The sequence below is a fragment of the Nelumbo lutea genome, chromosome 1 (genome assembly GCF_056320005.1).
Source record: "Nelumbo lutea isolate HS-2025 chromosome 1, American lotus-T2T, whole genome shotgun sequence".
NCBI classification, from domain to species: Eukaryota; Viridiplantae; Streptophyta; class Magnoliopsida; order Proteales; family Nelumbonaceae; genus Nelumbo; species Nelumbo lutea.
The window spans coordinates 193,544,972-193,689,150 of NC_142684.1; the positions used below are offsets into that span (position 1 = coordinate 193,544,972).

At 39.5% G+C, this 144,179-nt stretch overlaps 2 protein-coding genes across 2 annotated transcripts; both read left to right on the top strand.

The window, feature by feature from the left end:
• The first annotated feature begins 22,455 nt into the window (after window positions 1–22,455).
• On the top strand, window positions 22,456–109,830 carry LOC148880116 (phosphoglucomutase, chloroplastic-like). Its single transcript, XM_088961956.1, has 22 exons — window positions 22,456–22,861; window positions 22,988–23,053; window positions 23,154–23,198; window positions 23,336–23,428; window positions 23,538–23,590; window positions 63,926–63,977; window positions 64,068–64,136; window positions 64,663–64,731; window positions 85,409–85,531; window positions 85,623–85,675; window positions 92,696–92,774; window positions 92,861–92,925; window positions 93,001–93,068; window positions 105,000–105,118; window positions 105,215–105,289; window positions 105,478–105,593; window positions 108,564–108,705; window positions 108,898–108,979; window positions 109,064–109,110; window positions 109,246–109,323; window positions 109,416–109,521; window positions 109,588–109,830. Exons 1-22 carry the CDS (start codon window positions 22,628–22,630, stop codon window positions 109,653–109,655), a joined length of 1,902 nt encoding a protein of 633 aa, XP_088818082.1. The 5' UTR covers window positions 22,456–22,627; the 3' UTR covers window positions 109,656–109,830.
• Window positions 109,831–129,713: 19,883 nt separating this feature from the next.
• On the top strand, window positions 129,714–131,727 carry LOC148880117 (gibberellin 20 oxidase 1-D-like). Its single transcript, XM_088966715.1, has 3 exons — window positions 129,714–130,480; window positions 130,605–130,926; window positions 131,040–131,727. Exons 1-3 carry the CDS (start codon window positions 129,936–129,938, stop codon window positions 131,316–131,318), a joined length of 1,146 nt encoding a protein of 381 aa, XP_088822841.1. The 5' UTR covers window positions 129,714–129,935; the 3' UTR covers window positions 131,319–131,727.
• Window positions 131,728–144,179: the final 12,452 nt, after the last annotated feature.

Here is a 144,179-nt window from a genome sequence, read left to right on the forward strand (position 1 = left end):
ACATTTCCCACTTTGCCTAAATTCCTCAACAGAAAACCCTACTCTACAAACCCTAAATCTCATCGCTAAAGCCCGCACCTTGTTGATGCCTGAACCATAAACCCCTAGCTTCCATAACCCCTCTGGATCTCCCACTACAAACACTAGGTTTTCTCGCAATGAAGTTCTATTTTGTTCCTCATATGCATGAAATTCATGAACATTCGTCTAACACCTAGCAAATTGGCAAAAATCCCAAATTTTCCAACCGGTTACAGTTGCCCAATCAAAGAAGAAGAAGAAGAAACAATCGAAAAATATAAGCAATAAAGGTAATCAGAAATCTCGTGTAGAGAGTGCCGCTCATCGCAATGAAGTTCTAATTTGTTCCTCATATGCATGAAATTCATGAACATTCGTCTAACACCTAGTAAATTGGCAAAAATCCCAAATTTTCCAACCGATTACAGTTGCCCAATCAAAGAAGAAGAAGAAAAGAAGAAACAATCGAAAAATACAAGCAATAAAGGTAATCAGAAATCTCGTGTGGAAAGTGCCGCTCATCGCATCGAATGATGCTGCGTTCGCACAAGATATTCATCATCCCACAGTATCCATCGAAGAGAACGGTCTAGATCCACCAAGACACTAACTGCCTACCATACAAACAACGCAGTACAGAGCTCTCTCCTCTCTGTATCAAATCAAAGAGTGATACGCAGTACGAAGCTTCCATGAAGAAGAAGAAGAAAAGAGAAACTCCCAACTAACGTCTCTTTCCCAATCTCCACATCGTTTTTGCCCCTCTTGTCCAGAAAGAGATGCATTTTATAGACATACGCAAATTCTATATTGTTGCCCTGGAGGTAGGACAAGTTACAGGCAGCATCGGACAGATCTCGCACACTGGCGAAAGATAAATCTCGGAGGTTTTGAAAAAAAAAAGAGGGCAAGGTGAGAAGAAATCTCGCCATCGCCAAAATGCATTTCTGTCTTTAGTTCGAAAAACTACAAAAATTTTGAAAGCCTTGGGTGAAGATAGAAAGAGAGAGATCTGATAGGAAGTTAGGAACAATCGCGTTTTAATTATATAGAATTTTCTTTTGGGTATTAATCAACCCATGAATCTCCCATAGGGGCCGTTACTTTTTTCATGAACAATATAACATCACATCATTAACCAGTATTTATACATAACTCTTTTTCTTTCAAATACAATGGTAACAAGATTCGAAATGGCATCTACATTGGGACAAATTATCCAGCATACCAACTAAATACGTCATAAGAAAGAATCAAAAGGTTTTAATTAACGGAACCAATTTGAGCCCAAAAATCCTTATCAAGTGGTTGAATGAACCCCTCTCTTTAGAGTCTAGACCCTGGATTATCTCCGAGAGGATATTGAGCCAATCATGATTGTCCATGTCGATGATCTAATAGCCAATAAACATTTTTTTTTGCAAGCTAAACGAAATGCATCACTTTGGAAATAGAAAGCTTACGTGCCCGTTTTGTCTAGAGTTGAACTGAACTGTAATTTTAGATTTACATGCCATATAAGCACAAGAAATTTGGTTGAGTCTTCTCATTAATGTTTTTATCCTTGGCTGATAGCCAATAAACTGACATAGATATTTATAAGAGATTTGATCAATCAATAGGCTTAGTTTGGAAAGAGTACAAATGCAAATATGTACTGATGATGTGCGATTTGGTGCTCCCTCAAGACAAATAGCTCGAATGTCAGACTAAGTAGTCACCTGGTCAAGCTGCAAGAAAGTGCTTATTAGAGTGTTCGGATAACTTGGCCCAAGGTGGGCACTCCGATGCTTAAATTAGCAAGATGGTAGTTGTTTGCAAGAAAGCAAGAGAGCTATATAATTGCGAAAGCTAAATCGTGCATGCCTTGTGAGGTTGGAAGTGAGGCCCCTATATAGGCGAGCTGACGTGAGCCTCACGAAATGCATTCGGGATCTCCAACCTGTCTGGTTCGAAGGTGGTTTCCCGCCTAGAGGTGGACTCTGCGTAAGTGAGTAATTTTTATTCAATCCCGCCCAAAGCGGGCGGGGTGATTACCAGCTATTTCAACGTGGTGTCGTGATCTTAGGGAATTCGGAGGCGATAGCCCGCTTAAGGGGACGTCGCTCGGCACGTCAGGCAGGTCGCTAACCGGAGTCGGGTCAAATCAATGAAAGTAGATCGTCTCTTACACCAACCTGAGGTCTTGCCTGGTTATTCACAGTTCAGCTTTTGGCTTGGCTCAAAAACTCGCAAGTTCGAGCTTGGATTGGCTCAAGCTTGACTATGAGCCAAGCTTCCTATAAAAATTATTTATTATCATACATATAAAAAATAAAAATATTATATATAATATTTATTATTGTACATATAAAAAATAAAAACATATTTATAAAAAAATTATTTTTATTTTATATATAGAAGCATAATAATTAAAAAATTATTTATTACGATACATATAATAAATCTATTTATTATATATATTGGGCTCGATTAGGGTTGCGAGCATCATGAGTTGAGCTTCATTGGGCTCTAGTTGGCTCTTAGCAAACAAACCTATTTATTGGGCTCGAACTCGGCTCAAAACTTGGTTTAAACCAAGCCAAATCAAACTTGTCACAAGCCTCGTGAAAAGCTTGATTTGTTTCCACCCTTACTATTGAGTAAAGCAAAAGTATTCTTGCCACTCATGTGGCTGATATACTATGAGGTCAGGAAATAGCTCTGCTAGTCAGGTTATTTAGGTGGTGTATGGTGTGTCTTTTCAGTACGTCTTTCAGTTTGTAGGAAGTTTAAAAGACCAAAAAATGGTATTTTCTTGTTTGGTATCACGTAGACCGAAAGACCCAAGATGAGCGTGTAGAAACATTAAAAAGGCCAAATTTTGTGAAATTTCAAATGAACTTTTTGGTCTTTGCATTGTAAATAACCTTTCCACTTGTTTTTAATGGCCAGTAGACTACAACATGAACCAAATAATCATGATCTTTAAAGGAAATATTATGTTTGTGCCTTAAGTTGAGAAAAAAACCTAAAGGCAAAATTTATAGTGGTTTGTGGTGGAAGCTAGCATACCCAATCTATAGCTTATGGGTCCAACCCGAATATAAAAAGTAATATATCTTAGGATTTTCTCTTGTATACTAGTGTTTGGCTTGAGAGAGAAGTCAAGTGACTTTGGATGTATTTAGGGTTTAGGTTTCTTGTGGGTGAGGTGCTGAGTGCTTAGCTTTGTACTCTTTTCCATTGTTGTTTTTATAGTGATTTTTTCTCCTCCTTCACCCGTGAACATAGTCTATAGGCCAAACCACATAAATCTGTATGTTTTCTCTATTTATTTGTCTTTATCTTTGTTTTTCTTTAGTTTTTTATATCATTCAAATCAGTATTTCTAGATTTTGCGCTATAGAAAATACATTAAAATTTTAGTGTCTACTTGTTTATTAGGCTGTTGAAATTCTCAATATAGCGTGACGTATAGGACCAATTTGGATTTGCACAATCCGAAGGGTCTGCCAAGGGCAATGGATGGTTCAGTTTCTTGTGGGGGATTTATGGGGTCATCTAGAAACTTACAGAACAAAACCCTCTTTTTTTAAGGTCCCAATTTCATGGGAATCTCACCATGAATCTAGCAGCAAACCTTATCCTTAGGCCAAACCCATGAACCCCATCCTAACAGAAATCTCTTGCTCGTCTCATCAATCATCCTTGTGATTAATCTTGTTAGAATCAGGTGCAATCTAAAACCAGAAGTTCTACTGGGTCACGGTTTTAACCAATGGCAAGATCATTCTGCCCATAGAAATCCATCCAAAGTTGGGACCAGAAAAAGCTTATGGGTTTTATTGGTTCCCATGTTAATGAATCAATCAAAAAAATTAAGAAAAAAGTGTCCATCACCCATCAGGTTCCTGAGTAGGGCTGTTTATGGGGGTCACCCGAACTTGAAATCGAAACCAATACAGTGTTAAGCAAAACCGACCTAGTCGGTTTGAGTCGAGTTGAATCGGTTTCAGCTTTAAGTTCAATCATGCTCAACAAAAACTCAACTGCAATATATATGTGGGGACTGTGGCACCACAATTTAGACTTTGGAGAGGAGAAGAAGAGCAAAACCCATATATATTAATAATGCCTATTATAGAGGTATATATGTTTTATATCTTTTTAGTAATTAAGTTTTATCTCCAAAACCACCAACCTATCCCTTTGATTATATATTCATTTTGAAGTTTAGTTGTCTTAATTGGGATTTGGGTGAATTTTGTAGGGAGACTTCAGGACAGTTAATTACAATAATTAATTTAGCTAATGTAATAGATTTGAAGAGGGACAACTAGTTATGGGGGCTTAATTAATTTAAACTTCCTAAAGGGACAATTAGTCGATTCGGTTCGGATCGATTTCGGTTTTTATACAAGAAAATCGAAACCAACCCAAACCATTGGTTTATAATGCTTTACAACCCGAAACCGACCCGTGCGGAAGATGACCCGGCCGACTCGGATTGGGTTGGTCCAGGTTGAACGGTTTGATCGGGTTGGGCCTTCTTATGAACAGCTCTATTCCTGAGTGCTTGATACCTAGGCCTTAGAAAAGAGGTTAGATCTAGTCCATCTCCATACTGGGCTTATGGGCCTATATATTAGGCTGGTCTAACAATGATAAAAACCTATTGACATTTGATTTTAGTGCTACTTTTGTCCATTACAATTCGATTCATGTATTTACATGCATAATGGTTTTTCTTTATTAGATGCCTCCAATAAAGAAGTTCTTCCATACCCCCAGTCTCTGCATAATCAATTATCTTAATGAGTTGGTCTAAACTCAAATTGAATCAAATATTTGATAGTGATAACCAGTCTTCAACGAGTTATAATTCAATTACATTCGACTGTTTATTCAAGCAACCTAACCATACTAATCAACACCTGATAAACACTAAGGCCGATCCATGAGGTTGATTACACGGTATCTCATTTGCACATGCCACAATACTGCATCAAATAACCTTAAGACGGAACCAACCTCTTGGTCCTCTTCTATCATTGATAAGGCTGTGAATTGGGCCGGCTTGGCCAAGGGCATTTCTTGAGTTTTTGAACAGATAGGCCCAGTTGTATAAAACTAATGACAGGCCTGGATGCCCAATGTTCAATTTGGGCCCAGTGTGGGTTGACCTATATATGTGAGATAGGTTTTCTATTTTGGTTGTTATATTATATATTTTGATTTAAAGAAGCTGGTTTTCCTGGTTCAGCGTTGCAACAATGGGTTGATGGTGCATGTAGGGAAAATCCGGGCTTACTGCCAATGGTGGTTGGTCGTGATAATTGTAACCATTCACCTTTGCTTCTCTTGTTTTAATGCATGAATACAGAAACTATTGCTGAATATAGAGCCATTCTTGTATGGATACATAAACTATTGCTGAATATAGAGCCATTCTTGTATGGACACACAAACTATTGCTGAATATCGAGCCCTTCTTGAGGGCCTTAACCATGTAGTGTCATTGGGGTGCACCAAGATTGTTATTGTGTTGGATTAATTATTAGGCCCTGTACGTTTTTGGGGAAATATATAGAATCTTTTCCATTGGCAATCACCACAAATTAGGTTGTAGAAATATATATATATATATATATCTTCACTAGCCTCCTCCACCATGTGCCTCCATCACCTCCATTAAAAATTTCCACTCCATTTTAACATATGCCTACCATGATTTTCTTTTTTCCTTTCCATACAATGCAAAACCTCTTGGTCGACTATAACGTTATCAATTATTTGATGTTTAGGTACAAAAGCTGCTTGCCATGGAGAAATTAATTTATCAATTGTCATTTTATGACTATTAGTTAATATTTTTGAAAAAATTTTATACATTACATTACATAGACTAATAGGCCTAAGAAATATATTTTACCTTAGGAATAAAAATTATATTTGTAAAATTAATTTTTAGTAACATCTCATCACCAAGGAATAATGATTGAATAAAAGAAACCACATCATGTCCAATAATCAACCAAGATTTATGGAAAAAAAGGATGCAAACATACCATGGGTGCCTTTAACTTCCCAATTTGGAATTTAGTGTCACATATCCCCTTGTTGAAGGTACTCTAGTCAGTGCCTCTTATCTTCGATAGAAAAAAGTAGTTGTAGTAGTTCTCTAATTGTAGGAGACATAACAAGTTGTGAAGAGGAGAATAATTCTGAAAAATACTTCACAAATAACTCTTGCATTTCCTTTATATCCTCCATCCACCCCACATCTTCCTTTTTTAAACGCACTATATTTAGTCTTCTTCTATTTACTATTGTAGAAAGATGAAAAAGCTCCGTATTAAAATCTCCTAACAGGAAGTGATTTTCATTTACCAACTTTATAGTGCTTTTTTTTTTCTGTAAACTTTGTGCCCCGTGGTAAACTTAGTTTCTCTGTATATATATCCATCTCCTAGGTGGTTAAGTAACTTTTCCCACCTGGGGGGAGTTTACAAAATATAATGAGACAAATTTGCCCATTCAAATATTAGGTTTTTATGGGTAAAAAGTCATTATTGAACTTACTTGGAAATCAAAAGAACATGACTAAATGAACTTACCCAAATAAGTGACATTGTGAAAAACGGACCAGGCCTAAGGTATTGATTCATAATGCTCAAAATAATCCATCCTACTACCCTTGGTCTCTATGGTATTGGCTTGTGGCTAGGGGTGTTCAAATTCGATTATAAAACCAAAAACCAAAAACCAAACCAAATCGAACCGAATAAGCCACTTCGGTTTGGTTAATTCGGTTTTTAGTTTTGTTCGGTTTTAAGGTTTTAGAAATTTCGATTTCAGTTCAGTTTGAGAAAAAAATTCAACCAAACTGAACTGAAAACCAAATTAACCAAAATACAATACATATATTCATATTCTAATTATAAATATTCATATTAATATTAACATTAATGTTTATATTAATAATAATATATGATATCTATTTTAACTATAAATGTTGATATATTTTAATAATAATTATTAACATAAATATAAAATACATTTATATTTTATCTAACCAATTCAATTGAATTTGGTTCGGTTCATGAAAATGACCTAACATAAATATCGGTTAGGTTCAATTTTCCAATTGAACCGATCGAATGAACACCCCTACTTGTGGCAATCAAAGAACTATTAAGATGCCTAGATTATCATTTTCAGCATTGCTATAGAGAAAGGAATCGAATGACTGACTCTCTTGCCAACTTAGGCTGCATTTGGCATTCCTTATTTTTAAGGATTTATCTCCTTTTTGTAGATAAAGTGCCCCTATGAACACTAAGCTTTTAACTACAAAAATGAGATAAATCCTTAAAATAAGGAATGCCAAATGCAGCCTTAGCTTCTGAATCATATGGAGTCATCATTGTTTTCCAACTGGTGATATTCCCTTTGCCTATCTAAGCGTTTAATTTGAGATCAAAGATGTGGTTTGCCCTTTATTTGTCTTAAGATTTTAGTGTTGCATCATATGTTTTTTATTGTTTATTATGCTAATGAATATGTGTATGGCTTCTTAGAGAGGTAAGGTTTTTATATGTTTCCATAGGATTTGTTTATATTAATAACGGTCATTTACTAAAAAACCCCTATAGTTTCATGGATTTACTAAAATCCACCTTATATTTTATATTTTATTAAAACACACCTATAGTTTGCAGTTGATTTTCCATTAGATGATAGTGAAAAATGACAGTTTTAACCCTAATGTCCATTTGAATAAATTGAATAAAAAAGAAAATGAAAATGAAAATACCATTTTTCCCCTAATAAGATATGAGCAACCACTCTATTTGACTCTATTTGGTCAATTTTGTTTTTTTGTATGAAAAAGTATTAGGGGTGCTTTTGGAATAAACAGCCATATGACCATGCCCTTGAACATTTTCCACTCAATTTAGGTTATAATGTTACTATTTTCAGATGGAAAAATAAACACCTCTTAGTGAAAGGTCGATTAAGTAAATAGGTTGCAAACTATAGGAGAGTTTTAATAAAATAAAAACTATAGGATATGTTTAGATAAATCCATTAAACAATAGAGGTGTTCTAGTAAATAACTCTTGGCTTGGACCCAACAGGTTGGCCAAATTTAGGCCTTAGGGCAGTCTGCCTGCCCTGAGGTTAAACCCATAGTTTAGTAGCTATTGATGGGTCATGAAAAACTCTTGGCTTGGACCTTCTCTGTCTTTAATTTCTGAGACCGGATCTGCTCCTCGCTTGATTGTGTATCAATCAATCACAAGTAAACACACTAGTGCTCCATATATATACTGTCGTATAGACCCTATGAATATATAACAGTATAAGACTGACGTACTCACTCTTGATTGATTATATAGCAAATAATATAGCAGCCAAGAGATTAGCAGATACCCAATTACTTCTTTCTGAAAATTGATGTGATCCATATAGCGATTGGTTAAATGCATCATCTTCGAACTCCATGAACCTGGCACATTATGTTGCCCCAAAAGCAATGCAATATCAGTTTTAAGTTGGTTCTCATTTGCCAGTCAGACTTGATACACTGAGTCTTTTCATTACAACGTGGAGGGAACAAGATGGCTAATCCAATATCTTTCTTTAAATTGGAAATTTTAATTTTTGGATTACTTCATGAAGGAGTGTCAATTAGAGTGGATTTGGTCCAATACAATTCAGTTCAATGTAAGTCTGCTACAAATGGATCGGATTCAATCCATCCAACGAAAATTTTGAACAATTTTGGACTGATCCAATTCAATGCTTGAGTCATTCAATCTGTTCAAATTATATATTATATTATATATATTCAATGTCTTATTGGTCCATCTAAATTAATTTTGATTTGGATGGGGTAAAATCCAAAATCAGTCCATTGACACCCCTAGCTCCATGTGTTAAATCCCTGGTCCACCAATGTGTGGTTGTGGCATCATATTCCCACTAGCTGAATAATGACCACTTAATTAATACGGGGCAAGGCTAGGCTTTTATTTGAATTAGGGGACTGAATTAGATTTGAATTATAATTAAACAACATAAGGGTATTTCGCAATGTGTTATTTTTGCTGTTATTTTTTTTTTCAAAAGCAAAACCAAGCATATTGTTGAATACCCCCGTAATTTGAGTTAGGAAACCCTTGCCAATTTATTTATATTTTTAATTAATCATTTTTTCCTCAAGTTGGAGGAGACAAAGGGTAAGACCTGGCAAAGGTGAAGACTGAAGATTCCCTATGATGGCACATGATCGTCTCTGGATTGATGAGTGTCCACCTTTTCTGTTTAAGTACCAGAGAAGTAGCATAACTCACAGGTCTTGGCGTATAGCAGCCTGCCCTACTGGGGACAATTCACAAACCTTAGCATAAACCACCTAAAGGAAAAGAATCTTAGCCCACATCAATCCATACCCCACCTTGTGTTGTTTTTTTTGCCCAACTAATTTTAGCCGTTCAATATTTGAATTTGTTTAATTGTAAAAAAAAAAAAAACTGTCTACATAGAAGGGCTTATTTTAACAGATGGCGACACTTCCAAGCTGAAACTTTCACATCACTAAGGATGAGATGGTGAACATGTGGAGCCTTTTCTTTTATCAAAGGTGGTTACTCTTTTGGCCCATTATAATCCTGTCACATTAGCCAATTTGGTAAATCACTATGAAATTGAATTTGGTAGAACGATTTCACACAAACTCAGTAGAGAAATCAGTCATTCTTTATGCTTGATAGAGAATTTCTTTAAATTTGGAGGGTGATGATTTTCAAAGTGATTTTTGACATAATAAGAAATGATTTAAGCGTCTATAATTTAACAATGAATATGATATTAAACCAAACTGATTTATATAGTTGGGATAAGACTTTTATGGTGATAGTTATGTGTAATGTCCAAATCAATGATTTGCCCGCGAAATGCGAGATGATTCTTGAGTATTTCCTTGTTTGGTTGAGAAATTGAGTATTTCCTCAAGTGCCTTGACATAGGTGATTCTTGACTAGTAGTGTGTAATGTCACTTTCTAGCTAGAGACAATGTTTTCTAGTGTAATGTCTTTTTTAAGGGGATTTCATTTAGTTTGGCTCAACTGCCTGAGTTGCAATATGAACCATTTGAAAAGTTTTTATTTTTATACAGTATTTTGAACGGGTCCGGATGTAGTAGGCATGTTGGGTAAGCACAATGAGTGAACATTAATGATGCGCAATCCGGCCACTCCTAGCTGGAAGCGACAAGGCTTTTAGTTGGTGATGGGCAAGAGATACCTGCAAGAAGAACGAAGGGACCCGGGGTTGAACACCCGGCGGGGACTCTCCGATGCTTAAGTTAGAACTCGGTAGCGAGCTGAGAAAGAGAATGAGTACGCAAGAAGATGAGAGCTAGAGAGTGGTGAATATGCGATACCTTTGCCTCTGAGGGGTCGGAGTGCTTATATACTGGCATCTAACAGGTTCGGTGGGGTTGATCCCAAATCCCTGCTGTGGCGATCCACTGTTAGGATGTACCTCAGAGTGGCTGACAGTTACTATCAAGGCCGAGAGCAGGCGGGCTATAGTAACCGTTGCATGGTACGGTCCCACCAGCCGGGAGACAACCTGTAGACACGACGCCGCCAGGTGGGAGACAAGGGTGCAGCCTTCTGAACTGGTAGGCACTGCACCGTTAGACGAGGGAAGCGGGAGCAGTCTGGTAGGTACGGCTTTGTCAGATGAGAAACTTCTCGTATACGCCGAGCCACCCCGTAGCGAGCTACCTTGTGACGAGCTACTGGTGGTGTGCCAAGGCGATTCTGCCTGAGGCGAGTTGTCTTCGAGGTGGCCCACTTGCTTGGGACTGGGACTTAGTTCGTCCATGCCGTAGAGGGGACTGGGACTTAGTTTGCCCAGGTGGATTGACTTGGTGTCCACTCTGGGCCGATGGTCACAGGTAGTACTGCCTTAGATTGCTAATGTTCCAGGCTTGGGGTACTTTGCTTTTCTTTCAACTTTTCAAGCTTGAATGTGCCTTCCCCGAGTATTCATTTTACCCGGTAGGGACCTTCCCAGTTCGGCCCCAGCTTACCCGCTCCGGGCTCAGGTACCATTACTTTCCAAATGACCAGGTCGCCTACACGAAAGTGCCGCTTTCTGACCCGATTGTTATAGTACCGAGCCACCTTTTGCTGGTATGATGTGGTTCGGATATACATGAGGTCCCGTACCTCTTCTATTAGGTCGAGGTTGGTGTGGAGCTTGTCATCATTGGCCTCTTTGTCGTACGCTTCTAAGCGTAACGTGGGTACTTCGATTTCGGCCAGGATTACCGCCTCTGTGCTGTAGGTGAGGTTAAAGGGGGTTTCACCCGTGGTAGTCTTGGTAGTAGTTCAGTAAGCCTGTAGTACACTAAGCAGATCGTCCACCCATAACCCGTAGCTTGAGCTAAGCGGGCCTTCAGTCCACGGAGTATAGTTTTGTTGTATCCCCATCTCGGCGCACTAGTCTTGAAACTTGATATCTTCAAACTGATTGCCATTAACTGAGATGAGCACTCGAGGTAGTTTGAAGCGGCATACTACATTCTTCTAGAAAAAAATTTGTACTGTTCGAGCTATGATTGTCACTAGGGGTTCCGCCTCTACCCATTTTGTGAAGTAATCCACTGCTACCACCAGGAATTTTCTCTGTCTTGTCGCTGGTGGGAATGGTCCAAGAATGTCGATTCCCCACTATGCGAAGGGCCATGGGCTGGTGAGGTACTTAGGCCGATAGCGGGTTGGTGATGGATATTGGCATGCCTCTGGCATTTATCACATTTCTTGACGAGCTCGAGTGCATCTGCTTTCATCGTTTGCTAGTAGTATCCTTGCCGCAATGCTTTCTAGGCAAGGACCCTGCCCCCCAAGTGTCCGCCGCACAGCCCTTCATGAGTGTCGCGGAGAATGAGCTCGGCCTTAGAGGGTCATAAACAACGCAAGTAGGGGAGCATGTAGGTTCTTTTGTATAGCCATCCGTCTATAATGACGTACTTGGCTGCTTATCTCTCTACCCTTCTGGCTACATTGCGATCTGCAGGGAGGGTCCCGTGTAGCAGGTAGCTCGTGAGTGGGTTAATCCAGGTCGGTTCCGCTTGCATAACAAAAGCTACCTCCTTTGCCCCCCCCCCTCGAGAATGATAGGTGGTCGAGGCAAGTTCTCTATAAACACGGTCCTCATGGAATTGCTACTTGTACTAGCTAACTGGGATAATGCATCGGCCTCAGCGTTCTCAGATCATAGAATTTGCCTGATGATGTACGATTGGAAGTCGCATAGAACCTCCTTGGCCTTGGCAAGGTAGGCGGCCATGGTGGGGTCGCGAGCTTTGTAATCGCCAGTTACCTGGTTAACCATGAGCTGTGAGTCGCTGCAGATGAAGAGGTGCTTCGCTTGTACTTCATTTGCTAGCATGAGTCCGGCTATCAATGCTTTGTATTCCGCTTCGTTGTTGGATGTCATGAACTCAAAGCGGAGCGCTTACTCCAGCTTCGCTCTGCCTGGTCCATATAAGATGACTCCGGCACCGCTTCCTTGCTGATTCGACGAATCGTCTATGTGAAGGATCCAAGGCTCTTCGTCCCAAGTTGACTTCATTCTAATTGGGGCTGGTTTCACACTGGTAGAGGCTTCCTTCACGTACTTGATTTCCATCAGTTCGGGCGTTGTGGTGTTGAAAGTGCATTCTGCCACGAAGTTGGCTAGGGCTTGGCCCTTAATTGTTGTTCGGGGATCGTACCGAATGTCATATTCGCTGAGCTCTATAGCCCACTTCGCCAGCCTCCCAGATACCTCGGGCTTGAGCAGTACTTGCCTTAGAGGCTGATTGGTAAGGACAACGATCATGTGGGCTTGGAAGTACGTCCGAAGTTTTCGAGCTGTTGTGATCAGCACATATGCCAGTTTCTCGATCTCTAGGTACCTAGTCTCGGCATCCTGCAAAACTTTGCTCACGTAGTAGATAGGTCGTTGGACCCAATCTACTTCTTTTATCAGTACCAAGCTGATTACCTCGTTGCTTGCGGAGAGGTACAACTTTAAAATATCACCCACTTCGGGTTGGGTTAAAACTGAGATGATGGTAAGGTAATTTTTTAGTTCGTTAAAGGCGGACTGGCATTCCTCAGTCCACTTGAAGTCTTTACTCTTCTTAATGGCCTTGAAGAAAGGCAGGCAGTGATCTGCCAACTTAGACATGAAGCGGCTCAGGGCAGCTATACGACCATTCAGCTTCTGAACCTCCTTCAATTTGCGAAGTGGGGTCATATCCAGGATGGCCTTTATTTTTTTAGGGTTGGCTTCGATGCCACGTCGGCTAACTTTGTAGCCCAGGAATTTTCCCGATGTGACACCTTAGACACTTGTTCGGGTTTAGTTTCATATTATACTTGTGCAAGATTTCAAATACGCATTGTAGGTCACTTATTAAGTAGTTCAAAATTCGGGTCTTGACGACCATGTTGTCTACATAACATTCAACTTTGTCGCCAATCAGTGGCTCAAAAATTCGATTTACAAGTCTCTGGTAGGTTGCCCTGGCATTTTTTAGCCCGAAGGGCCATGACCTTATAGCAGTACAGGCTTAGTTCGGTAATGAAAGTCGTTTTCTCTTTGTCGACAGGGTTCATCTTGATCTGGTTGTAGCTCGAGTACGCATCTAGGAAACTCAACAACTCATGCCCTGAGGTCGCATCCACCAGACGGTCAAATTTGGGGAGTGAAAAATAATCCTTTGGGCAAGCCCGATTTAGGTCGGTATAGTCGACGCACATGTGCCATTTACCACTGGCCTTTTTAACTAGAACAGGGTTAGCCACCCAGCTCGGTTAATGGGCCTCCTTGATGAAATCGGCTGCGAGAAGTTTTTTGACCTCCTCGTCAACTATCTTCCAGTGCTCCAAGGCGATGTTGCATTTCTTTTGCTTAACGGGCCTGACTAGGGGATCAGTATTTAGCTTGTGAGTAATTATTTTCGAGTCTATGTCGGGAATTTCTGCCGCAGACCATGCAAATATGTCTAAATTTTGGAGTAGGAAACTTACCGACCAAGTTCGAAGGGGTTCCACTACTGTTGCTCCGATCTAGAGGGTCCTAGTCGGGTCTTCCTTTGAAGTCGGGATGAAGACCGTTTCCTCGATTAGCATGGCTCGTTCTTCAAGGTATTCCACGGGCCATTCGAGCTCGACACCTTCCATCAGCTTGGCTTTCCCTTTGAGGGCTGCCACGTAACACCTTCGGGATTCGAGTTGATCACCTCAAGTTACTCCTATGCTGAAGTCCGTGGGGAACTTCATCGTCAGGTAGTAGGTGGATACCATGATGCGAAGCGTGTGGGTGATGGGCTTTCCTATAAGGGTGTTGTACGGGGAAGGCGCGACTACTACCAGGAAGGTGTGCTCGAATCTTGTGACACTGGGCCATGTCCCGATCTCTACAGGCAAAGAGATTTGGCCGAGGGGCCTAACTTCCTCTCCATTGAAGCCCACTAGAGGGGTGCTCATGGACTAGAGGTCATTCTCCCAGAGTTGTAACTTGTCAAAGGTGCTTCTGAACAGGATGTCGGGCTGAGCTTCTTGAATCCACCAAGACATGTCTGACCTCGAAGTCATTGATCTTCATCCTTATGACCAGCACGTCATCATGGGGGTATTGGACTCCTCGTGCATCGTCCTTGATGAAAGATATGGGGTCTATAGGCCGTGGGCGCTTCGGCGGGTTCCATTCTTCATGTTCCAGTTCGTGGATCAAGATCCTCCCTATCGCCAAGGTGCAGCTCGAAATGATGGATCTGCCTGTAATTGTGTTTATCACCCCGCGGATTGGTCTTTCTTCGGGCGATCCTTGCTGCTTGGCTCGCTTGTAACTGGACTCGGGGGCGTCTCTCCTTTGCTCCCCCTACCAATCTGCCTGGCTTTTATTACATTTTTTGTACAAAATTCTTTAAGTACCCACGACAGATGAGTTCCTCAATCTCATCGCGAAGACTTTTACAGTTTTCGGTACTATGACCGTGGTCTTTATGGAAATGGAAATATACATTCTTATTCTTGGTGGCGGGGTCTCCCTTCACCCGGGGTGGCCACCTTACAAATGGTGCATCTTTAAATGTCATTAAGATTTCCCCTCACCTCACGTTCAGAGGGGTGTAGTTCATCCTCTCAACTAGAGGAGCTTAGGGGTGCCAACCTAACTTGTCTCCCCTAGCCGAGGACTTGCTCTTCTTCCTCTTACTATTTCCGTGGTGTGCCTTATCGTCGTCTCTCCTCCTCTTCTCCACTGGGGCTTTGGCCTTCTGGTTCATTTCCTCTTCAGTCTCGATGAACTAGTTGGCGAGCTTGAGGAAGGCGATGATGTCCTTAGGCTTGTTCTCTACTACATGCCACTTCAACTCCCGGTGAGTGACTCCTCTTTTGGCCGCGACGAGTCTCACTGCGGGGTCCAACTTCGGGATCGAGAGGCAAGTGTCGTTGAAGCACTTGATGTAGCTCCGGATGGACTCTCCCTCTTTCTGGACGATGCTGATAAGGCTTTCCTGCGACCTCGGACACTTCTTAATGAAGTACGAGGTGAATGCTTGCACGAATTGTGCCCAACTCCGGATTGTCTCGGACAGGAGATTTCTATACCATGTGCGCGCAACTCCTCTGAAGGTCATGGAGAAGGCGACGCACATGCAGGCTTCACTAGCTCCGGCGAGGTGCATCTGGGATTGAAAGGAGTCCACATGGTCATTCGGATCGAACGACCCATCCTACTTGTCTAGAGAGGGAATTTTAAAGCCTTTTAGCATGGGGTCCATTAGGAGGTCAAGAGAGAGAGGAGATGGTACTGACAAGAGGGGCATGGCCTTTGCGACTCCTGGGTCCGCTCCTGTCTTACCTTCGGGCTGCTCGGGCTGGTCGAGCTTCGTGAGCCGTTCGAGGGCTCCGTTGCCTTTTGGCTGAGTTCGCGTTGGTGCTAGTTGCTTTGATGATGCTGGGTCGGGCCTTGGCCTGGTGGGATTCTGACTGGAACTGGCTTCCACGAGCTGACGGACCTCGTCTAGAGTTTGCTGTCAGGACTTCGAACCGACTGCCCATCAACGAGGCTTTCGGTTGCACATGCTGGGACGGGCCGGCCATGGTGGGGCGAGCGCTCATTGACCTGCCTTGTTGCCGCGAGGCGGCGGGGGCTGTTGGTCCTCTCCTACTGTGGGACGAGGCCTGGGAGGTCTCCCCCTGTGGGGAGGTCGGCTATTTTTGTGGCGATCGAACAGCTGCTGGTTCAACGGTGTTATGGGGCACCACGGTTGGGCTGGTTGCTGGCTCTGTTGCAGAGCTGGAATTGCTGCTAGTAGAAGTGACACAAGACTTGTTGTTGGTAATGCTGAAGTTGCTGGACTTGTTGCATTTGGGCTTGCGTGACTCGTACGCACTGCACTAAGTCACCAAGTTGGCTCTACCCCACCGAGGGAGGGATCATGTCGGGTTCAGCAAAGGTGGTGTTCACTACAGAAGGGAGTGGGGAATTCACAGCTTCGCCGACCTGGGGTAGGTCCAGCGTGGGAACTCTGAAGGTGTTGTGGGGTACAGTAAACTATCCAATACGTACAATAGGAGCTTGGAGGTGCCCCCGAAAGGTGTTTGTTCCGTTGTTAAGCCCGACGTTGCTAGAAGATGCCATAGATGCTGGTGAAAGTTTGGTAGAGAAGCCTTTTGAAACGATTTCCATAGACGATGCCAATTGATGATACGCAATCCGACCACTCCTAGCTAGAAGTGACGAGGCTTCTAGTTGGTGACGGGCAAGAGATACCTGCAAGAAGGATGAAGGGACCTGGGGTTGAACACCCGGTGAGGACTCTCCGATGCTTGTTAGAACTTGGTAGCAAGTTGAGAAAGAGAATGAGTACGCAAGAAGATGAGAGCTAGAGAGTGGTGAATATGCGATACCTTTGCCTGTCGGAGTGCTTATATACTGGCGTCTGATAGGTTCGGTGGGGTTAATCCCTAATCCCTGCTGTGGCGATCCGCTATTAGGTTGTATTTCAGAGTGGCTGGCCGTTACTGTCAAAGCCGAGAGCAGGCGGGCTACAGTGACTGTTGCGTGGTCTAGTCCCGCCAACCGGGAGACAACCTGCAGGCATGATGCCGCTAGGTGGGAGACAAGGGCGTAGCCTTTTGAACTGGTAGGCACTGCGTCGTTAGACGAGGGATGCGGGAGCAGTCTGGCAGGTACGACTTTGTCAGATGAGAAACTTCCCGTAAACGCTAAGCCACCCCGTAGCGAGCTACCCTATGACGAGCTACTGGTGGCGTGCTGAGGCAATTCTGCCTGAGGCGAGTTGTCTTCGAGGTGGCCCACTTGCTTGGGCCTGGAGTGAACTTGTTGTTCTAGTTCGCAAACTAGGATGAACTTAACTTGGAGTGCAGCTCGGGGCATGGGTGTACTCGAGCTCGCTCTGTGGCGAGCTGATACTTGCTGAGCTATCACCTGTGTCAAGTCATGTCCATGTGCCTGTCCGCCTATGCCGAGCTGTCGTATATGCCAAGTCACGTACACGTGTCACCTAGTTAGGAGGTCGGGCCAAATCACCCTTCATCAAACACATCATAAATGTGTGACACATGTCCCAGTTAATGTGCCTTTCATTCAGATGTTTTTGTTTCGTTAGACAAAAAATATCCATTATTTTATCATCTTTGTCAATATAATTAAAAATAAAAACAATAAAAAAGGAAAACGTAAATGAATCCCAACTCCCAACAGGTTTAGGTTTTTCATTTTCATTATTTTTTATTTTTAATTATTTTGACAAACATAATAAAATAATCGATAATTTTGCCTAATGGAACAAAAACATCTGAATGAAAGGCACATTAACTGGGACATGTGTCACACAGTTATTACGTGCTCACTCATTGTGCTTACTCAACGTGCCTACTACATCCAGACCCATTTTGAACTTTGTATTAATTAGTAAACATGTACATGCATTTTCACGTGGCAGTTTCTGAATGGTTATAAGTGAGCAGTTTTTGAATGGTAATAAATGGGCAGTTCCTGAAGTGAGAGTAAAAGATATATATACCCTCTTTGTGCCCACTATATGCTTAAATAAGAGGGATAGAAAATGTTCAATGAAAATTTCAAAATAAAGGGCATTTACTCTTTTATAGATAGTATAGATATAGATTTTATGATAATGATCATGAGTTCGGTTTAATAGAAAATTAGAGTGAAATCGAAAGTGAGGATAGTTCTAATACAAAATTTGTAAGATAGAAGATAAGAGAGAAATGGGAAGCTGAGGAATATAAATCTTAAAGAATTTTACAAAATTTGTTAAGAGCTTACTTCAAAGATAGAAAGTTGAGGGAAAAGTCAAAGGAGTTTCACAAAAATTGTTAAGAACTATTCCTCAACTCTCAACTATCAATTGAGTGGCTGGCTCAATTGGTACGCTGGCTGGTTTGTCTCAGCGAAAATGCGGATGTGAATCCTGTGGATGCTGTGTTATTCAAAAGAGTAACGACCCCTATGGGGGATTTGGGTGATTTACTAACACTCGAAAAGAAAAAGAAAAAACTCTATTACTATTTTATCTTCTAGCAAACCAACCACATAGTGTAAGACTTCAACTTTCTGATTTTTCCTTACTAAAAGAGATCCATGTGAAGTAGGGGCTGGTGGTATGCCCGTGTTTTATAATGATCTCATTCAGTTTCCTAAAAGAAAGGAAACTTCGTTGGTTGTGGGTGAATATAAGCAGCCCTACGTTTTATTGTTTTTTTAATTTCTTTAGTTCGAAAAACTACAGAAATTTTGAAAGATTTGGATGAAGATAGAAAGAGAGAGATCTGATAGGAAGTTAGGAACAATTGCATTTTAATTATATTGAATTTTCTTTTGGGTATGAATCAACCACTGAATCTCCCATAGGGGCCATTACTTTTTGAGTGAACAATAACATCACATCATTAACCAGTATTTATATATAACTTTTTTTCTTTCAAACACAATGGTAACAGGATTTGAAATGGCATCTACATTGGGACAAATTATCCAGCATACCAACTGAATACGTCGTAGGAAAGAATCAAAAGGTTTTAATTAACGGAACCAATTTGAGCCCAAAAATCCTTATCAAGTGGTTGAATGAACCCCTCTTTTTTAGAGTTTAGACCCTGAATTATCTCCGAGAGGATATTGAGCCAATCATGATTGTCCACGTCTACATAGGACATGTTGATGATCTGATAGCCAATAAACTTTTTTTTGCAAGCTACACGAAATGCATTACTTTGGAAATAGAAAGTTTACGTGCCCGTTTTGTCTAGAGTTGAACCGAACTGTAATTTTAGATTTACATGCCAGATAAGCACAAGAAAGTTGGTTGAGTCTTCTCACTAATGTTGTTATCCTTGGCTGATAGCCAATAAACTGATATAGATATTTATAAGAGATTTGACCAATCAATACTTAGTCTTAGTTTGGAAAGAGTACAAATGCAAATATGTATTGATGATGTGCGATTTGGTGCTCCTTGAAGGCAAATAGCTCGAATGTTAGACTGAGTAGGTCATTTGGTCAAACTGCAAGAAAATGGTTATTAGAGTATTCGGATAGCTTTACCTGAGGTGGGCACTCCGATGCTTAACTTAGCAAGCTGGTAGTTATTTGCAAGAAAGCAAGAGAGCTAGATAATTACGAAATCTAAATCGTGCATACCTTGTGATGTTGGAGGTGAGGCTCCTATATAGGCGAGCTGATGTGAGCCTACCAAAATGCGTTCGGGATCTCCAGCCTGTCTGGTTCAAAGGTGGTTTCACGCCTGGAGGTGGACTCCGCGTAAATAGGTAATGTTTATTCAATTCCGCCCGAAGTGGGCAGGGTGGTTACTGGCTCTTTCAATATGGCATCGTGATCCTGAGGAATTCGAAGGCGATAGCCCGTTTAAGGGGTGATCGCTCGACACGTTAGGCAGGTCGCTAATTGAAGTCGAGTCAAATCGATGGAAGCAGATCGTCTCTTATACCAACTTGAGGTCTTACCTGATTATTTGCAATTCTGCTTACTAGAGTGGTGCCATGGCCATCGAGGTAGTTGTAAAATGTCTGAAGTGCTCTTGAGGTTTTGCTTATATGGTGTCCAGATACCACTCTAGTATTATGTAATGTCACGTGCCATCATATCATTGCAGGACTAAATTACCCTAATGTTATAAAATATAAATATATATAAAATAATACAAAACTCTACATATTTGTATTTATAATTTTATACTCCTTCCAAATTGAGCTTTATTCCCATCTTAACTTGTCTTGGTTGAAATATAACAAGCGAGGTGTGGTCGTGTAGCGTCTAGGCCTTTATGTGTGTTATGACCCGATTCCTGAGGAGGGAACTTATTCTCAAAAAATGTTCGACACCCAAGGAATCTTTAATTTTAAATATAAATATTTGTTTTGGCCTCACGTTCAGACGACCATAAAATTTTAATTTCATTTCTTTTTCTCTATGCTGTCTCCTTTCCTTTTACACGTGCATTTGTACGTGTCACCAACTAGTAAATGTAAATGTAAATGAATCAGAGACAGTACAGTCAAAAAACTGCAAACTATACCGTTTGTCTGATTTTCATCCGGTTATGAGTAATCCAATTCAATCCGTTGGTAATTGGACAAATACGAAGTTCCAACATATCTACCTCTAGATCGGCCTCAAGCACCATGCCAGCCCCTTCGTGTCCTTTGGTAAGATTAAACCCCACGATCCCCTCTTTCACGAGGATCTCCCCAGGTTAAACGTCCCTAATTTCTACTATACTCTGGAGGAAATCTTTTTGGAAGAGGTGTAGAAGAAGGAAGGACTGACGTGGTCGGTCCACCGTCTTGGGCATATCTTTGGGTTCTCTCCTTATATGTCAGCCCCTTTGTGTCCTTTGGTAAGATTGAACCCCACGATCCCCTCTTCCGCGAGGATCTTCCTAGGTTAAATGTCCCCAATTTAGGGGTAGAAGAAGGAAGGACTGACGTGGTTGATCCACCGTCCTGGGCATATCTTTGGGTTCTCTCCTTATAGCTTGATGAACGTAATTGGGATGCTCTGCGTCTATACAATCATTTGTAACCATGAGGGTATGCCGTTGAGGTTCCCAGTACAAGAGTTGCTTGGGAGAGATGCATCAGATGTGGATATGAATGCGGAGCATCAGATATGGGCGTCGTCAGATCCTTACACAAAGAACGAAACTTTCAATTGTAGTAATGGAGATGTGTTCAAGTGAAAGCATTTGTGGAGGGTGTTGGGGGAGTAGTTCAAAGTGGAGGAATGCGAGGACTTGGAGGAGGGCAGACTGAGCTTGGAGGAGATGATGACGGGTAAGGGTCCAATGTGGGATGAGATTGTGCGGGAGAAGGAGTTGGTGCCAACCAAGCTGGAGGATGTGGGATTATGGTGGTTTGCGGACCCTATTTTTGGAGTGAATGAGTCATAAGTAGCTGCAACCATATTGATTGTTTTCTCTAAGACTAACACTTAGAAGTGACACTTCGTCCTTACGTGTCCAATTCTTCGAGAAACAAAGATCATAGGAAGTGGAAAGAAGCTCCGAGTTCTTAGAATATTTACAATCAAGTGTAGACTGTTTTCTCTTCCTATTATTGAAAAAATTTCAATTACCAACTTACTACTGTAACTCTTTGAATCTTCCATTGTATATCTGGTGCAAGAGACAATACTTTTTTGAGCAATTTCAGACGTTTGGAGAATAGTCAGATGAGAGCACCAGCAAAAATTAAAGAAAAAAAAAGCTCTAGCTATTACCACCCCTGCAACTGCGTTGGGTCTTACTTACATAATTGGTTATGACAAGATGACTTACTCATCTTTTTTGGGTTCTGAATGTCGGGAGCAGAACTTGTACAAGCTAAAGGAGTTGATGAGGGTAAAGGTGGAGTGTTTAAGGCAAAAAGTGGTGAATACGGTGGCATACGAAGGTTGGAAGCAGGTTTTAGTTTGAAAATTTGAGAAATAATAGAGGATAAATTTGACATTTTACTTTTTTCTATTAATATTTATCGACGATGACAATTCTCAAAAAAAGGGTATTGAATAAACAATAAGGGTAGAATTAGTTAATTTTAATTTATTGCTATAAAATTTGACAAAGATCCGATTTGAATTCGGATGCAAACGAATTGTATATGGATCAAACAATATCCGATCCGGTTCGATGAGTTAGCAATATTGGAGATAATAACTATTCTTCCCGACAGGTGTCAGCCATCGGAATTTCTCTAACGGCTTACTTATCTTTGATTACGGATCTTTTTGACACGAGTTTGACTATGATACCGGAAAAACTTATAGCCAATCAAGTGGTAGAATAAAAATAGTGGAAACAGGACAGGTGGTAAATGGTAATCATCAAAATTCATACGGGGTTTCCGGTATCATTTCCTTCTATCATCATAGATTTTCGCTTCTGGTACTCACTTCATTCACTTGTACAGTCGTACTTGCAGATGGCTGGTTGTTAGTATCGTCTTTTCTCTGATACTTGCAGAGAAGGGGAGAGCTTCCATGGCGTTTGCTCTGAGTTCCTCATTCAAATTGTCATCGTCGGCTTCAACAGCTACGATGACAGCCAATGTTGCTCTCGCTAATACCTCCACATCTTCTTCTCTCCTCTCCCCCGCTTCACCTTCGCTTTCGAGCCTCGTCACGTTAAAAGTTACTCGCAGACCATCATCTCCATCTGTCGTCAGAGCATCTTCATCATTTTCTACTGCAGTGGCAGAGCCTGAAGGCATCAAGGTCTTTCTCTTCCCTTTCTGCTCTCTCACTTGTTCAGTTGTTTGCCGCTTTGCGTACTCACCCGCTTGTTCTTCTTTCGTTCTGGTCTGGGCCGTATCTGACATTTGCGTTTCTGCATTTACTTAGGTCACTTCGGTGCCCACTAGGCCGATTGAAGGGCAAAAGACTGGAACGAGCGGTCTGAGGAAGAAGGTTTATTTTTCTGTTTTCTATTATTAGTTTGTTTTGTTGTTTTAAGTTTTATTTTTCTCTGGCTCGCTAGTTAAGCGAAGGATTTTCTGTTTATTTACAGGTGAAAGTTTTCATGCAAGAGAATTACCTTGAAAACTGGATCCAGGTTTTACTGTCGATATAATCATTTTCTCTTTATTACACCTTTTTCGCGGTTTGACAATTCCACTTTCGGTTTTAAATAACTTCTGTCTTGATTTTATTTTTAATTTTTTTAATTGTTTCTATGGGTCGGGCGATTAGGCGTTGTTTGATTCCTTGCCACCGGAGGATTTCAAGAATGGATTACTGGTATTGGGAGGTGATGGTCGATACTTTAACCGAGAAGCTGCACAGGTCTGTTTTGTTTTGTTTTTTTTTTTTTAATTCCCGTTTCCTCCATTCGCCATCTGCGGTCTAGCTTCTCTCTTTATGCTTCTTCAATGACTTCGGATTTGAAATGCAGATAATCATCAAAATTGCCGCAGGGAATGGTGTTGGGAAAATTCTAGTTGGCAGGTCAGTAGCTCGTTAGGCTACCAATTTGCTTTAAATTCCCTGGTTGGTCATATCTACTTTTTTATTCTCATTCTTTTGTTACTGGGGAATATGTTTGGTTTTTTAATTATTTCTTAGTAATCGGCTTTTTTATTCAAGACTACAAATGAAGCATCAGTACTTCTATTTCTTACTGTGTTTCGACTCATTACCTGCGGTCTGTTTTGGGCTGGGTGATACGTTGTTGCAATTTCGATAGTACAATGAAGAAACCCATCAAATGAAAAGCCATCTTCCGTTTGGGAATTAGGTCGAGAAAAGGGATCATCCTGATGTTGTTCCTTAATCTCCCTCCTCTCTCAAATAAGAGGATGCCCTGATGCAGGTGCAGAGGAAGGCTGGTTAATAATGTTGGGCAATATTGGTAATGGTGGTATAAATCAACGCAAATATGGTTTCAGATAAGTTTGGGAATGTATATGTGGTAAGGGCTGGTATTACTCAACTGTTGAAGGGGAATCCCTTGACCTTCTTGGCAGAAATTTCTGAACTGCTATAGGTGAAATTCTCATGCCTCTAACCATTGGAATTACTCAACTAGCAAAGTCCAATACTTGACTGGAAACTTCTCAAAGAGAATAGGTGTTTTCTAAAATTCTGTCTTCCTCCCCTCCATAAATTGGTTTTCTTGTGATCTGGGAATTACATCAATTGCCACGATAAAACAAAGAATGCTTCACCTTCAAAAGCACTGCAAAGATTGAAAGTCACAATAACTGCACCTATACACATTCTAGATACAAAATTTAATTGTATTTGATCATCTAAAATGACAATTAGGTTAACTAAAAGAAGACCAACTTTCATATAAACATAACTTCCCAATAAAACTAAAAAAATCTATTTCTGAATGGGAGTTTTTGAAAAAAAGGTCATTACCCAATTGTCCAAGTCATTTGGGGTCTAGGGAGGGGTGGACTAGATATAAAAACTTAACATCTGACTTTTCTTGGCAGGAAGTGGCCTTTTGCAAACTCAAACCTGTATTCTTGTGCTTGTGAGCCTGTGATTTTACCATCACAACAAACAATAATGAATAAAACCAAAACCAAAAAATTATCAAAAAAAAAAAAAAAAACAAAACAAAGCCAAATGCAACCATTTTAATGAAGTCAATTTTACCTGTCTGTGTTAGATAATTTACACATTCACTAATGTCACTACACAGTTAAGCAGCTGCCTCATGAACCTTGTCCTTGAGTTTTAATGACATGGTAGGAAAATTCTTCCTACATTCTTCTTGTTTGCTGAAATGGTGAGGTAAAAGAGATGAGAGGAAAAGAGAGGAGAATGTTCTGGGTGGCAATCACTCATCCAGCCGGCCCTAAAACTAATATATATTAACAATAGAGTGTTACAATGAAAGGACTAGAATGCCCTTGATTAGTGATGGGACACCTAGATAGTATAAGAATAAAAACAGTTTAGGCCCAATAACTAAAGGCCCAATAACAGAATATAAAACTAAATATAGAATGTTAAGTCAACCCACTAATACTTAACCACTCAACATAACACTCCCCCTCAAGCTAAGCATGGATGTTGATCATGTTTAGCTTGCCAAGTAATCCAAGAAACTTCACTGAAGATAAGCCTTTTGTTAAGACATCAGCAATCTGCATCTCTGAAGGAGTGTAGGAATGCAAAGTTTGCTTGAGACAATTCTCTCTCTCACAAAGTGCCGATCAATGCCAATGTGCTTAGTCCTATCATGCTGTACTAGCTTATTTGCAATGTTGATTGCAGCCTTGTTATCATAATACAGCTTGAGGGGACCATCCATTCTCATTCCCAGCTCACCTAGGAGAGACCTAAGCCACAATAGTTCTTCAGCACCATGTTCCATAGCTCTATAGTCAGCCTCTGCACTTGATCTCGCAACCATATTTTGGTTTTTACTTCTCCAAGTAACCAAGTAACCAAGTTCCCACCAACAAATGTGCAATATTCGGAAGTAGACTTCCTATTTCCAATCGATCCAGCCTAATCAACATCACTATATGCCTCTATTTCAAGTTTATTATGCCTCTTGAACAGGATTCCTTTCCCTAGACAGGTCTTCAAATACCTAAGGATCCTTTCAATTGTTTTCATGTGAGGAATCTTGGGAGAATGCATAAACTGGTTGACAACATGTATTGCATAAGCTATATCAGGTCGAGTAAGAGAAGTATATCAATTTTCCAACTAGCTTTTTGTACCTTTCTTTATTACAGTAGTCCTCACCAACATATTCCTGGAAACAATGGTTTTGCTAATTGGAGTATCTGCTGGCCTACTCCCCATCATACCTGTCTCCTCCAGAAGGTCAAGAATATATATGCCTTCTTGTGATCTTGCAACTTTAATCCCAAGGAAGTACCTTATATGACCTAAATCTTTAATCTCAAATTCGGATGCCAAGAACCCCTTCAATCTTTTTATCTCTTCTGGATCGTAATTACCATAACATCCACATAGACTATGAGTGTAGTAAGTTTATTACCTTGTTTCCTTATGACCAAATTATGATCTGCACCACTTTGAGTGTATCCCACTTTCTTCATGGCTCTAAACAACCTCTCAAACCAAGCTTGAGGAGATTGCTTCAGCCCATATATGCCTTTCCTTAGCTTGCATACATTCCCTTGAAAATCATAGCCAGGTGGAGGATTCATGAGTGCCTCCTCATGCAGATCCCCATTTAAGAAAGCATTCTTCACATCCAACTGATGTATCTCCCAAGAGAAATTTGCAGCTAATGACTATAGAACCCAAATTGTATTAAGCTTTGCAATTAGAGCAAATGTCTCTTTGTAGTCAATTCCATCATTCTGAGTAAACCCTTTTGCCACCAACCTAGCCTTATATCTTTCAATGGAGCCATCCTCCTTGTGCTTCATACTGAACACCCACTTACACCCTACAGTGCTCTTCCCTTCTGGTAGATCCACTAAATTCCAAGTCTTGGCTTTCATTAAGGCTTTCATTTCCTCATTCATTGCTTCTCTCCGTTTTGGATCAGACACAACCTCTGAGTACCTGGTTGGAACATGGACAGACGAAAGAGCAGACACAAAGGAGTAGTAACGAGGAGATAAACAGGAATAAGAAACATATTTAGTAATGGGATGTTGAGTAGTACAAGAACTGTGGACTGAATTCAGATCTAGAAGAAAACAGATCTAGGGATGTCAAGAATAGTCGACCCCCACCCCAAAGAGCCTCTTTTATATTAAAGAGATAAAAAGTATGCACAATTACAAGAATGCCCTTATAGGGCTGAAAGATAAAAAGAACAAATAAAACAATAAGAACTATGATACTGTACAACAAGGACTACGCTAATAATGTACATCAAGATATATCTTCACACTCCCCCTCAAACTAATGCGTAGACATCAGCATCAGTTTGCCCACAAGAATGAGATGTCGACTCTCAGTCATGGTCTTGGTGAAGATGTCGGCAATCTGCATGTGAGAGGCAACATGATGAAGAGATATAGAGCCTGCAACAAGGAGGTCTCTAATAAAGTGACAATCCACCTCGATATGTTTAGTTCTCTCGTGAAAGACTGGATTAGATGCGATCTTGATAGTGCTGGTATTGTCGGCATATAGAGGGATAGGTGTAGGAAGAGAAATCCCAAGATCAATGAAAAGTGACTTCAGCGAAACAATCTCGCTACATGCAGATGACATAGCTCTATACTCGGCTTTAGTGGAAGAATTAGAGACAGTTTGCTGTTTCTTGCACTTTCAAGAGATGAGAGAGTCATCCATGAAGACGCACCACCCAGTAGTGGATCGGCGAGTGCCAGGGCAACCAACCCAATCAGTACCAGCATAAACCCTCAACTGTATGGATGATGAGGAAGAGAAAAACAGTGCCTGAGAGGTTGTGTCTCGAATATAACGGATGATGCGGCGAATTGCAATCATATGAGGTTGTCTCGGGGCAAAGACAAATTGACTGACGACCTGAACAACATGTGAAATATTAGGCCTGGTCATAGTAAGATAGATCAAAGAGCCAATAAGCTGACGGTATAGGGTGGCATAGGGAAGGATGAGGCCTTCGGATTTAGATAGCTTGACATTCAGCTCCAGGGGGTATCAACATGTTTCTCATTAGTGATTTCATCTAGTTTGATGAGATCAGAGGTGTATTTTAGTTGACAAATAAAATGCCCTCGACTGCTACGATGAACCTCCAAACCCAAGAAGTAAGTGAGAGGACCCAGGTCCTTCATGTGAAATGAGTTATGAAGTAAGTGTAGAGAAGATGGGCCGAATGGCCCATAGGTTGTTTATTCTTTATTGTTATTTTTGTTTTTCTGTAATGGGCCTTTTTCTGGGCCCATCCTGTCTATATTATGTTCTTTGTATATTCTTGCCCAGCTAAGGGCCTCCTTGTAATTATTCAAATCTATCTTAATAAAATAGTGTTAGGGTGCTGAGAGAGTGTTAGGTTCAAAACTCTCATTCTCAGACCCTCATTGCCGAACTCTCAAGCTCTCATCTCTTCAGTTTTCTTCATGGTATCAGAGCAGGCCTGAACTTCAATATTCTAGGGCTAGAAGCTTAGGCTTGTGTTGCCTGATTCTTGGAGGTCATTGGAAGTGCCCAAGACTAGAATCTCTTGGACAAGTGGTTCGGTGGTCAGGAAGAATCAGAGAAAGAAGGGAAGGGGAATAGCTCGGTTCTAGTTTGAAGCTCGAAACTGTAAGTTGTGCTCAGATTTCTGGGTTAGTTTCTGATGTGTTTGGACTATTGAAGTGTCCGAAATTTCTGGTTGTTCTGTACTAGTTTCGGCTGCCATTTAATCTGGTTTAACCCAGAAATTTCTGGGCTGTTTCTTGGACTGTCAAAACTGCCGAAACATCCTTGTAACAAGGCTGTGGATTGTTACTTCTATTTGGTTGTTTTTGGGGGTTGTACGGACTGTTCTTGAGACCTTTTTTCTTTTTTGACAGTGGGGTTGTCTCTATTGCCCACACTGTGTTTGTAAAAAGGCCTTTTCAGCAATACCAATTGGTATTTACTCTTCTTGGCTATTTCTTTGGTGATTACCTTGAAGCCCCAGATTTGAAAAGGAACTTCGGTTGAGTGCATAGTGCCTAGAAGTTTCTGATTACTTCTTGAATGCTGAACCAAGCTGTTTTTGGTGCCTCGTGTAGAAGTTTCTACTTGGGTCTTGGTTCTCACAACTTTCGGGTGTAGTTTGACCTTGTGTATTGCCTTCTTGTGGTCGGCTGAACTCAGTTCTTGCTTGTCCTCATTCAGTATACTTGTAGAAGTCATCTGAAATCATATTTGAAGTGTTTACATGATTTACTCCTTAGAGTTTGAAAACAAGAGTGGTGCTGAATATGGACTGGTTCAGGGGACTCCAAGTGATTCCTTATTGACTGTGACCACAGTTAAACTAGATGAAACTAATTATCTGGCATGGTCACAATCAGTAAAGATTTATGTATGCAGTAGAGGAAAGTGGGGGTTCATTTCCGTGAGTAAGAAGGCTCCCCCAGAAGATGATCCTTCCTACGAGAAGTGGATGCAAGAAAATTACACTGTCATTGGGTGGCTTGTGAACTCAATGCAGTCACAAATTAGGCAACACTACCTATGGATGAATTTAGCAAAGGAAATTTGGGACAGTGTTGCAGAAACCTATTCCCAAAAACTCAATGTGGCCCGAGCATATAAATTGAGAAGTGATGTAAAGAATTTAAGGCAAGGGGAGAAACCTCTAACTGTATATTTCTCAACCCTAAAGTCTATGGCAAGAGATTGACCTAATAGAAGCTGTAACTTGGGGTACCACCAATGATGCAAAGACCTACAGAAAATTGGTTGAAAGGAACAGGATGTTTGAGTTCTTAACTGGACTAAACCTAGAATATGATATCACAAAACATAATATTCTTTCCAAGGAGTGTCTCATTGTCACAAGCTTATGCATTGGTTAGTAGTGAAGAGAGCAGAAGGGTTGTCCAAGTTCAAGGGGCTGATATTAGTGATCGCTTTGTGAATATGGGGATTAAACCTAAAGGGAATGCTGGAACTTCTGGTGGCACAGGAAAGAAAGAAGTTATATGTGAGTACTGCAAGAAGCCGAAGCATACCAAAGACAAGTGCTGAATGATGTGACTTCTCCTTCCAACCCTTCAGGAAATTCTGCTTCTTCTGCATTTGTTCATTCAGGTATAAGGGCTTCTGCCAATCATGCTACCATTTTAGATAATCTTAAGATCCCTTGGATTATTGACTCAGGTGCTTCTGACCATATGACCAATCTTTCTACCTTATTTGTTTCATATGACTTGCTTCCTAGACGTGATAAAATCACTTTAGCTGATGGTTCATTTGCCCTTATCTCTGATAAGGGAACCATCAAGGCTACAAATTCCTTGTTCCTACCTTCTGCCCTTCATGTACCTAAGCTAAATACAAATTTGTTGTCTGTAAGTAGTTTAACCAAGTCACTAAACTGTTGTGTAACATTTTTTCCTTTCTTTTGTGTTTTTCAGGATCTGGAGTCTCAGAAGGTGATTGGGAGTGGCTATGAGGCGAACGGAATATACCCGCTTGATACTCCGGGACAATGCACTGATCATCTTGGGAATGTTGCTCTCGGATCTGTTTCTTTAGAGTCTATCAGTCGGATTATGTTGTGCCATCGTCGTTTTGGTCATTTGTCTTTTTTTGCCTTGAGTCATTTATTCCCTGAACTGTTTAAGGGAATTAGTTTGTCCAGTCTTCATTGTGAGTCTTGCGAGTTATCAAAGCATTGTAGAAACAATTATCCTTTGAGCAATAAAAGATCTTCTTTTCCTCTTAATATTGTGCAGTCTGATGTGTGGGGACCTTACCACTTACCCTCCATGGGTGGCTACAAATATTTTATCCTGTTTATTGATGACTTTTCTTGGTTCACTTGGATATTCCTGATGAAATCCCGTGATGAAGTTCCAAGACTCGTAAGAAAATTCCATGAATTTGTTCTAACCCAATTTGAAGTTACAAGAAGTATCTTATTTGCCTCACATGTTCCTACAAGGTTTTGGGGTGATGCTGTTCTTACTGCTACCTACCTTATAAACCATATGCCATCCAGGGTTTTGGGGTTTAAGTCTCCCTTCAATCTCTTTCATCCGGACAAGGACCTTTTTCTTGTTCCTATTCGTGTCTTTGGCTGCACCTGTTATGTATATGTTCCAAGTGTCCAAAGGCATAAATTTGAACCCAAAGCTCAAAAGTGTATCTTACTTGGTTATTCCCCCACACAGAAGGGTTATTGTTGTTTTGATCCAAAGGCTGGCACTCGGTATGTCTCAATGGATGTCACTTTTCATGAGCTTTCCCCCTTTTATGGTTCATCTCCAGAAGGAAATTGTCCACAGGGGGAGGATTTGTTAGAGGTGTTTACTATTCCTCTTCTTGTCCCTATTGAGTATCTTGATGTGTCTGCTTCACCTTCAAATGTATCAAGGGTGGATCAGTCGTTCCATTCTCCCTGTGCCAGTACTCTACCTCCTCGTCCTATCCTCAATCCCAAGGTGTATCAAAGGCAAAGATCCAGAAATGTGTAGGTTGTTTCTCCTACAATACATGAGGCTCATACACTTCCAGTCACAGAAGAGACAATAGGTACTGTTTCAGCACGTTTGGAGTTGTCCTTCCCTGAACTTGATATTCCCATTGCTGTTAGGAAAGGAAAACGAAAGTGCACTGCACACTGCATTTCCAAGCACCTTTCTGACAGATTGCTTTCACCTTCATACTTTGCCTATCTCTTTTCTGTTGCTTCTAACCCTATTTCCAGGTCTGTGTCAGAAGTTCTTAAGATTCCAGAATGGAGGGATGCTATGAGATCTGAAATCGAGCTGATGGCACCATTGAAAGGTATAAGGCCAGGCTGGTTGCAAAAGGCTATACACAAACATATGGGATTGATTATTTGGAGACCATTGCACCTGTTGCCAAGATGACATCTGTGAGGGTTCTTCTATCTTTAGCTGCTCACTTTGACTGGCCTCTTTATCAATTGGATGTGAAGAATGCATTTCTGAATGGTGAATTACATGAGGAGGTTTATATGTCTCTTCCTCTAGGGATGTATGGAACTGATATGAAAGGGAAGGTATGCAGGCTGAAGAAATCTCTTTATGGACTAAAACAGTCCCCTAGAGCATGGTTTGAGAGATTTAAAACAGTATTTATTAACTTTGGTTATGTGTAGACACAGTCCGATCATACTCTTTTTGTGAAGAGGAGTGGATATTTGGCAGTATACCTCATTGTGTTTGTAGATGATATTGTAGTGGCTGGTAATGATGTTTCAGGAATTCATGATTTAAAATCTTTTCTCCATATAGAGTTTGAGATTAAAGATTTGGGGGAATTGAGAAATTTCTTGGCATAGAAGTGGCTCGATCCAAGGATGGGATTCTTATCTCCCAAAGGAAGTATGTTCTTGACTTGCTCTCTGAAACTGGAAAGATGGGTGCTAGATCAGTTGCTACTCCTATTGATACGGGTCATAAACTCTTAGCCTCAGATGAGACATTGTTAGAAGACAAAGGAATCTTTCAGAGACTTCTTGGGAAATTTTTGTACCTATGCATGACTCGGCCAGATATTGCATATGCAGTCAGTTGCATTAGCCAATTCATGCATGCTCCCCGAGGCACTCATATGGTAGCAGCAGAGAGAATCCTATGTTATTTGAAGGGCTCCCTAGGAAAGGGTATTCTGTTTGCTAAGCGTGGTTATATGAAACTTGAAGCCTACACCGATGCTGACTGGGCCAGAAACATTGATGACAGAAAATCTACTTCTGGGTATTGCAGCTTGGTGGCTGGTAATGTTGTTTCTTGGAGAAGCAAGAAACAATCGGTTGTTGCTCGGTCTTCCGCTGAAGCAGAATACAGTGCCATGACACATGGAGTTTCTGAATTATTATGGCTAAAATCATTGATGGAATAACTTGGGGTTGAATATGACAAGCCAATGATGTTGTACTGTGATAATCAGGCTGCCATCAACATTGCTCACAACCTAGTGCAACATGATAGAACTAAGCATATTGAAGTTGATCGACACTTCATTAGGGAAAGGGTCTCTTCGGGTGAAGTGTGTCGTCCTTTCATCACATCTGGAGGACAATTTGCAAATTTTCTCACCAAAGGCATTCCCAAGGCAAAACTTCAGCATGATACCAGCAAGCTTGGCATGATTGACATCTATGCTCAGCTTGAGGGGGAGTGTAGAGAAGATGGGCCAAATGGCCCATAGGCTGTTTATTCTTTCTTTTTATTTATGTTTTTCTGTAATGGGCCTTATTCTGGGCCCATCCTGTCAATATTATGTTCTTTGTAAATTCTTGCCCAACTAAGGGCCTTATTGTAATTATTCAAATTTATCTTAATAAAATAGTGTTAGGGTGCTGAGAGAGTGTTAGGTTCGAAACTCTCATTCTCAGACCCTAATTGCCGAATTCTCAAGCTCTCTTCTCTTCAGTTTTCTTCAGTAAGGACTTCAACTCACAAATGCCGTCATGGCCATCCCCCGTTAGGAGCATGTCATCAACATATAATAGAAGAATAGTAATACCCTGGGGTCTTCTCTTAACATAGAGGGAGTAGTCAGAGGAACTCTGATTATACCCAGCTACAACAACATCCTAGAAGCACTCAAACCAAGCCTTGGGTGCTTGCTTCAGGCCATATAAAGACTTCTTCAGGTGACAAACACGTGAAGGATCACTGCAATATCCAGGTGGAGGTTTCATGTAGACTATCTCCTTTAATTCGCCATGAAGGAGCACATTCTTCACATCTAATTGATAAATAGTCCAGGAATAAATAGTAGAAATGGCTATAAGAGTCCGAACTGTGGTGATCTTAGCGACCGGGGCAAATGTTTATTCATAATCAATCCCATATTCTTGACTCTATCCTTGGGAAACTAACCGGGCCTTATATCGATCAAGAGAGCCATCTGATTTCAGTTTGATCGTATAGACCCAACGGCTTCCAACAATAGAAGCACTTGGAGGAGCTGGCACAAGATCCCAAGTGTCATTCTCATGGAGGGCTTGAATTTCGGCATCCATAGCTTCTTTCCACTGAGAACTTCTAATGGCTTTCTGATAAGATCTAGGGATATTTGTGGAAGAAAGTACAACAGAAAAGGAACTATGGTTTGAAGGAAAACCATAGCAGTCAGGAGGTCGAGAGATATGGGTAGAACAACGAAGTAGAATAACTGAACTACTATCTGAAATAGGAGGATCTTGGGTCAAGGTATTACTTATAAAGGATATTTGAGATGAATGCTCTGGATTGGGTGGAAGGGGGGTTGTAGGCGCAGGGGCTGGGACACGTAGCCGCTTGTAGGTGAAAACAAGAAGATGTCTCTCGGTTGAGGAAGTAGTAGTGTCATTTGAATCAAAGTCTTGCAAAACAGAGATGGAAGGAGCAGACAATCTAGCAATCCCAACAAAGAAGGAGATATGATCAAGAAACACAACATTCCGAGAAATCCGAATACGATGAATAGCAGAATCATAATACAAAAATCCTTTGTGGTCAGAACTATATCCCACAAAGTAGCAGACTGAGCAACTAATTTAGATTGTTCACGAACAGGAAGATAAACAAAACAAAGACATCCAAAAACATGAAGGCTAGAGAAATCTGGGGGATAACCAAAAAGTTTTTGGAAGGGAGAGGTGTTGCCTAGAACAGAAGATGGAAGAAAATTGATCAAATACACGGTTGTACTGGCTGCTTCTACCCAAAATGAAGTTGGAGTACGAGACTCCTGTAGTAATGTCCGCACAACACTGAGAATGTGTCCGTTCTTCCGTTCAGCTACACCATTCTGTTGTGGAGTTTCTAGGCAGTTGCGTTGAGATTGAATTCCATGACTCCTCAAATATGCCAAGAATTCCCCATCTCTATATTCTTCTCCTAAATCTGAGCGGAGGATAGTCACATTGCACTTGAACCGATTTTGCACCATAGTATGAAACAATTTAAATGCACCAAAGACTTTTGATTTGTGTCGTAGAAAATAAATCCAAGTATATTTAGTACAATCATCTTTAAATAATACGAAATATCTGTACCCCAATCATGAAGTAATAGAAGCAGACCAAACATCACTATGTATTACCTCAAAAGGTTTAGTGGCATGTTCAGATTTATGAAGAAATGGTAAAACATGACTTTTACTCAAACAACATTGTTGGTTTGGCTGTTATTAGTGTTTAAGTGGTCTTATTTGTGTCTTATGTTCTTAGTTATTGGGCCTAAATCTGTTTAATGTTTTAATTGTTTTATTTGTCTAGGTGTCCCATCACTAATTGGGTTGGCTGAGATCTTCTTCTCTTTACTAATCATCTATAGTCTAGGTGTCCCATCATTAAGCCGCCTATCTCAGATCTTCTTCTCTTCTTCTTCCTCTCCCTCTTCTTCGACTGCTGTAATCCAACAAACATGGTATCAGAGCCAGGTTCGTTTGTCTGATTACAACCGTCACCTTTTGGTCCTTCTCTTTTTTCTTTCTTTTCCTTTCTCTCTTCTGTCTTGGTCGCTGTGAAGAACCCTAGGGCTGACCATAGAGCACAACAAGGTCTGTATCTAGGGTTTCCCTTGGTTGTAGGGCCCAAGGGGAGTTTGTTCCAGAAATCGATGCCCTACTAGACACCTTACAGCAGGTAGTAGCCATTCGGCTACTAAGAGAGATCTGTGTGGAACAGATCTAGGTGGAAGGGATGATTTCGACAGTCCTAGTTCGGTTCGTACAGTTGGTCACAGTCTACTACAATAGAAATCAAAGTCCAGTCTAGTCCAGAAGAGTTCTGCACTGTACAGAAGTGGAGTGTTATTGGTTTCAGTTCTGTTACAAGGGGTTTTTTGGCCTGCAACAACTTCGGTAATTCTGAAATTGTGCTCTTTGCATTGAGTTTTTCAATTGTGATCACTATAAGAGGAAGGAGATGTCTTCAATATCGGGGGAAGTGTCTTCTAGGGATAATAGACCTGGTGGGAGGTCTCCTAATTTGGAAAATCCAAATCTGCACAGCTTGCAGATCACCAGTGTATTGTTAGATGAATATAATTTCAGAGAATGGTCTGTTTCAGCCATGCTCTTCATTACTTCTCGAGATCTTACGGGTTATCTAGATGGACAGAAGAAGGAACCTGCAGTGGGTAGTGCAAAGTATGTAGTATGGCGTAGGGAAAATGCTACTGTTATGTCCTGGCTGCTTGCTTCGATGACTTCAAAAGTGGCCAGGACTGTTCAACACTTTCCGACTGTTGCTAAAATTTGGGAGAAAGTCTCTAAAACTTATGGATAGAGAAAGAAGAATGCTAGAATTTATAGGCTGAACCAAGACATTGCTGCATTGAGACAAGGAGACATGACAGTTGCAACATATTTTGCAACCGTAGAAGGATTATGGGAAGAATTCGATCACCATCTTATTCTTGATTGGGAGAATGCAAAAGACAAGGAGAGGCATGATAAACAAATTGAGGAGGGTAGAGCCTTTAAGTTCTTGGCCGGCTTAGACCTAATGTTTGAGAGCATAAGGTCTCAAATTTTGGGAAGGGATGAACTGCCAGATTTACATCATGTCTATTATCTAGTAAGGAATGAAGAGGTTAGGAGGAAAGAGATGCAAGTTGACACTCAAACACAGGAAGCCGAAGAGTCTGTTGAACATTCAGCCCTAATTTCTTCAAACCAAAAGGGGAGCAAGCATTTAGACAAGAGGCATCTTAAGTGCTCTCATTGTGGTGGTGAAAGACATGTAAAAGAGACTTGTTGGGTTCTTTACCCTCATCTGAAACCAGCTGCTTTAAGAAAAGATGGGAAGCCACAGAAGAATCAAACAACAAGTGGGAATCATGTTACTAGTCACAATGGTGGTAGCTCGAAGAACACATCTACAGTTGCATCTTCTCCCATGGGACAGACTGCTAATTTCCCCACATCCGAATCCTTGGGTTTCACTACTGATGAGGTAGAGGTCCTTAGCCGGGCCTTAACTCGTCTAAGGACTAATTCTCTTACTTCCCACCTCTCTTGCCAAATCAGGTATTGTCTCTGCTTATGTTTCAACTAGCTCTATCGACTCTACTTCTTGAATTATTGATTCTAGTGCCACTGACCACATGACACACATGTCCTCTTTATTTTCTTCTTACCAATTGATGTCTGGCCAAGATAAGATGAGGGTTGTTGATGGTTCCCTCTCCACCATCTCGGGGAAAGGGGGAGTTGACCTAAGCAAGAACCTTTCTCTTAAATCTATTCTACATGTTCCCAATCTTACTTCTAATCTCTTATCTGTTTCGAAGCTTACAAAGAATTTAAACTGTAGTGTAACTTTTTTTCCTACTCATTGTGTCTTTTAGGACAGATTAACGAAGAGAACGATTGGGAGTAGTTATGAGTATGGAGGTCTCTACTATTTTGATGCAGACATAAGTTTGGCCTTACAATCATCTGCAACCAGTAGTCAAAATAATGAGGAGTCAATAGCTAGGTTACACTTGTGGCATGCTAGGCTAGGTCATTTACCTTTTTCATCATTGCAAGGGCTGTTTTCTGAATTATTTAAGGGTATTTTGAATCAAAGTTTAGTTTGTGAAGTGTGTCAATTGTCAAAACAATGTTGAACCCTTTACCCAATTTCTATTAATGAAATTCAAGCTCCTTTTGATTTGGTCCATTCTAATGTTTGGGGCTCTTTACCCCTTGTTTCTATGAATGGCTTTCGTTACATTATCAGTTTTATTGATCATTATTCACGATGCACATGGATCTACTTGTTAAAAGGACGTGATGAAGTGCCACGGATAACCATGACATTTTGTAAAATGATTGAGACTCAATTTGACAAGAAGATTATGCAATTCCGTTCAGACAATGCTGTAGAATATTTTGAAAGGTTCTTGAACCTATTCATGGAGGATACTGGCATGATACATCAGTCATCTTGTACCAGTACCCCTCAAAAGAATGGGGTTGCTAAGCGCAAAAATAGACATTTATTGGAGATCACTCGAGCTTTATTATTTCAGCACAAGGTGCCCAAGCACTATTGGTCTCAAGCTGTCCTTATCGCATCATATCTGATAAATCGGATGCCATCCAAGGTGTTGGGTATGAAAACTCCTTTCTCTGTCCTTTACCCTAATCTTCCAGATTTTCCTCTTCCACCTAGAGTCTTTGGTTGTATGTGCTTTATACATGTTAAGGATCTGAAGAAGTCCAAGTTGGGTCCTAGGGCTACGAAAGGAATCTTTCTAGGGTATTCTCCTACCTAGAAAGGTTACAAGTGTTATGATCTCATCACCAAGAAGAAGTATGTCACAAAAGATGTGGTATTTTTTGAGTCTCACTGCTATTTTCAGTCTTCCTAGAATCCTCTTTAGGGGGAGACTAGTGGGATGGAAGAGGATTCTTCTTTGGATTCTCCTTCCCCTCCTGTTTTGTGCCTCTCTCTGCCTCGGGCCTTCCATCCTCTCCTCCTGATCCTCCTAGTCGTAGCATCCCAGGTGAACCTAGTGAGGCTCCCATTACTCCTATTACCACTCTTGATGCTGCAGATGTAACTGGAGACACCAGTAAGCAATAGAAAGATATAAGAATCACCTACAACAAAAGGAAAAAAGACCCTCCAATTCATGGCAGCAATCAATCGGACTTGGACCAATCTGCCTTAGCAACTTCAGGTAATCCTATCACTCATACTTCTGATTTGGATTTCCCTATTGCTCTTCGTAAGTTTACCCGCTCTTGTACTATCCGACACCCCATTGCTGAATTTGTCTCTTACTCATGTTTATCTCCTCATTATTATTCCTTTGTGTCTGCTCTCTCCTCAGTGCATGTTCCTACTAGGTACTCAGAAGCAGTGTCTGATCCAAGATGGAAAGAAGTTATGAATGAAGAAATGAAAACCCTAATGAAAGTGGGTGTTCTCATGGGAGCTACATCAGTTGGATGTAAAAAATGCTTTTCTAAATGGTGATCTACGTGAAGAAGTATTTGTGGATCCTCCACCAGGTTATGGCTTTGATGGGAAAGTATGTAAACTGAGGAAAGCATTATATGGCCTTAAGCAGTCTCCTCGGGCTTGGTTTGAGAGACTTTGTGGGGCCATGAAGAGAGTGGGATACACTCAAAGTGGTGCAGATCATACTTTGTTCATAAGGAAACAAAATAGCCGACTTACGGTGTTAATCATCTATGTGGATGATATGGTGATTACAGGGGATGATCTGGAAGAGATAAAAAGATTAAAGGAGTTCTTGGCTTCTGATTTTGAGATCAAAGACTTGGGTCATCTGAGATATTTCCTTGGAATTGAAGTTGCTAGATCAAAAGAGGGCATGTATATATGTCAGTGGAAGTATGTCCTTGACCTACTAGGGGAGACAGGTATGATGGGGGACCAGCAGATACTCCTATAGAGCAGAACCATGGTCTACAGGAATCACTTGGAGAGGACTACCTTGATAGAGAAAGATACCAAAAACTGGTAGGCAAGATGATATATCTGTCTCTCACTCGACCGGATATTGCTTATGTTGTACATGTAGTGAGCCAGTTCATGCACTCTCCAAAGATTCCTCATATGAGAGCAATGGAAAGAATTCTCAAGTACTTGAAGACTTGCCTAGGAAAAGGAATTATGTTCAAAAAACGCAACAAAATTGAAATTGAAGCGTATACTGGTGCAGATTGGGCTGGCTCTATGGCGGACAGGAAGTCTACTTCAGGGTATTGCACGTTTGTTGGAGGAAATCTGGTTACATGGTGAAGTAAAAATCAGAATGTGGTTGCCAGATCGAGTGCAGAGGCTGAATATCGAGCTATGGCTCATGGTGTTGCAGAACCGCTATGGCTTAGAACCCTTCTTGGTGAGCTCGGGGTAAAGGTCGAGTGTCCTCTTAGGCTGTACTGTGACAACAAGGCTGCCATCAACATTGCAAATAATCCAGTGCAACATGATAGGACGAAGCACACTGAGATTGACCGGCACTTCGTTAGAGAAAAAATTGTCTCAGGAGAACTCTGCATTCCTTATACTCCTTCCGAGATGCAGATTGCAGACGTGTTAACTAAAGGACTAACTTCAACGAAGTTCTCAGACTTACGTGGCAAGCTAAACATGATTGACATCTATGCTTAGCTTGAGGGGGAGTGTTGGTTCGGTTGAGTTGAAAAACAGCCCACTTGATGTATGGAACTGTTTGAGATTAGATGCAAACCAGAAAATGAACAAACAAGAGAGGAAGAGAAGAGAGAGCTGGCGGCAATGAGTGTTAGAGAGTAAGAGGTTCGAACATTACTCCTCTCTAACACTCTAAACATCTTATTAATAAGTTAATCTTTGACAAATTACAGAGAGGCCCTTGAGTGAGCAGGAAAATACAAAAAAACAGAATATTACAGAGTATGGGCCCAGAATAAGGCCCAGGCCCACAACAGAGAGAGAAACATAACATAACATGAAATGACAGTCTATGGGCCATTCGGCCCATCTTCTCTACACTCCCCCTCAAGCTGAGCATAGATGTTAATCATGCCCAGCTTGCCAATGTCATGTTGAAGCCTTGCCTTGGAAATGCCCTTGGTGAGAAAATCTGCCAATTGTCCTTCAGAAGTAATGAATGGAAGACACACTTCACCGGAGGAGACTCTTTCACGAATAAAGCGTCTATCAACCTCAATATGTTTGGTTCTATCATGTTGTACCGGGTTGTGAGCAATGTTGATGGCAGCCTGATTATCACAGTACAACATCATGGGTTTGTCATGATCTACCCCAAGTTCTTCCATTAAGGACCTTAGCCACAACAATTCCGAGACTCCATGTGCCATGGCTCTATATTCTGCTTCTGCGGAGATCGAGCCACAACTGTTTGTTTCTTACTCCTCCAAGAGACAACATTACCAGCCACCAGACTGCAATACCCTGAAGTAGATCTTCTATCATCAATATTTCCAGCCCAATCAGCATCAGTATAGGCTTCAAGTTTCAGATGACCATGTTTGGCAAATAGAATTCCTTTTCCTGGAGAGCCTTTCAGATAGCACAAAATCCGTTATGCTGCTGCCATATGGGTATCTCTAGGAGCATGCATGAACTGGCTAATGCAACTGACAGCATACGCAATATCTGGTCTAGTCATGCACAGGTACAAAAGCTTCCCAAGAAGTCTCTGAAAGACCCCTTTGTCTTCCAACAAAGTTCCATCCGAAGCTGAAAGTTTGTGACTCATATCAATAGGAGTTGCAGCTGGTCTTGCACCCAAATTTCCAGTTTCAGACAACAAATCAAGGACATATTTCCTCTGGGAAATAAGAATCCCATCCCTGGATCTGACAACTTCTATGCCAAGGAAATATCTCAACTCCCCCAGATCCTTAATCTCAAATTCTGTATGGAGGAAAGACTTAAGGCCCAGAATGCCTGAGGCATCATCACCAGTCACTATAATGTCATCAACATACACAATGAGATACACTGCTAGAGACCCACTTTTCTTCATAAAAAGAGTATGATCTGACTGTGTCTCAAACCAGGTTCTAGGAGATTGTTTGAGGCCATAAAGAGATTTCTTCAGTTTACATACCTTTCTTTGCATATCTTTCCCATACATTCCTGGAGGAAGACACATGTAGACCTCCTCATGTAAGTCACCATTCAGAAATGCATTCTTTACATCTAACTGATAGAGAGGCCAATCAAAGTGAGCTGCCAGAGATAAAAGAACCCTCACAGATGTCATCTTAGCAACAGGGGCAAAAGTCTCCAGATAGTCAATCCCATATGTCTGTGTGTAGCCCTTTGCAACAAGTCTGGCCTTGTACCTCTCAATAGTCCCATCTGCCCTGTATTTAATGGTAAAAACCCACTTGCATCCAACTGGATCCTTCCCTTCAAGCAAATCCACCACCTCCCAAGTACCATTTTCATGTAGAGCATCCATTTCAGCCTGCATGGCATCTCTCAATTCTGGAATCCCAAGAGCTTCTGATACAGACCTAGGAATGGGGTTAGAAGCAACTGAAGAGAGGTAGGCACAATATGAAGGGGAAAGTAGGTCATAAGAAAGGTGTTTGGAAATGCAGTGTGCAGTGCACTTCCGCTTTCCTTTCCTAACTGCAATGGGGACATCAAGATCTGGGAAGGGGGATTCCAAGGGAGCTGAAGCAATACCTGTTATCTCATCTGTGATTGGGAGGGTATGAGCCTCATCTGTTGTAAGGGAAACCACTTGCTCATTCCTGGATCTCTGCCTTTGATACACTTTGGGATTATGGGTAGGACGAGTAGGTAAAGAAATAGGAGCACTAGGACAAGAGGAATGAAGTGGCTGATCCTCCTTTGATTTATTTTGTGAGGATACAGATTTGTCAAGAGACTGAACTGGGACAGGAAGGGGAAGAGCAAAAACTTGTGACAGACTCTCCCCCTGTTGACAATGTCCTTCCTGAGAGGAACCATAAAAAGGAGAAAGTTCATCAAAGGTAACATCCATAGAGACATGTCTGGTGCCAGCCTTTGGATCAAAACAACAATAACCCTTTTGTGTGGGGGAGTAACCAAGGAAGATGCATTTGTGGGCTTTTGGTTCAAACTTGTGTCTCTGCACACTTGGAATGTGAACATAACAGGTACAACCAAACACACGAAGAGGAATTGGGAAGAGATCCTTATCTGGATGAAGAATACTGAAGGGGGATTTAAACCCTAAAACCTTGGATGGCATACGGTTTATGAGATAGGTAGCAGTAAGTACAGCATCACCCCAAAATCTTGTGGGAACATGTGAGGCAAATAAAAGGCTCCTTGCAACTTCAACAATATGTCTATTTTTCCTCTCAGCAACTCCATTTTGTTCAGGGGTTCTAACACAGGAGCTTTGGTGAATAACCCCCATGTCAGTGAGATACTAGGATAAGCTCTTCTCAAAATACTCTTTTGCATTGTCAGATCTGAAAAACCTTAATTCTGGTACCAAATTGTGTTAAAACAAGCTCATGAAATTGCCTCACAAGTCTCGGGACTTCGTCTCGGGATTTCATTAAGTATATCCAAGTGAATCTGGAAAAGTCATCAATAAACAGGATAAAGTATTTGTAGCCCCCCATAGAGGATAAGTGGTAAGGCCCCCACACATCAGAGTGTACAATATGAAAAAGAAAAGAGGATCTTTTATTGCTCACAGGGTAATTTTTTCTACAATGCTTTGACAACTGACATGACTCACAATTGAGACTGGACACACTGACTCCCTTAAACAGTTTGGGAAGCAAATGACTTAAAGCAGAAAAAGGTAAATGACCCAACCGACAATGACTCAACATAATTTGACTGACAGACTCTGAAGAAGTAGAACCAAAAGCAACATTCTTGGGATGATCAAAGCATTGGCCAGGGGTGTCGAGCAAGTATATTCCATTCGCTTCATGGCCACTCCCAATCACCTTCCGAGACTTTAGGTCTTGAAACACACAGTGAGAAGGGAAAAATGTTACACAACAATTCAATGACTTGGTCAAGTTACTTACAGATAACAAATTGGTATTTAACTTAGGTACATGAAGAGTGGAAGATAAGAGTAAAGAGTCTGTAGGCTTGACAGTTCCCTTGCTAGAAATAGGGGCAAGAGAACCATCAGTTAAGGTGATTTTGTCACGACCAGGAAGCAAATCATATGACACAAACAAAGTGGAAAGGTTGGTCATGTGATCAGAAGCACCTGAGTCAATGATCCAAGGGGTCTTGGGATTATCTGAGGTAGATGCATGGTTAGCAGAAGCCCTTATACCTGAGTGAGCAAATGCAGTGGTGGCTGGACTTCCAGAAGGGTTGGATGATGAAGTTACACCTTCAAGCTGGCTGATCATCATTCCAAACTTCTCATATTCAGCTTTCATGGCTGCCAATTGTGCACTTGCAGACTCAAACTCTGTATCTGTACTTGTGGCTGTATGTGCACTTCCTGTCTTTCTACTGTCATTCTTCTTCTGGAATCGGATAGGGACAAGACTGGGATGCAATTTCCAGCACTTGTCCTTAGTGTGTTTCGGCTTCTTGCAATATTCATACACCACCTCCTTCTTTCCTGTGCCACTGGGAGCTCCTGTAACCCCTTTGGGTTTGATTCCCATGTTTGCAAAATGATCATTGATACTGACCCCTTGAACCTGCACTTGCCTCCTACTTTCTTCACTGCTGACCAAAGTATATGCTTGAGACAATGAAACATCTTCCTTGGACAAGATGTTTTGCTTTGTAATGTCATATTCAGAATTCAGCCCTGTCAAGAACTCAAAGACCCTATTCCTTTCCACCAATTTCCTATATGTTTCAGCATCCTTAGGAGTATCCCATGTCACGGCCTCTATCATATCAATCTCTTGCCATATAGATTTTAGGGTTGAGAGGTATGCTGCAAGTGACTTCTCCCCCTGTCTTAGATTCTTCACATCACTTCTCAGTTTGTAAGCTCTGGCAACATTCAACTTCTGGGAGTAAGTTTCTGCAACACTATCCCAGATTTATTTAGCAGAGTTCATCCACAGATAATGCTGACTAATCTGTGGCTGCATTGAGTTCACAAGCCACCCAATCACTGTGTAGTTTTCTTGTACCCATCTCTCATAAGATGGATCATCCTCTGGAGGAGCTTTCTTGCTCCCAGAAATAAAACCCCATTTTCCTTTGCTACAAATGTGGATTTTCACTGATTGTGACCAAGCCAAGTAGTTGGTCCCATCAAGCTTAACTGTAGTTACAGCCAGCATAGAATCAGTTGGGGTTCCCAAAATCTGTCAATATTCAGCAGCATTCTTGTTTTCAAGGCTTGGGAAATCCATCATGTAAAGGCTCCAATTAGGATTTTAATAGGTTTCTCAAGGTACTGGGGTCTTGATGAGTTTAGTTTGAGCTGAATAGGCAACAACAACTAGCTCACAGAATCAGTTCAGACTTGATAACTGTGACAGTCCAGTTCGGTGGTAGTTTTTTCTTTACTGTTTCACCCTTTAAAGGACACCCAACAAACCTCCAATCACAAGGTATTTCAGGTTCTCAACAGCCGTTGTCCCAAAGAGAAGAAAACAGGGCCATAGTCCTTAAGAGACCTTTTGTCGAACACTCAGTGTGCAGTAGTTAACAGCCTACTGTTAATTAGAAGAAATCACTTCAAGGTGTTCAGTATAGGTCCAAGAAGAGGCTGGGATGAAGATGAGACTAGTGCCACTTAGTTTTAGATCAATTTCAGCAGCTCGGCAGTCCAATAATCAGCCGAATAGCACTTCCAAAACAACCCAGAAAAACAGTCCAGCAACAATGGGCCGAATGTATGTGGGCTTTGAATGCTTTAATAGTCCTCCCAAACAACAAAAAATAACTCAGCAAAGGACTGAGAAAAGACTTGCAGCAAGAGAGTCTCTGGTTTGAACTATAAACCAGGCCGAACACTTGTTCTCTGAGATAACTTCGAAAGTCCTTTTTTTCTGATTTCAAATCAGGCCAAACAACTTGCTCTCTGATTCTTCCTGGTTACCGAACCCTTCTCCTAGTGTATAGAAACTTGGGCACCCTCCAATGTCCTCCAAGAACCAGGCGGATGACTGTAAACTTTCAGCCCTAGAACCTCCTCATGTAGTTGGCTGAACTAGAACCACATGAGGGACACGCCAAGCAATGGCCCGCTCTGATACCAAGTTGAAAAACAGCCCACTTGATGTATGGAACTGTTTGAGATTAGATGCAAACTAGAAAATGAACAAACAAGAGAGGAAGAGAAGAGAGAGCTGGCGGTAATGAGTGTTAGAGAGTAAGAGGTTCGAACATTACTCCTCTCTAACACTCTAAACATCTTATTAATAAGTTAATCTTTGACAAATTACAGAGAGGCCCTTGAGTGAGCAGGAAAATACAAAAAAAACAGAATATTACAGAGTATGGGCCCAGAATAAGGCCCAGGCCCACAACAGAGAGAGAAACATAACATAACATGAAATGACAGTCTATGGGCCATTCGGCCCATCTTCTCTACAGGTTGTTATTAATGTTTAAGTTGGTCTTATTTGTGTCTTATGTTCTTAGTTATTGGGCCTAAACCTATTTAATGTTTTAATTGTTTTATTTGTCTAGGTGTCCCATCACTAATCAAGGGCATTCTAGTCTGTTTATGTAATATTATTTTATAATCATCTATATAAACTTGTTGGGTCGGCTAAAGAGTTTAAGTCGCCTCTCTTAGATCTTCTTCTCTTCTTCTTCCTCTCCCTCTTCTTTGACTGCTGTAATCTAGCAAACAAACACATAGTGTAAGAAACATCAAAAGTATCAACAGGGGGAATTGTTGAAACTGAAGAGAGGAGAGGAGACTTGTGTGTTTTGGCAATGAGGGTTCTGAGAAAAAGTTTTCGAATAGTCTCTATCTCAGCCCTCTAACACTGTTTTATTAGATATTTTGAGTAATTACAAAGAGGCCCTTAGTTGGGTAGAATTTGCAAAGAACTTAAAAAAAAAAAACTTAACATTGACAGGATGGGCCCAAAATAACAAGAAAAATAAACAACCTATGGGCCATTCGGCCCATCTTCTCTATACTCCCCCTCAATCTGAGCATAGATGTCAGTCATGCCAAGCTTGCTGGTATCATGCTGAAGTTTTGCCTTGGGAATGCCTTTGGTAAGAAAATCTGCCAACTGTCATTCAGATGTGATGAAAGGAAGACACACTTCACCCGAAGAGACCCTTTCCCTAATGAAGTGTCGATCAACTTCAATATGCTTGGTTCAATCATGTTGCACTGGGTTGTGAGCAATGTTGATGGCCGTCTGATTATCACAGTATAACATCATTGGCTTGTCATATTCAACTCCAAGTTCTTCCATCAAAGATTTTAGCCATAATAATTCAGAAACCCCATGTGCCATGGCCCTGTATTCTGCTTCAGCAGAAGACGGGCAACAACCGATTGTTTCTTGCTTCTCTAAGAAACAACATTACCAGCTACCAAGCTGCAATACCCAGATGTAGATCTTCTGTCATCAATGATCCCGACCCAGTCAGCATCGTTGTAAGCTTCAAGTTTCATATGACCATGCTTGGCAAACAGAATACCCTTTCCTGGGGAGCCCTTCAAATAACTTAGGATTCTCTCTACAGCTGCCAAATGAGTGTCTCGAGGAGCATGAATGAATTGGCTAATGCGACTGACTGCATATGCAATATCTGGCCGAGTCATGCATAGATACAAAAGTTTCCTAAGAAGTCTCTGAAAGATTCCTTTGTCTTCTAACAATGTCCCTTCTGAGGCTGAGAGTTTATGACTCATATCAATAGGAGTAGCAGCTGGTCTAGCACCCATCTTTCCAGTTTCAGAGAGCAAGTCAAGAACATACTTTCTTTGGGAGATAAGAATCCCATCCTTGGATCGAGCCACTTCTATGCCAAGAAAGTATCTCAATTCCCCCAAATCTTTAATCTCAAACTCTGTATGGAGAAAAGATTTTAGATCTTGAATTCCTGAGGCATCATTACTCGTCACTACAATATCATCTACATACACAATGAAGTATACTGCCAGAGGTCCATTCCTCTTCACAAAAAGAGTATGATCGGACTGTGTCTGCACATAACCAAGTTAACAAGTGCTGTTCTAAATCTCTCAAACCATGCCCTAGGGGACTGTTTTAGTCCATAAAGAGATTTCTTCAGCCTGCATACCTTCCCTTTTATATTAGTTCCATACATCCCTGGAGGAAGAGACATGTAAACCTTCTAATGTAATTCACCATTCAGAAATGCATTCTTCACATCCAATTGATAAAGGGGCCAGTCAAAGTGAGCAGCTAAAGATAGAAGAACCCTCACAGATGTTATCTTGGCAACAGGTGCAAAAGTCTTTAAATAATCAATCCCATATGTCTGTGTATAGCCTTTTGCAACCAGCCTGGCCTTGTACCTTTCAATGGTACCATCAGCTCTGTATTTGATAGTAAAGACCCACTTGCAACCAACAGGATCCTTCCCTTCAGGCAAATCCATCACTTCCCATGTGTCATTCTTGTGTAGGGCATCTATTTCAGATTTCATAGCATCCCTCCATTCTGGAATCTTAAGAGCTTCTGACACAGACCTGGGAATAGGATGAGAAGCAACAGAAGAGAGATAGGCAAAATATGAAGGTGAAAGCAAACTGTAAGAAAGGTGCTTGGAAATGTAGTGTGCAGTGTACTTCCGTTTTCCTTTTCTAACAGCAATGGGAATATCAAGGTTAGGAAAGGATGAATCCAAAGGTGCTGAACTAGTACCTGTTGTCTCTTCTGTGACTAGAAGTGTAGGAGGCTCATGTGTTGTAGGAGAAACAACCTGCACATTTCTGGATCTTTGCCTTTGATACACTTTGGGATTTAGGACAGGACGAGAAGGTAGGGTACCAGGACAAGGAGAATGGAACGACTGATCCACCCTTGATTCATTTGAGGGAGAGGCAGACACATCAAGGGACTCAACAGGGACAGGAAGAGGAAGAGCAAACACCTGTGTCAAATTCTCCCCCTGTGGACAATGTCCTTCTGGAGAGGAACCATAAAAAGTGGAAGACTCATCAAAGGTGACATCCATTGAGACATACCAATTGCCAGACTTTGGATCAAAACAACAATAACCCTTTTGTTTGGGGGAATAACCAAGGAAGATACACTTTTGGGCTTTGGGTTCAAATTTATGCCTTTGAACACTTGGAATTTGTACATAACAGGTGCAGCCAAAGACACGAATAGGAATAGGAAAAAGATCTTTGTCCGGATGAAGAAGAGTGAAGGGAGACTTAAAACCCAAAACCCTGGATGGCATGCGGTTTATGAGATAGGTAGCAGTAAGTACAGCATCACCCCAAAACCTGGTAGGAACATGTGAGGCAAATAAGATACTTCTTGCAACCTCAACAATATGCCTGTTTTTCCTCTCAGCAACCCCATTCTGTTCTGGGGTCCTAGCACATGGGCTTTGATGAATAACCCCCATGTTAGAAAGATAGCAGGATAGGTTTTTCTCAAAGTATTTTTTGCATTGTCTGATATGAAGATTTTAATCCTGGTATCAAATTGGGTTAGAACAAATTCATGGAATTGTTTTACAAGTCTTGGGACTTCATCACGGGATTTCATCAGGAATATCCAAGTGAATCGTGAAAAGTCATCAATAAACAGGATAAAATATTTGTAGCCACCCCTGGAGGGTAAGTGGTAAGGCCCCCACACATCAGAATGCACAATATTAAAAGGAATAGAAGATCTTTTATTTCTCAAAGGATACTTGCTTCTACAATGCTTTGACAATTCACAAGACTCACAATGACGACCGGACAGACTAATTCCCTTAAACAGTTCAGGAAATAGATGACTCAAAGCCAAAAAAGACAAATGACCAAAACGACAATGACACAACATAATTTGACTAACAGACTCTGAAGAGACAGATCCAAGAGCAACATTCCCAAGATGATCAGTGCATTGTCCCGGAGTATCAAGCAGGTCTATTCCGTTCGCCTCATGGCCACTCCCAATCACCTTCTGAGACTCCAGATCCTGAAAAACACAGTAGGAAGGAAAAAAGGTTACACAACAGTTTAGTGACTTGGTTAAACTGCTCACAAACAACAAATTTGTATTTAGTTTAGGTACATGAAGGGCAGAAGGGAGGTACAAGGAATTTGTAGCCTTGATGGTTCCCTTACCAGAGATAGGGGCAAGTGAACCATCAGCTAAAGTGATTTTATCACGTCCAGGAAGTAAGTCATATGAAACAAACAAGGTAGACAGATTGGTCATATAGTCAGAAGCACCTGAGTCAATAATCCAAGGGATCTTGAGATTACCTGAAGAAGTAGCATGATTAGCAGAAGCCCTTATACATGAATGAACAAATGCCGAAGTAGTAGATTTTCCTGAAGGGTCGGTAGCAGGGGTCACATCACTCAGCTGACTGATCATCTTCCCAAGCTTTTCATATTCTGCTCTCATGGCTGCCAACTGTGCAGAAGTAGACATCTATTCACTATCTGGCCCGACAGCTACATTTGCACTTCCTAATCTTTTACTATCATATTTTTTCTGAAACCTGATGGGAACAAGATTAGGATGTAACTTCCAGCACTTGTCTTTGGTGTGCTTCGGCCTCTTGCAGTACTCACATACAACTTCTTTCTTTCCTGTGCCACTAGAAGTTCCAACATTCCCTTTAGGTTTAATCCCCATATTGGCAAAGTGATCATTAATATTAGCCCCTTGAACCTGTACAGCCCTTCTGCTCTCTTCACTACTCACCAATGCATAAGCTTGTGACAAAGATACACACTCCTTGGAAAGAATATTCTGTTTTGTGATATCATATTCCGGGTTTAGTCCGGTTAAGAACTCAAATACCCTGTTTCTTTCAACCAGTTTCCTGTAGGTCTCTGCATCATTGGTGGTGTCCCAGGTTACAACTTCTATCAAGTCTATTTCTTGCCATAAAGACTTCAAAGTTGAGAAGTATACAGATAATGGTTTCTCCCCCTGTCTCTGATTCTTCACATCACTTCTCAACTTATAGGCTTTAGCCACATTTAGTTTTTGGGAATATGTTTCAGCAACACTATCCCATATTTCCTTTGCTGAATTCATCCATAGATAGTGTTGGCTGATCTGTGGCTGCATTGAGTTCACAAGCCACCCAATGACAGTGTAATTTTCTTGCATCCACTTCTCGTAGGATGGATCATCTTCTGGGGGAGCCTTCTTACTCCCGGAAATGAACCCCCACTTTCCTCTACTACAAACATGAATCTTTACTGATTGTGACCATGCCAGATAATTAGTTCCATCTAGCTTAACTGTGGTCACAGTCAATAAGGAATCACTTGGAGTCCCCTGACCCAATCCATATTCAGCACCACTTTTGTTTTCAAACTCTGAGGAGTACATCATGTAAACACTCCAAATATGATTTCAGATGACTTATACAAGTATGCTGGATAAGAACAAGCAATAACTGAGTTCAACCGACCACAAGGAGGCAACACACTGAGTTCAGGCTTCAAGAAGAAATCAGAAACTCCTAGGTACTGTGCACTTAGCCAAAGTACCTTTTCAAGGTTGTACACTCAGCCAAGAAGAGTAAGTACCAATCGGTATTGCTGAATAGGCCTTTTCACAAACACAGTGTGGGCAATAGAGTCAACCCCACTGTCAAAGAAGAGAAAAGACCCCAAAAACTGTTCGTACAACCCTCTAAAAACAGCCGAACAAGAGTAACAATACACATCCTTGTTACAAGGATGTTTCAGCAGGTTTTAACAGTCCAAGAAGAAGAGAAAAACAGCCCAGAAATTTCTGGGTTAAACCAGATTTAATGCAGTTGAAGGTAGTACAGAACAGCTAGGATTTTCGAACACTTCAACAGTCCAAACACAGTCGAAGGTAATGTAAAACAGAACCAGAAAAACTGAGCACAACTTACACTTCGAGCTTCAGCAGTCCAAACACAGTCGAGCTTCAAAAACAGAACCGAGCTGTTCCCCTTCCCTTTTTTTCTTCTTCTCTGATTCTTCCTGCTCACCGAACCCCTTCTCCAAGAAATTCTAGTCTTGGGCTTGTCCAATGACCTCCAAGAATCAGGCAGTACGTGACTAAGCCTCCAGCCCTAGGACGTTCAAGTTCAGATATGCTCTGATACCATGTTGAAACTGAAGAGAGGAGAGGAGACTTGTGTGTTTCGGCAATGAGGGTTCTGAGAAGAAGTTTTCGAACAGCCTCTATTTCAGCCCTCTAACACTGTTTTATTAGATATTTTGAGTAATTACAAAGAGGCCCTTAGTTGGGCAGAATTTACAAAGAACTTAAAAAAAATAACTTAACATTGACAGGATGGGCCCAAAATAACAAGAAGAATAAACAACCTATGGGCCATTCGGCCCATCTTCTCTACAGGAATTTTATTCTTAATCAAACCAGAGTCAAACAAAAATTTTAATTTTTGGGAATATTTATGACCCAATCATTTATGCCATAAATCCTAAACATTATTTCTATAACTCAACATAGAATCAGACAAAGAAGAACTAAGTAAAGCTGAGGATGCCCCCGCTTGAAACTTCTCAAACTCCAACGCATACAGACGGCCTAGCCTACGCCCCTTCCCTTTCACCTTCCCATAGTATCAGTCCTTTATCAAGCAACCATCATGAGAAAAGGTGAGAACATTTCCTTTATCAACAAGTTGACCAACAGAAATCAGATTAATAGTAAGGTTGGGTACTAAGAGGTTTTTGGAGAGAGGAAAGGATCTAGTTGGTAACAGTTGAAGGGACAGATAATTACTTCCAATGGTGTCTAACTTTTCACCATTAGCAGTAATAATATGTTTATGGTGAGTTTTAGTGGAAGGGATTGGGTGGTTGAGGTTGACTCCTATCATATGGTTGGTGGCACCTGAACCTATAATCCAAGCATGTGAAGGGGAAGAATAATATGTAGAGAACTTACCATACAAGTCAATAGCAGAGAAAGCAGAGGAAATAACAGAAGATACCAGTTGCCGAACCTTTTCTTCTTCCATGACACCTGTTCACCTTTCACTGAAGACTCACCCTTGGTAGATACAATGCCTATTGCTGGTTCATCTGTTGCTTGATAGGCTCGGGGCTGAGTCTTTTTTTGAGAGAGCCCTTAGCTGGTCGGACTGGACAGTCTGGATTGATGTAACCATGTTGCTTGCAATAGGTACACACATTCTTTTTCTTACAGTGAGATGCAATATGTCCAAAACCCTTACACTCATAACACTGGGTTATGGAAAGGTCCTTGGAGGTTGGCTTCTTACCCCCATGAGCAACAAAGGTTGTTTCAGCCCTAACTTCAGCCATCTTCCCATCAAATCGGCTGCAGTGAGAAGTCTAGTCTTTTCTCTCAGAAGTTCCCCTAAAATAGAATCCATATCTGGAAGTGTTCCCTTACTCAGAATGTTGGACTTGATTATCTCATATTCAGGTCTAAGCCTCATCAAGAACCGAGTCACCTTTCTCTTATCAAAGTGCTTTTGTAGATATTTCACACACTCCACTAGATCCGAGGGTTCAATGTGAACAATCTCATATTCAGCCCATAAATCAAGAAAACCAGAATAGTACTCCTGTATCCTCCTATCTCCTTGGCTGTACGAGAATATTTTTGATTCTATCTGATATTACTTAGATATGTTGGACTGTTGATAAACTTTGTCTAGATACATGTACATCTTATATGTTGTTTTCATTCTCCTCATGGGTACAAATATATGATAGTTAATAGAACTCAGAATCCAAGAAACAAGTTTACCATTGTCCAACTTTCATTGTTGTAAAGCTTTGGCCTCGGTCTTAGCTGGTTTGTGACCGTTCCATTCAGATATCCTTCTAAACCCTTTCCCTCAACATAAAAGTCGAAGTGGAACTTCCACATCCCATAGTTTTGTCCATTCATCTTTACAGGGATGATATCACCTCAGTCTGAAGCCATTACACTAAGACAATAGCACAAATAGGGTTCGGCTGAAGTTTAAAGAAACTAATCAAAAGTAAAACATGATCCAAAGACGAGCAAAATAGGCTGTAATCAATCCAAGAGAGTCAAAAACCTGAGATAGAAATCCCTTACTTTCACTGGAGATTGTTCAAGATCCAAAACAAAGAAAAGCTGAACACACAGTCCAGAAAAGGAAAGTCTGGGCGTAGCCGCCAAGAAGAAGAGTCTAGATCTCTCTCAAAACTTCATGGATCTCCGTAAAAATTTCAGAATATGTTGAGAAGGGCTAGGCGACAACTCCTTTCAATTCTTGCTGCAAACGGAGTTCAAACGAGAGAGATCCAATAAAATCTCTCTTTGGGTGCGCAAAAAATAGAAGAGAAGTTTCTGGATAGATCAAAACAATCCAAGATTGGTGTCCAGAAGCGCGTTGTTAAACACTCCGGAACACTAGTTTAAACATTTATAGAATTTTACCGATTCTCAAACAACTACTAACGTAGTAAATGGGTGAGAACGGGTCGTCTCCACAGGGAAGCAAGGGAAAAATTAATATTTTCTTAGATCCAGGCAAGATAACACAAAGGGGAGTTGTAGAAGTATAAAGTTAATTAATTAAAAAATGGAATTTATTGAAACCAAATTCGAACAGTGCTAAGAATAACAAGTGCATAAAAAATAAATAAATAACAAAAACAAATAAATAGAGAAACAAAATAAAAATGTCTGAGAATCCGATCAGAGGTAGCAGTTTCCGGATCTCTCCTTCCACCCTCGAACTTCTCGGGCTAGGCCTTCCATCTTACCTAGCCAAATTTCAGATCTGTAGAAGAGAAATAAAACACAAATTAAATCTAATACAAGTAAATTTGCATGAAGGAAAAATAAACTGAAATTAAGAACGGAAAGTAATTCTAAAACTGAAGAAAAAATGGTTGGGATTCAAATCCAGAGGTGGCAGTAGTGGTGTTGGCGAACTGCAAGTAGGAACCCCTCTTGCTTGGGCATCTTCCTCTTCCTCTACCCTTGAACTTCTCAAGATCAGCCCTCTTTTTTACCTGGGTGAATTGACCAGCCCCTTCTTCAGGGCCCCTGGGGTCCTTTTTATTGAGAATGGCGGATATAACTGGAATTAGAGAGAAAGAGGGGGGCGGCAGCTGGGTTTTAGCAAAAATATGGGTGCCCTAGGGTTTAGAATGAAGGGTTAGGATGATACTAGGGTGATCCTAAGGCTGAGAAGAAAAGGAGAAGGCACCCAATATTATGTAAGGCTGTGATTTAATGGCTAAAGGCTGGATGGTGAAGATTAGAAGTTAGGTGACTCCTAGGGTTAAAATCCTAAAAAGAGAGTGCCCTAGAATGGGTGGTGGAGATTAGAAGGGATGGAAGGTGAGGATTTAGTAGTTAGGGGTGGCTAGGGTTTGTTAAGAGTGAAAAGAATGGGTTAGACATAGCTCTATACTCAACTTCAGTAGAAGACATGGAGACAATTTGCTGTTTCTTGCACTTCTAGGAAATGAGAAAGTCACCCATGAAGACACACCACCCAGTAGTGGATTGGCGAGTGTCAGGACAACCAACCCAATTGGCATCAGCATAAATCCTCAACTGTATGGATGATGAGGAAGAGAAAAACAGTCCCTGAGAGCTTGTGTCTCGAACATAACGAACGATGTGGCGAACAATAATCATATGAGGTTGCCGTCGGGCTAAGACAAACTGACTGACGACCTGAACAGCATGTGGAATATCAGCCCTGGTCATAGTGGGATAGATCAGAGAGCCAACAAGTTGATGGTACAAAGTAGCATCAGGAAGGAGGAGGCCTTCGGATTTAGATAGTTTGACATTCAGCTCTAGCGAAGTATCAACATGTTTCTCATCAATAATTCCAGCTAATTTGACAAGATCAGAGGCGTATTTTTGTTGACAAATGAAATACCCTCGGCTGCTACGATGGACCTCCACACCCAAGAAGAGGACCCAGGTCCTTCATGTGAAATGAGTTATGAAGTAAGGACTTCAGCTCACAAATCCCATCATGACCATCCCCAGTTAGAAGCATGTCATCAACATACAATAAGAGGATAGTGAAACCCTGGGGTCTTTTCTTAACAAAGAGAGAGTAGTGAGAGGAACTTTGATTATACCCAGCTGCAACAACATCCCGGAAGTGCTCAAACCAAGCCTTGGGTGCTTGCTTTAGACCATATATAGACTTCTTTAGGCGACAGATACGTGAAGGATCACTACAATATCCAGGCGGAGGTTTCATGTAGACTGTCTCCTTCAGTTCACCATGAAGAAAAGCATTCTTCACATCTAGTTGGTAAATAGTCCAGGAATGAACAATAGATATGGCCATAAGAGTCCGAACTATGGTGATCTTAGCACCGGGCCAAATGTTTATTCATAATCAATCCCATATTCCTGACTGTATCCTTGGGCAACTAACCGGGCTTATATCGATCAAGGGAACCATTTGACTTTAGTTTGATCGTATAGACCCAATGACTTCTAACAATAGAAGCATCTGGAGGAGTTGGCACAAGATCCCAAGTATCATTCTCATGGAGGGCTTGAATTTCGGCATCCATGTCTTCTTTCCACTGAGAACTTCTAATGGCTTGCTGATAAGATCTAGGGATATCTATGGAAGAAAGTACATCAGAAAAGGAACTATGGTTTGAAGGAAAACCATAGCGGTCAGGGGGTTGAGAAATACGGGTAGAACGATGAAGTGGAGTAACCGAACTACTATCTGAAATAGGAGGATCTTGGGTCAAGGTATCACTTATAGGGGGTATCAGGGAGGGATGCTCTGAACCGGGACACGTAGTTGCTTGCGGGTGAAGACGAAAAAATCTCTCTCAGTGGAGGAAGTAGTAGTGTTGTTTGAATCAAAGTCCTACAAAATAGAGATGGAAGGAGCAGGCAATCGAGCAATCCCAACAAAGAAAGAGATATGTTCAAGAAACATAACATTTGGGAAATCTGAATACGACGAATAGCAGGATCATAGCACAAAAATCCTTTGTGGTCAGGACTATATCCTACAAAGGCACACATAGCAGACTGAGCAGTTAGTTTAGATCGTTCACAAACAAGAAGAAGTACAACACAAAGACAACCAAAAACATGAAGACTAGAGAAATTTGGGGGATGACCAAAAAATTTTTGGAAGGGAGAAGTGTTGCCTAGAACAAAGGAGGGAAGAAAATTGATCAAATACACGACTGTACTGGGCAGCTGCGCTGAGACTGAATTCCATAACTCTTCAAGTAGGCTTGAAAATCTCCATCTCTATATTCTCCCCCTGAATTTGAGCGGAGGATAGTCACATTGCACTTGAATTGATTTTGCACCATAGTATGAAATAGTTTAAATGTGCCAAAGACTTCTGATTTGTGCCGCAGAAAATAAATCCAAGTATATCTAGTACAATCATCTATAAACAATACAAAATATCTGTATCTCAATCGTGAAGTAATAGAAGCAGACCGAACATCACTATGTATTATCTCAAAAGGTTTAGTGGCATGTTTAGATGTATGAAGAAATGGTAAAACATGACTTCTACTCAAACAACATGTAGTGCAAGAAACATCAAAAGTATGAACAGGAGGAATTTTATTCTTAATCAAACCAGAGTCAAACAAAAACTTTAATTTTTGGGAATATGGATGACCCAACCGTTTATGCCATAAATCCCAAACATTATTTCTATAACTTAACAGAGAATCAGACAAAGAAGAGCTAAGTAAAGCTGAGGATGCTCCTGATTGAGATTTCTCAAAATCCAATGCAAACAGACGGCTTAGCCTACGCCGCTTCCCTTTCACCTTCCCAGTGTACCAGTCCTGTATCAAGCAACCGTTATGAGAAAAGGTGAGAACATTTCCTTCATCAACAAGTTGGCCAACAAAAATCAGATTAGTAGTAAGGTTGGGTACTAAGAGGGTTTTGGAGAGAGGGAAGGATCTAGTTGGTGATAATTTGAGGGACAAATCATTGCTACTGATGATGTCTAACTTTTCACCATTGGCAATAATAATATGTTTATGGTGAGTTTTAGTGAAAGGATTTGGGTGATTGAGGTAGGCTCCTGTCATATGATTGGTGGCACCTGAATCTATGAGAGAGGGAAGGATCTAGTTGGTGATAGTTTGAGGGACAAATCATTGCTACTGATGATGTCTAACTTTTTACCATTGGCAGTAATAATATGTTTGTGGTGAGTTTTAGTGGAAGGATTTGGGTGATTGAGGTAGGCTCCTGTCATATGATTGGTGGCACCTGAATCTATGATCCAAGCATGTGAAGGGGAAGAGCAATATGTAGAGAACTTACTAGACAAGCCAATAGTAGAGAAAGCCGAGGAAATAGCAGAAGATACCAATTGCCAAACCTTTTCTTCATCCATGACACCTGTTGAATCACCTTTTACTGAAGATACAGTGCCAGTTGCTTGTCCATCTGTTGCCTGATAAGCCCGGGGCTGAGGCTTTTTCTAAGAACCCTTAGCTGGTCGGACTGGACAGTCTGGAATGATGTGACCATGTTGCTTGCAGTAGGTGCACACATTCTTCTTTTTACAGTGAGATGCAATGTGTTCAAAACCCTTACACTCATAGCACTGAGTTTTGGAGAAATCCTTGGAGGTTGGCTTCTTACCTTCATGAGTAACAAAGGCTGTTTTCAGCCCCAACTTCAGTCTTTTTCCCATCAAACCCGGCTGTAGTGAGAAGTCTAGTCTCTTCCCTCAGAAGTTCCCCTAAAACAAAATCCATATCCAGAAGTGTTCCCCTACTCAATATGTTGGACCTGATTATCTCATATTCAGGTCTAAGTCTCATTAACTGAGTCACCTTTCTCTTCTCAAAGTGCTTCTGGAGATATTTCACACACTTTACTGGATCCGAGGGTTCAATGTGAACAATCTCATATTTAGCCCATAAATCAAGAAAATCTAAATAATATTCATGTATCCTCCTATCTCCTTGACTATAAGAAAATATTTCTCATTTTATCTGGTACTGTTTAGATACATTGGATTGTTGATAAACTTTTTCCAGACACAAGTACATCCAATATGCTGTTTTCATTCTCCTCATAGGTACAGATATATGATAATCAACAGAACTCAGAATCCAAGAAACAAACTTACCATTATCCAACTTCCATTGTTGTAAAGCCTTAGCCTCGGTCTCAATTGGTTTAGTGACCGTTCCATTCAGATATCCTTCTAAACCTTTCCCTTCAACATAAAAGTCAAAATGGAACTTCCACATCCCATAGTTCTGTCCATACATCTTCACGGGAATGATATCCCCTCGGTTTGAAGCCATTACAGCAATAAGATGTAAGCTGTAATCTAATCCAAGTGAGTCAAAAACTGAGAAAGAAACCCCTTACTTTCACCGGAGATTGTCTAAGATCCAATAGAAGAAGAAAACTGAACACAGTCTAGAAAAGGAAAGTCTGGGTGCAGCCACCTAGAAGAGAAGTCCAGATCTCTCTCAAAACTTCACGGATCTCTGTGAAACTTTCAGAGAATGTTGAGAAGGGCTAAGCAACAACTCCTTTTAAATCTTGCTGCAAACGGATGTCAAACGAGAGAGATCCAATGAAATCTCTCTTTTTTAGATGCGCAGAGAGCAGAAAACGGTTTCTGGAAAGATCAAAACAGTCCAGGGCCTATCGGCTGAGATGCAAGCTCTCAATCGACCAAGAAAACAAGGTGGATTAGAGAGAAAGAAGATCAAAGGGCAACCTTCTCTGATACCATGTGAACCGAATTGAGAGCAAAGAGAAAACAGAATTAAGGGTGTCAAGAATGGTCGATCCCCACCCCAAAGAGTCTCTTTTATATTAATGAGATAAAAGATATGTATAGTTACAAGAATGCCCTTACTGGGCTGAGATAAAAAGAACAAATAAAATAATAAGAGTACGATACTGTACAACAAGGACTAATGTACATCAAGGTATATCTTCACGGTGCCCCTAGTACATCCATACACAACCGCCACAGTAGCAGCAGCATTTGTCAAAGAGATCACAAGATTACATGGCACCCCCATCCCCATAGCTATTATTTACAGACTGGGATCCGACCTTTCTCAGCAATTTTTGGCGTGAATACTTTCGGCTACAAGGCACCTTGCTCCATAGATCCACTAGCTACCATCCACAAACCGATGGGCAGACAGAGGTACTTAATCATTGCGTCGAGACCTATCTAATGCTTTGCGGGAGAAAACCCAAAGACATGGGCTTAGTGACTGCCATTGGCAGAATTTTGGTACAACTCTACGTTCAATATTGCAGCAGGCATGACTCCTTTTAAAGCCTTGTATGGACGTGACCCACCATCAATATTACCCTATGAACCTGGCTCAACAGTAGTGGAGGCGGTAGATCAGCTACTATCTGAAAGAGATAATATCATCAAAATTCTCAAAGCCAACCTCATGCAAGCACAATCATGGATGAAAGCCAATTATGATAAAAAACACAGCAGTGAATTTCCAGGTTTGGGAGTCCGTCTATCTCAAGTTACACCCATATAGACAAACCTCTCTGGCTCGGAAAGGGTGACACAAACTATCACCTAGGTTTTATGGGCCGTTTGAGATTACGGAACGAGTTGGGCCAGTGGCATACAGAATAGATCTTCCAATGTGTGGGAAACAACACAACGAGCTCCGCCATTCTGCCAGAATTTGATGACACAGGCTTACTACAACTACAGTCTCAGAACATCCTGGACTATTGTTGGATCAAGATGGGGAAGCAAATTCAGCAACAGGCCCTAGTATAATGGACAGGACTACTAGTTCATGATGCCACTTGGGAGTCATGTGCATTTCTCAAACAGAGCTATCTCCAACTACACCTCGAGGACGAGGTGCTTCCCATAGGAGGAGGACTTGTTAGCAGCCCAGAATACAACAAGTATATTCTAGAAAGAATAAGAAAGGAGCCACATCAGCAAATTCAGTTGCAACAAAGCTGTAACTACAAAGATGTAACTACTGAGTCTTGATCTTGATCTTGGTGTAATGCTCTGTACAGTATAAAAGGGGTCAAGAAGAATAAGAAGGTAGAAGAATCATTTGAGCCATCTCTCTCTCTCTCTCTCAGTTTTATCAGGAGGTAGCACACCCTCGAAGTGGTGCCTAACAAATTTCATAGTGGTTTGTGGTGGAAGTGTAGGGCCTGTAGCCCACCACTAACCACCACCAAGGGGTGCTGGGGCGGAGCCCTGCGGAAGTTTGGACCCTATCCATATTCAGCTTATGGGTTTGACCCGAAGGGATTTTGGGTGTATTTGGGGTTTAGGGTTTTTTGTGAGTGAGGTTGTGTGTGCATAGCTCTGTGCTCTTCACCATTCTTTGATTTTATAGTGAATTATGGACGTTGAAAGAATGGTAGGGTCAATCTAATGGACGCCATGAAGGTTGCGGAATGGGTGGGCGAATTTCAAAAATTTTTCTACCTTCTTCCAACTGAGAATCATATTCCCTAAATTTAGAATACAATATTCAAGGATCCTACTTGAACCATAACCGAACCAGATCTGAACCAAAAGGAAAAGGGAGGATTATACCTGATCCGGAGAAGCAGTGTCTCCCAAAGTTGGTGTTCACGCCCAAAAGAGGACACCAAGATCCGCTCCTGCTGAAGATGACACAACTGTACGTGGAACGGAACCAGCAGGGTGCGTCCTACACACTGGATCCTTCTCAAGAACATTCTAGAAACTCTGAGCACTAAATCTTTTACAGCCTTTTCTGCAAAGCTGATGTCAAGAAACAGTTTCTTGAAATCTTTCTTCTTCAAAGATCGAATCTTGTAAGAAAGAATGGTGGTGGTTGGAGGAGAACTCCTGAGATGAAGATGGCTGAATAACTTCTCTTTTCTCTGGAGTCTGTATGAGATCTAATCTCAGTTCGCAGGATGCTTTCTTGCTTGAACCCTTGGTTCAAAAAAATCCCCTTTTTTTTCTCTTAGCGTTTCTTCTCTTTTCTTTTTGATTAAGAAGCCTCCTAAATTAGGAGTTATCCCAATCCAAATCAGTATTTGGATAGGGGATTATCTTAATCCTATCTGCAGATTAAGTTAGCTTACTCCTGATCTTATCAGGATGTTACTAGATTCAAATCTGATTTGAATTTGGTCTCCCAGAGTGGATAAGGTTAAAGGCCCAATCCTTCTGCTAACATTAATCTCAGATCTGCCCCATAGATGGGTGATCATATCAGCCTAGCTCGAAATGGGCTTTTGGCCCATTAAGTGTTCAGTGTTTAACTAGTTTCCAATCTGCTGCCCAATTGGGCTTCTTTGTATGGCGTGGGACCCAAGCATTGATCTACACACCAGCCACATGGGTTCGGCCCAGCCTTTATTACAAGGCCCAGCCGAATTCACTGAAAAAACTCAGTAAACCCCTGAGCCCATCACATGGACCCTATGGGCCCAACACTTACATTAAGTGGTCCTTGGGCCAAGCCATCTTATAAAAACCCAGGGACTGTGGGCAGGTGCAAGATTATCCCATCAGGTATTATCTTAAATGGTCTTACACTTAACCTCTCAGCCCTTAATGATCAAGCACTGCCCGACAAGAGAGGACCTCTCCCTCGACTGCAAGGAACAGTGCCGCACTCTCCACTCACATGGATCCCATGAAACAATTTGAAACCGTATATAAATATATCATATATAAATTTTGCAAAACAAAATTCCAACGATTGAAATCAATTGCTGGCAGTTTGATTTCCATCAGAGAGAGTGCATTCCCGATCATTACTCTTGTCCGACAAAGGGGCTGATCCTGTCACTATGATCACCCACTCAGATGAATTCTTAGACTGTTCCAACATACCCAGGTTTTGATCCCCACTAAGGATCTCACTAATTGGCATATCAAAGACAGCCCGATCCGACACCTAGTAAAGTGTCATAATCGAGTCTAGGGGTCAGGTGTAACTTTCTAGTTTTGCCCATCTGTCTCCAAGGTCCAAGGCAATACTGGAAATCTGGTCCGGTTCAAGGATTCGAGTAACCCCATACTGCATGTGCCTTGGGTCTTACCCTGGTGGCCGAGACAGGCCATCCCAACACTTGGTGGCACACCAGTATCAGCCTTGGCAGGATAAATCTCCCCAGACTTATCCAATGGCTGTGAACATTTAAAACTAACACGAGTTTCTATAAGTGTCCAGTTTTAGGGTCTTACACAGAATTAAACCGAACAACATGAATCAAACATGCACTTTATTTATTTACACTAAATATAAAAAATACATCAAATCAGATTGAAGCTAAGGGCATACAAAACTTCTAACAGACGTAGGCTAGAAGAGCCAGGGGAAGGCTAAAGCAGACCTAAGTTGAACTTTGTAGCAGTGAAAAAAATTTAGGGCCCATAATTTAACATTAGATATGACACTGAACAGATGGAATGGCAAAATGAGTTTTATTTAGCTGACCCCACATAGTAGGGACAAGGCTTTGTTGTTGAGTTGATTACCATTACAGGATAGGATCCACTTTTGTACTGTTTGCTGTATGCTAGGCCACTATTTGATAAAATATAAATGCAATCTTATGGTTGAATATTGAACTTCCATGATGAGTTGTAGACATTATTTTCTTCCAAATGATCTCCTTTCTTGCCATCGTCTTCTAAAATGGCCAGCCCTCTTTATAGGAGGCTGTCTTTATAGCCCTAGTAATGGAATCCTCTCCTTACCTTTGATTTGTTATTGATTGAATTCTGTTTACTTTACTGAAGAAGGTAGTGATGCTAATCTGCCTTCTTTAGGAGAGAGAGTTATATTCAAACATTTATTCTCATTTATGATTGATATAGATTCTATTTGTGAAAACTTATAGAACCCTTGATGGATTTAGCTTCCGTAATCCACTTAAGGTTTTCGGATTTGAATTTAGATTTGGATCTGAACTTGAATTTGACCGAGTTGAATCCGGTTTGGGTCTTTTTATAATAACAGGTTTTATAGGAATGAGGTCAATGCAAATTTAGACTGGTGCATTCAAGGACTTAATCCCTGTAAGAAAGACCCATTTGTAGTAAAAATAGGATTCCAATATCTAAAGCATAATTGACAAATAAACTGGAATTTTGAAAGAAGGTAGCAATAGTGGTTATAGATCTTGAAGATATTTGTTCAATGAGAAAATAACTGTTGAAGATTAATCAGTTTTATGATGTTTTTCTGAGTAGATGTTTTATGTTAGTTGTTAGATAGGAGGTGGGGACCACAGTAGTTATGTGAGTCCAAGTTTTGTTTTTGAGTGTTATATATGCTGTTTTATGTTTTGGCGCCCTATAAGGGCATAGTTGTCTTTGTACTGTTCTATTATTTTTAGTATAAATAATAAGTGAAGGGGACGGCCAGATTATTGCTCTCTTTTCTTTTCAACTTCTCTTCTTCTCTTCTTCTCCTTTTCTGTTCCTTCTCTTTTCAAGAAACTACTTTTCTTTCATATTTTTTAATTCAGCAGATTTCTACTATAACCATTTAAAATGGATGTTTTGTTCATCAAGTTATGATCATTGGAATGTGACTGTAGATCACTTTTTTGTAGATCACTTCATTAACTAATCATGGTCAATGAGACTGTAGATCACTTTATTGTTTTATAGACTGGGATGAGAAAATGTTCTTATTGCAGAGAGGGTATAATGTCAACACCAGCTGTTTCGGCTGTAATTCGGAAAAGGAAGGCAAGGAATTTTTTTTTCTCTCCATTTTTGGTTCTGTTCATACTTCTATCAAGATTGACTCCTTTCCTTTTTGTCCATATAATTTGACAGGCCAATGGTGGTTTTATAATGAGTGCAAGCCACAATCCTGGTGGACCTGAATATGATTGGGGTGTCAAGGTGAACTTCTTGTGAATATTCATGCTGTTAAGTACGAAAGGTTCCAATGATTTTTTCTTTCATACACTGTTCAATGAAAATATTCTAGTCATTACTATCCTATTTTGGATAAAAGATGCCTAAAAGCACCACATTCAACTGTTTTCCATTTACCTAAACTGCTAAACAGCATAGTGAGTCTTTTTATGCCCTACTGCAGAAAATTCCATTACATCAATATGGAATTCTCTAATTTGTATTATATTTGTAATTTCTGGTGACAACCACTCATGCAAATAAATTCTTCAGTTATTTGTATACAAGAATTAGATCTGTTCATGGGCCGGGCTTCATACTGGGTCCAATCAAAATTTGGCAAAAGCTAAGCCTGAGCCTGGCCTATGAATAAATCTGATAAGAATAAGATGCATTTGTATATAATAATTCTCTAATTTCTATCATCCTTGCAAATGTCAATTTGATCTCATGGAGTCATTAACAATGTTTTTGACTTAGGCCATTAATTCCTTATTTTGTGTGTTTTCAGTTCAATTATAGCAGTGGGCAGCCTGCACCAGAGTCCATTACTAACAAGATATATGGAAACACTCTTTCTGTATGCATCTGTTTTTTTTTTTTTTTTTTTTTTTTTTACAGCATCTTTCTGTATATATCTGTTTCTTTGGTATTTCTTGTAAATCCTTCAAGATAATCTTTATTTTCTTATGTTTGGTAGAACTAAATAAAGTATTTTTTTTTCTCCATAATAAGTAAAACATTATTTTGTTCTGGTCTCATTAGTCATCATACATGTTATAACTGTTAGTTTAAGCCTACAAGTTACACATGTTTCTCAGTTGTAGGTGTATGATGTGTATGTCTTTCTTTATCAGCATTGAGTGTAAGATGCCTTTCTCTGCGCTAACCTATATAAGTGACTTAATTGCAAAACTGAAAATATATTTAATGAAAACAGTTAAAAAGGTCTTCTTCTTTGCTACTAATGTTGAATTTTGCTCAGCATTGCTGGTCCTGAGCCCATATGAAGCAAGAGGGTTGTGTCAGGTTGGCCATAGGCAAGAAAGAAGCTTTTTCCATGTCATTTTCAAAAATTATGATTCAGTTATATTAAGTGCACTGAAAAGAGTAATTTGATGCAAATTGGAAGTCCTAAAGTGACAAGGAAGAGGTGATAACTCTTTATTGGCTCAAGGATAGCAAAAAACATGCAGCTTAATTTACTATTATTCCATGGGGATTCTGTGACTGCAATCAGATGGTCACCACAAGCAGCTGCTGACCTGTGGAGAATAGTGCATTTCTTTAATGAAATCAGGTATAATGTGAACTCTTTTCAAATTTAGTAGAGATGGATTCCTGGGAGCAAAACCCTGTAGTGATTATCTCATGATGGGAATTGTGAGAAGGGTCTTTTTGTATGGAAACATCTGTAGCTTTTGTCTGAGGATGGAGCTTCTTTAGTACATTTTGTATATGTGCACACCACATGTGCATCTTTTCTCTTTTGTTGAATTGATTAGTTATATTTGTGAAAAACAATGGAAAGGTGAAAAACAGTACTGTGGATCAATGAGAAGATTGATAACTGATTTTTTAGTACAAGATATAGCTCTAGAGAGGATGAAATGGGATTTGTGTAGCCATCCAGCCCCATTATGAAGGGCATAATCAAATGCAGAAGTGTTGCACTAGTGGGATTAGTGATCTATGTATCTCGAGTTGAATAAAAGGAAATATCATCACTGGACATTCTTACTTCTTCTGGACCAGTTGAATCCTAAGGATTTGATTCTACTGCCTTTAATTGGTTTCTACTTGTCCTTTTTTGATAAATGAGTGAAATTTTATTAAACCAGCAAATAAGAGTTTCATGCAACCCGAGTCTAGAGAACACTGATGTGGGCCCCACTACAGTGGTCCCCACTGTGTTTGTAGGACAGAAGTGTAGTTATTTGTTTCAGTTATAGTAGTGTCAGTTTGAGTCAGTTTGTTAATTCAGTTGCTATTTATTTCAGCTTTTATTTACTTTATTTATTATGTAAGTACTAAGGGCAGATGTGTCCTTTCCATTATGTACTAAACATAACCTATAAATATTAAGAGAGTGGCGGCGGCAGATCTGTTAGAATCTGTCCCTCCTTTCAACTACTTGTGTTCTCCTGTTTCTCTTTATTCTCTCTCCTTTCTCTCACTTTTCTTCTGTTTTGTAAACCTAAAACCTATTAGGATTCAAGACTGATTACAGTCTTGATCTTCTACTCCGAGGAAAGGCATGAGATGTGACCTTTCCTTTAAAGCTAGATACAGAAATTTGAGAGTTTCTTCATGCACCAATATAAGACAAACTATGGTGTTTTTCCTTGAACATTGAGTTTCCCTTTTCAAACTCCAAAACAGGATCAGATTGGCCAGAAAGGATTTGTTAGAACTCTTGAAAGTGATATTCTAATGACATTTACATGTTTGTTGGGCTTAGTAATGAATACAAAGTCGGGTGCTGTGTATTACATAAATCTTATACACTCGATGGAAAAGTTGATCCAGTATTTTGGTAAGTAGTGGTTGTGCACCAATGGTTGCCTTTCTGTGTAAGGACATGTTTTGATTGTTTAAGTCATGGAATTGAGTTAGCCAAAGAAGGGGAGCTTCTATTGTAATTACTTCAGATGATACATGGCATGGCAACATCTGATCCATTTTGAAATAAGATGCAGGCAATCAGTCACTGGTGCATTTTAGAATTATTTATTGCAATTTGGTTGGTATTCAGAAGAATCCTTCTTCGGAAGCTTTTACTATCATATTACCTTACCTTAGGTGGCAAGCGTAGTTTGGCTATGGTTCTCTTTTCATTATTACTTAGTGAATACTACTTTTTGTCTAAGTATGTTGTCCATTTAAGTAAGTAATAGATTGGGCACCATCAACATGTAACCAAGGTACAAAGTATTGGAAACACAAGGTGTACCATAAAGACAATTTTAAGAGACATATCAGGATACACTTTGTACGCATGGATATCGATGAAAAATCAAGATATGCATGTAAGTGCTATGGACACTCAAATAAATCATATAAATATATCAATAGCACTAAATGTAAGTCTTAAATGAGGTAATATATACATAAGAATCACATTCTGTAATGATCCCCATGAAGAAACATTTCATAATCAACATTTTGGAACACATGAATATTTTCTAACAAAGCTATAGCTACAAGCCTATATATTCATAAATTATTCATCAAACTTTTATCTTAAGCTTTCAAGTTGGTAACTATTTTAATGTGAAAATAATTATCTTAAGAGTTTATTCTTATAAATCTTTGCATTTCTCTCTTGTCATATGCACCAAATATCTACTGAAGAATCATGTTCCACACCAATTTTCCCTTCTTACTGAGACATTCAGGTTTCAACCCTCCGGCCCTTCACAAAATCCACCAATGATTCTGCGTAGCAACTTTACACCTCAAACATATACCATACCTTGGAAGAGAATCTGTAGTGTATAACAGATGGTTGACTGATTCATTATGCTCCTGTCATAAAACACATATGGTGGAATCTGGAAATATGCCTTCTTCACCAAATTTCCCCTAGTTAAATTTCTGATGACATAGGCAGTCCACACAAAGAAAGCTACCTTTGTGGGCAATTTGCCAAACAATACTAAAAGGGATGGATTCTTCCTCCGATCTAGAGATGTGGCTGTAAAATGTTTTGACTGAATTCTCCAGATTTCTCCCATTCCCAAGTTCTTCTATCTTCTCTCCTATTGTCCACATGAGTGCTATACAATTTATGCAACAATTCCACCAGTGGCTCCACTTCCAGTCATTCAAATTTCTTCTAAAATTAGGGGCCCATACAACACTTCCATTCTGTACTTGCATATAATCTGCCACATAAGCCTCTTTGTCCACTGCTCACTCAAACAAAGCAGGATAAGAGTTCTTCAAGGGTCTGTTTTCGCACCAGATGTCCTTCCAAAATTTCACCTAGAGTCCATCCCCAATCTTGAACCTTATTCCTTTTGAGGAAAGGTCATAAGCTTTCCCAATGCCTTTTCAAACAGGATACCTATAGTATTGATTTAACTCTCCCAGTTCCAGTTGAAAAACAGCCCACTTGATGTATGGAACTGTTTGAGATTAGATGCAAACCAGAAAATGAACAAACAAGAAAGGAAGAGAAGAGAGAGCTGGCGGCAATGAGTGTTAGAGAGTAAGAGGTTCGAACATTACTCCTCTCTAACACTCTAAACATCTTATTAATAAGTTAATCTTTGACAAATTACAGAGAGGCCCTTGAGTGAGCAGGAAAATACAAAAAAACAGAATATTACAGAGTATGGGCCCAGAATAAGGCCCAGGCCCACAACAGAGAGAGAAACATAACATAACATGAAATGACAGTCTATGGGCCATTCGGCCCATCTTCTCTACACTCCCCCTCAAGCTGAGCATAGATGTTAATCATGCCCAGCTTGCCAGTGTCATGTTGAAGCCTTGCCTTGGAAATGCCCTTGGTGAGAAAATCTGCCAATTGTCCTTCAGAAGTAATGAATGGAAGACACACTTCACCGGAGGAGACTCTTTCACGAATAAAGTGTCTATCAACCTCAATATGTTTGGTTCTATCATGTTGTACCGGGTTGTGAGCAATGTTGATGGCAGCCTGATTATCACAGTACAACATCATGGGTTTGTCATGATCTACCCCAAGTTCTTCCATTAAGGACCTTAGCCACAACAATTCCGAGACTCCATGTGCCATGGCTCTATATTCTGCTTCTGCGGAGATCGAGCCACAACTGTTTGTTTCTTACTCCTCCAAGAGACAACATTACCAGCCACCAGACTGCAATACCCTGAAGTAGATCTTCTATCATCAATATTTCCAGCCCAATCAGCATCAGTATAGGCTTCAAGTTTCAGATGACCATGTTTGGCAAATAGAATTCCTTTTCCTGGAGAGCCTTTCAGATAGCACAAAATCCGTTATGCTGCTGCCATATGGGTATCTCTAGGAGCATGCATGAACTGGCTAATGCAACTGACAGCATACGCAATATCTGGTCTAGTCATGCACAGGTACAAAAGCTTCCCAAGAAGTCTCTGAAAGACCCCTTTGTCTTCCAACAAAGTTCCATCCGAAGCTGAAAGTTTGTGACTCATATCAATAGGAGTTGCAGCTGGTCTTGCACCCAAATTTCCAGTTTCAGACAACAAATCAAGGACATATTTCCTCTGGGAAATAAGAATCCCATCCCTGGATCTGGCAACTTCTATGCCAAGGAAATATCTCAACTCCCCCAGATCCTTAATCTCAAATTCTGTATGGAGGAAAGACTTAAGGCCCAGAATGCCTGAGGCATCATCACCGGTCACTATAATGTCATCAACATACACAATGAGATACACTGCTAGAGACCCACTTTTCTTCACAAAAAGAGTATGATCTGACTGTGTCTGAACATAGCCGAATTTAACAAGTGCAGCTCTAAATCTCTCAAACCAGGCTCTAGGAGATTGTTTGAGGCCATAAAGAGGTTTCTTCAGTTTACATACCTTTCCTTGCATATCTTTCCCTTACATTCCTGGAGGAAGACACATGTAGACCTCCTCATGTAAGTCACCATTCAGAAATGCATTCTTTACATCTAACTGATAGAGAGGCCAATCAAAGTGAGCTGCCAGAGATAAAAGAACCCTCACAGATGTCATCTTAGCAACAGGGGCAAAAGTCTCCAGATAGTCAATCCCATATGTCTGTGTGTAGCCCTTTGCAACAAGTCTGGCCTTGTACCTCTCAATAGTCCCATCAGCCCTGTATTTAATGGTAAAAACCCACTTGCATCCAACTGGATCCTTCCCTTTAGGCAAATCCACCACCTCCCAAGTACCATTTTCATGTAGAGCATCCTTCCCTTCCGTGGTACAGCTTTGGTGAGGATATCTGCCAGTTGCATATTGGAGGTGATGTATGGGAGACACACTTCTTGTGATGAGACCCTCTCTCGTGCAAAGTGTCGATCAACTTCAATATGTTTAGTCCTGTCATGCTGCACTGGGTTGTGTGCTATATTAATAGCCGCTTGATTATCACAATACAGCATCAGGGGCTTCTCATACTCAATACCCAACTCCTCAAGTAGTGATCTCAGCCAAAGAATTTCAGCCACTCCATTAGCCATTGACCTGTACTCAGCTTCTGCACTGGATCGGGAGACAACACTCTGTTTCTTACTCCTCCAAGAAACCAGGTTACCTCCCACAAGAGCACAATATCCAGAGGTAGACCTTTTGTCATCAACACTCCCAGCCCAATCGGCATCCGTATAGACTTCCACCTTCATGTGGTCATTGTTCTTGAACAGTATACCTCTACCCGGGCATCTCTTCAAGTATGCTAGTATTCTTTCTGCTGCTAGAAGGTGCGTGGTTCTAGGAGAATGCATGTACTGACTGATAACACTAACGGCATAACTGATGTCTGGTCGGGTAAGGCATAGATATAGGAACTTTCCCACTAACCGCTGGAACATAACTTTGTCTTCAAGCAGCTCCCCACTCTCTGCACTAATCCTGTGGTTCTGTTCAATGGGTGTATCTGCAGGTTTGACACCTAGCTTTCCAGTTTCAGCCAAGAGATCTAAAACATATTTCCTCTGAGAGACAAAGATCCCCTATTTAGATCTAGTAACCACAATACCCAAAAAATACCGTAGTGTACCCAGATCTTTCACCTCAAACTCTTGATGAAGGAGCTGTTTGAGGGACTCAATCTCATGGTTGTCATTTCCTGTCACCACAATATCATCAACATAAACTGCAAGTAGTGTCAGTGACGACTCCACCCTCTTGATGAACAGTGTATGATCTGACTGGGCCTGTACATAATCGAACTTCCCAAGGGCTAGTCTGAATCTGTCGAACCAAGCTCTAGGTGACTGCTTCAAACCATACAATGCCTTATTGAGCCGGCAGACCTTCTTACCTGCCTCTGTATCATAGAATCCAGGAGGCAACTGCATGTAAACCTCTTCCTGCAAGTCCCCATTCAGGAAGGCATTCTTAACATCCATTTGGTACAAAGGCCAAGTGTAGCTTGCTGCAAGAGATAATAGAACCCGAATGGTGGTCATCTTGGCTACCGGGGCAAATGTCTCCAAGTAATCTATACCATAAGTCTGAGTGAACCCTTTTGCAACTAGCCGAGCTTTGTACCTCTCAATGGAACCATCCACATTGTGCTTCACAGTAAATACCCACCTGCATCCAATTGGTTTCTTTCCTTTGGGCAAGTCAACTAGCTCCCATGCATTATTTTTCAATAGGGCATCCATTTCAACTTGCATTGCACCTCTCCACTCCGGGACTGATAGGGCTTATTGCACTGTTCTCGGAATAGGGACATCAGCAACGGAGGTGAGATAGGACCTGTAGGAGGGAGATAGGCGATCATAGGACAAAAACTGGGAGATGCAGTGGGCTGTAGATGTGGTGCAATGCCGTTTTCCTTTACGGAGGGCAATGGAAAGGTCAAGGTCATCTGTAGAGGGTGAGGTAGCAACAATGGAAGGAGTCTCTGTGGGCCCTGGGACTGCAATATCTGGACTTGGAGCCGCAGAAGAGATTGGAGCTAGCTGGGACTGCTGATGACCGGGATCAACCTGCCTGCATCGCCTGTGATAGGCTCTCAACTCCCGATCCCTTTGACCACCCTCGCTACTACAACCCTCATCACCAACTGGAATAGGTAAGGGAACAACCCCAAAGGTATTAACCCTATCCTCACTGCACTCCCCCTGAAGAAAAGGACCCAAATCTCCACGCTCACTACTCTCCCCCTGAGAAGAGACCCGAGAATAGTAGGGTGTCTCTCAAAGAAAGTGACATCCATGGATACAAACTTCTTCCCTGAGACAGGATCATAACAACAATAACCCTTTTGAGTTTGTGCATAACCAAGAAAGATGCATTTGGAGGCCTTGGGTTCAAACTTGGAGTGATGGGGACCGAGAAGCTGAACAAAACAGGTACAACCAAATGTCTTGAGGGGAATAGTGAACAACTCCTCATTGGGGTATAGAAGGGAAAAAGGAGGTTTCATATCAAGAACCCGAGAAGGAATCCGATTAATAAGATATACCGCTGTAAGGATAGCATCACCACAGAAGCGAATAGGGACATTGGAGGTAAACATAATACTTCTAGCCACCTCCAAGATATGCCTATTCTTCCTCTCTGCAACCCCATTCTACTGAGGTGTATGAGTGCAAGTGCTCTAGTGGATAACCCCATGATTAAGGAGGTACGATGCCAATGGCTTAGCAAAGTATTCCTTTGCATTATCAGATCTAAGCACTTTTATCCTGGCATCAAATTGGGTTAGGATCATTTGGTGGAAGTTTTGGGTCAGGGCAGGCACCTCATCTCATGATCGCATAAGATAAACCCAAGAAAACCGGGTGTGGTCATCAACAAATAACATAAAATACCTATACCTACCCATAGAAGGAATGTGATATGGCCCCCAAACATCAGTATGCACAATATCAAAAGAACTATTACTCATTTTATTACTCAATGAATAAGAGTTTCTACAATGTTTAGCAAACTCACAACTTTCACACTTCAACTGAGATGACTCAACAAACTCAAACAAAGTAGGAAACAGACTCTTCAAGGACCGAAAAGATAAATGACCCAATCGGTTATGCCAAAGCATAACTGGACTCACAACTTAAGAAACAAGTAACTTCTTATCCACTGACTCTTCCCGACGAGAACTCTCCCCGAGTAGATAGATCCCATTCGTCTCACAGCCAGTCCCAATCACCTTCTTCGTCTCCAGGTCTTGAAAAACACATCAGTCAGGAAAGAAAGTTACTGAGCAGTTCAAATGCTTGGTAATACTACTAACAAAAGGAGGTTAGTATCCAGTTTAGGAACATGCAAGACAGAGGACAAGGATATAGTATCCGACAATTTGATGTCACCCTTGCCAGAAATAGGGACAAGAGAGCCATCAGCTATAGATACTTTATCCCTACCAGAAGATAAGTGATAAGTATTAAACAAAGAGGGCTAGCTAGTCATATGGTCGGATGCACCTGAATCTATTACCCAACACGATTCAGTAGTACCTGGAGCGGAGGCATGGTAGGCTGAGGCTCGAGTACCTGAGTGTGCAAAGGCCGATGTGGTCGGAGCTGATGATGACTGCGGTAACTGAGCTGAACTGCCAACTTCCTTCTCCAATTGTATTAGAGCAGCCCGAACTGTAGCTAAGGTCTCTAATGGTGTGCCTCTCGTGCCAGATGAGGATGCTGAATCAATAGTCATAGCCACATGAGCATTACCCCTTTTATTTCTCAACTTTGCCGGGACCAAATGTGGATGCAGCTTCCAACATGTTTCTTTTGTGTGTTTAGGTTTCTTGCAATGCTCACACACTACATCCCTTTTATCTTCCTTCTTTCTGTCCCTTTGAATCACCCTTTGTTTTGGGTTTGACAGCTACCAAGGCAGGTGTAAGCGGCTGAGGTTGCATCATGACTTTCCTCCTGGTCTCTTCATTGTGCACTAAGGAGTATGCCTGAGAGAGGGTCACACTATCTCTGGTCAAAATCTGCTGCCTCACTATCATATTCTAAATTTAGTCCTGCCAGGAAATCAAACACTCTGTTTGTCTCGATGTGCTTTCTATGTATCTGAGCATCTTTGGGACTCTCCCACTCAAGAGTCTCTAAGTGATCAATCTCATGCCACAGGGACTTCAAGGTAGAGAAGTAGACTAACACCGGTTTCTCTCCTTGTTTAAGGGAATTCACCTCACATTTCAACTCATATGCTCTGGCAACATTAAGGGGTTGGGAGTAAGTCTCTTTCATCACATTCCATATCTCCTTGGCTGTCTTTGCTCATAAGTAATTTCGACTGATATGGGGCTGCATAGAATTAAAGAGCCATGTCATAACCAAGTAGTTTTCTTGGACCCACTTGGTGTACATAGGGTCTCCCTTGGAAGGTTCTGCCACATCTCCCAAGAGATACCCTACTTTGCTCCTTCCCCCAATAGCCATCATGGCTGATTGGTCCCATTCCAAATAGTTTGATCCATCAAACTTTACGGTTGTAATCTGAAAACCTGTCTCAGAACCACCACCATAATTGCTGTTCCCAAAACTGCCTTCCGCCTGATTCTTAAACTCCATTTTGGTCAAGAACCAGAAGTCTCAAAATTATGGTTAATACAGTCAAAACCAGCACTAGGACTCCCAACCACAGTCACAAAATCAGTATAGAACCAATTTGTACTCACGGTAGATGTGCATGAAACATGTATAAGACTGATCTGAAATTAATAACCACACACAACAGCAATAGTCCGAACTGTTTTCACCCCTTTAGAAGTGTTCGAAACCCCAAAAGAAAACTGAAAAACAGTTTGAAGAGCAATCTGATATGCTGAAGCCAATTTGAGGTTTTAATCAGTCCTAAGAGCCGTACACTCCAAACAGGTACCGTACGGATAAGGTTTGTATTAGGGTTAATATGAAACCCTAAAATTGATCAATGTTGAGGAGAACTATTAGGGTTTGCCGCAGGGATAAGATCACAAGGTTCGGCCTAATACTAGGGTTTGCCGCAGGGATAAGACAAAACCCTAGAGAATAGAGAGATAAAACCCTAGAGTGGTTCGGCCACCCTTGCTGGATAGGTCCAACCTATCTTCTCTGATGTTACAGTTGAAAAACAGTCTTAGAAGTAGGGACTGTGCTAGAAAACCAGAAAAAACTAACAAGAGAAGAATAGAGAAGATTAGAGAAGAAGAGAGAGAGAGAGAGAACTGCGGCAAGAAGGGTTAGAGGATGAGGAATTCGAACTTAATCCTCCCTCTAACACTCTAATACCTTTTATTTAAGTTAATCTTTGATAAATTACAGAGAAGCCCTTGAGTGGGCAGAAAAATACAAAAAACAGAACACTACAGAGTATGAGCCCAGAATAAGGCCCATAACAGAGAGAAACATAACATAACATGAAGTGACAGTCTATGGGCCATTCGGCCCATCTCCTCTACACTCCCCCTCAAGTTGAGCATAGATGTCAATCATGCCCAGCTTGCCAGTGTCATGATGAAGCCTTGCCTTGGAAATGCCTTTGGTGAGAAAGTCTGCCAATTGTCCTTTAGAAGTAATTAATGGAAGACACACTTCTCCCGAGGGGACTCTTTCTCGAATAAAGTGTCTATCAACTTCAATATGTTTGGTTCGATCATGTTGTATCGGGTTGTGAGCAATGTTGATGGCAGCCTGATTATCACAGTACAACATCATGGGTTTGTCATGATCAATCCCAAGTTCTTCCATTAAGGACCTTAGCCACAACAATTCCGAGACTCCATGTGCCATGGCTCTATACTCTGCTTCTACGGAGGATCGGGCCACAACAGATTGTTTCTTACTCCTCCAAGAGACAACATTACCAGCCACCAGACTGCAATATCCTGAAGTAGATCTTCTATCATCAATATTTCCAGCCCAATCAGCATCAGTATAGGCTTCAAGTTTCAGATGACCATGCTTGGTAAATAGGATTCCTTTCCCTAGAGAGCCTTTCAGATAGCACAAAATCTATTCTGTTGTTGCCATATGAGTATCTCTAGGAGCATGCATGAACTGGCTAATGCAACTGACAGCATACGCAATATCTGGTCTAGTCATGCAAAGGTACAGAAGCTTCCCAAGAAGTCTCTGAAAAACCCCTTTGTCTTCCAACAAAGTTCCATCTGAAGCTGAAAGTTTGTGACTCATATCAATGGGAGTTGCAGCTGGTCTTGCACCCAGTTTTCCAATTTTAGACAACAAATCAAGAACATATTTCCTTTGGGAAATAAGAATCCCATCCTTGGATCTGGCAACTTCTATGCCAAGGAAGTATCTCAACTCCCCCAGATCCTTAATCTCAAATTCTGTATGGAGGAAAGACTTAAGAGCCAGAATGCCTGAGGCATCATCACCAGTCACTATAATGTCATCAACATACATAATGAGATACACTGCTAGAGATCTACTTTTCTTCACAAACAGAGTATGATCTGACTGTGTCTGAACAAAGCCGAATTTAACAAGTGCAGCTCTAAATCTCTCAAACCAGGCTCTAGGAGATTGTTTAAGACCATAAAGAGATTTCTTCAATTTACATACCTTTCCTTGCATATCTTTCCCATACATCCCTGGAGGAAGACACATGTAGACCTCCTCATGTAAGTCACCATTCAGAAATGCATTCTTTACATCTAACTGATAGAGAGGCCAATCAAAGTGAACTGCTAGAGATAAAAGAACCCTCACAGATGTCATCTTGGCAACAGGGGCAAAAAGTCTCCAGGTAGTCAATCCCATATGTCTGTGTGTAGCCTTTTGCAACAAGTCTGGCCTTGTACCTCTCAATAGTTCCATCAGCCCTGTATTTAATGGTAAAAACCCACTTGCACCCAACTGGATCCTTCCCTTCGGGCAAATCCACCACCTCCCAAATACCATTTGCATGTAGAGCATCCATTTCAGTCTCCATGGCATCTCTCCATTCTGGAATCCCAAGAGCTTCTGAGACAGACCTAGGAATGGGGTTAGAAGCAACAGAAGAGAGATAAGAAAAATATGAAGGAGAAAGCAGGTCATAAGAAAGGTGTTTGGAAATGTAGTGTACAGTACACTTCCGCTTCCTTTTCCTAACAGCAATGGGGACATCAAGGTCTGGGATGGATGATTCCAAAGGGGCTGAAGCAGTACCTGTTATCTCATCTGTGATTGGGAATGTATGAGCCTCATCTGTTGTAAAGGAAACTACTTGCTCATTCCTGGATCTCTGCCTTTGATACACTTTGGGATTATGGATAGGACGAGGGGGTAAAGAAATAGGGGCACTAGGACATGAGGTATGAAGTGATTGATCCTCCTTTGACTCATTTGATGAGGATACAGGTTTGTCAAGAGACTCAACTGGGACAGGAAGAGGAGGGCAAAAACTTGTGACAGACTCTCCCCCTATGGACAATGTCCTTCCTGAGAGGAACCATAAAAAGGAGAAAGTTCATCAAAGGTAACATCCATAGAGACATGTCGGGTGCCAGTCTTTGGATCAAAACAACAATAACCCTTTTGTGTGGGGGAGTAACCAAGGAAGATGCATTTGTGGGCTTTTGGTTCAAATTTATGTCTTTGCACACTTGGAATGTGAACATAGTAGGTACAGCCAAACACACGAAGAGGAATTGGGAAGAGATCCTTGTCTGGATGAAGAAGATAGAAGAGGGATTTAAACCCTAAAACCTTGGATGGCATACGGTTTATGAGATAGGTAACAGTAAGTACAGCATCACCCCAAAATCTTGTGGGAACATGTGAGGCAATCAAAAGGCTCCTTGCAACTTCAACAATATGTCTATTTTTTCTCTCAGCAACTCCATTTTGTTTAGGGGTTCTAACACAGGAGCTTTGATGAATGACCCCCATGTTAGAGAGATATAAGGATAAACTCTTCTCAAAATACTCTTTTGCATTGTCAAATCTGAAAACCTTGATTTTTGTATCAAATTGAGTTATAACAAGCTCATGAAATTGCCTCACAAGTCTTGGGACTTCATCCCTGGATTTCATTAAGTATATCCAAGTGAATCTAGAGAAGTCATCAATAAACAAGATAAAATATCTGTAACCCCCCATAGAGGATAAGTGGTAAGGCCCCCACACATCAGAGTGCACAATATGAAAAGGAAAAGAGGAACTTTTATTGCTCACACGGTAATTTTTTCTACATTGCTTTGACAATTGACAGGACTCACAATTGAGACTGGACACACTGATTCCCTTAAACAGTTTTGGAAACAAATGGCTTAAAGCAGAAAAAGGTAAATGACCCAACCGACAATGACTCAACATAATTTGACTAACAGACTCTGAAAACGTAGAACCAAAAGCAACATTCTTGGGATGATCAAAGCATTGGCCAGGGGTGTCGAGCAAGTATATTCCATTCGCTTCATGGCCACTCCCAATCACCTTCCGAGACTTCAGGTTCTGAAACACACAGTGAGAAGGGAAAAATGTTACACAACAATTCAATGACTTGGTCAGGCTACTTACAGATAATAAGTTGGTATTTAATTTAGGCACATGAAGAGTGGAAGATAAGAGTAAGGATTTTGTAGCCTTGACAGTTCCCTTTCCAGAAATAAGGGCAAGAGAACCATCAGCTAAGGTGATTTTGTCACGGCCTGGAAGTAAATCATATGAAACAAACAAAGTGGAAAGGTTGGTCATGTGATCAGAAGCACCTAAGTCTATGATCCAAGGGGTTTTGTGATTACCTGAGGTGGATGCATGGTTAGCAGAAGCCCTTATACCTGAGTGAGAAAATGCAATGGTGGTTGGACTTACAGAAGGGATGGATGATGAAGATACACCTTCAAGCTGACTGATCATCTTTCCAAACTTCTCATATTCAGCTTTCATGGCTGCCAAGTGTGCACTGGTAGACTCAACCTCTGTATCTGTGCTTGTGGCCGCATATGCACTTCCTGTCTTTCTACTATCATTCTTCTTCTGGAATCTGATAGGTACAAGATTGGGATGCAATTTCCAACACTTGTCTTTTGTGTGTTTCAGCTTTTTACAATATTCACACACCACCTCCTTCCTTCCTGTGCCACTGTGAGCTTCTGTAACCCCTTTGGGTTTAATTCCCATATTTGCAAAATGATCATTGATACCGACTCCTTGAACCTACACTTGCCTCCTACTTTCTTCACTGCTGACCAAAGTATATGCTTGTGACAAGGAAACATCTTCCTTGGACAAGATGTTTTGCTTTGTAATGTCGTATTCAGAGTTCAGCCCTGTCAAGAATTCAAAGACCCTATTCCTTTCAACCAATTTTCTGTAGGTTTCAGCATCCTTGAGGGTATCCCATGTCACAGCCTCTATCAATTCAATCTCTTGCCATAGAGATTTCAGAGTTGAGAAGTATTTTGCAAGTGACTTCTCCCCCTGCCTTAGATTCTTCACATCACTTCTCAGTTTGTAGGCTCTGGAAACATTCAACTTCTGGGAGTAAGTTTCTGCAACACTATCCTAGATTTCTTTAGCCGAGTTCATTCATAGGTAATGTTGGCTAATCTGTGGCTGCACTGAGTTCACAAGCCACCCAATCAGTGTATAATTCTCCTGCACCCATTTCTCATAGGAGGGATCCTCCTCTGGGGGAGTTTTCTTGCTCCCAGAGATAAACCCCCACTTTCCTCTACTGCAAATATGAATTTTCACAGATTGTGTCCAAGCCAAATAATTGGTTCCATCCAATTTAACTGTAGTTACAGTCAACAAGGAATCAGTTATAGTTCCAGAATTATGTTCATATTCAGCAGTGCTCTTGTTCTCAATTTCTGAGTCGTCCATTATGAAACAGTTTCAATTAGGGTTTTGGCAAGCCTTTAAAAATGATCTGACTTCAAGGAACTCAGATTGTGTTGAAATAATAGCAAACACAGTAACCCACAAATTCAGTTCAGAACTAACAGCCGTGAGAACCAAGTTTGGTGGCAGCACTTTCAAAGAGAAGAAACCCTGATTCAGCCTTCAAGGAACAATCAGTTGGCCTCCAAACAATATGTATTCTTGGTTCCCAACAATAATTTCCCAAGGAAAACAAAGAAAGCAGTCCACAGTACCTAAGAGGACCTTTTACAAACACTATGCATGCAATAGTCAACACTTCATTGTTAACAAGTAGAAATCACTTCAAGAACACTTTGTCTAGGTCCAAGAAACAGCTGAACTAAAGTAGAGGCTTGTACTACTTAATTTAAATCAGTTTTTAGCAGTTTGGAAGCCCAAAAAACAGTCGAACAACACTTCTAGAATAACCCAGAAATCAGTCCAGCAACAGTGGGCCGAATGGAGGTGTGCTTCGAATGCTTTAACAGTCCTCCCAAATACCAAAAATAACTCAGCAAAGATCTTGAGAAAACAACTTATAGTATCTCTGGTTTGAACTTCAAACCAGGCCGAACTCTTTGCTCTTTGAGCTAGCTTCGAAAACCTTTTTCTCTGATTTCAAATAAGGCTGAAAAACTTGCTCTCTGATTCCTCCTGGTCACCGAACCCTTCTCCAAGTGTATAGAAAACATGGGCACCCTCCAATGACCTCCAAGAACCAGGCGAATGACTGTAAACATTCAGCCCTAGAACCTCCTCATGCAGTTGGCTGAACTAGAACCACATGAGGGACACGCCAAGTAACGACCCGCTCTGATACCAAGTTGAAAAACAGTCTTAGAAGTAGGGACTGTGCTAGAAAACCAGAAAAAACTAATAAGAGAAGATTAGAGAAGAAGAGAGAGAGAGAGAACTGCGACAAGAAGGGTTAGAGGATGAGGAGTTCGAACTTAATCCTCCCTCTAACACTCTAATACCTTTTATTTAAGTTAATCTTTGATAAATTACAGAGAAGCCCTTGAGTGGGCAGAAAAATACAAAAAACAGAACACTACAGAGTATGGGCCCAGAATAAGGCCCATAACAGAGAGAAACATAACATAACATGAAGTGACAGTCAATGGGCCATTCGACCCATCTCCTCTACAGTTACTTCTCTCAGAAAATAAAAGACTTACAATAGGATCCAGTTCACTGCCTACCAAGGTTACCTGAACCCTAGCCTTCTCTGATTCTTCCTAATCACCAACTCGCTGCAACTGTGGCACTTCTTCAAACAGCTGCTAATCCTCTGGAGATCTCCAAGAACCAGTTAACGAACTCTGCTTTCTCAGCTTCTAGCCTTAGATGGTTCTCATGTGGTCGGCTGGACTAGACTCACATGAGAAGCCCTAGCTCTGATACCAAGTAGAAGTTCAGGACTATTATCAGTCTTGAACCCTAATGGATTTCAGGATCGAAGATAGGAAGAAAGGTAAGAGAAAAGAAGAGGAAGAGGGAGGAGAAGCGGTAGAACACAAGGGTTGAAAGGAGGAGCAGAAGCTTGATGTCCTGCCGCCGCCACTTTAATTAATATTTATAGGTTATGCTCATTACATGGAAAGGACAAATCTGCCCTTAGTCTTTACATAACAAATAGAGCAAAAAAAAATGACTGAAATAAATAACTGAAACAACTAAATGACCAATAGCTAACCCTAGGCAGACTAGAACATCTTCTACCCTACGAACACAGTGGGACCGTAGCTGTGGGGCCCACATCAGTGTTCTCTACAAACATAACAGGTGTAGCCAAAGACACAAATAGAAACAAGAAAAAGGTCCTTGTCTGGATGAAGAAGAGTGAAGGGAGAATTAAACCCCAAAACCCTGGATGGCATACGGTTTATAAGGTAGGTAGCAATAAGAACAACATCACCCCAAAACCTGGTAGGAACATGTGAGGCAAATAAGGTACTTTTTGCAACTTCAACAATATGGGTATTTTTCCTCTCAGCAACCCCATTCTGTTCTAGGGTCCTAGCAGATGAGCTTTGGTGAATAACCCCCATGTCAGAAAGATAGCAGGATAGGTTTTTCTCAAAGTATTCTTTTGCATTGTCCGATTTGAAGATTTTAATACTGGTATCAAATTGGGTTAAAACAAATTCTTGGAATTGTTTTACAAGTCTTGGAACTTCATCATGGGATTTCATCAGGAATATCCATGGAGGGTAAGTGGTAAGGTCCCCACACATCAGAATGCACAATATTAAAAGGAACATAAGATCTTTTATTGCTCAAAGGATAACTGTTTCTACAATGCTTTGACAATTCACAAGACTCACAATGAAGACTGGACAAAATAATTCCCTTAAACAATTCAGGGAATAGATGACTCAAGGCAGAAAAAGATAGATGACCAAAATGACAATGACACAACATAATCCGACTAACAGACTCTGAAGAGACAGATCCGAGAGCAACATTCTCAAGATGATCAGTGCATTGTCCCAGAGTATCAAGCAGGTCTATTCCGTTCGCCTCATGGCCACTCCCAATCACCTTATGAGACTCCAGATCCTGAAAAACACAGTAGGAAGGAAAAAAGGTTACACAATACACAACAGTTTAGTGACTTGGTTAAACTACTCACAGACAACAGATTTGTATTTAGTTTAGGTACATGGAGGGCAGAAGGTAGGAACAAGGAAACCGTAGCCTTGATGGTTCCCTTACCAGAGATAGGGGCAAGTGAACCATCAGCTAAAGTGATTTTATCACGTCTAGGAAGTAAGTCATATGAAACAAACGAGGTAGACAGATTGGTCATATGGTCAGAAGCACCTGAGTCAATAATCCAATGGATCTTGAGATTACTTGAAGTGGTAGCATGATTGGCAGAAGCCCTTATACCTGAATGAGCAAATGCTGAAGCAGTAGAATTTCCTGAAGGGTTGGAAGGAGAGGTCACATCACTCAGCTGACTGATCATCTTCCCAAACTTTTCATATTCTGCTCTCATGGCTGCCAACTGTGCAGAAGCAGACATCTCTTCACTATTTGGCCTGGCAGCAACATTTGCACTTCCTGATCTTGTACTATCATGTTTTTTTCTGAAACCGAATGGGAACAAGATTAGGATGTAACTTCCAGCACTTGTCTTTGGTGTGCTTTGGCTTCTTGCAGTACTCACACATAACTTCTTTCTTTCCTGTGCCACCAGAAGTTCTAGCATTCCCTTTAGGTTTAATCCCCATATTAGCAAAGTGATCATTAATATCAGCCCCTTGAACGTGGACAGCTCTTCTGCTCTCTTCACTACTCACCAATGCATAAGCTTGTGACAAAGAGACACACTCCTTGGAAAGACTATTTTGTTTTGTGATATCATATTCTGTGTTTAGTCCAGTTAAGAACTCAAATACCTTGTTCCTTTCAACCAATTTTTTGTAGGTCTCTGCATCATTGGTGGTGTCCCAAGTTACAACTTCTATTAGGTCAATCTCTTGCCATATGGACTTCAGGGTTGAGAAATATACAGTAAGAGGTTTCTCCTCTTGCCTTAAATTCTTTACATCACTTCTCAATTTATATGCCCGGGCCACATTGAGTTTTTGGGAATAGGTTTCTGCAACACTGTCCCAAATTTCTTTTGCTGAATTCATCCATAGGTAGTGTTGACTGATTTGTGGCTGCATTGAGTTCACAAGCCACCCAATGACAGTGTAATTTTCTTGCATCCACTTTTCATAGGGTGGATCATCTTCTGGGGGAGCCTTCTTACTCTCGGAAATGAACCCCCACTTTCCTCTACTACATACATGAATCTTTACTGATTGTGACCATGCCAGATAATTAGTTCCATCTAGTTTAACTGTGGTCACAGTCAATAAGGAATCACTTGGAGTCCCTTGAACCAGTCCATATTCAGCACCACTTTTGTTTTCAAACTCTGAGGAGTACATCATGTAAACACTCCAAATATGATTTCAGATGACTTCTACAAGTATACTGAATAAGGACAAGCAATAACAGAGTTCAGCCGACCACAAGAAGGCAACACACTGAGTTCAGCCTTCAAGAAGTAAACAGAAACTTTTAGGCACTCAGCCGAATTACCTTTTCAAATCTGGACTTCAAGGTAAATACCACTTGATATTGCTGAAATTGCCCTTTTTACAAACACAGTGTGGGCAATAGAGACAACCCCAGTATCAAAAAGAAAAAATAGGCCTCAAGAACAGTTCGTACAGCCCCTCAAAAACAGCCAAGTATAAGTAACAATCCACAGCCTTGTTACAAGGATGTTTCGGCAGTTTTAACAGTCCAAGAAGGAGTGAAAAACAGCCCAGAAATTTCTGGGTTAAACCAGATTCAATGGCAGCCGAAGGTAGTACAGAACAACCAGAGTTTTCGTACACTTCAACAGTCCAAACACATTCGAAAGCAATACAGAACAACCAGAAGAAAACTGAACCCAGAAATCTGAGCACAACTTACAGTTTCGAGCTTCAAACCAGAACCGAGCTGTTCCCCTTCCCCTTTTTTCTTTTCTCTGATTCTTCCTGGCCACCGAACCACTTCTCCAAGAGATTCGAATCTTGGGCACTTCCAATGACCTCCAAGAATTAGGCAACACGAGTTAAGCTTCCAGCCCTAGGATATTGAAGAGAGGAGAGCTGAGAGTTCAGTAATGAGGGTCTGAGAAGAGAGTTTCGAACATACCCTCTCTCAGCACCCTAACACTATTTTATTTAAATATATTTGAATAATTACAAGGAGGCCTTTAGTTGGGCAAGAATTTACAAAGAACGTTATATTGACAGGATGGGCCCAGAATAAGGCCCATTACAGAAAAGAAACATAAAAAAAAAAAACAAGAAAGAATAAACAACCTATGTGCCATTTGGCCCATCTTCTCTAAAAAAATGAAAAAGGCTCAGCCTCTTGTTCTTTTCCCTTTAATCTCTTAAAAATTTTTATTAATATGAAACTCTTGCCTTGGTTGCTAAAAATTTTCTTACATGCAATTCTTCTATTAAACTATAACATTGCAGATTCTTTAGCAAAGGGAATGAGTGACAAGAACAGTTTATTGTGGGGAGCTCCAATACCTGGGATAGAATTCTGACAAAGTTTTGATTATATGCAGTAGATTTTAGGTCCTCATCTCTGCCTCAAGGAGATTAGTATTTTTCCCCACTACAATAACATCCCAAGCATTGTTACTGACTAAGATAGTTTGGGGTTGAAAGCCGGTTTTCTAATCAAATTGATCATTTAGGCTTTAAATTTAGGTAACCTAGATGATATGGGACGGAAAGGAGTTCAGTCAATTGGTCTTCAACCTGAAGCAGATGTATCTAATAAAGCTGTCCCTTTTGGCTTATATTTGGTTGATGTTCTAAATATTTCTCCTTTAGCTTGTTTTGGGTGGATTACATTTTTTGATTGAATGGCTAAAATGACTTTAACCTGATTAACTAGTGACTACTTCCAAAAGCTGAACATGGAATTCCAGTTTCTTCTGGGTGCTATGCTACTATGGTTGCCTCTTGACCTCGGTAAACCAAGTTAATTAGCCTTGATTTACTTGTTTTTTCTTTTACCCTGGCACACTATATTCTGCATCAAATTGGTATATTTAGATTTCATGTTTCAATTAATGGCATACCACTCCACTTTCAGTGAACACTATTGCCTTTTTGCCTTGTCTTTTCACCTTTATAATTCAACGTCTTTTCCTGTTAAATTTTAATTGTCAATTTCCATATGCAGATTTCTGAAATTAAAATGGCAGAAATTCCAGATGTTGATCTATCTTGTTTAGGGGTTACAGTGTATGGAAACTTCAGTGTGGAAGTAATCGACCCAGTTTCTGACTATTTGGAACTAATGGAGGTATTTCATGAGAACCACATTTCTTTCCATAACTAAATGCCTCTTCCTGTTTCATTTTTCTTAGGAGTTGTATGTAATTCGCTATGTGCAGAATGTGTTTGATTTTCAGCTTATTAGAGGTCTTCTCTGTCGATCAGATTTCAGGTAGCATTTTGCATCTTAAAATCTTATGGTAAAACTATTTCACATTCTTAAATAGTTCAGGAAGCTTGTAGTTATCACTTTGGTTTTCTTATTTTGTTTATTTTCTAATTATCTGGACATTTTAGAAATATATATTACAGGGAGAGGTACTTCTTTTTTCCCAAAAAATTTTTTGTGGCTGTCTTCCTATGCTCTTCATTTTTCTTCTGATTTGATCTTGTGATTTAGAGCTTACATTATGTTATTTATTTCTTCTGTTATTATACATTACATGGTCATTTAGTGCAGTCATTATTCACACTCTTACATTGGGGGCAAATGAATTAAACCAGTTTCTGTATACCTCTACATATTATGCAATGTTTTAAAATGTGGAGGCATGACACGAGGCGTTCCACTACCTAGAGGCGTGAAGCGTAGTTCAGAATGTAAGAGGTGTAAGCCTCCTTAAGAGGAGGGGGGAGAGGAGGAAGAAGAGGATGAAAAATCTCATTTTAAAACACTGATGTTATGCATAACACCTTTAGATAGATTTTTATTGTAAGCATCATGACCTAGTTCACTACTTTTGTGTAGTAGGAATCAAGTTGTTGCATGAGGCAAAAAAAAATCATAATCAGTTAACTTTTCTTCAAGAGTTTTAGAGCTTGTTGAACTTCACATAATGTCAAAGTTGTCCAATCCTCTTCCAGGGTGTTAGTGGAAATTTTTTTAGTATAATTTCTTACATAACATAATTCATCCGATTAAACTAATAACTTGGTTGTTTTGTTATTTAAGTCCCATTCTGGAAATCATGTAGATGTTCCCTTTGAAGGGATGAGAAATCCATCGTATGGACGCCCGAATCTTGCGGAATAGAATGGGCGAATTTCAAAAATTTTTCTCCATCCTACTGAGAATCGTATTCCCTATTTTAGAAAAATCATATTTTTCAAGGATCAATCTTGAACCATAAATCGAACCAGATCTGAACAAAACAGTAGGAGAGGGATATACCTAATACGGAGAAATAATATCTCCCAACGAAGGTGTTCACGCCCAAGAAAGGATCCAAAGACTGCTCCCACTGAAGATGGCGTAGTGCAGGATGGAGCAGAATCAGTGGTGTTCTTCCCAAGAACCTAATCCTTCGCAAAAATTAGCAGGACGGCACGTGAGCACAGCTTCCTATCAGTCCCTTCACAAGAAACTGATATCAAGATCCAATCTTGATTTCTCCCACTTAACTGGAGATCGAACTAGCAGGTGAGGCGGTGGCAGGAAGGAGGCGGCAAGAAAGAATTTCGCAGGGTTGTTGAATTCTTCCTTCTGTGATTTCAGCTCTGAAGAGGATGTGAATGTATATCTACTAAAGGCTGCCGCCCCCTCCTCCTTTTATAACTTTAAGGGGATCATCTCCTAATCCCCATAGGAGTTGCTGATCCAAATCATATTTGGATCAGAATTCCCTTTAAGTGATAAGGGTAAACCCTTATCTTATCTGTAGATTAGATCAGCCTTCTCCTAATCTCATTAGGAGGTTTCCATATCTGAATCACATTTAGATCTGGACTCTCTGAGTGGATAGGGTTAAGACCCTATCCTATCTGCTAATCCAATCCTAGAATTTGCCCCTTATTTAACTCATCAAATCAGCCCAGTTTGAAATGGGCTTTTGGCCCAATAAGGTTATGTGCTCACTTAGCCTTCCAAACTACTGCCCAGTTGGGCTTCATTGTATGGCGTGGGACCCAAACATTGATCTACACATCAGTCACATGGGTTCAGCCCAGCCTTTGTTACAAGGCCTGGCCGAATACACTGTTATGGATAGTGCACCCCCTGAACCCATCACATGGGATCTATGTGCCCAACACTTACCTTAAGTGGTCCGTAGGCCAAGCCACCTTGTAACACCCAGGGATTGTGGGCAGACGCAAGATTAGCCCATCAGGCATTACCCTCAATGGTCTTACACTTAACCTCTCAGCCCACAACAATCAAACACTGCCCGACAAGAGAGGACCTCTCCCTCGGTTGCAAGGAACAGTGCTGCACTATCTACTCACATGGATCCCGGGAATTAAAACCTTTTTGCAAACGTTTGGAAACCATAATATATATATATATATACTTTTATATCTCATATAAAATATATTTTGCAAAACAAATCTCAATGATTGAAATCGGCTACCGGTAGTCTTAGTTTCCATCAGAGAGAGTGCATCCCCGATCGTTACCTTTGTCCGACAAAGGGGCTGATCCTATCACTATGATCACCCACTCAGATGAAGTCTCGGACTGTCCCAACATACCTAGGTTTTGACCCCTGCTGAGGATCTCACTGATTGGCATATCAAAGACAGCCCAATCCAACACCTAGTGCAGTATCATAATCGAGTCTAGGGGTCAGGTGTAACTTTCCAGTTTTGCCCATCAATCTCCAAGGTCCGGAGCAATACTGAAAATCTAGTCCGGTTCAAAGATTCAATTAATCCTACACTGCATGTGCCTTGGGTCTCACACTGGCGGTTGAAACAAGCCACCCCAACATTTGGCAGCACACCAGTGTCAGCCTTGGCAAGATAAATCTCCCTAGACTTATCCAACGGCTGTGAACATTTTAAACTAACACGAGTCTCATAAGTGTCTAGTTTAAGGGTATTACACAGAAACACACCATAGGAACATGAATCAAATATGTACTTTATTCATTTACAATAAATTCATGATGTACATCATTCTGATTGGAGCTTAGGGCATACAACTGTCTAACACCCTTAATTACATCTTTTCTAGGGTCAGAGAAAACCCTTTGATTCTGATTCAGAAGTACAAATGAATAGACTAAACTATGTAACATTTTTCTACAGAATTTTCCTTTTGAAAATTCTAGTATATATATTCCCTCTTTGTTGAGAGAAACACCAACAAATAAATAAACAAACATTTTATACATAACAAGTAAATAGGTATCATAAATAGTCATATTTCATCAATAAGGTTACAAATGGCCTTTAAATTGTGGTTATGTGCATTATCATGGTGTGAGAAACCATAATCAACCAAGTTTCATGAACAAGGTTGTAGATGGTTTTCCCCCTCGCACATAGGTTCATAGGTTGTGAGGAACCATAATCAGCCAAGTTTCATGAACAAGGCTATAGATGGTTGTCTCCCTCACATATGATTAAAATGAGACAAGGAGAAGGAAAAAAAAAGGAAAATAATAACAAAGAAGGAAAGTGTGAAAGGAGTATAAGGAAAAACATAAGTCTAATAGAGGAAGTTGTAGGAGAATCATAATGAAGAGATGGAGGAGGAATACTGCAATCCCTACCTTCTTCTTTCTCCTCTTTTCCCTTTTCTTCCACACCACAACCTTCTCTTCTTTCTCCTTTAGTTTGTCTCTTGTTGATGTAAATTCTATCAATTGAGTAGAATTAGCCAACAAAGTGGCATTAGCCCCTTCTCCTTGTAAGAGAGGGATTTATATAGAGGAGGGAGGTGGTTAAGTATTCCCCACTCCTCTCTTCTTAGAGTGCCAAGTGTCACCCCACTTAAAATGGGTTAAGGAGGGAAAATAAAACTCTTCCTTCCTAAGGTGACAAGTGTCCCCCCACTTAAAGTGGGTTAAGGAGGGAGAAGAAAACTCTCTCCCCTAGGATGACATGTGTCCCCCCACTTAAAGTAGTTAGAGGAGGGAAAATAACTCTCCCCTAGGGTGACATGTGCACCCCCGCTTAAAGTGGTTAGAGGAGGGAAAATAACTCTCTCCCCTAGGGTGATATGTGTTAGACAGTTTTTGTATGCCCTTAGCTTCAATCTGATTTGATGTACTTTTGTTATTTAGTGGAAATAAATAAAGTGCATGTTTGATTCATGTTGTTTGGTTTAATTCTGTGTAAAACCCTAAAACTGGACATTTATAGAGACTCGCGTTAGTTTTAAATGTTCACAGCCGTTGGATAAGTCTGCGGAGATTTATCCTGCCAAGGCTGATACTGGTGTGCCACCAAGTGTTGGGATGGCCTGTCTCAGCCACCAGGGTAAGACCCGAGGCACATGCAGTATAGGATTACTTGAATCCTTAAACCGGACTAGATTTCCAGTATTGCCCTGGACCTTGGAGATAGATGGGCAAAACTGGAAAGTTACACCTGACCCCTAGACTCGATTATGACACTTCACTAGGTGTTGGATCAGGCTGCCTTTGATATGCAAATCAGTGAGATCCTTAGCGGTGATCAAAACCTGGGTATGTTGGGGCAGTTTGAGAATTCATCTGAGTGGGTGATCATAGTGACAGAATCAGCCACTTTGTCGGACAAAGGGTAATGATTGGGAATGCACTATCTCTGATGGAAACCAAACTGCCGGCAGTTGATTTCAATTGTTGGAATTTTGTTTTGCAAAATTAATATATTTATATATATATGTACGGTTTCAAATTGTTTGCAAATGGTTTTAATTCCCGGGATCCATGTGAGAGGAGAGTGCGGCACTGTTCCTTGCAGCCGAGGGAGAGGTCCTCTCTTGTCGGGCAGTGCTTGATCATTAAGGGCTGAGAGGTTAAGTGTAAGACCATTGAGGATAATACCTGATGGGCTAATCTTGCACCTGCCCACAGTCCCTGGGTTTTTATAAGATGGCTTGGCCCAGGGACCACTTAATGTAAGTGTTGGGCCCATAGGGTCCATATGATGGACTCAAGGGGTTCATTGAGTTTTTCAGTGAATTCGGCTAGGCCTTGTATTAAAGGCTGGGCCGATCCCATGTGGCTGGTGTGTAGATCAATGCTTGGGTCCCACGCCATACAAAGAAGCCCAACTGGGCAGCAGATTGGAAAGTAATTAGACACTGAACACTTAATGGGCCAAAAGCCCATTTCGAGGTGGGCTGATATGATCACCCATCCTTGGGGCGAATCTGAGATTAATGTTAGTAAAAGGATTGGGCCTTTAGCCTTATCCACTCTTGGAGACCAAATTCAAATTAGATTTGAATCTGGTAACCTCCTGATAAGATCAGGAGTAAGCTAACTTTATCTACAGATAGGATTAAGATTATCCCCTATCCAAATACTGATTTGGATTGGGATAACTCCTAATTAGGAGGTTTCTTAATCAAGAAGAAAGGAGGAGAAACCCTAACCAAAAAGGAGAGAAACACAACAGTTTTCGAATCAAGAAAAATAGCAAGAAAGGTTCCTGCGAATTGAGATCAGATCTCATACTCCAGAAAAAGAAAGAAGAAGCAGTTCAGCTTTTTCGCTTTTGGAGTTCTCCTCCTGCCGCCGCCATCTGTTTTTGCAAGATTAGATCTTTGCAGAGAAAGAAAGTCAAGAAATCTGTTCTTGACATCAGTCTTGCAAAAAAGACTGAAAAAGATTCAGTGTTTAGTACTTCCAGAGGATTCTTGTGAAGGATCCAGTGTGTAGGACGCACTCTGCTGGTTCTGTTCCATCCACAGCTGTGTCATCTTCAGCAGGAACGGATCTTGGAGCATTCTTTGGGCGTGAACACCAACTTTGGGAGATAGTGCTTCTCCGGATCAGGTATATTCCTCCCATTTGTCTTTTGGTACAGATCTGGTTTGATTATGGTTCAAGTAGGATCCTTGAATATTGTATTCTAAATTTAGGGAATATGATTCCCAGTTGGGAGAAGGTAGGAAATTTTTGAAATTCGCCCACCCATTCCGCAACCTTTATGGCGTCCATTAGATGGATCCTACCATTCTTTCAATGTGTCCCCCCCTCCCCCTCCACTTCAAGTGGTTAAAGGAGGGAAAATAGCTCTCTTGTTAGAATAGGACAAGTGGCGTCCCCTTATAAATAAGTGGGACACCTGACAAGAAATTAATTAATATCGATTAATCTTTTAGGGCCTGTTGTTCCATTAAATGGGCTTTGCTGCAGGCTTATTAAATGCTTATTGCATTACAAACAAGCCCAATTAACTTGGGGCCTGTTATTCACTAAACTAGACTGTAGGCCCCTTTCTTTACTAAAATGTTTCAGCCCACCAATAGGACTGACTGGGCTTATAAGAAAACCCTTTTTCTTCTTTATTATTGTGTCTGGGAGTATCTTAATAACCTGCTCCCAGTCCAGCAAACTTAAGGACTTAACACAGGGAGAGCTTTTGTTATTTCCTCTTACATGGTGCACAATGGTATATTTCCCAACTCAAGGAAATCCTACATGAAACGTTGGGGATAACTACCAGAAATATGGTCCCTCAAGCCACTGTGTAGGGCATATCTCTTTTGAGCTCATGAGTTGTTAGAAATCTTTTTCTTGTTTTGTGAGATATGCCATCTTTTCTAGTCTTACCCTTGTTCTTTTAGAGTTAATTGTTTGCACTAAATTCAGTCCACTGATGTAGTTGCTTTTTTTGCACACAGCCAAGATCATCTCAGTCTTATCTGCCTTGAATTCCTACAAGTGTATTAATTTCTAATGTTATCATTCCTATGCTTGCAACTCATCTGGCTTCTACTTTGGTTTAGATTAGATGCAGTCTATGGTATTTTAGTTGCCTTCCTGACAGGTTCACTGAATCTGGGGTGGAATTGGCATTCATGTGTAGTGGTAGCTTCTTACCTCCTTAACTTTCTCCTTTCGTAGTGATGTATACCTCCTCATATATGGTTAATTTTCAGGGCCATATTCTTTGCCCACACTTGTTTAGAAGGGCAACAATCCTTACCTACTTATCATTGCTATCGGGTGTTACTAGAGAACTTTGCTTTTAGAAGATGCCCCAGCTAACACTTGCTCATTTCTAACTTCACCTGGTGGTGATGCAGCCTATTTCTTCAAAGGAATTCAAATATTCAATAGTATGAGTTAGAAACAATAGAGTTCTAAAAGAGTATTGCACTGTCCTATATATATACAACTTCCCAATTATTGTTGTACACACTGTTTAATATCATTTCCAAGTCAAATTTGTAGGATTTTTCAATGTGTTGTAATGGATGCCATTCATATTATATTCTAGATTATATATTCATTTGGGTCATTTTTTTCAGGTTTATATTTGATGCAATGCATGCAGTTACTGGTGCCTATGCAAAACCTATCTTTGTGGATGGGCTAGGAGCCAATCCAGTATGCTAACACCTCCCCAAATATATTTGAAGTAATTAAACTAAAGCCATTGATGAAATTATTGACCATTGCTGTACAAAATATAGGATTCAATTGCTAATGGAGTGCCATTAGAAGATTTTGGCCATGGCCATCCGGATCCTAATCTTACGTAAGAGAACCAACTATTTTTTGAAATGGATGCTTCAGTATTGCAGCTTGACTTTTTCCATGTTTTTTGAAATAGGTATGCCAAGGATTTGGTTGATGTCATGTATGCCAAGAATGGACCTGATTTTGGAGCCGCTAGTGATGGTATGTAGCATGACCTAAAAGAGGTGACATGTGTCTTTGTGTTGATGACTTCGATTTGTCAATTGGGTTGCGTTAGTATGCAAGTGCTAATAATATTTTTTTATCCAGATTTTCTTTAGGTTAGGACATAATCTGTATTTCCTTTGGGTCCTTCATATAGTTGCTCTTTGAATATTGCACGGGTGGATGGGAGGTGGCTGGGTGGTGAAATGTATAGGGCTATATGTATGTTATGTTTTAAGATATGATTTCATTATAGTGTTGGGAATTTTGAAGGTGTTTATTCTAGGGTGCTTGGGTCACAGACCTTGGTGATGATTTCAAGTAACTTAGGATTCTATTTGTTGCTTCCATGCATACAGTCCTAGGGGCATGCATGAATTGACTAACAATATGTTAGATAGTTATGCCCTTAGCTCAAATCAAATTGATGTATCTTTTGACATTTATTGTAAATGAATAAAATACATAATTGATTTATATCATTGTGGTGTGTTTCTGTGCAATACCCTTAAACTGGACATTTATGAGACTCGTGTTAGTCTAGAATCTTCACAGTCGTTGGAAAAATCTGGGGAGATTTATCCTGCCATGGCTGACACTAATATACTGCCAAGTTGGTTGGGGTGGCTTGTCTCAGCTACCAGGGTGAGACTTGAGGTATATGTAGTGTGGGTTTTCTAGAAACCCTAAACCGAACCAAAATTCCAGTACTGCCCTGGACCTTAGAGATAGATGGGAAAAACCGGAATGTTACACCTGACCCCTAGACTCGATTATGGTACTGCACTAGGTGTCGAATCGGGCTATCTTTGATATGCCAATCAGTAAGATCCTTTGTCGGACAAAGGATCATAGTGAGGGGGTCAAAACCTAGGTATGTTAGGACAGTCCGAGAATTTATCTAAGTAGGTGATCATAGTGACAAGATCAACCCCTTTGTCGGACAAAGTGAATGATCAGGGATGCACTCTCTCTGATGGAAACCTAAACTGCCGGCAGTTGATATCAACCATTGAAATTTGTTTTTGCAAAATATATTTATATAGAGATATACATTTATATATATTATGGTTTCAAAATATTTGCAAAAGGTTTTAATTCTCTGGATCCATGTAAGTAGAGAGTGCAACACTATTCCTTGCAGCCGAGGGAGAGGTCCTCTCTTGCCGGTAGTGTTTGATCTGGTCCGGTTTGGTTCAAGATTGATCATTGAAAATGCAGTTTTCTAAAATAGGGAATGCGATTCCCAGATGGGAGAGAAATTTTTGAAATTTCGCCTAACCTTCCTGTAGGATTCGGCCATCCATACGATGGATCTCTCATCCCTTCACAATATTGACTACATATGCAATATTTGGCTCTAGCCTTGAGTTAGTGGAACAATTTCTCAACTAGGTGATGATATCTATTTGCATCTACAAGTAGTTATCCATTTTAGTTCCCTAAATGACGATTTTGCATAATAGGAGTTTCAACATGCTTGGGTCACAAGTTCCTCATCTCCTTAAGGAGATCTAAGATATACTTTGTGAAATAAAGATATCTTTATTGGATCTTGTAACTTAAATTTGTACAAGTATTGTAGATCCTCCAATTCTTTAATCTCAAACTCATTGCCCAAGAAAGATTTAAGTTGTTGCATCTCTTTGGCATATCACTTGCTACCACAATGTCATCTGCACACACAATAACTACCACCATTCCTTTTTCCTTCTCAATTATGTTTAATAAGTATTGTATGGTCAACCACACATGTGGAGTCTGTTTTAGTTCATATGATATCCTCTTCTGCTTGCATTGTAGAGACAGTGAGAAGATCTAGTCGTAGGGCTATTTTTGTACTTTTACTCTTTATTGTTGTACATCTAATTTATGTGATCTCTTTCTTTTGTACACTAAGGGCTGATTTGTCCTTTTATCTTTTTAATATAAATATATCTTTTAGGGTATCAACTAACACTGTGTGTCACACCCACCAATCTCTTGTTTCTCTCTCTCTTTCCTTCTGAACTTTCGACTTGACTCTGACATGGTATCAGAGCAAGTCACGACCTGATCTACACATAGTATCTTTGTGATCATCTCTGTTACTACTGGTTCAAGAACTCTCTAACAGTATTTGGGAGGTTCTTGAGTGTCTTTTAATCCTCTTCCTAAATCGGCTATAGATCTGAACTTTACAGATCATCTTCCTAGACTGTTGTGCCATCAGATTCATCTTTCTTCTTAGATCTTCTTGTAGAGGCATCAAGTCAGCTTGAAAATCCTAGATTTGGTGTCGCTCAGAGCAGATCTACCGAATCCCTTTGGTTTGATTTGGATCAGTTTTGATTTTGATGGGTTTCGATCCACTCTTCAATTCGCTAGAACATTGCAGTTACCTTTTTTGGACATCAGCTGAAAGGTACTTTCTTCTTCATCCTCTTATTCAAATTTTATTGGTTTTCTGGAAGTGTGTGTTGTTGCCTTTTGTCTCCCAATGGCATCAGAAAGGATGGAAGTTCTTCCTATTAAATTCAATGGTACAAACTACGCATTAAGAAAGTTTAACTTTCAATTCCATGTCGAAGCTAAGGGTCTTTGGGGATATTTGGATGGCTTTGTATCTAAACCTGATGATTTTGATATTAAGGGCCTTAATCAGTGGAAGATCAACAATGCAAAAATTGCATCATGGATCTTAGGTTCAGTCGAAACTGATATTGCTATCCCTATGAGAGGGTATAGGACAGCCTATGAGATATACCAGTATCTCGAGAAGGTTTATCAGCAATCAAATACCTCTAGACAGTATCAGATAGAGGTTGACATCTTCTCATACTATCAAGGGGACAGAAAGGTCTAAGAATATTATGCAAGGTTCATCAACCTTTGGACAGAATATGAGTTAGTTCACATGGGAAAGGACCCGTCAGACTGTTGTGTGAAGTACATGAAGGGACACTTTGACAAGAGGAAGATTATGCATTTCCTAATGCATCTAAGGCCTGAGTTTGAAGTTGTCAAATCTAATATCCTGAATCGATGAACATTTCCTAACTTAGATACTATCCTTGGGGAAATTGTGAGAGAGGAAACCAGATTTGCTAAACAGACTACACTGGATAAGAGAAAAGATTCCAACATTGATGATGTCTTCTCGGCAGCTAAACCAAAAGGGAAGGACTTCTCTAAGGTACAGTGTTATGAATGTAAGGAGTTTGGGCACGTTGTCTCCCATTGTAAGAAAAAAAATACATGCACATATTGCAAGTAGGTCAGCCATATTATTACCGAATGTCCTATCCAGCCTCAGAAAGGTAGTGGATCAAATCAGAAGAAAGGAAGCTACAAGGCCTATCAGACTGTTGTAGATGGTTCAGATGCCTCCTTTATTACTTCTGTAACTAGCCAAAACGACACCTCCATTGGCATGTTTGAAGAACGGATTTGACAGCTCATGTCCTGGTCATCTCCTCAACCTTCTCTACTATTAGTCTGTCTGGTAAGTCATCGACCTATTGTCCTTTACCAAACCACCTCTGGTATATTGACTTGGGAGCCTCTAACCATATGAGAGGGGCCACACTCAGTCAGTATCCCAAACCCATCCTCCCAATAAACATATTACCAGTGCAAATGGTGAAAAATTGGATATACTTGGCTGTGATGATTTGTATTTATCACTTCTAAGTCATCTCTGTTTCATTTATCCAAAACTCTATTTGTACCTAAGCTCACCACCAATTTGACTTTTGTTGGTCAACTTTTGTAGAGGAAGGTAGCGCTGCCTCTTTCATTTCTGATGGTTGTTTGATATAGGACCGACAAACTAGAGAAACTAGAGAGGTGAAGGGGAAGGGGCGTAGATTGGGAAGACTATTTGCTTTGGAGTTTGAGAAGAATAAGATAGGACCTGTTTCTAGTTCATGTTTTCTTTCTACTACTTCTGGCTTTGAATCTTTTAATTGTAATAATGATTGACATTTATGGCATAAACACCTTGGCCATTCGTTTTCTAAGAAACTTGACAAGTTATGTGCTTATGGTAGTTTACTTGTTTCTACTGTTTCCTTTAAGAATGTGAATAAAAATTGCATTACTTGTGGTTTATGTAAGAGTCATATTTTACCTTTTCCGTCTCACTCTGAGCATGTTATTGTTCCTCTTTATGTAAGTACTTTGTAATCTTTATTGATGATTGCACCCGTTTCACTTGGGTTTATTTTCTTCAAAAGAAATCTGAAGTGTACACTGTATTTAAGCACTTTCTTACCTATGTTACTACCCAATTTGATGCCCAGGTATGTGTTCTACAATCGGATTCAGGGGAGAGTATGTTGATGGGGACTTCCAAATTTATTTAAAACAACATGGAATTCAAACCCAAAAATCCTGTCCAATCACCCCACAACAAAACAAGGTAGCGGAAAGGAAGAATGGGCATATCTTGAGTGTAGTTATAACACTTCTACAAGATTCCCATGTACCCTCTTGGTTTTGGGTAGAGGCGGCCAGCATTGTTGTGTATCTCATAAATCGTCTTCCATCATCTGTTTTGAATAATTCTTCTCCTTTTCAATCTCTCTTTCACAAACCCTTAGACCTATTTATGCTCAAGGTTTTTGGTTATGCTTGTTTTGTCCTTCCACCTCATAAACGCACAAAGTTAACTACACAAGCTGCTTTGTGTGCCTTTATGGGGTACAATTCTGAACATAAAGGGTTCCTTTGCTATGATTCTTCGGTCTGTCGTATTAGAATCTCTCATAATGTAGTTTTTCTTGAGAGTGTGTCCTTTTCTAAACATATTGTAAAATTCCCAGCTCCTTTCATTTCCTTGTTTCATAGTTTTGACTCTACCAGTACCTCAGATATACCATTGCCAAGCAATGGCCTTCTTCAATCTCAATGCCCTCCTCTACTCCACCACTAGTTGCTGATCCAGTCACTCCATCTGCCATAGTAAGTGGACCTAATCTTCCCCTTGAACCTACTACACCCACTTTACATCGTTCCTCTAGAATTTCTCGCCCACCTGACCGTTATGGTTTTTCACTAGACCATAGCTCATTTTCTGTTGTTTTATCTACCATAAGCGTTCCTAGATCTTACCAGCAGGCTGTAGCAGAACCACACTAGAAAGATGCCATGGATTCTGAAATTCGAGCCCTTCTTGAGAATGACACCTGGGACATGGTCAAAGCTCCACCTGAGACATCTCTCATAGGAAGTCAATGGGTCTACTCTATGAAACTGAAATCTGATGGAAGCCTAGATAGATACATGGCTAGGTTGGTTGCACAAGGCTATAAACAGGAATATGGGATAGACTATGAGGAGACCTTTGCTCCTATAGCTAAAATAACCATTGTATGACTTCTAATGGTTGTATCTATAGCCAAATAGTGGACAATCCATTAGATGGACGTCAAGAATGCTTTTCTCCATGGGGAGTTGAAAGAGACGGTCTATATGAAGCCCTCTCCTGGATATTGTACATACTTGCAGCTTGTTTGTCATCTGAAAGTCACTTTATGGCCTGAAGAAAGATCCTAAAACCTGGTTTGAGAAGTTTAGATCTGTCATCACCGATGTTGGACTTATCTAGAGTTCTTTTGATTATTCTTTATTCACCTTAAGGTGGAAGCAGGGAGTAACGATATTACTTCTTTATGTCGATGATATACTCATTACAGAGGATGATACAGAAGGAATCCATACAACAATTACTCAGTGAGTCCTTTAAGATGAAGGACTTGGGATCTCTAACATATTTCTTAGGACTTGAAGTGAGCAAAAACTCTCGGGGCTACTTTGTTAACCAACAAAAGTATGTGGCTGATCTTGTTAAACCGGAAAATCTTAGTGATTCCAAGATTGTAGACACCCCACTAGAACTGAATTTGAAACTCAACAAAGATGATAGTTCAGCTGGTGGACAGTTTAATCTATCTCACCAGGACTTTGTCAGATACATCTTATGTAGTTCAGCTGGTGAGCCTGTTTGTGTCTTCTCCAAGACAACCTTATTTATCTGCAGTTCATCAGATCATTAGATATGTGTGAGGCACCTCGTCACACGGGATATTTTTCTCCTCTTCATACCCTATTAACCTTACAGATTATGCGGATGCTGATTGGGCTAGATGCCCTGACACTTAACGCTTCACTACTGGCTGGTGTGTATTCTTAGGCAACTCTCTTATCTCGTGAAGTGCAAGAAACAACCTACTGTATCCAAATCTTCCACTGAAGCTGAATACAGGGCTATGTCTTCCGTGTGTTGTGAGATCATATGGCTCTGGGCTCTTCCGTCTGTTCCTCTCTATTGCAGACAATGTCAGTGCAATCAAAATTGCTTCCAACCCCGTCTTCCATGAGTGCACCAAACACATAGAAGTTGATTGCCACTTCATCCACGATCTCCTTCTTGAGGGTATTATATTTCTTCCTCATGTCTTTGGGCTCCAATTAGCAGACCTATTGACTAAAGCAATGACTCGGGCTCCGCATCTATTTCTCATGGACAAACTGATGCTTACTCCTAGGCATCAGTTTGAGGGGGAGTGTAGAGACAGTTGAAGGGATAGGAAATCCATCACATGGACGCCCAAAATTGCGGAATAAAGGGGCGAATTTCAAAATTTTTTCTCTCCCTTCAACTGGGAATCGAATTCCCTATTTAGAAAATCATATTTTCAAGGATCATTCTTGAACCATAAACTGAACCAGATCTGAACCAAAAGGAGTAGGGAGAGATAATACCTGATACACAGAAACAATATCTCTCAATGGAGGTGCTCACGCCCAAGGTAGGATCCAAAATCTGCTCCCACTGAAGATGGCGCAGTGCAGGGTGGAGCAGAATCAGCAGTGTTCTTCCAAAAGAACTTGATCCTTCTCAAGAATCACCTGGACGGCTTGTGAATACAACTCCTACCAATCTTTTCTCCAAAAGATTGGAATCAAGATCCAATCTTGATTTCTCCCAAAGAATGGAGATCGAACTGCTGTAGGCAGCGGCTGCAGGAAGGAGGCGGCAAGAGAGTATTTGCAGGGTGTAGAATTCTCTCTTCTGTGATTTCAGCTCTTAAGACAAGACTATTGCTTGTGGTTGTCTGTTGTGTTGTGTCTAAAGGCTGCCGCCCCCTCTTCCTTTTATAAACTTAAAGGGATCAGCTCCTAATCCCATTAGGAGTTGCTAACCCAAATCATATCTAGATTAGAAGTCCCTTTAAGATAAGGGATAACCCTTATCTTATCTGCAGATTAGATCAGCCATCTCTTAATCTAATTAGGAAGTTTCCAGATCTAAATCTTATTCAGATCTTGGACTCTCTAAGTGGATAGGGTGTAGGCCCAATCCTATCAGCTGATCTTATCTCAGAATTCGCCCCTTAAGTGACTAATCAAATTAGCACAGTTCGAAATGGGCTTAAGGCCCATTTAGGGTTATGTATTCATTTAGCCTTCCAAACTGCTACTCAGTTGGGCTTCCTTGTATGGCGTGGGACCCAAACATTGATCTACACATCAGCCACATGGGTTCAGCCCAGCCTTTGTTACAAGGCCTGGCCGAATACACTGTTATGGACAGTGCACCCCCTGAAACCCATCAAATGGGCTCTATGGGGCCAACACTTACCCTAAGTGGTCCCTGGGCCAAGCCACCTTGTAACACCCAGGGACTGTGGGCAGATGCAAGATTAGCCCATCAGGTATTATCCTCAATGTTCTTACACTTAACCTCTCAGCCCATAATGATCATACACTGCCCGACAAGAGAGGACCTCTCCCTCGGCTGCAAGGAACAGTGTTGCACTCTCTCTAGTATGGATCCCGGGAATTAAAACCTTTTGCAAATCATTTCGAAACCATAACATATATACTTTTATATCTCATATAAAATATATTTTGCAAAACAAATCTCAACGATTGAAATCGGTTGCCGACAGTCTTGGTTTCCATCAGTGAGAGTGCATCCCCGATCATTGCCTTTGTCTGACAAAGGGGCTGATCCTGTCACTATGATCACCCACTCAGATGAATTCTCAGATTGCTCCAACATACCCAAGTTTTGACCCCCGCTAAGGATCTCACTGATTGATACATCAAAGACAGCCCAATCCGACACCTAGTGCAGTATCATAATCGAGTCTAGATGTCAGGTGTAACTTTCCAGTTTTGCCCATCAATCTCCAAGGTCCAGGGCAATACTGGAAATCTGGTCAAGTTCAAAGATTCAATTAATCCTACACTGTATGTGCCTAGGGTCTCACCCCGGTAGCTGAGACAAGCCACCCCAATCGACTTGGTGGCACCACAGTGTCAGCCTTGTCAGGATAGGTCTCCCCAGACCGACCCACTGGCTGCAAACATTCTAAACTAACACGAGTCTCATTAAGTGTCCAAGGGAACATGAATCAAATATGCACTTTTATTCATTTACAATAAACTCATAAAGTACATCATTTTGATTGAAGCTAAGGGCATACAAAACTGTCTAACAACAGTGAGAAGATCTAGCCACATGGCTATTTTTGTACTTTTACTCTTCATTGTTGTACATATAATTTATGTACTCTCTTTCTCCTGGAAGCCATAGGGCTATTTACTCTCGACGTCTGCAAGTTGTTCTCCCACTGACATCTCTCCACCTTGTCCTTGTTCACCTTGTGAAGAGGTGGTTATATTTGCATTTCCACCTTTTCCAGTTTCAATCCTTTTTCCACCATTTTCTTTCTTGAATCTGGCAGGAACGAGCTCGGATACAACTTCCAACATGTGTCTTTAGTGTATTTAGGCTTCTTGTAGTATTTACAGATAACATCTTTCTTCCCAGTGCTAACCTTCGGCTTCATCCCAACATTAGCATAGTGATCAACCTATAGCTCAATAGACTGAACCTATCTTTTGCTCTCCTCACTACTCACGATATCATATGCCTAAGACAAAGTCACCTCATCCTTTGTTAAAACATTCTGCCTCACAATATCACACTCCAAGTTGAGTTCGATGAGGACTCAAAGACCCAATTTCTCTCCACTAACCTCCTATATGTTTCTGCATCCTTTATGCAACCCCAAACAATAGTCTCCATCATATCAATCTCTTGCCAAAGAGATTTCAGCATAGAGAAGTAGATTGCTAAGGGCTTTTCTCCCTATCTAAGATTATTCACATCATGCTTCAATTTGTAGGCCCAAGCAACATTAAGCTTTTGGGAATAGGTCTCTGTGACACTATCCCACATTTCTTTTGCAGTTTCTATCCACAGGTAATGCTAACTAATGTGTGGTTGCATAGAGTTCACTAACCAACCCACTACTATGAAGTTTTCCTACATCCACCTTCCATAGGCAGGATCATCCTCTGGTTTTTTCTTGCTCTCAGTAATATAACCCCATTATCCTCTACTACACATGTGTATCTTAATAGATTGAGACCAAGCTAAATAATTGGTCCCATCTAGCTTTACAGTAGTCATTGCCCCAAAAAGATTCTCCATTGACCCCCCATGTCCAAACCCAGAATCTATCTCCTCCAGTTTGCTCCATTGAGTAAACAGATGCAAACGAAAATCAAATTAGGGCTTTACAAAGCTAGATTTACTGTTCTAAGCAAAGAACAACCTTTCAACCCCCAAAATTAGGGTTTCTCAGGGTCTTACGGGATGTGGAGAAAGAGAGAAACTTCAATCGCCCCTTCCATAGGTTCTAGAATTCAATCCAACCAAGACCGCCCCTAATTGAAATCAAAAGGCTTACCTCTGATCCCTAGGCACTTGGTTCAAACTGTCTCTATGACCTGTAACAAGGTTTCTCCAGATATCTAGGGTTTTTTAGAAAAATCTCCAATAACCTGCCCAAGGTTTCAACTATGGATGAAAAACCTCCAAAAAACCTTCTTAACTGGGCTGCATAAGTAGCGATTAATCAACCAATCAGTTCTCCATACACACTATGTATGGGCAAAGAAAGGAGAAAAAGTTGAAAGTGAGAACCCGCTCTAATACCAAGTTGAAAATTACACCTACAATAATTTAGATAATGCAAGAAGAAAAGAGAGAAAGAGAAAGAAGAAGAAAGAAGTTTCAGCAATAGGTTGTGGAAGAAGAAAAGAAGGGAAGAGAGAAAAGAAGAATTCGAGCCTCTCTCTAGCCCCCTTTCATCACTTTTATTAATAATTCTAAGTCTGGGTACAATTACTTGGATGTTCTTAATGGGGCAGACAGCACTAAAGGAATAATTAAAGAAAATAAAAGAAGGCCCATAAGGCACATAACTAAAAAACATTACTTTTAAATACTACTTAAAAGAAATAAAGAACACTAAGGCCCATTCGGCCCATTCTCACTACAGATACTTGCACCTAATTTCAAAGATATGCCAAGTTTTTTGAATAACGTCCTTGGTTCATTGTAAAGTACACTCACAACAACCCAAGATGGGTTGCATGCACTCATATCAATATTATTAAAGGGCAATAAATACTTATTTCCCCCACTAAGATGTTTATATCTATGCTTCCTGCTTAACCGTGCCTAGGCAATAGTTCTCCAGAATGCCTAGGTGATCACTTAGTTGATGTCTAAAGTGTTGAGACATCAGATTTTATCATTACTAATCTTGTTACCATCAGGATGGCCTAGCGGGTGTTTGGTACCAATGTGTTTCACAGCCATTTCTTTCACAGGCATTCCCGATTCATAAGCATTTCATTTCTCCTTTTCTTTTTGAAAAAAGACAAAAAAATCATGTTTGGTGGAGATGCATGCTGACCGGGCACTTAAAGTGTTTTGACTTATTAATATATTCATAATGACAACTGTGTGACATCTCAAAAAAGATGTCCGATTTTTCAAATTTCAACGTGCCACATCACTTTGGTGATTCAAGATCACCAAGACGATTCAAGACCACCAAGGCAATTCAAGAAGTGCAAATTTGATGATTCAAGAAAGGCCTCTTTTCACAAATCACAAATCTCACCATTGAAGCGATGCTTTTTTTTTTCAAATAATGGCTCACTAAACATGTTTAAATAGCGCTTCCATTTTTTTCTGATGTGTCAAACTCATGAAATGGAACACTTGTGAAACGCTATGGTGCCAAACACCCACCTAGTGAATACTGATGAGATGAGTTCAATGGTTGGAAGATCAACCAAAGGGTATAACTATGATATAGACTGGGGTAGTGAACAGATCACCAATTTGGAGGGTCTCCTATCGAACTGCCAGTTTGGGTCATCCACAGGGTTCCTCTGCATGGAAGAAATAAGTGTGGTTGTCTGGAAAAACTTCCGTTTTTTGGTAAATACCTGGCAAAACTTCCTGATTGAAGTTAGCTCTTGATATACTTGTTGCGTGCTAAAAGGTAAATGTGGAATGGACTTCATTGCATTTTTACCGACTTATATTATTGATGCCAACCTCTTTACCAATTATTAACTGGCTTGTGGTAGTTATCAACGATAATCTGTTAAAGGTAAATTAGGGAAAAAAGCCCTAGCTTCAATAATCATGTTTGTATAATGGAGAGGTTGGATCTGTAATTATATACATGACAAAATTGACAACATAGGAATTACATGATTTCAGTAACACAATCAATATTTCCATGTGGTTTTCTACATAGTGATGATTCTGATGGAAATAGTTTCTGTTTAATGTAAGTTCAGTTTAATCCAAGTTCAAATAATTTGTACTCTAATTCATTCATTTGATGCCATTTTTGTTCTTCAGATCCTTCAAGCTAATTGTTATATATGTAAAGGTTATTATTGGTATTTCCCATCAATGATCTTTGTATTTCTTGTAGTCAACATCATTATTTTTCACATTTACCTTCTTCCCAAAATTTTCTAGGTAGAATTAGAAGGTTGAAGTTTCGATTGCAATGAACAATATGGTTTTTGCTCTTGGTAAATCTTATTTTTGTTTAGGGGATGGTGACAGAAATATGATTCTTGGAAGAAGCTTCTTTGTTACTCCCTCAGACTCGGTTGCAATTATTGCAGCCAATTCACAGGCAGCAATCCCTTATTTTAAGAATGGTCCCAAGGTAGGTGGCCTTGTGCTTTTTTTCTAAGTACACTTTCTTTTTCATTAGAAAATGAACCTTAGTATTTATGAACTTCTCTACCTTTGCTTCTTTTAGGGTCTAGCTCGGTCGATGCCAACTAGTGGTGCTCTTGATCGTGTTTCTGAGAAGTTGAATCTTCCTTTCTTTGAGGTGCAGCTAATGTTGTCCTAATTTAGTATACATTTCCTTTTCAATTATTTTCTAGAATAGTTTTGCTCATCGCATGAGGGCTTGCATGGTAACATTACATGCTGACAAACAAAATAATAAATTATATTGTTTTCCATTTTTCCATTCCTTTGACCAACTACATCCTAAGTGAATCTATTTGGTTTCAGGTACCTACTGGTTGGAAATTTTTTGGGAATCTAATGGATGCCGGAACATTGTCTATTTGTGGGGAAGAAAGTTTTGGCACAGGTTCTGATCACATCCGTGAGAAGGATGGCATATGGTAAATATGAACATTTTCTTTTTCTGATGAATATAGTAGAAATCTGAAGCAGTGGGTAAATCTCCCTTTCACCATGAAGTTGGAATTTTGAAATAGGAATATTTTGACCACTGTCAAAGCTGTCTTGGTATGAAACAAAGGAAAACCTCTTCTCTGATGCTAAACCAAGTAGTGCAGGAGTTCTCATAAGGGCCCAAGCTGGAAGGAATCTTTCATTGGAGTATATAATACTTCCTAACTATTTGTGAGAAAATTAAAGCTGAACATCTTATGACCTAGGGAATAAATCTCAACCATTCATCTAAAATAACTTGAGTGAAAATATATAAATAAGGCCATTACCCATGTTGGTCCCAACTATCTGGGGTCTTGGAAGGGGTAGACTGGGTTCCAACCTAACCATTGGCATTTTTCCCATGAAGTGCTTTTCTAAGTCTCAAATTCACTTTCTCATGCTTGTCATCGTGAGGTTTTTCCATTACACCAAGCAAATATGAACCACCAAAATACCCTTAAACAAAGAATCCTGTAATGGACCTGTAATATGATAAATTGTCCATAAATTGCTCAAATAGTGCTTAAGTGCACAAATTTAGACTTCTTGGATCATACTAATGGCAAAGCTAAGATATAAATGCTCATTTAATGATAACATTGGTGGCATCTGAACAATTTTTTTTTTAAATTTGATTAACCAGTTAGGATAACATGAAATTGAAACACCCATTGAATCCTTGTTTCAGCAGGTCCCTCTCGAATAGAGAAATAACTGCATTTTCATTTTCAAGAAGCTTGAAGGTTTTCTTCTCTAACATGATTTGAGAGATGGAGTTTGATTGAAGGAGGAGAGTTCCTCCAGGGTGGACGCTTTTGCTCTTGCTAAAAGCATTATTGAATCACTGACTTGGGTGTCTTCGATGGGAGGAGAGTTCCTCCAGGGTGGAAGCCTTTGCTTGGTAAAGCACCCGCTAATGACCACTTCAAAATAAGCTTCAAAATAAGGGATTGAAGATACAAAATTGTTGTGCTATGTATAGCCATATAGGCTTTCTGTATAACCTATCAATAGGTTTTTTCCCTTTTTTCTGATTGGTAACTGTTAAAGTTCATTTATTAATGGTAGTATCAGTCAATTATACATCATAAATTGCACCTACTAAGAGAACTAGGCCTTGGCTAGCCTTCCTACAGTGACAAATTACAAAGTCCTTAATCGTGGTCTCCAAATTGCAAATTCATTTCGATCTGCCCCTAACTTGGAAAAACTATTAACCATGTTGTCAGCTGACAGGGAAGGGGGTGTTATATATATAGACTTATCACTTCAGATCCAGCTTTCTTATTTCCATGCTCCCTCTAAATCATTCTTCATCCAATTGTAACCACTTTTGAATCTCCATCTATTAGGATATTTTTAAAGTTCACTCATTTTGCCAACCAAAGTCCCTGTAACAGAGCCAAAATTTTTGCCATTGTAGAGTCCCCAATCCCCACCATGCCAGTGTATACTGCGAATTGCCAATATGTTCATTCCCCTTTGAGTTTCTAAATATTCTCCCTACTCCAGATAGACTAGGATTTCCCAAGCTATATCCTTCATAGTTCTTTTTGATCCAGCTGTCTTGTGGTGGGCACCGAAATGGTGCCTTCACTATTCTCATAGCAGTAAAAGAAGCCAGCTGCTGCCAATTCCTTAGTATATCACTATATCAACCAAGTGTTGGAAGGTCTCTATCCTGTGGGAGTTCTTTTAGATTGCCTGGTCCTACCTTTCAACCATGTGGGTATCTTAGCCATGTAGTTCAGTGAGAACTACAGGTTCCACCCTGTGGTCCATAGTTCCCTACCCAAGCATAACCCAATACAACTTGGGCGCTTGGTCAGGGTTGGTCGAGTTTGAAAGAATTTATGAATACATTTTATATAGCCATCTTTTATTAGGCTTTATGCCCAATTTAGGAGTAGAAATGGTTTAAAATATGTACATAATTCATTTACAAATGTACATATGCATATTTTATACATGTGTGTGTGTGTGTATATATAATTAGAAAATACTTTAGCATAAAAGAAGAAAGTAAATATTTTTATATAAGTAAAATGCACGTATGCATGTATTTGGGTGGGCTTGGGTTGAGTTGAACCTGGGTATGGGTTGGGTCAGGCTCAGGTTGGGCTTGTGCTACCCAAAGCCTCAACCCAAGCCCATCCAAGTTTTCTGGCCCAGGCCCAGCTTGCAGCCCAAAAACTCAGGCCCAACCCATGCAAAAATTTGGGCTGGGTTTGGGTCGGGTTGGGCTCGAGTTGGGCCTTCTCCAGTCACTTCCTCAATTTCATCTTCCTTCCTCCCATTGTCCAATGAGTGAAAGTACTTAGAATTGCAATTTTCCATCCCTTTCTTTAATCTATTTGTACCTTAATTTCTGCCCCGAAGAAATTTCTTCCTTTCTAGATGGCTCCTCAAGCTCCCCCCTTCAACCTTTTCATTCTAACCATTTCCTCTTGAACCAAATTTCTGTTATCCTCAATTCCATCTAGCTCTTTGATTTGTTCAAGCATTTGAAGTTTCATTTACCCAGTGATCCCAAAGGTGGTCTTGTTCTAAAATTTCTAGGTGGATTTTACATGTTTTAGATTTCCCATAAACTTGAGCGCCTCCAATCCATCTACCCCATCTTTATCTTACCATTGAGCCACCAAAACATGCTGAGATTGACATAGACTTTTTGAAGATGGTGTTTTTCACCCATTACAATTTTACACAAATATTAAGGAAATGCTATTTCCAGAACTGATAGAACTATTCACACACACACACATGCATGTATTTATGTATGCATGTGTATATAGATGTATGTATTTATGTATGCTTGTGTGCATGCTCTGTACATATACCACTGAGAAGATTCAAAGTTAACATTAGGCTGATTTTGTATGCATGGATTTTTGTTCCCTTTTTCCAATTTGCAGGGCTATATTAGCTTGGCTTTCAATCCTTGCATACCGTAATAAGGACAAGAAAGTTGGAGAGAAACTGGTTTCTGTTTCTGATATTGTTAAGGAGCATTGGGCAACTTATGGAAGGAACTTCTTTTCTAGATATGACTATGAGGTGAAGATTACTACCAGCATATTCTGACATATATATAGTTGTAGAACTCTTGCCATATGCTGCACCAGTTTGTGTTAGTGGTTTGCAGAAACTTGTACCTGAATAAATTGACTGTCGTCTTCCTACCTTATTATTGGGAAGAAAAGTAAGATTCTAATAAATTTTTGTATCTGGTCCTAACTTACTATTCAGGAATGTGAATCTGAAGGGGCCAATAAGATGATAGAGTATCTTAGAGATTTGATATCTAGGAGTAAGGCAGGTGAAAAGTATGGTAAGTCCAAATCCATACAAAGATCCTTTGGACCTTGTCATCTTTAAGATATTAAATGAATTTAGTCATTTTCCTTTGTAATAGGAAGCTACATCCTTCAATTTGCGGATGACTTTGAGTATACAGATCCTGTAAGTTCAACAACTAGGCAACAGTCGTCACTTTCACTCATATTTTATTATATCCAAGGGGAGGAATTGTTGAATCTTGTATGTACCCATGCCGTGGACAGGTTAATTATATAACATTTGCATTTTTCTTTTCAGGTGGATAGAAGTATAGTAACCAAGCAAGGCATTCGGTTTGTTTTTACAGATGGATCAAGGCTCATATTTCGTTTATCGGTACGTGCCAGTTTTGTCTTTGATTATGTAATTTGATTGTTCTGCCAGAGTACTTGAAAGGGCAGAAATGGTAATATGTTTTCTCTGTGCAGGGAACTGGTTCTGCAGGTGCAACTGTCCGAATTTATGTTGAACAGTTTGAGCCAGATGTATCAAAGCACAACATGGATGCTCAAACAACACTGAAACCACTGATAGGTTGGTTACTTGTCATTTCTATGATCTTATGTGTGATTTTCCATTAATTGTTTGGTGATTATCCAGATCTGGCATTGTCGGTTTCGAAGCTGAAGGAGTTCACTGGAAGAGAGAAGCCTACAGTTATCACATAAAGCATTGCCTGCCACTGTTACCTCATGTAATTCGTGTCACTAATGCTTATGTTAAAGTCGGGCATTTTATTTTTATCTAGCTTTCTTGGTATATTCTTTTGTTCCATTTTGATGCAGCATATCTGGCTTTGCTTGAAAGTAAGCTATATGAAAAAGGGGAAAGAAAACCTAAAAATGTACTTTATTGCAAGGTTTTTAAAACCAACTCAGTGACTGAACCGGTCAGGGGTCCCGTTACCGGGTTGAACAGTCTGACCATCCGAACCAAACGCTCAGCCTGTTTTGACAGAAAAATAAAAAATGGTCAAAATCCTTCGAACGGTTTAAATGGTTAACCGCCTGATTCAGCGGTTCACTGACCAAAATCAATGGTTTTGGGGGAAATCTGGTTTTGGGGAAAATGGAACCGGTCAGGTGACTGGTTCCTGGTTTTCCAGTCTGACCATCCAGTCCAGTCCGGTTTTGAAAACCATGCTTTATTGAAAATATGGTAGTTCTGTCTCCCAGAAATGGTCCATATACAACTCTCTTTGGTGAGAAGATGGAGAAACTCTAAATGATAGAAAGAACAAATTAAAATACCTCCATCTTATTTTCTATAGGAAAAATCTATGATACTGGCAGAGCTTTGACCAATCAAATCACCCCGTGAATTTTGATGAACACCACCTGAAGTCACCTCTTTTGGTTGGCTATAACTTTTTCTGGTATCATGTGAATCCTTTTCTATATTTTGTTATACTGGTCAACTTTTAGGTCTTATCTAATGAGGTGTAGCCTTCACCAGTGCATCTGGATAATGAATCTGGAAGAGGAGAAAGTGGTATTTTAATTGTCTTGATGATCTAGGTGAAATTTTGATTTGGATGATTTATGGGGGTGAAATTAATTTCTCCTTGGATAGGGGGCTCAATGTAGGCCCTCTTTTAGACGGTGTCAATTGGACTAAATTTGGTCCAATCCGATCCAGTTCATTACAAATGGATCAGGTCTAATCCAATCCAATAAATATATAAAACCATTTTGGACGGTCCAATTCAATGTCTGGACCATACGCATTTATTCAAATTTGTTTTAATTTAAATTAGTTTTAAACCAAACCTGATCCATTGACACCTATATTCCTATCTTCTATCCATGGACCAGATATTGGCTCAATTCAACCCAGTTCAATTTAAATTCATTACGGATGGACCAGGTTCAATCCAATTTTATAAATACTTTGGATCGTGAAGTCTGAACAGGTCCAATTCAATATCTTGTTGGTCTGTCCAGCTGGTCTAATTCAATGTCTTGTTGAACTGTCCAGCTGGTCTGATTCAATGTCTTGTTCGTCTGTCCAATCCGTCCAAATTGATTTAGTTTGGATGGGGTCCAATTCAAAATCATTCCATTGACACCCTATGTAGACCATGTGATCACGGCAAAAAAGGATATCTCTGCTCGATTGCACCATCTCAGACAGCTCTTCGAACCTGTGAGATTTTATCTTACCTGCTGATACAAGTTTGTTCATCTCTTGGAAGCAACACAAATCAGCCTGCAACTCTTTTTAGACCAGATTCAGATACGCCCCTCTCCGATTTACAGCCCTGGTTGTATCTTTCCCCATGTTCTCTATGCTTGTAATTATTTTTTAAGTTGATAAAATTTGTATAGAGAGTAATAAGAGATGCTGTAATCGGGTCGGATTTAGATGGGATTTATCTGTATCTCAATATGATCATATTATCTATTGAATCTAACCATGGTGCATTTTGAATATTTGCTGCATTTTAAATTAAAATTTCAACCAGTTACATTAAATGTCGCATGGTCTATTTATTTTTTTATTGATTTATTTTTCACAAGGTGTATTATCATTAGATTTTTTTTTTTTTTTTGCTTCACAGTGCATCATAGACTTTGCTTTATGTAAAAACCTAATTCCAAATTTCATTTGCATTTGAACAGATCTTGGGATCTTGGATCATATCAGAATCTGATTTATAAATATAAAATGCATTTATTATTATAAATTTTACATAATTATCCATGTAGGCATGTATAAGAACAATTACTTGGTATAATGAATGGTAAAATCTCAGGCTAGCAAGCATGAGAATGAAGTCTGAGAGTAGGGGTGGATTTGAGCTGAGTCGAATATCTAGCAAGGCGAGATCGGCTCGCCAATAAAATATGAGGCTCGAGCTTGACTATGAGACAATATTTTATAAAAATAAAAATTATACATATAAAAAATAAGAATTACAAAAACTAGTTATTAATATTATATATATAAAATAAAAATATTATATATATGTAAAAGGTTGATTAGGCTCTCAAGCCTCACAAGCCAAGCTTTATTGGACTTGAAGATTGGTTTAGATCAAGCTGAATCTAATATTTTGCAAATTGAACTCAAATAACTTATGAAAAACTTGACTCATGACCACCCCTAGAGAGAAGCCACTTGTGCAAAGAAAGGCCAAAGGATAAGGTCATATATATTCCACCCCTCCCAAGACCACATATAGTTGGGACCAACATTTTGGTTATTGGCCTTTACATATTATCTATGCATGTAGATATGGAGCATATGAGATAAGGTCAAATCCACATTTCGGCCCATTGTAATATATAAACAAATCATCCAAATTGAAAATAATTGTCAGATTTACATCTTAATTAGGTGTTGTTTACCCTCCCAAGATCATAGATAACTGGGACCAACATTTTGGTTTTTGGCCTTTACATATCATCACGTCCTCAAGTCCGTATAATATATGAACAGATCATTTGAATTGAAAAAAATTGCGTCCAATTCATATATCGACATGGGCTGATATGCCCTCATCGGCCTGTGTCGTTACACTTTTTTTAGTTTTATTTATTTTTTTTAAACTTGTTCAGAGGGGTCGGTTTAAAGCCTAGCTACACTCTAAATCAATGGCTGACCTGATACAACCCTTGGAGGGGCATATTGGTAAGCCATCGGCATGATACGTATAGGCTGATACGTATTGATACTTTGAACCTTTACTTAAACCCCTCCCCCCACCACCACCCTCAACACACCTAAAAAATGGGTGTTGGATTTTTTGACTCCAGTGATGACCTCAACTATCCATCAACTGGGAGAAGCTCTCGATAGGTTAGTTGTTCAATCCTAGTTTGAACGTCCTGCACCCTGCCTTTTTATTCGTGTTTTCCTCATTGCAAATTTTAATTTGGGTAAATTATAAAGACCCTGCGGTACTATGGGGTCTGTGACAAAGACCCCCCTGTATTTTGTGTTGCGACAAAGACCCCCTTTCGTCCAAAAAGACTGTTACAATATCTTCTAATCCCCATACTACCCTTATAATAATTAGACGAGAAAAATAGTGTTCATCTTCCCTAACCTTCCGATACTACCCGTACGTTCCTTCACATTTCTCTCTCTCCCTCTCTCTCCTCTCTGTCCCCCGGATCTGGTCGGTCAAATGGCCAAAGACGACTCCAGAACCAGTAGCCTCAACGAAGCCAGCTCCAGCTCCAAGGATTTCCAACAAGATCAGAAAGAGGAAGGTTGGCTTCAGCTAAGAATCGGTGATTATGGGACAGGAAAAACCGAGTTTAAGTATATTCAGATGGAACCAACCACTCCAATCGTCAGATTGGTGGAGCTCGATCTATACCACCCAGCGGCAGCGGTGGCGGCAGTAGTATTAGCAACAGCACACAACAAGTTAAACCATTATTAAATCCTTTCTTCCATATGAATGAGTTTAGAGCTTATCGTCCAATCAACAGCATTTATCCCTTCCCCCGTAAATTAATCTTGTCTTCTACAGAGATGGGAGAATGACAGTTCGATTGTTGATGAAATATCTGGTTAACAAGCTCAAACTAGAAAACGAATCAGAGGTGCTTAAAACCATCTTTGCATCTGTTTCACTTATAAATGCTTATAGAATTAATGGTTTGTTTGGTACATGTGCCATATTTTTTTATTTATTTTTAGCTGTTTGCATACTAAAATCACAACTCACGAATGCAAGATTGACAAAACATTAATTACCCTTACAGACCAACACCAACCTCATAGACGAGGCGCAGTTTTCCGAGTTATGAGGTGTTGAACTGAAGGATCGTATCCATCCTTTAGTTCTCCACGTGCCAAAGAGAGGATGGTGAGGGAAGGGAAAAGAAGAGAAGAAAGGCAAGACAATAGGTTAAATAAGTTTTAAGAGAAAAAAGGCAAAAAAAAAAAAAAGAAAAAGTTTAGTGGGGTATTTTGATAATTTAATGCATTCCGTTATCTGATTTAACGGTCAAGGGGGGTCTTTGTCTCATGGTCATAGTACAGGGGGGTCTTTATTGCAAAACAAAGTACAGGAGGTCTTTATCACAGACCCCATATTACAGGGGGTCTTTGTAATTCATATTTGTATGTGGTTACCTTTCAAAATATTTTTTCAAGTGTTAGATTCTTAGGTGGGGTTGCAACTTGGGTTGGCCTAACCCGAGCTTGACTTAATCCAATTCAAGTTTTTTCATGGATTGGTCCTGAGCTTTCAGGTTATGGGCTGGGCTTGAACTGGAATATTCGGGCCTGATTTAAACTTGAGTAACTTGAGTTGGGGATCAGTTCCCGGATCAAGCAGTTTAATCATCTGGTGCAAATGGAGGGTCTGTTCTGACAAAAAATAAAAAATAAAAAATAAAAACAAAAACAGCCAAAAACCAAAACAGTTTGATGGTTTGATCTTCCAAGTCAGCGATTTTCTGAACAAATCAACAGTTTTTGGCCAAAAAGCGGTTTTGGGGGTGAAACAGAACTGGTCCCGGTTTTTCCAGTCTGACCTGTCTGGTCTGGTCTGGTCTAGTTTTGAAAACACTACACCCAGCACAACCCAAGCCGAGCCCATCTAAACAAAACATGCATGTATGTATTATATTTATGTAAAGGAAAAACTTATGATGCCTGAAAGATATGATACCAGAGAGGCTTTGACCAATCACAACCCCTTGTGAATTTTGATTAAAACTTATGTGATTGGTTAGTACTTTTATGATGCGGGTTGATTGGTTGTAAGTTTTTTTGGAATAATGTCTTTCCGGCATCATAGTCAAACCCTTATATAAATATATTTTTTTCTAATTATACACACAATATGTATGTGTACAAAGTATGTATTTGTACATTTATAAATGTGCATACTACTCTTAAATAAGGCCATAAAGCCCAATAAAAGATGACTACATAAATTCCTACGAATCTGACCAACTCATCCAAGTTCATCTAAGCTTAGCTCGGCCTAATTCGGGCCCAAGCCCAACTCAAATTGTGTTTGGTTAATCTATGAAAAAGAAATTGGATCACGGCAGGATATAATTGTCTACTCAAATCATTCTAGGAATTGATTCTTTAGCTTCAAAAACAAATCCTTTTGGATCAAAACTCAGTTCAAATAGCGATTTCTTAGAGTAGAATTTTCATCAAATATAGCCTAAACTGCTGATGCAAGGTAGATAAGGTTTTCAGTTTTCTCTTAGCTCTGTTTCTTAAGCAACTCAAAATACTTTTTTAGAGAGATTGAATGAGACAGACAGTCAGAGACCATCAGAATTGGGAACTGGCAACGAGTTCTTAAGCGTATATTTATGTAAAACAGCTTCTAAAGATGATGCAGGACCTTGTGTTTCTTCAGGGTTTTTTTTTTTTAATTCAAATGAACTGGATGGTTGAAGCGATGAACCCCTGATCCAGCTGAAAAATGCCCCATGTAAAGAGGTGAAGGAATAATATAGAGAGCACAGTATATAAAAGTTTAATAATGATTCTTAGAATCACAAAATTCATCAGAATTAATTCTTCGAAATCATCCCAAATACGGCCTTAATTAACATCAAACGAATGTGTAGTTGAAGAATTAAAACATCCATACTCCCTCCAAGTAGAAAATTAGAAATAGTGGCAGAATTAGAGGTCGGATGACAAACCACAGGATGATCCCTACTTGATGAAAGAATTGCCAAAAGCATATTCCCCACTGGCATTTGGTGAGTCCCTACTCTTCACCAAACTGACATCACTGAACAGCACCAATCGGCCTAAGATATATGAACTTGAGTCATATTGTTCTTGTCGTTTTGGAGCTACCACTACCATACAGATGCAATCCTCCCAAAACAGAAAGAATGGGTTGTGATGTTACTATGTATCTAATAATTTTTGCTCATGCTCTTTTCTTTCTCACAGAAAACACAACTGAGACGACTTCCATCCAACCAATCAACACAAAAACGAGATCAACCGAGATTACCATTGCCCCCCATTGTCTCATAAAGTTAGAAAAGACCAACCCCCACCAGACTCCCAGGCACCACGTTTGGGCTGCAGCTATTACTCCTTATTCATAACCCATCTTCTTTTTATGTATAGGGAAGCTTCTTACGTTATGGACAAAGTTAGATTTAATGGGTAAAAATCTGTGGGCTGGGGGTGATTTAGGCTCTCAAAAGGATAAATAATACTCTAATTTCAGATATTTTAAATGAAGCCGGGGCTCAGATCTGTTACCCACTAGTTGTTTCCACATTTCTACCCACAAAACATTATAACTATACATTGAAAATATCTCCTTTGTCATTTAGGGGAAGATGTTCTCAATACACCATAGGAACAACTTGTGAGCATGGTTTTTAAAACCGAATCGGTCAGGGGTCTGATTGTCGGGTCGAACGGTCTAATCATTCGAACCAAATGTTCAGCCTGTTCTGACAAAAAAATAAAAAAACAGTCAAAACCATTCAAACAGTTCGAATGATTAACCACCCGGTTCAACGGTTCACTAAACAAAATTAACGATTATAAGGAAAAATCCAGTTTTTAAGGAAAACGGAACCGATAATCACCTGACCAGTTCCTGGTTTTTCGAGTCCGGTCCAGTCCAGTTTTGAAAACCATGCTTGTGAGTATCAGATACCAAATGCTTTACGAGTGATTTAAGGCCAAGGTCCAATCGGTGCATATTGACTGATACGCAATTTTTATGTATTAACACATATTAATACTTTAAATCTTAGCTTTTTTTTTAACCCTAAAAGTTTGGAGTTGAAAAAAAATTGCAAAGAAAAAGAAGAAAATGCCTTATTTTCCAGCCAATAACGTCTTCCTGCTTAAAAGTTGGTCACCTATCAGACAACCACAAAATACATACTATTACTCTCTGTGACAACTTTTCTAATTTTTGATGGATGACATCCAAACTTATTGGGTCTATCAATGTCGATAAGGTAGCATGCATGCATTAACTTACTTGTGTGCTCTACTTTTTATGTACACGATATCGGATGGACTCAGTTTTTTTTTTTTTTTATTATTATTATTACTGACAACTAAAGTGATTAATTGATTAATTGCCTCCTAATTTGAAGTGCAGAGAATAACGTATTGTCATCTTATTGCCTTTTGCAAGTCACAATCGTCTATTATTATCCCTTTGTGACTGAAAAGCTTTTATCTTTTTTTGCTTTTAGTAGTTGATTTGAATGCATCTTCACTTTTTTGATAAATCATAAATGGGACGCATCCCATCCCCCTGAAAAAGGCATAATTCTGAAAAGATGTGAGATGATCGCGCTTCTTATCATATGAGAATACTGCCAATAACTAGAGTTGGTGTTTAATTGTAATCTGGATTTCCTAATTATAAAACCCAGTTCCATTTTCATTCTACCTACCAACAAAACCTGTCTTTGTTATCCAGATTGAATCTGTTTAGAGATTTTTACCTAAAAATGTAGCTAGGTTTTATGGATTTTTAGTTGATCAATTATATTAGCTAGGTTTTATTTTACAAAAGAAATATACATATTAGCAAAAATTCTCTCAGTTTTTTACATGATTTTCTTTGACATAAACTATTTATATAAATTTTGATAGGATATGCCCCGTATCTGCAGGTATATCAAATCTTATCTTTTGCTAATTAATAATCTATTTTAAGGCATTTTAAGATAATATTTTTTAATAATTAAATAACATAAAATTAAAATGCCCCCCTCTAAAATTTTGGGGAAAAAACTAAAAATAATATTTTGTACCTTGGGGACTCTTCTGAAGTTTTGATTATTAAGACCACCCTTTACTTTTTGTCAGTTTTAGTGACAAAATGTGCAGCTGTGCTCACGTGACATTTATTTTATTTTTTTTAAAATCCATTTTATCTATTTTTAGCACCCTTGTGTATATTTTATGAATAAAAGGTTGAAAAAAAATGGTTTAGGATAGAATAAAATTAAATTAAAAATTGAGATGGTAAAACCGAATTTGGTGTTTATATTTTGGAGACAAAACAAATATTTCATTTTTAAGTACATTTTGATAAAATATCTATTTCTATCTTAATTTTGTTATTTCTTTAACAAATTTCCTTGAAATTTCATGGTGAAAAGGGGGTTATTCGGTAAACCTGAGAGGTGGTATATGCCCCCTATCTGTATCTGTGCTCATGAGGAAAGACTCATGGATACGCCAAAATATATAGTAATTTGGGGTTTTTTGAAAGTTTGGGATAGTGGAAGGCATCCTTCTCAGGCTGTTAGAAATATAAAAAAATATTAAGAGTATTATTAGTGTATATCGATATTTTGATCCTTGGTTAATAACTGATTAGATAGTGATCGATCGATACCTACATCACTTCTAATAGTCACCAAATATTTTAATAGTGGTCATTTAAGTTGGATTTGTAACCATACAACTAATACTTCAAGTAATTCTCTAGTATCTTATATCTATAAATATAGCAAATTGGTGTACATCAAGGTGGTGTTTGGGGAGTTCAGATCTGGGCCCCATAAGGGGCATCCCACAACGTTCCACAGCATATCTCCGCCATGTATTGAGAACATTTCTCAATGATGATATCATTGGTTCTGATATTATCACCGAGAGATGTTCCTAATACATGACGGAGATGTGCTGATGTAGACGCGTGTTTGGGATTGATGCTGATATCTCAGAAATCATTGCCACATCAGATCCACATAAGTGATTTCAAAATTGCTGATCAGTTTTATTGTTAATTTGGTTGGTCAATTTCTGAGAAATGAGCAAATCAATCAGAAATCAATTATTAAAATTGAGTTTTAAAGAGTAAATGATGATTTCTCATTTTAAGCTGATTTAGATTATTTTTTGATGGCGTGGTTTCGAACCGCCATTGATCTAGACGGTTGGACTGTTTGGCCTGGGAACCGTCCAAGCAACCGGTTCATTTCACCCTCAACCCGGTCCTTGAGCAAAAATTGTTGATTTGGCCAGTGACCCGCTAACTTAGGCGGTCGAACCATTAACCCGTTCCATGATTTTTAGTTTTTTTTATTTTAATAATATTTTTTAAATTTTTTAATTGAAACGAGCTATTCATTCAAATTGGACTGTCAAACCATCGATCCAAAAACTAATGGCCAGGAGCGGTTCCTATTCCAGATTGGTTTTTAAAACCTTGTGTGACATTTGACATAGATATCATAGAGGAGATAGTTTCCATAAACACAAAGACAATCACTACCAAATAAACTTATATCCAATTTATGAGAAATTGGCTGACATGGCAACGATGGTACCAAACAAGCAATTTCTCTGATTTATGAGAAATTAGTGATTTTTGAAAAATCTCGTCAGAGGTAGATCCCGAACATTTCCCAATTTTTTTCTCAATTTGTCTCTCTTAGAGTTGAAATTAATTGCTACAATACGTTTGGTCCAAAATTTCTATGGAAGAATTTAATTTATTGTGTGGAAGCAAATAACATCCTTATAAGAATATATTTTTAAACACAATTCAAAGCTTTTTATTTTTTCTTTCTCATCTATTGTTGATATTGATGTTGCATCAAATCATCTGCCTTCTCACTTTAACAAATCAGCCAAGTGTTTAGGTCTATACATTGATGTGTAACGAGGGTCATCGTCATCATCCCAAGCCTTACTCCAATTATACAGGGTCGGCCACATGAATCCTGTTAAATTGCTCCCGTCTTTTTTTGTTTGTTTTTTTTTTTTTTCTTTCTTTCTTTTTCTTTTCCTATGCGTTTAAAGGCCTAATGATCACGGTTCATGGTCACATCTAGTTCTACGTTGTGATCTCTCGTTTACCCTTTGCATAGTTATCCACCTCAATAATGGAGGCAAATAAGTTGGTGGAATTCACCTGCAAGTAAAGGTGTTAATTGGATCGGATTTGGTCCAATTCGATCCAGTTCAATATGAATCTATTATAGATCCAGTCCGATGAATATTCTGGACCAGTCCAATTTAATGTTTCGACTGTCCAATTAATCTGTTCAAATTGGTTTTGATTTAGGTTGATTCTAATTCAAACTTAATCTATTGATACCTGTATTCTTATCTTCTATCAATAGACAGATATTGGTTCAATTCGACCCAATCCGATATAAATTTATTAATCATTAGAGATGGATCAACTCCAATCCAATCTAATAAATATTTTGGATCATTAAGTCTAGACTAATCTAATTCAATATATCTTATAAATCTCTCCAATCCGTCTAAAGTAATTTTGATTTCAACGGGTCCAACCCAAAATTGATGCATTAATTAACACCCGTACATAGAAGAAATCTAAACAACTGAGAATGATGAACTAAACTCCAAAATAATGGCCTACCTGAACAAAATTTACGCCTAGGTTGGCCAGCTCTTGAGTGGTGGCGAAACTAAGGTGTCCAATTAATGTAAGTCCAGCTGAGCTCAACGAGATTATGGACTAGACAATTGACAAATTGGACCAACTGAGCCACATGCATGCTTGAAACAATCTAGCTATATTGCCAAAAAGAAGTAGCTTTTGGACTATTATATATATGGTAGCACCTTGATTTTTTGAGACAACCAGCGGAAAATCTTTGCAAACAGATGAATTCTCTAAGGTTCAATTTAGTAGGAATATTGCAAATACATAGAAAATAATACAAGGTTTTACATTCTACATATTTGTATTTGTACTCCTTCCAAACTGAACTTAAATAATAAACTGTATTCAAGAGATTTAGTAGTGGAGAAATAAGGTTGTTCATTTGGGAGGAGTGAAGTGGAAGTGTAAGAATGATGTGATACCCATTCTGAAGTGGGATAAAAATTGTATTTCGAATGCAAAATTTGCATTACCAATTATGAGTATGGGATAAAAATTAGAAGTGTAAATCATAATCACAATTCACAAACAAATGGATGCAAATGTGAATCGGGTAAAAAATCTGTGTCCAGTTTTGGTTTGCACTGCAAACAAATAGAGTTTGTATGGGAATGGGATTCCATGAAGAATATTTTTGCTCCACGCCTCTTTTATCAAAATGTGCTAATATGTTATCAGTTAATTATTATTTCTCCTTATCAGTTTTAATGACAAAATATGCTTATATGGAAAAAAAATTACCCTCATTTATGATTCCTAAAGGGACATTTTTTCTTTTAAATTAACCATAACATTGAAGTGGGAGTAAAAGGTTAAATAGGTTCATATAAAATAAAATAAATAATTGAGATAATAAAACTGTATTTAATGTTTATGAATGAGAATGATTTTATCAATTTTAATATGTGCATTTTGTAGACAAAAATAGTATTTCATTGTCAAGGACAATTTAGTAAAATACATATTTGTCCTAACTACCTTAGATGTAGAATAAGTAAATAATAATCTTTATTTTTTCATTTTTATTGTTTTAATTACCAAATGGTTAAGAGTTTATCGGGTATAGTCGACCCAATCAGTCAACAACCATATCTAAATCTTCTAATAATCACCAAATATTATGACAATCATCATTTTAGTTGGATTCGCGCAAGACTATGCAAGTACCTCTCCATTATATGAATAAGTGAAGAGGAGCAATTTATGTATAGTAAGGGGCATCCTTTTTCTCCGTTTTAAAAGGAGGGAGAGTTAAATCTCATTGACCAAGAACCACATGTTCTTTTTTCAGATTTATGTGGGGTTTAGGAAAAGTTTATTTTCCTGTGTATTACTTACCCAATTAAATAATACTCATCTCGCCCTAGGTGGATAAATAACTTTTCCACCTGGGAGGAAAGTTGGTAATACTTGAGTGTGACAAAAATGCCCCTTTTAATGATGGATTTTTATGGCTAAAATGGTCATTGCTTTTTTTTACTTGGGAAATAAAATAACATGTGTAAAATGCAGTTACTGGATAAGCATTTTCCTGATAAGTGCATTTACCCAGATAAATAACTTACAAAAGAGTGACCGGGGCTTAAAATTCTTTCTCAGTTTGTATCTGTCAAATATACACAATTGCTACTATCCTATAATGGCGACAAATAACATTCTAAATTTATACTTTTATATACATCTTGAAATCATCACCATGTTACTAACTCTTTAAAGCACAAATCAACAAATCCAAACATGCATTTTGGCGTATACATTGAGTTGAGGCGTCATAGTCAAACTGTTCAGATTGGCTGGAGACAAAATCATACACAGTAGGCTGGGCAACCTATCATGAATGAGCATACCAAAGTTTCGTACGCATAAGTTGTGTGAATCTCATATATAGACCCCATGTGCATGAAACATTGGCATGTTCGTTAGAAATAAACCCCCTATGCATGATTTTGTCTCCAGCCCATCCTGTACCATTCGGGTCTAGGGCCTCTAGGGTTTTGTTTTCTGGTGCTTTAAAGGGCTTATAGCCACCTGGGCAATACATCTAGGTTTATAAGCTGGTAGGAGTTCACCTGGAAGATATATGCAAACTCAGGATGATGATGAGTTCAACTCCAACATAATGACCTAGCTGAACAAAATTTAGGCCTGCTAGGATGTGTTAGCTCTTGAGTGGTGACGGAACCAAGTTGTCCGGTGTAGGTCCAGCCGAGCTCAACGAGGTTATGGACTAGCCAGTTGACAAATTGGACCTATCAAGCGACATGCTTCAAACATCAAATTAAAGTAGCTATTTCCAAACAACCTATATACACATATATATAGCTTTTGCCTTTTGGACTATTATGTGGTACGTAGCACCTAGTTTTCTTTCTTGACACAACCAACGGAAAACCTTTTTCAAACTGAATTCTTTAAATGATAGACTCTATTCATCAGGAGATCTTAGACAAACAACCGATTTATTTCTTGTCTCTTATATAATCAAACAACTTAAACGCTTTGTTTACTTTTGTATATACTGGTGTGAATCTATATGTATATATGGGAGTGCAATTGTGCGAATGGGCTGAGTGTAAATTTTGATCCATTTTGCCTTGGGAGTAAAATGGAAAATAGATGATGTGGTCTACAATTTATATGAGAGTGCGAATATAGGAAGAAGGTTTTTAATTGTTCATTTCATAAGAGTGATATGAGAAGTAAAATGATATGGTAACCATTTTATATTATCCATTAAGATAGGTGGAAGGTGGTGCAAATTTTGCATCAATGTCAAGAAGATGAGGATGTGAGTGAGATAAACAGTGCAGATCATAATCACAAACGGACGTAAATCTGAATTGAGTGCAAAGTTGTATGTAATTTAGATTTGTACTACTGCAAACAAATAAAGAATGAAATGTTAGTTGTTTGGCTTGTTGTAGAGAAAGTTGGGCTGGCATGGCCAGTACTCAAACTAACAAATAACAACAGACCATTGGCACATGGATGGTTGGGGTTGTCTTATCTTTCAGGGGTCCCAACTTTAGGCACGCAAGAAAATCAGACTTACCACTGTCAAACTGATCGATTTGCAGTTAATAAGCTCCAAATTAAAGATAAAGAAGAAGAAGATTTTAAGGAACTGAATCCATCTGAGGAAACTGGACCAAGCTGTGGAAAGTGGGGAACTAGACCAGGTTGGCCCCAGAACACCACTGACCACACCAAGGCGCACGCACTATTTGATCATGAGGTGGGGTTCGGTCGAGTCATAACCAAGAGCCTAATTCCTTTTCCCATTGCAGGTTAATTAGGACCACAATTTCTTTCTCATGCTCTACATTGAGTTTGAGAGATCATTAATGGAGATCTAAAAGAAAGAAGTCCATTTCACTTCTCTATCAGACAAGACCCAGAGCCATCATTTGTTAGATTGTTGACTACTTATATGTATACACATCTCTCTCTCTTATATAATTAGCACTATCAAAATACTTCTTCCATGATAGCCCCAATATAATCAAGGGTCCCATTCACATTCATCTCCATCTCATACTTCCTCCTTAGTACATGGGCAGAAAAAGGATTGGTCTAGGCCCAAAGCTAATCCAGCCCAGAATTCCTCCTTACCTCAAGTAGAAATAGTTAAAAACTCAAAACCATGTGAGATGGGTGGGTTGATGGGCATCACTCATCCAAATCACATCCCAACTTGGGGCAAGCCGGGCAAGAAAATATGGGGCAGGGCTGCCATAAATGACCTTACCTCCTCAGATATCAGATATGGACAAGGTCCAACGCCTGATGATCACTAAATTTTCAGTAATGTATTCAACCCACATAAAACTAGAATCCAAGGGTCCATTTGGTTTACTGTTGGAATTAAAATCAGAATCTTTTAGAATCGGAATCGGAATAGTCTATTTTCATAATCTGTATGATTCAGACAAGAATGAAAATAGAAATTAGAATCAATAGGAATGGGATTTCATTCCCAAAAGCCATTCCCTCAAATAGAGAAATATCATTCCAACAGAAATGAGAATTAGATTCCGATTCTACCCAATCAGACAGTTGGAATTGAAATTGACCATTCTGATTCTAATTTCAGACCCTTATTCCCATAAACCAAACAGGACCTAAATACTTTTTCTAATTCATGGAATGCAAAAGACTCAAAATAAATTGCCTCCAAACAAAACGACAAGCTCATATTTTCATCTTCGGATTTCAACCGGCCTGTAAAATTCTGTAGATGGCCAACCGAATCCATAGACAGATACAGCCAAAAGGCCCAAAACTTTTGAAGGTCACCAGGCCCACCTGTGCCGATCCATATCGCTCAACTTTGGGCCCACCATCTATATGGTTTGTCGGCATAAGAATTCCTTTGTTTGGGTGGTTCAAAATAAAATATTAAAACTGCAGAATTTGGACTATGATCTATTAAAACGGAAGGGGGGAAAACAATGCTGCATCACTAAACACAGAATATCATAGCTATATTAAGGGATTGGCAAATCCAAGCTACGTTAAAGAAGTGAATAATTCCTTGAGGCTGTGCTTCTTTGACAGTTGTCGGATCCAAATATTTGTTGCCTTGTTGGGACCCGTCAATGCAATTGTTTACCAATTGTACAGTTGTCAAGTTGATCGATCTCAACTTGATCACTAGTGGCATTGGGATTTTTGTCTCTGTGAGTTTTCCTTGCTAAGGATCCCTTGGACTTTAGAATGTAAACGAAAAAGAAAGAAAGAAAGAAGATGATGATGATCAACTAACACCGAATCGAAAATATCACATGTCTGGTCTGGAGCAGAGGGGATGGCGAAAACCTAGTACTACAAACCGGCATCATGGTGTGGTATGATTGATAATATAATCACCCATGGTTTAAGGGGTCCCACCGAATTGATGCAAACCTAAATGCAAATTTGTATCGTAGTCCTTGTGCTCCTGGGTGTAAAACTTTCTTACACCACCAATGCAATAAAGCTGCAAAACATATTTTCTTTTGATCTCTTTGGCTCTTTTTTGTCTGTAGGTACTTCTTTTTCTCATAAACTCTCATTGAAGGAACATTAGTCCTGTTATGAACTTTTGATGGATTGAAGCTGTGAAGCAGGACTCCTGGTACTGACCTCAAACTAAAGCAATGGTGGCTGTGTGGAGCAAGTTGCATAAGCTTTTTCTTTTCCTTCATTTTCCTTTTCTTTTTTCTTTCCCAAAAAATGGCCTGAAATATTAGAACCATAGAATGTAGCTCTTGAAACATACATTGAAATTCTTCGTACCATGCATAAAATTACAACTAATCTTATATATATATATATATATATATATATATATATTCACTAAGTTGTGTGTGTGTCTATATTCACTAAGTTGAATCTCTTACAGAGTTGCAGAGCAGAAAATCGGAGCAGCTAGCTATCTTCGTTTGGTAGTATTATATCTTACTTGATTAATGTTAATGGCTTAGCACAGAATGAAGAATTATCTTCATTTAATAGTTCATGATACCGGAAGGGGAATTTGGATATACTCTCCACCTGAACCCCATGAATGATAACATGTAGGTATAGAAGATGTTCCCAATGTGCAGCTGCAATATACCATGGGGTTGATGTGAAGAGTGCTCTATCCGGAGTGAATTCGAATATCCAGAAGGGATTTGACATTGAAACCCCCAATACAAATTAAATATCATTCATCATTTAGAGAAAAATCATCCTTCTTGAAAAGATGAAGTTTACTTCAACTTAGTTTTTAAAGGGAAGAAAATTGCTTCAACTTAAAAATTTATCAATTACATTTGTCATATTTAATTTGGCTAAAGAACACGTTTCTTAGGCTGTGTTTGGTTGCTGTGCAATTTTATTTGCACTAGTACAAATGCATAGGAGTGCAAATGAAAAAAAAAATACAAATTCTCGTTTAATGTTGTGTTGGGTTTTATATTATTTTGCTTTGTGTCTTTTTTTATACTCAGTCAAACAAAATAAGCTTAAATTTGAAACAAAAATAGGTCAGAATTTACACTCAAATCGTTTGTATTGTCATAGTTTTGCGTCAGTGTAAATCTATTTGCATTGCAAACAAACACAGCCTTAAGAACAAAAGTTAAACCACTTACAAATTATAGTGTGTGAACAGAAAGAGATAAAATGCAATGAAGAAACCATAATTCAGGATTGCATTAATAAGATCATATAAATCAATCTGGTTAGAATCACTTATAACAATGCATAATCTAGAGACGACTTAATCTGGTAAGTGAAGAATAGCAAAAGGTAATACATCAAATATACATATAAATTGAATCCCAACACAACATCTATCTTCTCCCTGTATGAATTAGCACAAATCATCTTGCTAGTTGGAACTCATAAGCAAGGTGTATAGAAATTTTGAGTTTTATTACACCAATAACTCAAAGGCAAATGGCTTGATCCTACAAAAAATGTTTTTGAGAATCTTCATTAAGACCATAAAAATCCTAAAACAGTCTTCAGAAGAAAACAAGTGCAGAATTACAATGAAATATCTAATTCTCAAAGCTTCATTCCATTGTGATAAAAGCCATCATTTGATAAACCCTAAGGTTTCGTTCGTTTTTCAGTAAGTTATTTATCTGAGTAAATACAACTACTTGGGCAATTTTTTGCTAGGAAATATTTACATGGGTAAGTGCATTTGCCCATGCTCTTTTATTTCACAGGTAAATAATGCAATGACCACTTAGCCATAAAAATTCATTATTAAAAGGGGCATTTTTGTCCTATTCAAATGTTGACAATTTTCCCTCTAGGTGGGTTTCCCACCTAGGGGATGGGTATCACTTACCCGGGTAAATGATATGTAGGAAAATAAACTTTCCATGGTCCCCACATAAGTCTTAAAAAATAACATGGGGTTATTGGTCAATGGGAACCAAAATCCCATTAACCAACTTTCCCCCCTCTCGAAATCTCAAAAAATAACGCCCCCTAAATGTACTTAGAATTACCTAAAAATATCTTAAAAGTTATTCAACCATCTTTTAAATTCAGTTACTAAGTATATTTTTAATTCATCATTCCTAGTAAAAAACAAATACATGGTTGTAGTAAGTATATATATCTTGTTTTGGTAGGCAAAGTAAAGATGCCTTGACTTGGACAAAATTGTGTTCGTTAGGGCCTATGGAAGTTCACTATTATTTATTAAGAGATTTGAAGATCATGACCTCTATTCTTGGTATTATTAATTCTATCACCTTTTGCATCCTATTTTTCTGACATTAAGCCTCCGTTTGGGAAGAGTGAAACAAATGCTGTCATTTTCATGGCCCCTACATATTTGTATTTGCACTCTCCCCAAATGGAGCCTAACAACTCAGTTTGTTTGTAGTGTAAATTTCATTGCATTGGTGTAAATGCATGGGAGTGTAAATACGCCGAGTGTACATTTTGGTTTACTTTTGCTTTAGATTTGACTTTATCTTATGTGTTTATAAGAAGTAAAATAAAAAATAAAAGGATATAGCTAGTATTCCCACCAGGGTTCAAAGTATCGATACTCAAATTTTGAGTATGAAGCATGTAATCTAATCGATCTATCAGTGTTTCTAACTCTTTACCTCTGACATTTTGCAGATTGGTATGGTAAGATTATAATTTACTATATAAACCTTTCAAAACCACTTAAATCTAAAGTATTGCATGCATCTTTGAGCTTGAAAATTAATATATATCATATAATACACATTAATATGTTGTGATACTTTGAACCTTGGTGCTCAATTTATAGGGAAGAGAATGGAGGTAGGAGGGTTAATTGTTTGAGGGTGAGGTAGGAAACAAGATGCTATGGTGTCCACTCACTTTATATGAGAGAGAATTGAGGTAAGAGAAAGGTGATGCAAATTTTGCATCTATTTTTAAGATGCAAAATATGCACTGCTTGTGAATGCAAATGAGTAAAACGTACAAATTTTGCACCAGGTAGGAGTGCAAATCATCATTACAAACAAATGGATGGAAAACTGAACCTGATGCAAAATTTTGTTCAGATTTACACTGCAAATAACAGAGCCTAAGCATTATTTATTAATGGTTAGTTGTTAACCGTATAAGAGGCCATGTTCTAGTAGAGCAGAGCAGCTGTACAAGGACCATTTGAAAAGAGATCCAACCCCAGCAGGGGCCTACAAAGCCAAGCACAAATCGGTTTAGCCCATCATGGGCAAAGGCCCAAATTCTAGTTCATATCAAGTGATTGATTTTTTTCTAAAACATATGTTTTTGGATTCAGTTTTAAGTCCATTAAGGCCCAAAAGCTGCCTATCTGAGATGCCCTGCCCACGTTGCCCCCATTCTCAATGTTATAGACTTCTACTAAATGTGCCAAGAAAATGGCTTAGACTAGAGGCCTAGACCTTGTTAAATCATTCACTTTTTCCTTGGGCAAAACGTTTATAGAAATAGAAAAAAGGACGAGAAGCTTTTGGCAAGAGAGAGATTCACCAAACAAGAAAGGGAAGTAACAACTTTTGTCAATTACCGTCCAAAGTCCAAATTCCACCTAGAGAGATACTTTTGTCACACAAGGAGGATGTGTCTGTGTGTTCCTATTCAACTCCATCATTTCCACCATTTTGGCTCCTTCTGGAAGGAAAACTTTAAACTTTGGTTAAAGTCTGTGGGCCTTCCACTTCAACTTGGGTTGGCAATACGCCAACTTGGCCGGTTCTGGCCCAATTGCGCCCATGACCCGAACAATAACTGAAGAATTACTACTGAACTTTCACTCACTTGATATTCAACAATTCTATATCATGCTTAGGAGAGAGCTATTATATATGGACCTGGATTTGAATTTCAAACCCACGTTGCCCAGTGATTTAAACAAGATTATGAAGCAAGTCCGGTCCATTAATTCTACTCAGGGCCAAGTAGAACAACACAATTGCATTAGCATAATTCTTGGCTTTGGTTCAAATACTGTAAGCTGTCTGATCTTTACCAAACAGATTAAGGTGATTAAACCCCTACCACTCCATGAATCCTTTTTCACTGGGACACATGCTGTTTGTTCTGGTAGGTTTGTTCCTGTTACAAATTTGAGTCCGGATTTGCTGCAGCATAAACACATTCCATTACCCCACTCCCATCTCTGCTGTAACTCTAACAAACTTGCTCAGGGATGATGCAGTTAAAAGAGTTTCATCTCCAACAGTCCAAGGATTATTGTATATTATCTACAAATTAAATTGAGGAGAAAAAAAAGGCTTTTGATTGCCCTTAAATTATTAAGAAGTAATGAGAATACTTTAAACTCGGCCTTATTATAAGCATATAGATTAACTTGCGTTATATATATATGTGGTAGAATGGAATACATAGAGAATCAATAAGCAAATAGCAGAGAGAAGCCAGGGAGAGTAAGACTCGCTTACTTTTTCCCTTCTTCTTCCTTTCCAATCAAAAGACTCGCTCTTTCTCTCTGTCTGTCTGCGTGTGTGTCTCTATTTCTCTCTTATTATCTCTGTGAGATCATCAATCTTCTACCAGATTGTTTTCAGGGTTCTGTTTCAAATCTCATAATAGAAACACACCAAACGCAATGACAGTTGATTGCACTGCAATCGTATCGCTCGATGGTCGAGAGGATAAAAAAGACGAGCAACAATCTCTGGTTTTCGATGCCTCGGTGCTTCAATACCAACCCAACATACCCACACAATTTGTGTGGCCGGACGATGAGAAGCCCAGTGCTGAGGCTCCAGAACTCCGGGTTCCGCTCATCAACTTAGGCAGGGTCCTTTCCGGGGATCCAGTTGCAGCCTTGGAAGCGTCGAGGCTGGTCGGAGAGGCCTGTAAGAAGCATGGATTCTTTGTGGTTGTAAATCATGGAGTGGAAGCACGACTCATCGCCGACGCTCAGCGCTACATGGATTTGTTCTTTGGTATGCCGCTCCACCAGAAGCAGAGGGCTCAGAGGAAGCCCGGTGAGAGCTGTGGATATGCTAGTAGCTTCACTGGCAGGTTCTCTTCCAAACTCCCCTGGAAAGAGACCCTCTCCTTTAGCTACATGGCTGACGTACAATCAAACACTACCGTGGAAGAATATTTCCTGAACGTCCTGGGTGAAGGTTTCAGGGAATTCGGGTACGAAGCCAATATCATCTGTTTGATTCAAAATCTCTTGTTTTACTTCATTTCTTAAAACTTAACTTTTTCTGTTTTTTTTAAATGTTTTCTTTTGCTGTCGTATCGTATGTCTATGTTATAGGAGGGCGTACCAAGAGTACTGTGAAGCAATGAGCACTCTCTCAGTTAGGATCATGGAGCTCCTCGGGATGAGCCTCGGAGTAGGCCCAACCCATTACAGGGATTTCTTTGAAGGAAATGATTCTATCATGAGACTTAACTACTACCCACCGTGCCAGAAACCCCTTCTCACACTTGGAACGGGGCCTCACTGTGACCCAACCTCTCTAACCATCCTTCATCAGGACCAGGTCGGCGGTCTTCAAGTGTTCGTCGACGGCCAATGGCGCTCTATCAGTCCCAATTCTGAAGCTTTCGTCGTCAACATCGGAGATACGTTCATGGTAATTATCATATTAGATAGTTTCCTAGATATAGATTCATATTTCTCTGTGCCCAAGGAGCGATTTTGAATTAATGGCGTTGCCGGGTGGTGGTTGTTGTTGTTTCGTTTCAGGCTCTTTCCAACGGACAATATAAGAGTTGCTTGCACAGAGCAGTCGTGAACAGCAAAACACCAAGGAAATCTCTTGCTTTCTTTCTGTGTCCACGGGCGGACAAGGTTGTGTGCCCGCCGAGAGGACTGGTAGACTCGGAGCATCCAAGGATGTACCCAGATTTCACATGGTCGTCGCTGCTCGAGTTTACTCAGAAACACTACAGGTCGGACATGAAGACCCTTGACACCTTCTCCAATTGGCTTCGACAAGAAAACAAACGAAGAGATATAATATAGCTGCTCTTCTTCTTTTCTCATTGTCCCGACCTTCCGGGCCGGGGGACCAGGAGTTGTTGTTAGGAGGATCGGCGGCAAGAGCAAATCAAACAGAAAGCCAAGTCTCTGGGCGGGAGATAGGAGTTGCCGGTGAAAGCAAGGGAGGGAAAAGCAGAAGAAAATTAAGCAAGAAAGAACCACTAAATTAAATTTTAAACAAGGTCATCAGCTCATTTTTCAATTTTATTTAGTTCTACGAGAAAGCATTGAAATGGGAAAGACCATCAACAAATTAAATGGCCAGCTAGCTAGAGGACTTCATGTAAAACAAAACAGAGCACTTTGCTTGATTGTTGAAGGAATTAAATAACGGAATGAACTTCATGTAAAACGAAAACGAAAACGGAAACGGAACCTTTTTTTGGAATAAGTGGTTGACTGTTGATGGAGTACTGTTTCAAGCCATTTGGATTTTGGTATTTTGGTTGGACCCCTCTCTTTCTCTCTCTCTCAACGGTTCCTAAAGTTTTGACTTTGACTTTGAGCTATGATATACGTCGTCCATTGGGAACTTCTCGACAGTGGTTGCATGATGACGACGAGTTAATTTACAACGACAGAAGTACATAACAACTGCATGCATGGCAAAGAGCAGGCATGCACCCATTTTAAAATATGGAACCCCGACCCGATCGGAGCGGACCGTTGAACCATGAGAAAACACGTGCGTGTGGTGTGATTATTGGGAAATTAGGGTCTCTGAAATTTGGAAGAGAAGCTTTAAGGTGAAGACTTTATTTGTCTTCACTCAATTTTATTGAATTTGTTGTTGGGTTATAAATAAATCCGTTCCTATGATATAACAGAGTCTTGGGTGAGAGTCTTCAACCCACAAAATTGAAGATTCTTTAAAAAAAACCTACTGTGAGACACTATCAAGTTGAATAGAGATAAACAATAGTGATTTTTGAAAAATTTGTATATACATTTGCTTGATTCACATTTCTTAAATAATTTCAGAAGAATCGTGAAACATTGGAAGGTGTAGGTTCAGAAAAGACTTGTTGAACAACCACAAGTTAAAAATGTAATTAACTATTAATTTTGAGTAGTGCCACTTAATCACACCAATCGTGACCCTTGAAAACATCAACGGTCATCCTCGCATCAAAAGTCAAAGTTGACCTTCATGAAGTGAGCAAAATGTGTTTCTAAAGCGCCACATGTGAGCGCATTGCGCAATAACAAGCATCTATACTCTCTTTTTTGTTTCTAAAGAGTGTAAATAAGCTCCTATTTAAAAACTCAAAACAAGTTTTATAATTTTTCAATGTAAAACAAGTTGAAAACTGATTTTAGTAAGAGAAAAACTACTTTTCAAGACATGGGTGCCACGTATTTTTCATATAGTTGATCAATCAAAGCCTATTAAATTTAATCTCTAATAAAATTAAAATCTAACAATCCTTATGAAAACATACATTAATGGAAATGCCAAGAGTAACTCGTAATACAGTCTCCGGTATATATATATAACCCACGTACACAAATACGTAGAAGAAAAAGACAAAAGAAAAATAGAGGTGGGTCAATAGGTCAGGGTTCCTTCGATTTGCTGACATAAGTAACCCTGAAGCTTTGTGTGGTTCCGATGGATATTGACCAAGGTGCCGCTGCGAAAGTCCTTACTTGGAGAGCTGGAGTTGGAGTCGGAATGGGATGGGCTAACTTCAGAAGGCCTACCAAGAGGGAAAAAGAGTAAGAGACAGGTGAGTTAAAACTAAAAGTGGGCAAGTGGGGAGTGTTAGGGAGTTGAGTAGATTAGAAAGGATAGATGCTTGGATATATATAAAATTTCTATTTCTACTTTGAAATGTACTTATTTGGATTCGTGGTTCATTGCATTATGGAACTGAATTTGGATGGATCCGCAGTGTTGTGATCACAGAGAAGGTGAAGGAATATGTAAGATCCTGTCCCAACTTTTGTCGCAACATTCATTCATTCATCTCTCTCTTTCTTGTTTATAAGCCTGCAAAGTTGTAAAGGCACATCCCATCATACATTATGAACATTTTTCCTAAATAATAATACATAAATACCGAAGATATTCCCAATAAATGATAAGATGTGCCTGTGAAATTAGTGTGAGGTGCAAATCCTATATACTTTCTCCCAATTCCCAAGGAGATGGGATCTGCTCTTCACAAATGGACACCTCACAAGTATATCCACTGTTCATTAGAAATATTTTCCATAAATAATAATAATTAATGAGTACAGGAAATATTTCTAATGCATGATAGAATGTGCATGTGAGGCACCTGTGGGGATGTCAGATGTGAGGAGCAGTTCCGGTTTCAAGACCAAGTCTCCGTGAGGCGCGAGCCGTCACCACAATGGACAATGACAGCCTCCCTATCTCTCTCTCACCCCCTTCCAAATGCCCGCTTCACGTGAGAACGCATCTTATTGGTTCACTTCTCTCTCTCTCTCTCATCTTTAAGAACAAGACTACTACATACATTGGTTCTCCAATCTCCATATAGCAATACATTGCCAGGTGGACTACTAGATTAAGGGTTCGATCATCTCATGTATTCTTGAATTTTACGCCACACAGGTAGTATGAGGAGCAGCGTAATCCAAGGATTTGGAACACCATCGGTTCCATCACTTGGTCTAATTAAGGATGGGTCTCGACTAGACCTTCAGTCATCAACTTCATGTCAAGTTGTGTCGATGGGATTTAGAAAATAGAAAGGCCAATTCAGTCCAAACTATGGATGGAAAATTGGTTTATGACTGGATGTGAATGGTTTTGTTATTTAAAACAAAAACAGTTGCTGAGGCAATTATTTTTATTTTAAAACAAAAAACGAATTCATATTGGCTGACAAATGGCTGAACACCCCCTTAGTGAGCTGATTTAAAAAATATTAGCCAATAAAACCTGTCAATATATCTTCTGCACTTCTAATTTAGGGCCTTGGCGCGCCTAGGGGATGTCAACGGATTGTGCTGTGCACTTGTGCAAGTAAAAGATAAATATATAATTAAGATGGCCTTATATAATTAAATTTAGCTTTTATGAAATACACTAAAACCAAAATAATTATTTTCTTTGTAATAGTATAAATTAATTAAATCCCATTGGTTTTAGTTATTTAGAACTACTATATATAATTTAATTTGCAATTATGCACATGTATATTGGCATATAATAGAGATATCTCCAATTTAATACCTATTTTTCTCATAATACATTTGTAATATTATCATATTATTACAACCAATTGTAACTGCCTAAAATGTATAACTATAAATTAAAATTCTTATCAGTCAGATTAAATAGTCCTGGATATAGATCGTTTAGGGTCTGGTTTGATACTGGTCCTACACAATCAGTTATCAGATCGGGACCAGGTCTTCCTAGACCCTGACCAGATCTGGCCCATTGACACTACTATTGGGAAGATAGATGGATGAATAAAGCAACCCTTTTTATAACACTCTGGATCTTTTACCCACAAACTCTTCTCACATCCGTAACTATGCATGCAACCAAACACCCCTATAAGATTTTCTTATTCACCCATAGTCTATTATGCAAATGTCATATGTGCACGAGTGCGTCGGTCGTGGGCCATCATGGATTGGAAAGAGTCATGTACCATTGGCCTGTGCACCCATCGTGGTTAAAAACCAGGGCCTATTACCCATACCAGGCAACAACGTTTTGCTTGTTATCGAGTGCTATTCATCCTATTATATTACCGTACTATAATACTGTGCGTGTTTGGACCCAATCAATAATAACAACACGCCAACTATCCTGCTGGCTGGTAAGTTTTGAGCTGGTTATAGGCTTGTAGCTAAGACCTGGGATCGAATCCTACCTTCATCCGGGTTGAGGGGTCTAGGGCCTCTAGGCCGGGGGTTGGGGTTTGGTTACTGTCCATTGTAAAAAGCCCATTAAAAAATCCCAGAATGATCTGAAGCTTCAGATCTGTGGGATAAATTTATGTCCCTGTGTTGATAAAGTTTGATCGTTACACAAATTGTCCTCTCTCGTTCCTCACATTGTTCCACTCTCTACTCAAAATGGTGTGAAGAGTGCTTTACGCTGTGTTTGTTTTTAATATAAATATGGATCGGTGTAAAACTCCACTCTTGATTCGTATTTTACACCTAAATCGATTATCACACTTTAAAAAGTTCTAAAGGTTCACTCATTTTAAACCCACCGGTGTTAAACTCCATCAGTTTATTTTTATATCGATAATAGTTTATACCAAAAACAAATGCAACCTTAACCATAGAAAGTGTGCAATAAATTAAGAATGAAGATACTTTTAAATTACGGGCAATTTGGCCCCAAGAAAATCTTTTTCCTTCCCCCTTACTCTTTACAATTTATGTCTTAGGGTATCTATTTTTATTAATTTATTGATTCTTATATATAAAAGCCTTATTATTAAAGAAGAAATATCCTTGGGTTGTCATATAGGGTTTCACCACCAATTCTGGATCTCTTGTCATAAGAATTCTGCCTATGTCTATCCACAACACACTATCCCCGTGCATTGGGGACATCTTCCCATGTATAATACGATGTAGGAGGATGAGATGTTCTTCATGTGTGGCTGTGATGTTATGTGGGTAGATGTGAACAGAGTTCTTGTGGGTAAGAGATCCGGACTCTTCACCACCATCTACATACTTTTAACGGCTGGGCAGTCACAGTATAGATTGACCATAACCCATGATTGTATGCCCTCCAAAACGTTGTGTTTTGTCCCATGTGGAACTTACGTGACTGTTTATCATGCTTTTAGATCCCATCCATGCATGTGCGTCCCAATCTCCCACTAACAAAATGAGATTGGATTCAGTCCTCACAAAATGGTATATTAAGAATATCTTCCCATGAATAAAACATATAAATAGAGAGATACTTTAGTATACCATTGAAATTGGCTATGAGTACAGTGTGAGTATGGTTTTACAAGGATTAAATCTGAGTTCCAACAAAATATGTTCCACACTCTACCAATATGACTGACAGCGCATCTCATATATGGCAGGTCCCACTTTTATGATGGGCCCAATCTTGTGATATGTGAGTGTCAGATCATATTGGTGGGGTGTTGGAGCATATGTTTTGTTGGCCATGAGATTACAAAACTGTATATCTTTGTAAGAAGATGTTCTTGATGTGTGGCTACAAGTACTGTGAAATTAATGTGATAAAACAAATCGGATTTTCTCCAATATGATCTATATCTACACCATTCAGACAGATGTGATAAAGCAATAGTTTTTCTTGAAGCCTAAAGCTCCAACACTAGGAAAATTGTAGAGACAGTACTAATATCCTGCTTAGTTAGATACTTGGACCTTCTTACGGTTTTTAATGATGTCTCATCAGTCACAACTCACAACGATGGTGATAGAGCTATAGAAAGAAAAACGTCTCTTCGTCAGACATGGAAATTTGAAATGCCAGCGGACAGCTTATTTGGACTGCTTACAAAATTCTTACAGCCTCTTATAAATTGCATCTTATCCGTGGATTTGACATCAGTCAACGGTTAAGATTCATCGTATCTTATATAGTGGGACTAAAAATTTTAAGGTGGATTGAAAAGTCATTCTCCCCTTTTTATATGCATTCTGCTACGTAAGAAAAATTATTCAAATCCTTTCATTTATTTCTTCTCCAACCACTTTAGATCAAGGGAAAGGGGTAGGATAGACAAAAAAAAGGGCATGGATCGAAATAGTAAGAAATAATTTAGGTACCGATAATTTAATGTATGTATGCTTGTATATTGTATATATATATATGATTTGATGCAACCCAAATGTTATTTGGGACCTATTATTTCTTATTAACTGGTTCTAGGTTCTAATATAGGGTTTCGATTATTATTGGTTCGGAATTAGTTTTAGCTAGCCTCGAATCAATTTAGACCCGATCCAATTAAATAAATAAATAAATAAATATATATATATATATATATATATTATAATATATTAAATAAATAAATTATATATACTATACATATAATATATATAGAATATTTAATATATATTAAACATAAATACTTATTTTTTATTTATTATAATCGGGTCTGTTAGGTCATACCCAATTGTCCTAACAATCGATCGATTTGGTTCCAGGTCCAAAAATTACAGACCCTGTCAGGTCTTGATCCTCAACATTTCATATAGGGTAAGTTCCAGTTCTAGCTGATTTCAGCCCAAACCTGATCTGTTGACAGCCCTATCTGTCATCATGTATTCATGAAACTAGTTAGATTAGTATAATATACATCCCAACCAATTTATAGGAAATTAATAAACTTTTTTCTAGCAAAATTCATTTATTAATGAGAATATCTACATATATAGGAGTGTTAATATTAAATAATCTTTCATATAATGGTTTTCATGCAACTCCTAATGTAAGTTTGCAAGAACAAAAAACTGAATATAGTTATAAGAAAAATAAAATCTCTTAAATAACTTTAGTTTTCAAGGAAGAAAAGTTCTATCCCATTGAAAGACTCAAAATAAAAGGAAATAAAAGAAAAGGAATTCTCTCAAATTTTCTTTTCTAGGTCACTCGTTTAATCAATCAATCAAAGATGTGAACATGTTTTCTATTGTAGTTCGTGGTTTGTAGTAAAATTCAGTTTTCGTAGTTATTTGTGTTCTGAAAACCTCGATTGTATCTAATTTCCTTTCATATTATTTTTCTTTTGTTAACTATGATTTAAATAATAAAAAAGTATTGATTTCAGACCTTTAGAAAATCAAGGTTTTGAAAACTGGACCGTACTGGATGACTTGGGAACTGTCTAGGCAATCGGTTCTATTTCACCCTAAAATCACTCTTAGGCCAAGAATCATTGACTTGGTCAGTGACCCACTGACTCAGGCAGTCAAATCATTGACCCGTTGAACCGGACAACGGTTTTTTACCTTTATTTTAATTTTTAGTTTTTTCAAATAAAAATAGGCCATCCATTTGAACCGGATGATTGAACCATTGACCTGAAAACCAGTGAAAAAATGGTTTAAAAAAACATAGATAATACACACAATAAAGCCCCTTTTAGTTGATATTTTATAAATTAAAAAAAAAAAAAAGGTATGCCTGATATCTAACATGATGCAACTAACCTGCCCAAGTTCTATTTGATTAAACTCGAGTTGAACTTGGGCTTGGTAAATTTAAGCTAGACCTTGGGTTTGACTAGTTTGAGCCGGAGTAGGGTTTGACCTGGATTGACCCTTAACCTAACGTTCCCCCACCTACCCATCAACCCAAAGTTGCACCCCTTGATTTTTCCCTTTTTTTTCTCTTATTCTATCCTCTGTTCTTCACCACTCATCTTTTGATATCATCAGTTCAAATGACTTGTGAAATGCTTATCAACTAACAGAGATAGTACATGAAGTATTGATTGATTGCAGAAAGATTGGTTGCAACAAAAAGATAAAAATGATATGAAGGACAAGAATAGTAATAATGTTTCATTATAGAACTTAAAAAGAATATATCTTACCTAAACTCCAAATGGGAGTGTACAAATTAGAGAAGCATACAATTGAAAATCATGATATCACTGCTTATAGAACTAAATACAAGACTGAATTAAAAGCCAAACAAGAATCCAACAATCATCATTTTACAATGCTATTTCAATGCTGCAGGGCATATACACTTGATGATTGATGTGGGTTTGTTATTATTGGTTAGATAGATATCAAATACACCTAATATAGACTCTTTTAATTTTAATTATTTGAAATTTTAATATTTTTTCCTAACATTTATTATTTAATTTTAAAGGAAAATCTCTTATTTTCTTTCTTTTTAATATGTTAGATTTAGTCATATAATTATGTAATTGAAAATAAAAAGCATGAAGGTAAGTGTAATGCTTTAATAAAAAGTCATGAATTACTTTTGGGTAAAATTAATTATGCTCCATTTGGAAAGATTGCAAATATATAAATATATATATATATATATATATATATATATATATATATATATATATATGTTAAGTGCAAATACAAAGTTTAGAAATATAAATATGGATCGTGCACAAAGCTTTGCACTGAACACATTTGTATTTGCACCTCTTAAATAGAGTCTTATAAACAAATTTTCTAATAAATAAATCTGTTCTTCTCGATTTTTTTCTCTACTTCGAGGCCCTACACAACACAAGTGTAGCTTGTCTCCCAAAGCCATAACACCCCCCTTCTATTTGATCCTAAGTCTCTACTACAATTAAGCAGCAGAGAACTTACTAACCGAATCACTATCAGTTTGTTCTTTCTCGGCTTAAGCTTAAAGATGCTAAAATGAGAAAACCCAATTGATGATGGAGGAATGAACATAGTCTTTTCATTTTTTTTTTTTTTTGAAACCGGTTCGCTAGAGAGTAGGGAAGATTGATTAAAATACATAATCGTGAAGGATAAAATACTGATTAAAACCGACAACAAAATACAAATTAGAATCATGGAAAAACCAAAATAGCGAAACAGACAAAAGAACGATAGAACAAAGAGGTAAAAGAAACACAAATCAAATAAGAGTAAGAGGAGATAATACAAATTGATCAACAGAGAATCAAGGCCTCAAGGCCTCACCCAAACCAGCTGCATTGAAGTACCAAAACGATAACAAAAACCAAAAAAAGGCTCAGACCCTCAGCACATGCTGGTGGCGTCAAAAAAAAAAAAAAAAAAACATCAATCTACCACAGGCTGCTAATTAAACTTAATTTGCATTTTGGGTGGAATTATCAATTATTAGTGATTGGGCTAAGGACCAAAAAAAATGGTTCATGGTGGGTCCCATTCCATGATTTGATCGATCATTCTAGATGTGCCACGTGTCCTGATCAAGATATAATCGTACAATAATCAATAAAAAACATTACCCATTAATTTAAAAAATATTTATTATATATAAAAAAATGAAATTAATGGAACTCCATTGTCGTGTGATTCGAGGGGTATAAAATATTCGGAAATCAAGTGCGTATCAAAAATGTCAGAAAGAGGAGGCAGTGATAGGCTGCAACTTCAATCACCAGGTAAAGGGTGGGTCAGCGGGTGATGGTGGGACCCGTTCCTCTCCCCTGGGCCCTGGTCCCCCCACCCCCTGTGGCTGTGGCTGTCAAGGGGCTAGCTTGTCCCGTCCACGTTCATCTCACACTCTACAAACGTTGTTTGTTTCGATTATCAGTTGTTGAAAAGGACAAAGGTTGTTTGGTACTTGTGGAAGTCGTGCCCCTGATGTGACCAATTGAAATATGCAAGATGAAGAGGAGATGGAACACAACAAGGTAGCAAACAAAGATCGTGTAATCGGGTATTTATTATGCATGTATGCACTGCATACAACAGGATAAAACAGAAGAAACAACAAACAATAGCTAAATTCACTGCTCAAACTTCGAACCCTAAATATGCTTTTCATTTTCATTATACACTGTAATTGATTAATTAATTATTTAACTAATGGCCCTAATTAAGCCCCTAATCCTATTAATGTTAACCACTGCTCTAGTCTAGTCTACTGGTATTTAATTATTAATGCTAATCACAGTCTTTTGCTTAATTTAACCATCTTGTAATTCAATTTTGATTCTTTCATTTAAATTATTTAGCGCATAGTGCATTTCTAAACACTAGTTAGTTAATGGGGTAGTCGCCTTACTGCCCGTTGCCGTTTGGGAGAGGGCCAAAACGTAGGGGTTTCTGATTAAGAGGGTGTTTGGATCCGTTTATGTTTATTCAGTAAACATTTTGTATTTGTATGATTGTAAAATCGAGAAATACATTTAATGAGGGCGTTTATGATACATAGGGCCATTAAGCACTATAACAGTAAAATGTCAATAAACATCTACTTGTTTCAGGAAGCTCTAAAATAAAGAAGCTTCCCGATATGGGAGAGGCGCACAGAAATTATATTTTTCTTTTATAAACTTCGATACACATAAATGCAATTAATGAGGCATTTTCTGATGGGGCGTTTATGTGGCACTCTCAATAAACGTTTAAACAGAACCAATACTAATTTGTTAAGGCGGATCCCACATGGATGTTCTATAAGTCATGTTTGGTGAAAAATCCCGAGAGCCCCAAGTCAGTTATTTGAAGGGTTAGTAATTAGTTGACTGCAGGTTGTCCGCTTCTTCCTCTTTGTAAAGATTATTTGGACAGTACAACTTCAAAACCAGATTAGCTGAATCTTCAGTTTTGTCCTCCCAAACAAGCCCTTAACAGAGTAATAATTGCACTTGTATTTAAAAATAATTAACATTAACCATAGATCAGTTATTTTGCAATTATTGATTAATCACTTGTGGCCTTCTTTAACAACTAACGACAAGATTAACTCTTGCTTTACGCAAATGGGCCTGATTACGACAAAGAGCACCATCAAACTGAGTTGTGTCAGATCTTCTTTAATTTCATTAAACTATTGCTATTATGACAACCATGACAGATAAATTAAATGATATATAGATAAATCTGAAATGTATATATGGGTATGTAATTAATTATGTACATCCTAAGGGCTGACGTGGCAAAGTATAACTAAACAATATTTGGAAGGCCACGTATAAATGTTATCATGCTCTTGTCTTTTCTTTTGGCAATTACATTAACATGGGTAGCAGCTAGTAGCTACCCTCTGCTGCCAATTCATACCTTTGTGAAACTCTTCATTTCTATTGGGGGCAGATATGGCCTTGGGATGATATTCAGTTCAGGCTTGATGGTATTTATTAATAAACAGGAAGAGTAGATCCCACTGATAAATAGAATTTTCCTTATTAAAGAAGAAATTCCTGTAAAATAAGTTATGTCATGCATGGGTTCTGAATCAATAGCAGAGGCTCAGATGTATTCATTTGTCTCTCATGATCTTAGAAAGAACCTAAGCATTTTTTTGGTATAAGCTCTATTTTTTTTAACTACTAATTAATTAGACTGTTAATCAACACAGAACTATCTCCAAAGCTGAAGCTAAGATAAGCCAAGAAGCCTAGATTGCTGATATAATAATCAATAGGTTATAAGCATCAGTAGGAGCTAGAATGCTCTCTCCATTAATTGGCCCTACTTCCCCCATATAAAGTTAGTACATAAACCAATCTTATGTCTCTCTCTCTCTCTCTCTGCAGGTTTGATATTTGCATGAGCTGCTAACCTGCATTTCCCTTTGTTTTTTTCCTCCTGCTACAACTACAGCAGGATCAAGCTAAGGCAGATGTTTGGATACAAACATAAATTAAGGGTGGGGAGGGACGGGGGGGGGGGGTCAATGAACCCTATAAAGTTCAAATTATTATAACGTTGCATCTCTTTTCTGCAACTGGTTTGGCTGGTGGGCCGGGGGGGGGTTGCAGAACAGATATTTCTAAAAAATTGGTTTGTCTCAACTCAACATGTTTCAGATAACAGATCTTTTGGATGTTTTTGCAACTTTTATGGTTGAAGTTGAACAATCTTCACAAAGTAGGCATGTGGATGGCTTGTCACCTAGCTACCAACTCGCAACAATCCATAGAACCAGTCTCCAGAATTAAAGCACTCGATACTACAAATTGCAAGTTGCAGTGTCAGAAGAACCAAGCTATCGGATCGATCATCACCCAAGTTGCCCATTTTGTCATCCTTGTTTAACACACAGACACAGTGGACCCCATTTTGTTGAATCATTACAGAGTTCGAATAGTGGATTAATTCCTCATAGATGGGATCTCAAGTCTCAACTCAAAACAAAACCAGCAGTGGCGAAACTATCTTTCATCACCTTCGTAGTCATTGAAAATGCTTCAGAGAGAGTCATTTTAAGGCTTCTAAATGCTTTGAAGACTCTAAAGCAAACATTGAATGATAATTGCTTATAAAATCGATTATTAATCCATCTCTAAGCAAATATTGAATGATAATGGGTTTGAGAGTTTGTTTCAAATTATGAACCCTAAAAGGTTCAGAGTTCGACTGTTCGAGTGATTGCATTCTTATACGAATCAACAAAGATTTCGTTTTGACATTGATGATCAACACACGTAAATCAGAATAGAAATTTTTTTTCCTGTCTTAAAGTTAAAAAGTAGGGCAGCAAATCGGGTTTCCCACAGGTGGGCTTGGGTTAGGGTTCGGGCCCATTGAAAGTTTAACAAATTTCAAACCCAACTCGGCCCAATGTGTATAACTACTGGTTGAAACTTGAAAGGCACATGCACACAGTACATGCTACCCACTTCCAGACACTGACAATTGAAATCACGTGCTCAACTCACCACTTGTCCAAGGCACAATCGGTGCACACGTGTGACAGTTGTACATACAAGCTAGTGGCTTGTTTGGATGATTGTTGGGAGAAAGATCCGGTTTTCACATGTAGAAGGTATATGGTTATGGTAGGCTCATTCAAGTCAAGAAACAAAGATGAGCTTTTTAAACTTGGGGAGATGTTCCCGCAGTGAGGCTGTGTTGGGAGGCTTGTTGGAAGCGTTTGTTGGAAGTCTCAATCAAAGACAAGAATGAGGTTGAAAAAAAATATATTCGGCCTTGAATTTGCCCAATAACCTTAAAACCCATTACAAACTATATTTGGATGGGCTGAGCCGATCCTGACCGAAGCCCATAGGCCTCATACTAGTTTGTGATGATCCAACCTGAGTTTGGAACTCGAGTCCGAGCCTCAGCTTAGAATGGCAAGCCTTTTCATCAACTGAACTTCTTGGCTCGACTCGTTTGGCGGGATCAGGCCCAATTTGGATTGGCAGAGGAAGAGCAACCCCATTTGGGTAAGGATGTATATAATGA

Bases quoted from the DNA above. Each gene is read 5' to 3' on its own strand.
- LOC148880116 (XM_088961956.1), top strand. From the start codon at position 22,628: ATGGCGTTTGCTCTGAGTTCCTCATTCAAATTGTCATCGTCGGCTTCA. The intron at 22,862-22,987 runs GTCTTTCTCTTC...GCATTTACTTAG, and splicing joins CAGAGCCTGAAGGCATCAAG to GTCACTTCGGTGCCCACTAG. The intron at 23,199-23,335 runs GTTTTACTGTCG...TCGGGCGATTAG, and splicing joins ACCTTGAAAACTGGATCCAG to GCGTTGTTTGATTCCTTGCC.
- LOC148880117 (XM_088966715.1), top strand. From the start codon at position 129,936: ATGACAGTTGATTGCACTGCAATCGTATCGCTCGATGGTCGAGAGGAT. The intron at 130,481-130,604 runs GTACGAAGCCAA...TCTATGTTATAG, and splicing joins GAAGGTTTCAGGGAATTCGG to GAGGGCGTACCAAGAGTACT. The intron at 130,927-131,039 runs GTAATTATCATA...GTTTCGTTTCAG, and splicing joins ACATCGGAGATACGTTCATG to GCTCTTTCCAACGGACAATA.